Source organism: Botrytis sinoallii, assembly GCF_014898435.1.
Source record: "Botrytis sinoallii strain Bc 23 chromosome Unknown BSIN_031, whole genome shotgun sequence".
NCBI classification, from domain to species: domain Eukaryota; kingdom Fungi; phylum Ascomycota; class Leotiomycetes; order Helotiales; family Sclerotiniaceae; genus Botrytis; species Botrytis sinoallii.
This window is the reverse complement of record NW_024066058.1, coordinates 299,028-443,206: the sequence shown is the minus strand read 5'-3', so window position 1 is coordinate 443,206 and position 144,179 is coordinate 299,028. Positions and strand designations below refer to the sequence as shown.

Below are 144,179 nucleotides of genomic sequence, written 5' to 3'. Positions count from 1 at the left end.
CCTTTTCGGCGCCCCTCCCACTTGGAAACATGAAGATCGACCCAAAATCATCGAACACAATAGACGCAGAAGTCAGAGAACGGTTAGTCGTACGCATAGTACTCTATCCACCGTTTCATCCGCAAATCCCACTCCTCATCGTACACCTGCTGCGACCCGCGCCCCGAGTTATGATGGCTATAATCCCACGTGGAATTCTCGTATTGAACATGTATCGTTTTTCGAAGAACTCAATCGGTCCATTCCTCTTCCTCCAATCAAAACTCAAGTTCCAAATGCTCCCGATTCGGCTGTTGGTATGAGTCCTGTATCAAGTGTTGCTCAAAGCGGTGGTAATCGTTTCTCTTCTTATTCACCTTTAACAATATACTAACATGATCAAAGCTATGTCCCAAAAAGCCAGTCCTGCATCAAATGTTGCTCAAAGTAGAGGTAATTATTTCTCTCCTCATTCAACTTTAACAATACACTAACGTAATCAAAGCTATATCCCAAACAGCCAGTCCTGTAAACAGTAAAGTATCCTCCTCTTCATCATCCTCCAGCGAATTAGGAATGGAAATCGGCCCCAGAACACCACGCAGATCTCTTCCAAGTGATGCTTTCAAACATCAACCAGTAGTCTTCCACAACTACGATATTTTACAAAGATTACATACAAGCACCACGCGCAAATTAGGAGAGGCTCCTATTCTCAAAGCTCCTACTGCTGAAGTACAAGTACCAAAACCTGCTGTGGTAGCACCGGTTGCGCAAAAGAAACCTGTTGCAGTAGCACCACTTGCAGAATCTCGTTGGAGTCGCATGGGAAAGAAAAATGAGGAACCTGCTAAGAATTGATTTATCTTGACAATCGATTTACTCGGAAGTGATGAAGAAGTACTCAATATTTATCAATATATTGTTCCAGATGCGCATGAATATTTGCAGATCCCTTTGAGGAATACTCGCAGTGATGAAGTTTGAAGGATCGTTTGCAGATGGAATAACGCTTGTAACGATGAGGACCCGGTAGTATTTTCGCGGTTCGCATGGAATGGTTACAATATTTTCGTTGCTGCCTACGCGTATACTTCTTTTTTTATTCGGATCAATGGGGTTTCTTCAGCTATTTTTTTCAGGGACATTTTACGCAATTTGGTGGTTTTTTCATTTGCTTGTATTAGGTATTAAAAGTTTTTTTCTTCTTTTTGATTTTTACATTGGGTTGGGAATAGGGGCAGATATAGATATGGAGATTGAGAAAGGGGTTTCTAATATTGATGGATGTTGTGGATGTTGTGGAAGGGGAGATGCAGTCATACATTACTCTACTTGTTTGGCTTGCAGGATGAAGATACGATGAATATCTTATTTTCTGTGAAGCTTTGTGGTGTGAGGGAGGTGGATGAGAGTGTGAGCGTAGGTGCTTGGGAGGTGGATGTGGTAATTGATGGTAATGGATGGTAATAGATGGGTAGATGGGCAGGTGTCTATTGTTTGAGGATTATACTTGAGATAATCTGAATGGAGTTAGAATGTATTTGGGATGGGATCGGGATTGGGATTGGGATTGTGCTTGTACCTGGGGTCAGGAATGTTGTACGTGGTTAAGGATGAAGGGAAGGGAAGGGAAGAAAATGAAGCTTTTCGAATGAGTGGAAAGTCGCATATAGGGAGATATAGTGAGATTAGAAATTGTGAGATGTACAATAAATCTTTTCAAATGTTGGGGAGGTGATATAGCAGGGAAATTACTAAGTGAATATCTATAATAAGAGCGAGAGTGTTGATATATTTAAAGTGAGTAGGTAGATATTAAGATTGAAGAAATCAAGATTTTGAGTGGGGGATAGTATAATTTATATTTAGATATTCATTTCTTTATTTTTAGATTTTAAAGATAGAATTAAGAAAAAATGAAGCTTTTCAATTTGATGGAAAACGAGATTTTGGAGAGATATTGTGAGATTGGGAAATGTGAGATGTGTAATAAAAGATTTTTGACTGCTGGGAGGATGGAGGTGGTGTAATGTAATGAAGAAGTTAATGAGTGAATATAGTAAGGGCTGATATATATAGGTAGGTAGGTAGGTAGGTATTTGAAGTAAGTCGATAGTTGGCTTTGAGTATAAGAATAATATAATTTGTAGGTAGGTATATAGAAATCTTTTTATTCTTGAGATTCTAAAGATAGTAGGTATGAAGAGAAAAATGAAACTTTTCAATTTGGTATAGGATCTTGAATTTGAAATTATTTTGAGATTAGAAGATGTATAGAAAATATGAGATATGTAATAAAATCTTTAGGTTGATAAGGAAGTGCTAGTCGGAAATCCCTCTCGGCTATTGAATGTAAGGATGAGCTTGAGGGTGAGATGTGCGTGGATTTTAAAGCATCTTGGAAGATATCTTTGTAAATTGTATATATTTCTTTATTAAAGATTTTGGGATAAACAGAGAGAAAAATGAAGCTTTTTGTGACGATCCTGTCATTCGGTGGTCGGCTAGGTCCTCCCGTGTCCCCCCAATCCTGTCTTACCCTTCCTTCCGCCGAGAGTCTTCTAGTTCCTTTCCCTTAATATTCTAATAATGCATTCATCACTTAAAGTCATATAATTTTTAAGCTCTTGATTACTCCTATAAGCTTCTTATATTAGCCTACTTGTTGAATACCTCCTGCTTTCATGCCCGTTCCCCAATACAATCATTCATACCATCTCTGATCAAACCTTTCTTTAGCTCTGTTTCCGCAGATCTTATCTATTGATGAACTGATACTTCACTATCATATCATTTAGAATTTCCTTACTCTATCGATAATAAATCCGAAGATCCTAAATCTAGTATGCAAATTATAGGAACTGATCAATTCGAATATCAATATACTTGTATAATCGATACTGCAATGAAGCAGCTTATTCAGTTGATCTACTAGGCCAATCCGTATTCCATCAATACTTCTGCCTGCTTTATCAATACTATGATAAGAAATACATTTTAAGTAATCTTCTTTCTTTTGCTCATTTTATCTTCACAACTCTCGAACCTTTTTCTATTAATTTCGAAACCTTTCTTATAAAAGCAATGAAACCGCAAAACGTATATTTCCACAAGCAATCAATGATGCTATAAATCATATTATAAATAATATTGAAACTAGTATTGAAACTATAAACCAGATATTAACAGTAATAGAGAATATAGATTATAATATAGTTAGATTGGAGAACTGTATTTAGAATACTATTAATATACTCGAAGGCAAGCTTTTCAGAAAGGGGGGGTAGTGTGATGATCCTATCATATTAATGAATCGGCTAGGTTTTCACATGATCCACAATCCTGTATATTACCACTTCCTTCCGAAAAGCTCTTCTAGCTCTTCACCTTAGTATTCTAAATGATGCAATCGTCACACTTTTCAGTTTGCTGGAAGATCTCAATTCTATAAGTATCGTGAGATTAGGAAATACGAGATGTGCAATAAAAGATTTTTGATTGTTAGGCGATGTGTCGATGTGATGTAATGTAATATAATGAGGAAGTGAATATAGTAAGAATTGATAAATTTGGAGTGAATAAGTATTTATTTATTTATTTATAGTGATTAACGTCTAATATCTGACCTCCCAAGGGGTATTCTAGACATACTAAGGAGCGGGCCTATAGACCGCTAGTGTTCCAGCCGCTCATAGTAATATAATATTAGCTAATCAGAGACTTATTGCCTCTAGTATTCCCCCGCTTAGTACCATTTATAACAATCCTGCAGCTATTCTATCTAAGGATTTGTAGTTCTATTCTAGAGAGCCTTGTTTTATATATCGTTCGGGTGTTGGCAAATAATTGGGTCGATCGCTATCGATCGGAAGAGCACTCAGAATACTTATAGCTAATCGATGCAAATCTTAGATTGATTGGAATGAAGAGCTTGTCCTTAGGATACTAAAGCAGATTGGTATTTGTATAATTATATATAGTTTAAATATATTCTAATATAGAATCTGGATTTGATGAGAAGATCAGTAAAGCTGTATTGTAATCACAGAATACAATTAATATATACTGTTGGTATCACCATGGGGATGGTGAAGTAATATAGTACTAATGATTCACACTATTATAATATTGCTCGAGGTTCTAAAAGCTAAAGGCTACGAATATATATGCTATAGTACGGGGGCGCTAGCGTATGCGCTAGCGCGGTCAGTCACATGATCCCTATCCCAACACTGGTGATTCTCTAAAGTTGTTGTATCGTGTCTTTTCTAGTTAATATCCCTTTCTCAGTATAACCATTTATACCACTAATCTCTTTCAACCCATTCTATAACCTTAATCTTTATAGTATTATTATTAATCAAGTCCTTTAGGGCTTGATATGGTTTAGATTTAGTTATTGCATCTACTGGATTAGATTCTCCATTAATCCATTTGATCTCTACAATCTCCCGTTTCTCGTATACCTCTCGAATTGTTATTACATCGATCATTAGTCTCTTTTCGGTAATTATACCAAGCTTTGTGAGATAGTCATATAATAATCTCGAGTCGATATATATAACTAATGGTATCTTGCGATTTGGGAAGATCTTGTCAAGTATACCTTTGATTACTATGCTAATATCAAAGCCCAAAACTATATCATAAAGCTCTGATGCTAGTATACTCTTAGTAACTCTTTTATATTTGATTAACAATCAATGAATAATATTAGCTCTATCGAATTTATTTATTAGAATAATAATATATTCAATTTGGAAGAATAAATCTTTATTGTTAGTAAAGGATGTATTTATGAATATAATCAATTTGAAAAAGTCTATATCAAATAGAATAAATTATAATCCTTTCTCTAAGTTGTTAATTTACTATTGAATATGTTTATTGAGAGTATTAGCATTTTCTTCTTTTAGGTTAACTATTTGTACTGTATATAACAAGTCAAAGGCTGCCTTTAGTTAATACATAGTTGCTATGTATACTCCTCGAGCGCATTGTATAACATATTGGTCTTTTGCTATCGCCGACTTTCTGAGCTTGCTGTATATACCTTGTATATCAGATGGTTCTGAATTAACTAGACAAAGGTTTTTGCATTGTTTCTTTTAATTGAGGTAGATTATACTATCATTCCGCTAAATAATCAGATTATCATTAAACTTGAGTGGTGTATTTGGTATAAGTATCTTATACTCTTTTATTGTGAATTTAGTATTTCTAAATTCAGCTTACTTATAATTTACAAATACTTTATTAGCTATAATGAATATATTATCTGTTTATAATTTGATAATATCGAATGCTATATTATCTTTAGTTATATATAACAAATATAAATTATAGATCGATTGTATTATCTTAAGAATATTAGTATAATACTTGTGATAAATGTTAAACCAATAATTATCTACTTCTGGGACACTATATAATGGTCATATAATTTATAGGATAAAGCTCTTTGGAATATTTATTTTCAATGATGATCAAGCATAAAACTTCCGAACTAAGTTTAATGTCGATTGTGTATATATTTGTATAATATTGTAAATACTTATAATTATCTCGTTCTTAAATAGTATCACTATTATTATTAATATAATACATTGATTAACATATTATATTATTAATGATTATATTAAAACAGTATCTTTTCCTTAATCTTTCTATACTTATATAATTAATTAGGATTTGGGAAATACTTTATTAATTCCTTTATTCTTAATTTCATTAATAAAATAAGAATTAAAAATCCTTATACTTATAAGAATATCCACAATCTTTATAAATTGGAAAATATTGTTTTCTATAAGTCTATTAATCTTCTTTTATTTTGATTTCACAAAAATTATTAATAATAAGATATTAGTAAATACTATATAATATTCAATATACTATATATCATTAGATTTGTTTTTTTTTAATAGAAAAATCGAAAAATCTAATAGATATTCTATAAATTCGATATTTTCTCTTTTCGCAAAAAGTATTAATTATACTAGAATTACTATTTGAGGGATTCATTATTACTAAGATTAGGGGTTTCTAGATATATTCAAGAGGGTCTCCTTTGGATTCCTATTCCTGGTAATAGCTAGTAAGGGAATAGATATAACTTTACCAGATTTTAGCAAAGTTGTTTTGTTTACACTAGATATAGTAAGTTACTCTTACTACATCAATCCAGCTTGTATAGATAGTATTTGTACTAATTCGATAAGTGGTTAGGATTGATCCTAAGGCCAATCCTGTACATCCTCTATATAAGGTTTAACCTGAGTAGTACGGAATTCCATTAATCCACTTGATAATCGTATTATACATATCTCATCTTTTATACCCAATAAATAATATAGTCTTGTTTATCCTTTATATTCTCTCTATACCCAAATCTTCAAATTGACAGATAAGTTATATAAAGCTATTATAAATGATTTATTTCGCTAACTCAAAGTATTAAATACTTATTGTATCGCTTGTAATTTATAAATCTCATTTATTGCTTTTTTGATTGCTGATTGCCATTATAGAACTATAGATACAGATGGGTCAGATTCAGATATCCGTAGATATACTCTAAAGACTAGAAGTATTGAAACTAATCCATCTGATTCTGTAATATCATTTATTGCTTTTATAGTCATTTGTAATATCATCTCTTTTATAATAGAACTACCAAGCTTGTCGAAGATAATAGCATACATTCTCTTAATAATTACATGGTAGTATTCAATTATACTAATTGATTAATATACCTCAATTAGTATACTCTTTGTTCTTATCAATATGGTTACAGTGTATTAAACGAATTCCTTGCTTACAAAATTCTTCCCAGTATTATATATAATAAAATCTGGTGGACTGGTATAAGTATCCATCCAGTATTTTCGAAGTGTATCGAAAGTGTGTTTTGCAGTGACATTGTCTAGTCATTACACAGCTTGGAATTGTATACCTTTATTAATAATATATAGAATAAAGTGAGTATTAATATATATAATATTAACTATTATTGAATGGTTGAAGTTAACATTATTTTATAGATTGAATTTAAATTGATCTAGTGATTTTCTGTACTTTTGATAATATTGATAGAACTTATTGAGCTTATTAATTTCGGTTTTTGAAATATTATTGTGACCAGCTTGTTATAATATTTGTAAAAGTCTATATATCAATAGATAATCAAAGCAATAATATAAGCATTATCGTTTTGTATTGATAAGGTAATACTCATTACTCTTAATGATTTGTTATATAAACTACTGTATATTTATTTACTATAATAGAACTATATATTTATTATATTAAATACAAGATAACTTTCTTCTGTTCTTGTAATAACAATGTCATAATATTATTATAGTATATGCCAAGACGATCCATATTATTAAATAATAATAGGAATAGTATTTCGCATCCATAATATGAAATTCGATAGTTCCTAGGGGTAAATAGAGTTTGACTGATTCGAAAGATTCAGCTTTTCCGATCCTGAATATTATGTTTACAATTTCTGCTTTACTTTATTTAAAATAACATCCTCAATAATTATCTTATATATTATATATTAATTGAATCCTATTATAAATCATTCCGCTATAGCTATATTAATGATAATGCTCTTGAACTCTTTAGAATTATATCTATTTATAAATATAATTTCCTTTTGAATTTGATATATTAGGGTATAAATAAGTATTTATTAGCCAATCTTATTGTAATCTTTTTATTATTAATAAGTCTATTTTGAGTAATAAAGCTTAAATATAATTTTTGTTTTAATGAATTTTAAAGTTTATATTGAGTAAAGTAAGCTTTAATCTTTTTATTAATATTAATATTAGATTCCTTAATATCATCTTGATTAGAATCTTTATATTCAATAAGAAATTATTCAAAACCTTTATTAAAGTTATTATTAATACCCTTAAATCATTCCTTATATTTATATTATAACTTATCACGCTTCTTCTTACTATATTTGGTTGATTAATAATTATTCTTTTTATAAACAAAATACTTCTTTTAGTTTATAATTTAAATAATTATTGATTACTTCATCCAATCCTCTATTCTAATTATATCCTTCTCTATATTGATATTTCCAATTAATATAAAATATTATATTTTTGTTTGGATAAGCTAGCTCCCATATCATAATAACTGAATAAAGTTTTTTAAGGAGATTTGATATATTAGTAGTTAAACAAAAATAAGTGTAGAGAATATACTAATACTAATATATATATATTAACAATCTTTTAATAAAATAAATCCTTTATTCTAATCATATTACTGAATTCTTTATGTAAATAATATAATCTTATTACTATTTGTTATAGATAGTGAATAATTAATTTTCTATTATTCTCTAATTGTACTATTATACTCTTTAATATAACAACTTCCTATTACTACATAATATTCTTCTTATACTTAAGGTCTTTGAATATATTTATAAACAACTTGTAAATCTCCTATATCAATATTGATATAGTCTTTAAATTTATATGATAAAAATCAAGTACTATATCAACAAGTATAGCAGGAAATACTCTTAGGAATAGATTATCAGATAGATTAATATATTAATAATTATTAAGGAATATATTGAATTTATACATGAAATTATTATTTTATTTATTATATTTGTTATCCTTATTATAAAGTTTTATAAGATTTCTGAGAAATTGACCAATATTTATAACTCTTAATAATAGATTTAGAAAATCTTTAGAATATTATGATTATATCCTAGATCATTTCCTTCTCCTCCTTCTATATTGCTTTTATCTCCACTACTACTATTTTTATTATAATTATCTTATGAGAAATTGTTTTCTCTATCTCCATTACCTTCTTCTTTTCCTTTTTTATTTAAATTATTATTATTATTGAATAAATCACTGGATGGTTAACCATCTTTTTCTTGTAATAGTAGAGGTAGTTATAATAATGAAGGGTTGGGTTGTTGAAAAGGTATTTCGGGTTGAAATTATTTATACTAAACCGATTACGAAGATAATGATTTCTTCTGATTGTAGAATAAGTATACAAATGAGTTAGGTTTATTATTTTCTTATAGAAAGTTAATATTAGATTAGAGAATGGATTTATAATAATAGGATGCTTATAATTTTAATAATACTTTTTGTTTAATATCAATACTCTTTTCTTTACCACCTAAAGAGCTGAATCCTGAAATTATTGTGATTTAAAATAAAACACTTAGTAATTACAATAGTCTATATTAATTGAAACCTAATGATTCGGATTAGTTGCTTATTTGAAATACCTTGAATTCTTTTAATAATATATATATAAAACTTGAATATCTTTTTCATCTATTTTCTTCTATATGCTTTTTAATCGAAATATAAATCCTTATTTGCAAATATATCCATAATCTTTTTATCTAACCATTTTCTATACAGTGATCGAATTATATCAATTAAATATCATAAACAGATTGTATCATACAGATCTCATACTTTACAATAAATACACCGCACAAGTATAATTCATATCTTAACTTATATAAAAGATGTATACTAACTGCTTAAAAATATTCCAAATTGAAGTATTCAAATTTGCGAAAATAGTTTGATCATAGTTTGTTATCATAATATTTCGATTGTTAATATTTGTAAAGTTTGTACTTGCAAAAATCCCTAACTTCTTTTATGTCTACTTCCTTTATAAAATCAATAGGATTATCCTGCTATATTCAGTTATTATATTAAAATCATTAATTACAATAACTAATGATACAATCGATTCAGCTATGCTTTCAATATCGTTGTTGCATTTAGACTTATATTTCACAGAGTCGTTTTGTAAAATCCTATTATATTACAAATAACAAATAGGTAATAAGATAAAATACTTAAATATAACTTTACTAAAATTCGGCAAAATTATATTTATTTGTTAAAAGATGATATTTAATTCGAATTAATAGCTATTAATTTATATTCTTCAATGTATATTATTTTAAAAAATAAAATATAGATTAAGGTTGATTATAAGAATTATTGTTATATTACCGACTAAATTCGGTTTATTAGTATTAAATCATATTAGATTAATACTAAATACAAAAACTATTGTCATATTACTAATAATCCTTATTTATATAAGGGCAGATATCAAATCACATTGCTTTAATACAAGAGCTTATACCTTTTTAGAAAAATATCAACCTTAGTCACAAATTCACATTACATTTGAAATTAAGATACCAGACTTTTGATCTATAATATCACTAATCAGTATTAATATTACTATAGGGATGATGAAATAATATAATACTAATGATTTATACTGTTATAATATTGCTCGAGGTTCTAAAAGCTAAAGGCTATGAACATATATGCTATAGTGCGGGGCGCTAGCGCATGCGCTAGCGCGGTCAGTCACATGATCCCTATCCCAACATATACTATTATATTCCATTCGGATTGTAATTGGTTTAATGTAAGCAGCCAGTTGTTACACATTTGATTATTGATTAGATATCGAAAGAAATATAATAGGCTTTTCTCAATCCTATATATACAAATATTTTTACTATTTTCGTGATTGAATTTAATATAATAAACTGCAAAGTCACTATGTTCGATCCGTATCGCTATAAATCTATATAATACTTTATAAAAAAGCTTGAGGCTTTTCAGCTCCGAGATGTTATATACTGGCTTCTATACATTATATATTTCGGAAATCAGATCTCTTTCATATTCCATTACTTACTCTCTGAATACTGACATTTGACATATAAAACAAAACGAGAGTTGCTGATAGTAGAGAGGTATAATAGGCCAGGATCAAATGATCCAATTATACCCTGATCAGCAAGACGATTGGCTGCCTCGTTACCCTCTATCTCAATATACCCAGAGAACCACTTGACTGTAATATTGTAGTGTTGCATTACTTAATGGCATTTATAATAGATCTATTAGAAGGAATCAGTAGTACTCTCTTACATTCTTTAGATTACTGAGGTACTATCAATATATAATTATATTCGATCTTGATAAAAGCATTTAATAGTATTCAGGAGATACTCCAATCCTTATTATATGCCGATCGCCTCGATATCAAAGATATGTGACTATTCACGTACACAGCCGTAACTACTATCAACTTATTGTTTACTGTGGTAGATCGTAAAACCGTATCTTATGCAGTAACTGTGTTTATTGTATTGTTTGGATCTATCTAAAAACACAAAATAATTTTCTTGGGGAATTAGATTCTATTAGTCTTTAAATACTTCTGTAGTATTCTTTTTATTTATATCATTAATTAAATCAGTATGGCATTCAGGGAAGAAGTGTGGCTGTAGGAGTCTGAAGTATTCAATCACAAAGATTGTTTATCTCATTCTCTATAATCTGGTGATAGGATCTTTTAATGTATCTATGCCTTATTCTCTTTTTCTGATATACAGTTTTAATCAGTTTATAAATAGATGTTGTATATTCATTATTTAAAGCCAAAACGCAAACCTCAATCTGGCTTGCTTTAGTATAACAATTCTAATTAGGAGATTAGTTTTTGTAAGGAATGTAATTATCGGGATTATCTTGTAGACGGGTAAAGCTTCCTATACTATATTATAAATCGTCTTGCTGACTAGATCGATATATTTCTTGATCCCGGTACCGACTGGAATATAACCTGTATTTGGGTATTATTTATATAGCCCATCAAATCATATTTCAGAACCGAAAAGGGTAACGGGGAATACACAAATAATGATCGCTTTTCGTAGATAGACTATAAATAGTCTGTAGGTTATATAAGCTATTGATTGGATATGGAATATAATATATATAGCTTTCATAATATACATTTTAATATACTATAAGAATGTTAGGCATTGATCAAAGAAGATACCAAGCCAGCATAAGGTTGATTATACTCCATTGATAAGTTCTAAAGGGATTGGTGTAATAACTAGGTTCCGATTTATCCTTATAATCGGGTTTGCAGTTTCATACTTTCTCGATATATAAAGAAGCTCAAACTTTTTTGAAGCGAAAAAGACTTTATTCTGATTTTCTCATTGTAGGATGTATTAAATGGTTTGGTGGAGTATATATATATTTGTGGATAGGTTCTTAGATATATAATATATAGCTATATCATCAATATATTCGAAATACTATATTCTATTTTGATTGAGAAGCTTAGTAAAGTAAAGGATATACAGAATCGGGAAGAATAGTAATCCCTGAAGAATACTGTATACAATCGGAAAGTCCTATATTGTAATCCCCTCAAGCCTTACACACATATATCTTTCAGTCAGAAATGAATCAACGAATTATAAGAACATTATAGATTAATCCTGTTTCTTTATATATTATAAAAGCTGTTTTTAAGAAATATATTATAGATATTTTGTATATCCATTATTATTAATATAACTACTTTGCCAATTATTAATATAAGTTTAGCATTATAAGTAAAGGCAGCTGTGAGATCAATACCGGTTTTTTTCGATAATACTCTATAGTACTGAGGATTGATAATATTGTATCTCATAGCTGTTTATACAATTTGACTAGCGATATACCTTTTTAGTCCTTTTTCGATATACAATATCAATGTAATCAGTCTTTATAATCTTAGGGATATTCTATTCTTCTTATCAATCTTGAGCAGTATAACTACTTTAACGAGTTTTCATTTGTTGAAATAATAGTTGAGCCTGAGGCAGGCTGCGAAAATCTTATATATTATATTTTTCGTATTAGACTAGTATACCTTGAGAAAACAACAGTTACCCAATCGATTTTGAATAATGTACTCCTGACTCCTATTATATATTTTTCCACTTTCTCCACGGTGATCATTCTTTTTCATAATAAGGTCATCTGGCTATCCTGTTCCTGTAAAGGGTCGTGCTGTAGATCGTCCGATGCTTTGACAGAAATGAATTATATTATAACTACTTTCTAGAATATCTTATAATACAAAGTAGGTTCGCTACACCTACAAACGCTTTCCCAGTTCACTTGTGATAAAATCATTAGTATTAGGTCTCTATAGAATCTTCTGATTATATTAAACTATCTATTATGTAATTACCTTCGGAAATTCTGATCAGAATCAAAACCATTTCTCTACACCTTTATTCCTGTTTGCTCCTTAAATCTATCTAATACCTTCATTATACTCTCTGCCCTATAGTATCCAATTATAGACTGATATATATATCTGTCCTCTCGAGCTATATAAATAATATCGCTATTGCTATTATTATATACTATACCTTACAGCTAATAATCGTTTTATATTATCTTACCGGATCTCTTCTATACAATAAAACCAACTATATCTTACAGGCTTGCTATTTCAAACCCCTAACCAAACAATCTTTCTATAGTATTTCCAATCCACTAACCAAAGCTTTGCTTATAAAATCCATTCCCCTAATATATAATTTGTAATCGAAAATAGAATACTAGAAGCACATTGTATATATATATCGTAGGATTAGCCTTTGCCTGAAATCCTCCATTACTATAATACCGATCAAGTATTGTCGAATGTGGCTTGCTAAAAGCGTCCTTTCTGTATCGGAGCTCCTTCGTTGCTATACCACTCCTATATATTCGAAAATAAGATACTAAAAACATCTCTTCTCCTATTCTATATATACTTCTATTAACCCTAATAGATACTATCCTAGCCTTTATATACTTCCTACTATTCCTTTTATTATTTATAAATATTCAATTCAATATATCTACAGATTATATATATTATTAGATTATGAAAACTCTGTATACTAATATTTCAAAAGTATTCTATCGATTTTGTTTATCAAGTTAAGGATATTAGCCTTACTCTTAATACAGACTTCAGTTAGACTCAACTATATTATAGAAACTTTATTATCTACTATTTCAAGAATTAGTTCTGTTTTGTAAACACTTTGCTGTAATATACTTTGGCTCTACTTTCTATACAGATTTGTAAAGATATAGTTTTATATCAATTCTACTCTCATCTCTCTTTTATTATCGAATAATTTTCATCTTCGTTATACTGGTAATCCTCTATTTCAAGTATCTTCGCGATTACTCTCTGGTAATCAATTGCATGTACTTTCGTTTCTAGTATGGCCTCCGATTAGTGTACAACCACCACCCAGCTCCAGCTAACTCTACTTAGCTCTCCGATCGCACGATCGAAGGTTCGTAGGATATACCACGTACAGGTGAGAGTCATCGTATCCCGGAGTGAATAAGTAGAATAGTTGAAATGAATGAAATCAAAACTTTGGGTAGAAGGATATATCTTATAAATATCTTTTTATTATTAAAGGTTCGAAAACAGAATTAGGAAAAAATGAAGTTTTTCAAATTGTAGTAAGATTTCAAATTTTTAAATTATTTTGAGATTAGGAAGTGTGAGATGGGCAATAAAATACTCAGGGTATTGAGGGAGAGATGTGGCTGGATAGAATGGAAGAGGGTGAAGTGAAGTGATTGAGATGAGATTGATAAGAGTGAATATAGGAATGAAATCTTTGTTCTTAAAATCAAAAAAGGTATTAACTTCTTGATCTCCTCATCCCTTCATATGTTGAAGCAATGCAAAAGAAGAAGATGAAGCTTTTCAAACTGTAGTAAGACCTCAAACTATAAACTATCGTGAGATTAGGAAATGTGAGATATGCAACAAAACTTCCAGGTCGTTGTCGAAGCGATATGGTTGAATAGAATGAAAGAGGATAAAGTGAAGTGTGCTAAAGTAAACAGAACGAGATATATAAGAGTGAATGCGAAAATGATATACCAAAAAGTATATTCTCAAGACTCAAAACTAAAAATGATATCGACTTCTTGATCTCCTCATCTATTCCTAATAAGTTGCAGCAGAAAGAGAGAAGAAAATGAAGCTTTTCAATTTGGTGGAAAGGGTGATTTTGAGGAAGTATCGTGAGATTAGAAAATGTTAGATGTGCAACAAAAGGTTTGGGTTTGATGGGATGTAACGTGATCTGGGGAAGATGGGTAGTTCCAGGTAGGTAGGAGTGAATAAGTTGAGAGGTTGAATGGAGTGAAGGGGCAAGTGAAGGGTGAAGAGTTTTATAAGCGGTGAAGGTGGAGTTTTTGCCGAGTTTGAAGTTGAATATCTAGGGGATGGGATATTGGGTGTTGATGTTGCTATTTGTATGGAGATATCTGTATGAAGAAGTGGGTGAGTAGGTGAGTATCCAGCTGTTTAATTATGTAGTCGAAATGGTGAGAGAAGAGGACTTTGTATTCCAAATCAGTGTACTTCACTTCATCCAACTTCGTGTGTGCATTCGTGGATTCGCTTCAATCTGATGCTTTGTTTTGGGAAGTACCCAATCAACTCGATTGCAGAGTAAAGAGCCAATATATACTCTCCATAGCTCATCCATCAAAACCACATTGGCTTACCAAAAGTCTAAATCTTCTATCAGTTATAGTTCTCAGACCAAACTAACGACAACACTATTACCGACAACCATACTAACTAACTTCAATGGTTTCCAGAATGGCAAGTTTTCTGTTATGCATAGCATTCTATCTCAAACACCTGATAGAAGTAAAAGCTACATATCACCCAATATCAGTCTACACATCATTAGAAAATCACATGAACACTCGTCCAAAGATCCTAATCACATAAACTTCCATCCACCTTACAACCTACTCCATAGCACATTTATATACCATATCATCTACGAATCTGACACTCTAATCACAAGGAAAAACTCAACTCGCAACTACCACATCATGTAATCAGAAACCAGGCACCGAGAAACAAAACAATCCTCTTATACCATATAGACATACAAATAACTCCAGCAACGAACTTTCGTCGCCATAGAAAATCCCAATAAGCAAAAAGAAACCTCGAAATTATAAATCATCGATAACTTCAGGATCAACTTCATCTGAGATATCTCTATCAACTCTTATGATGTAAGTCGAAGACAGATCTGAAAGAAATAATAAGTATCGCAGAATCTTTAAACTTCCAATATTCGAAAATCCATACATCTGTATCGTAGAATATTTCAATTTTCAAGGGTGGTTTGTATTCACAAATCGATACGATAATCTAATACCCTAAAGCCCAAGTAACAAACAAAAATTTTCGTTGAATTTTGAATGGCGACATTAACTCGATTATTAGCTCATATCAGTACCCCTCTGTTAATTGATGTTACAACTAATATCCTCTACGAGTAAGATGTCATTTATAAGCGCCCTCGCTAAATAGAGTCTTATTAATCAATCAAAACATTAGAATTCTAAGAATTCTCATAATTTCAATATGTTTTTTTGAATAAAATTATCAAATACTTAGAAATTTAATAACTATAAATAGTATATTCTTTATATTTATATAAAACTTTATATACATCTTTATTTTTTCAATAAATATCGAGTTTTTGATTTAATAAGATTTCTAATTATGAATTATATTAAAATCGTTTATAATTATTTTTTATTTTAGAATATAAAATATAATAATATTTATAAAATCTTTTACTGATTCTTTTTTAATAAAAAGTTTTTAGAAATATAAGTCGGATGCCCCACTTTCTGGCCACTCCTCTTTTAGACTACTTTTCGATCACTTTTTACACCAAAATTGAATTTTTAACTTTCTTATTTATGGATAGAATTTAATGAAAATTTATATATATATATTTTAGATCGATTTAAGCTTATTTTGAAATTTTTAGATTTTTAGAATTTTTTCTGTATTAAGATTTAGAGCTTTAAAATATCGATTTTTAAATTTGTATAAGAATTATATATAAATTTGAAATTTTTATAAAATCTTTAATAACTTTTTAAAAAATTACTAAAAAAAATTATAAAGTTTTATTATAAATTTATAATATATTTAACTTAATAGATTCAGAAAAAATAGAATATTTTTTATAAATAAATATTTAAAGAGATATCTTCAAAACAATAGAGATTATTTATATCATTTTGAATTTATTATATATTATATTTCTATATCTATTAATTTTTTTTTAATTTTTTTTTTAATTTCTATATAGATTTAAATTCAAATCTTTCAAAAAGATATATAGTTTTCTTTTAATAATTGTTATTAAAAATTATTAAAGGTTTTATAAAAATTCTAAATTTGTATATGATTTTTATACAATTTGAAAATCGATATTTTAAAGCTTTAGATCTCAATCCAGAAAAGTCCTAAATATTTAAAAACTTCAGAATAAGCTTAAATCAATTTAAATTATATATATATCAATTTTCATTAAATTATATTATATATTGATAGAGATATTGATAGGTCTAAAAAATGATTTTTGATATAAAAAGGTGGCTCAAGATAGGGGTGGCTCGAAAGTAGGGTAGCCGACTTACTTAATTTATTTATTATTATTTTTCTTATATATTTTAATTGTTAAATATAATATAAAGATTTTTATTTATAATATTATTCTTAAAGTTATTAATATTCTTATTGAATATATAAATTACATTAAATATTTATAAATAATACCTTTGTCACGGGGTGACACTAAGCCCTTTCTGTCCTGTCCTGTCCTGCTATATATGTGAGAGTAAGGTAGAACTTCCAGTTCTACCTCCTAGTCTTTTGGGCGTTTAGCTCAGCGGTAAAGCTTCTGAATACTCCCAGAGGTGATCCCGTGACAACCTTAAAGAATATATCAAAAAAATTTGTTAGAATAATAATTAGGAATATCGAACTTTTAATAATCTCATTATCTTATATCTGATAATAATTAATTCAAACATTAATTTTAATCTAAAAAAAGATCGAATTTTCTTTAGCAATTTAATTATTTTCGATTTATTAAATCTACAAATATATAAGAATAAATATTTTTTATTTATTTATAGTGATTAACATCTAATATCTGACCTCTCGAAGGGTATTTATTTATTTATTTATTTATTTATTATTTTACATCCGGGGGGCAAGCCACAGGGGCTCGCCACGACCTCCCAGGGGGTACTAGGGATGGACTAAACTAACAATTCTATATACATACAATTGCTGGCATAGCCAAGCGTTCCGTTCTTCTACGGCTGTGATGCTAATGGCGAGCAGGGCGGCCGCGCTACGAGCGCTCTTGCCGCTCCACTCCAACTTGCAAGTTCGGGCTGTCCAACTCACTTCATGCTGAGGAGTCCAGGGGTTGTTCGGGGCCTTTGTGAAAAGGCAGGGGATGTCAGCCGGTAAGGGCTGGGGTGATCATAGGCTGGTAAGGCCGGAGTGATCGGACTGTTGAAGGCCAAGGCGATTGTAGGCTGCTATAAGCAGGCGATCATTATTGTCAAGAGAGGGAGGTATATTGTGACCGCTCGGATACAGGTAGAACCACTTTTTCTAGTGAGGAGGTAGAGTAGCAATAAAGCGGAGGCTTCTCCATGTCAGGGTTAGAGGATCAGGAAGGGGGTATGATGTTCTTCTTTAATCGTATGCGGATAATGAGCTATGGATTCGTAGATGACTAGGCTTCGAAAAGATAGATATCGATCGGGATATGGCTCTGAGCAGAAGTGGGCACCAATCACTTTACCACTGAGCCAGCCACTCCTTACGGAGAACAATGGTCTTTTTGTTTCGAAGGGTATTCTAGATGTACTAAGAAGCGGGCCTATAGACTGCTAACATTCCTGCCACTTATAGTAATATAATGTTAACTAATCAGAAGCTTATTGCCTCTGGTGTTCCTCCGCTTAGTATCGCTTATAACAATCTTACAACTGTTCTATCTAAGAGTTTGTGATCCTTTTTTAGAGGATCTTGTTTTGTATATTATCCGGATATCGGTGAATAATCAGATCGATTATTGTTGATTGAGAATATATTTGAAGTGTGTATAATTGATCAATACGAGTCTTAGATTATTCAAGGTGAAGAGTTTATTCTCGAGATATCGGAATAAATTGGTATTTACATAATTTCGTATAGTTTGAATATATTCTAATATAAAACCTGAATCTAGTAAGGAGATTAGTGAAACTGTTTTGTATCTACAGGATATAATTAATATATACTATTGCATTCTATTCGGATCAAAAACGACTTGATGCAAATAACTAGTTGTTGTATATCTGATTATTGATTGGGTATTGAAAGAAATATAATAGGCTTTTTTTAATTCTATATATATAGATATTCATACTATTTTTGTGATTAAATCTAATGTAATAGATTATAAAGTTATTATATCCAGTTCTTATCGCTATAAGTCTATAAAGTACTTTATAAGGGAGCTTGAGATTCCCTGGTTTCGAGATATTATATATCGGTTTCCATATATTATATATCTCAGAAATCAGATCTCTCTTTTCCTTCTATTATCTGCTCTTGAAGTATAAACATTTGATATATAGAGTAAAGCGAATATTATTGATTATAAGAAAACAAGAAGAGCTAGAATCAAGTAGTCTAGTTATATCCTGATCGGCAAGGCGATCGGCTATTTTATTATTTTCAATCTTAATATACCCAAAAAACCATTTGATTACAATATTGTAATATTGCATTGCTCGATAACACTTATAGTATACCTATTGGAAGGAGATAGCTGTACTTCCTTGTATTCCCTAGATTACTGATATATTATTAATATATAATTATATCTATTCTTGATAAAAAGCAATCAATAATACTCAGAAGATATTCTGGCCCCTACCATACACTAATCATTTCAATATCAAGATATATAATTATTTACATACTCGATTATAATCACTATCAATTTATTATTTATTATAATATATCACAAAGCTGTATTCTATACAATAACCATTTTCATTATATTATTCAAACTTGTTTGAGAATATAAAATAATTGTTTTAGAGGATTAAATCTCATCACTTTTTGAATGCTTTTGTAATATTCTTTTTATTTATATTATTTGTTGAATTAATATAGCATTTGAAAGAGTAATACAGTTATAAGAGTCTAAAGCATTTAGTGATAAGGATTGCTTATTCTATTCTTTATAGTTTTGTATCGAGGCTCTTCAGAGTGCTTGTATTTCGTTCTCTCTTTTTGATATCTAGTTTCAATTGATTTATAAATAAATATTGTGTATCTACTATTATAGCTGAAATGTAAATCTCAATCTAACTTGTTTTAATACAATAATCCCTACTGGGAAATCAGTCTTTATAAGAAAAACAATTGTTGGGATTATTTTGTAAGCAGATAAAGCTCCCTATACTATATTGTAAATCGTCTTGCTGATTAGATTAACATATTTCCTAATTCCAATATCAATTGGAGTATAGTTTGCACTTTTGTGTTGTTTATATAATCCATTGAATCATACCTCGAAGCTATAAAGAGCAACGGGGAATATACAAATAATGATTATCTTTTGTAGATAGGCTATAAAGGGTCTGTAGACTATATAGACTATTAATCAGATATAAGATATAACATATATAGCTTTTACAATGCATATCTTGACATACTATAAAAACATTAAATATTAATCAAAGAAAACGCTAAACCAGTATAATACCGATTATACTCCGTTAATAAATTCTAAGGGAATTAGTGTAATAACCAGGTCCCAACTTATCCTCATAGCTGGATTTACAATTTCATACTTCCTCGATATATAGAATAACTCAAACTTTTCTGGAATAAAAAAGACCTTATTCTGATTTCCTTATCTTAGAATATATTATATGATTCAATGGAGTATATATATATTTATAAATAAATCTTTAGATATATAATATATAGCTATATTATTAGTATAGCCGAAAACGCTGTGCTTTATTTTGATTAAAAAGCTTCGCGAGGGTAGAGGGTATATAAAATTAGGGAGAGTAGCGATCTTTGGAGGTGTCACGGCGCCAACTACATGATCTGTAGTTGCCTTCGTGCCTCAGGCACAGCATACTAGTGCGCTCTACTTTCTATAAGTAGGGCTTCACTCTTTCATAGCTTTTCTATCCTTATAGTACAATATAAGTCTTTACCTATATCTTGATAGTTTGTATTATCTTCAAATAAATTATCACAACTTTATTTCTTATTTTATTTCCAAAGCCCTATCGATGTTTTGTTTTAATCGTGTTGATCGTATCTATTGTTGATTCATTATACATTCTGCTATCAATATTTTGAATCTCAAAAGTGCTGAAGATGGGTGAATAAGTATTTGTATCAGAAGTATCTGTATCTGGCTTATTTTCGCAGTTCCTTTTCTTGAACTATATTTTTAATTCTGTTGAAGCTGATATTTCTCTCTTTATAGATCTATTCAATAATCCAAATGCTGTACACTTCGCTATCATTCAAATTGTATTTGAATTGATCGAATCGATTACAGGCTTATTACAAGCCTAAGCTGTTGTTGTTCAAGCCTAAGTCACTAATGCTTAATCAAAGATTATTGAATTGAAAGATACAATTGAGATATTGAAGATTACTGTTTACAATAATTCGCAAGCTTCATCTTATTATAAGTATCTTATCGCTTTCGAAAAATTTAATGGTAATAAATAAGATATTATAAAGTATTAAGATTAGTATACAACTTTTTGTAGTACAGTTAATTACTATTTGATTACGGATTACAAAAATAAATCAGAGTTTCAGAAAATCATATTTCTTGTTAGCCTATTTTCTAACCCTATTTATACAAACAATCAGATATATTTTGATATAATTATAGATAATACATATAATTCCGATCTTTGGCCCTTTGGATATATTGTTTTTATATAAAAATAATATAATAATATATCTTTTTATATATATATATATAGTTCTATATTCATATAGTATACTAAGAGCGAATGACAAAAAGACCATTGTCCTCCGCAAGGAGCCCGGCTGGTTCAATAATAAAGTGATCGAGTCACTCTCCCACTGTTCTACAACTTAAGGCTATAGCAATCTGATCCACATAGATCCATCCTATATACCGCCTCATAGGCCACCTTAGTGTAGACCTCTTGATACAGCTCCACTAAACTCCAACAATCTACCACTAACCCTAATAGAGCTTTTCTATTATGGACCGCAAAAGCGATCGATCGAATGCTGAGAAGAAACTGATCCCCCTTCCAGCCACCACCATTGCGCCTATACGCCACTCCACTACTCAGCGGAACCATCATTCCGGCTGCTCCTCTCGAACAGCCCAATAGCCGAATCCTCCGCTCCTATAGAGCACCATCACACACACACCTGCTTCTTTAAAGCAACACACCTATACACACTACTCCTGCCCATATGATTTTATAGCAGAAATAATCATACAATCAGAGCGCTCCTCTCCACAAGCAGCAGAAAGCGCTAGGAATATAGGGCCGATCAAACGGCCCTATTTGCAATTATTATACTAACTTGTTTAGGATATATAAAAGGAACTGGATTTACTCTATAAGGTTTTACTAACGTACACATCAGCACCTTTCTGTATTTGTAACTCTAGATCTAGCCACGTCTTTCATACCCCTAGGGAGGTCCCCCACAAGACGTTAATCACTATAAATAAATAAATAAATAAATACTAAGAGCGAATCACAAGATCACATGATCAAATCACATGATCGTCGCTTAAGAGAGCTCTTAGCCTAGAACGGCCTGAAAATCAATTCTTTATTAGCTCTTTATTAGTTCTTTCAATCCATTCGTAGTAAGATCGACATAGTACTAGCGAAATCGAATAAGGAATAAGAAAGAAAAGCTTTATTTGATGGAATGGCCGGATTAGGAAGAGATCTACGAGAAATAAACGAAAGTGGAAAGCTAGATTAGTAGGAAAAAGCATAAAATAAGGCCTTTTCCCCTCGAATATAGAAAAAAAAAATAAGAATATCATATACTGTTTCATGAAAATCACGTGTTTCATAGCTATTTAGTTGTTAATACGAGCCAGCTTCCCATAATAGACTAATATTAGTCTATTCCCTCTTATATACTATATACTCATATACTAGCTCATGACCTACGATAGGATAATATACTGTAGTAAGTATTTAGTATAAATTAAACAAGTAATACCAGACTCTAGATCTCTTATACAAAGTTTTTATAGATTACGATAAATATAAAATGAAAAAGACTCTATTTAGTAATTTTATTATTAAATTTAAGCAGTTTGCTATCAAATACAAGAAGACTGCCGAATAATAAGTTGCTAATCTTAAACTCAAAGTTTTATAAGAATTAATCGATACTTTAGTTAATTGTTTTAATAAACCTTCTATTGTTGATATCGATATGTGAATAGTCTAGTAGTAAGATATCTATAATGATTTAGAGGAAAAGATTTATTTTGATAATCAATACAAAAACCAAGGTACTAATTTCAGTAATCAGAAAAAACCTAATGAAAAGAAGCTTATTATTATTACTATAATATCTATACTTGATTCCTTTAGAGATTCTATATAACTGAATGCTATTTACTAAGGCTAGCAACCCTTATTATATTATAATAGAGAATAATATCTAGATCTTAATCTCTATCTTTATTGTAAAAAGCCTGGTTATATCAAATTCAATTGTAAAGAAAAGTGATATAATAATATAAAATATAATACCAATTCAGGAACTATATAATATCTCGATTGTCCCTTTACTATAAACCAATATGCTCTAAATATCCATTATTTTTCTATTACTAATTATTATTATAATCCCGAATCTTATTGTAATGCTTATAGCTCTACTTACCAGAATACATTTCTGTCTGCTAATTGTTTCCTGATTGCCGCGGTATTATTTCGATATACCTCTCTAGTCCCTATTGGTAGCAAAAATCTGGGCAGATTTGTTGAAGACTCTATATATTCGAATAATAATGGAAATTCAATTTCCCAGTTAAATATATTAAAAGACTAATCTCAATTTATAATCGCGAATCGAGATTCTTTATAGAAAGTTTGTCTTTGTGAATTAAGAGATTGATTATATCTAGAGATCCTTTATATTTTAAAACAATAAATAGCAAATCTCTTAAAATCTCAATGAAAATTTTCCTTATATTTAATATAATTATTCTATTTATTGATTTAATAAATAATAGAACTATAGGATATAGGTTTATAGATAGAATCCTTATATTCAAATTTAGTATCCCTATATATCCCCTTTCTACTACCCACAACCTATTATTTATAAATAGAAGGACTTCTGATATTCTATTTCAATATATATTGTTAGATCTACGGATTAACAATTATAAAGAAATTAGCTTATTCTATATTATTAATCTTTTCAATACAGATCTTATAATCCTTGATCTTTTATAGCTTCAGTGTTATAACCCTATTATTAATTGAGCAACAATAACTTTTAAGTTTATATTCATATATTACTCTAGATATTACTATCTAATTAATTCTACTATAACTATTGTTTCTGATTATAATAATATACTAATCCCAACAGATACAATACTCAATCTAATATTATATATACTTATTAGAAAGTCTATTTTGAAGTTACTTTGAAGAAATCTATTTCAACCCTATATTATATCTTTACTGAAAAAGTTATTAACAAAAGTCTCCAGACTTCCTCCTTTTTCATTCCAAAACCAATTAATACTTTTGGAATACGATCCTCCGACTCTAGTTATAAAAAAGAATATTGATAGAAACCTTATAATATAGATTCTGCTGATCCAATACCATTTAATTCAAATTACTATTATATTCATCGAATTAACAGAAAAACAAAGATTCGTATCAAATGATATTAAACCGGCCGATCCTGAAACCGGCTTTAACGCGGATTATCACAGGCTTTAGGATATACAAAAGACCGCTATAAAATCAAAACGTTTTATTCCTATTGAATCCCTTATTACTATAAAAGCTCTTTAAGAAACCGATTAATATCTTACAAAATATTTGATAGAAAATAAACAATATAAAGTTCCTTATAGTTAATAGTTTTGTTTAATTCTATAAAGATCAAGAAGCTTATATCACAAAAATAACTTGAAATGAATTAGATAGAGTTTGTGAGTTATATTGTATAATAATAAACAATTCTATTTAACTATATTACAATATTATAGAAAACGATATCAAGAAGTTTATGGAAAAAGACTGATCAACCTGTACCATCTATAATAGAGATTCAGAGCAAGCTATTATTCTGGTTTCGCAATCTGTTTACTAGGTTTTTATTTTTCTTTATTGATAAGCTTCTATTATAATATTTTTGGGATTATAAGATTGAGATTATACTAAATAAAGAGTTTTTGTATAACAAAGGTTATTTAATATCTTTAGTTGAATTCCAAATCGTTTATAAATAGCTTGATGATAATCTAAATAAAGGATTTATCCACAAATCCCGTTCCTGATCGGCTGCTCTATTTCTTCTAGCTGTAAAGCCCGGAGGGGGTATTCGAATTTGTTAGGATTATTATAGACTGAACAATATTACTATTAAGAACTGTTATTCATTATCACTAATCAAAGAAACTCTTGATATCTTATACTATACTAAAGTTTATATCAAATTGAATATCATCGCTATATTTAATAAACTACGGATTACAAAAGATTACAAATGGAAGATTGCTTTTATAACTCGTTTCGGTTTATTCGAATCTTTGGTAATGCCTTTTGGTTTTTGTAATACTCCTATCTTGTTTTAGAATTATATCAATTATATTCTTTTTGATTTCCTGAATAAAAATTGTATAGTATATCTAGATGATATCTTGATCTATTCTGAAAATGTTATAGATTATTGAAAACAAGTTCGTGAAGTTATTCAGAGATTTATTGATGCTGGATTACAAATTGATATTGATAAATACAAATTCAAAACGAGGAGAATGAAGTACCTCGATCTGATTATTATTCCTGATAATATCGAGATGAACCTTGATAAGGTTAAGATTATCCTTAAATGGAAATCGTTAACTAAACTAAAAAATCTCCAATACTTTCTAGGGTTCGCTAACTTCTACTGATACTTTATTTGTAACTTTTCTAAAATCACGAAATCTTTAAATTGTTTATTGAAAAAAGAGAATATATGGAATTAGATTGTTGATTAAGAGAATACTTTTAAAAACCTGAAGTATGCCTTTATCTCCACTTTAGTCCTTGTAATGTTTGATTATTATTACTGCACAATTGTTGAGACAAATACTTCCAATTGAATTGTAAGTGGAATATTCTCTTAGTATAATAATAAGAGCTGATTATACCTGGTTATATACTTCTCCTTAAAATATAATGCTGTTGAATACAATTACAAGATCTATAATAAGAAACTATTAATTATTATTAAGTTCTTAGAAGAATAGAGATTTGAACTATATAAAACTCAAAAGCTGTTCGAGATTATTACTAATTATAAGAATCTAGAGTACTTTATATTGATAAAGATATTGAATCAAAGATAAGCTAAATGGATTGAATTCCTGATTGGTTTCAATTTTCGTATTATATACAGATCGGGTCTTAAAGCAGTTCGCTCTGATATACTGAGTAGGAAAGCAGAAGATCGCTCTGTATACATTAATCCTAATAACGATCGAATTAAGAATCGCTTACAAACAGTTTTCCTGAAAAAAAGTATTCGATATTGTTGCATTCAAGGACCTCATTTGACAAACAAATAACAATATCGATCTCACCGTGGTGTCTATGGGTATGATTATTCCCGATACTAAGAAGCTAATTAACAATCTTATCAATAAAGTATACAAATTATCCGAATTGGTTATTATCAGTATAAAACATTTCAGAACCCAACTGCTCGCTATTAGCTGTTATCGATTTGAAAAGACTTTCGAATTGCTCTTCAAGATTGTAGATTAATTAATAATAAAATTTTTTATTGCGATTGCCTCTTTGTTCCCCTTTCCGCTAAACTTTGTATTTAGATTATATACCGAACGCATTTTATTAGTCCGATAAGATATTCCGATTGAATTAAATTATTGATCTTGTCTCCTGCACATACTGGTAGCTCAATATATCAAGGGAAATCGAAACTTACATACAAGCCTATCAACTCTGCTTTTGAATCAAAGCCTCCCATCTTACTACATCCGGATTCCTAGAACCTCTACCAGTATTATTCCGCCTTTGATCCGATATCTCTATTAACTATATTATATTATTACTAATTAGCGAATACTATAGCAAAAATATTAATATATTGTTTATAGTTGTTTGCCACCTAACAAAAATGTATCATTTCATTTTGGTTATAGGACTATCCGCAGAGGAGCTTGCTGATCGGTTTGTCGAAAAGTCTATTGCCTATATGATGTATCTGATAATATAGTATTCGATAAAGGTTCACAATTTATATTAGAATTCTGGAAGTACTTATTCGAGTATCTATCGATTACTTTGAAACAATTCTCCTTGTTCTATTCTGAGTCCGATGGATAAATAGAAAGGATTAATATTATAATAGAATAATATCTTTAGGCTTTTATGAACTTCCACCAAGATGACTAATATAATTGGTTTCCATTCGCAGAGTTTGCGCTTAATAATACTATCTTAGAGATTATCGGTGTATTCCTTATTCTTTGCTAATTACAGTTTTCATTTATGCCTCGATATTAAGTCTTCTTTATCTGTTTCCTCAAACCTATTATATTAATGTAAATGCGAATTCCTAAAGGCTAATGAGATTGCAAACTGATTTGATATATTCTAATAAAATTGAAAGCCTAATTGCTTAATCTATTCAGAGATATAAAGATTATACTAACAAGATTTGTATTAATATTTCTTTATATAAAGAAGGTAATAAGTATGGGTTAGTATTAAGAATATGAAAACCAATTGTTCAATGAAGAAAGGTGATCATAAATGGGATAGTTTTATAAGATTTAAAAGTTTATAAATAAGTCTGTCTATTCTAGTTCTTTATTAGTTTTAAGATCTTTCTAGTATTTTACAATTTATTATTCTGATTATTTCATTGTTTATTTGGATTAGCTAGTCAAAAAGCAATCAATGAAGCCGAATCCTATCGAAATCAAGCTGTATCCTAAAAGAAATAACAAAACGAATAAGGAACCGAGCAATAGGAATTCGATAAAACTATTTGATTGTTATAATAAGAATAAATTTCATTATCAAATCAAATGGAAATATTACCCAGCATTTTGACAATCTGCCAAAAACTTTTGCAGCCAGGAAAATACGATTATTGCTTTCCACTTAGCAAATCCAGATAAGCCAAAACCGTCTGTTTAGATAGACTTCAAAAAATCTACTACTCCCGATCCCCTGTTAGTACTTACACCAAGCGCACTTCCAAATCGAGGCTAAAGTAAACCTAAAAATCTTTAACAATTAATTATTACTTCTAAAAAAGTTTATTTTAATTCAATAATAGAAATTAGAGTATTTTAATATTATTTTGTTTTCTAAAAGATCAATTGATATTGTGATTGTAAATCGATCGTTTTAAGCAAAGGATACTGTTATAGTGCTAACTATATAATCTGTAGTTGCCTTTATATTTCAGGTATAATATATTAGTATGCCCTATTTTTATAAATAGGGCTTCACTCTTCCATAGCTCTTCTACCCTTATGGTACAATATAAGTCTTTACCCGTACCTTAACAGGAGGATACCGTATACAATCGGAAAGTCCTTTGTTATAATCCTCTCAAGCCTTATATATATATATCTTTTAGTCAAAAATGAGTTAACGAATCGTAGGAGTATTATAGGCTAGTCCTGTTTTTTTTATATATTGTAGAAGCTGTCTTTTAAGGAATATATTATAAACACCTTGTATATCTATTATTATTAGTATAACTACTTTGCCTACTGCTAGTACAAGTTTGGTATTATAAGTGAAGGCAGCTGTAAAATCAATACTAGCTTTTTTCAGTAGTGCTTTACAATATTAAAAACTGATAATATTGTATTTTATAACTGTCCATATAATTTGATTAGCAATATATCTTTTTAATCCTTTTTCGATATATAATATCAATATAATCGGTCTTTATGATCTTGGGGACAACCTGTCTTTTTTATCAACCTTGGGCAGTATGACTATTTTAGCGAGTTTCCATTTGTTGGGATAATAGTTAAGTTTAAGATAGGCTGCAAAGATCTTATGTATCACATTCTTGATGCTAGGCCAGCACGCCTTGAGAAGGCGAACGGTTGCCCTATTTTTATTTATTTATTTATAGTGATTAACGTCTAATATCTAACCTCTCAAGGGGTATTCTAGATATACTAAGGAGTGGGTCTACAGGCCGCTAGCGTTCCGGCTGCTTATAATAGTGTAATATTAGCTAAATAGAGACTTATTGCCTTTGGTATTCTCCACTCAATACCACTCATAACGATCCTACGACTATTCTGTCTAAGGGTTTATGATTTTGTTTTAGAGAGCCTTGTTTTGTATACTATCCGGGTATCAGCGGATGATTAGGTCAATTGCTGTCAATTGGGAGAGCGCTCGAAGCGCTTATAACTGTTTAGTACAGGTTTTAGATTGATCAGAATGAAAAGCTCATCCTCAAGATATTAGAACAGATTGGAATTCGCATAGTTCCGTGTAGTTTAAGCATATCCTAGTATAGAATCTAAATCTAGCGAAAAGGTCAATAAAGCTATATTGTGTTTACAGGATATGATTGATATATACTATTACATCCTATTCAGATCAAAGTCGATTTGGTACAAGCAACTAGTTGCTGTGTATCTGATTATTGATTGAACATTGAAAGAAATATAGTGAGCTTTTCTTAATCCTATATATACAGGTATTCGTACTATTTTTGTAATTGAATCTGATATGATAGACTGCAAAGTCATTATATCCAATCCGCATTACTATAAGTCTGTATAATACCTCGTAAAAGAGCTTGAGGCTTTCCGACTTCGAAGTATTATATATCGGTTTTTATGTATTGTATGTTTCGGAGATCAGGCCCCTTTTTTCCTTCCATTATCTATTTTTGGAATACCGACATTTAGCATATAGAACAAAGCGGGAGCTATTGATTGTAGGGAGGCAGGATGGGCTAGGGTCAAGCAGCCCAGCTGTATTCTGATTAGCAAGGCGATCGGCTGTTTTGTTGTCTTTAATCTCAGTATGCCTAGGGGACTATTTGATTACAATATTGTAGTGTTACATTGCTTGATAGCATTTGTAGTATACTCATTGAGAGGAGGCAGTGGCGCTTTTTTGTATTCCCTAGATTATTGAGGTGCTATTAATGTATAATCATATTTGTTCTTGGTAGGGGTGATTAATAATATTTAGAAGGCATTCTAATCCCCGTTACACGCCGATTGTCTTAATATCAAAAATATGTGATTATTTGCGTATACGGTTATAGTCACTATCGATCTATTGCTTGTCGCAATAGATTGTAAAGCTGTATTTTATATGGTGATTGTGTTTATTATATTATTCAGATCCATTTGAAAATATAGAGTAATCTTCTTGAAAGATTAAATCCCATTATTTCTTGAATACTTTTGCAATATTCTCTTTATCTATATTATTCATTGAATCGATATAATATTCAGAAAGAAATGAGGTTATAAAAGTCTGGGACACTTGATAGCAAAAATCGCCTATCCCATTCTTTGTAGTTTTGTATTGGGATCTTTTAGAGTATCTATACCTTATCCTTTCTTTCTGATATATAGCTTTAATCGGTTTATAAGTAGGTATTGTATATCCATTATCTGAAGTCGAAATGCAAACCTCAGTTTGGCTTGCTTTAGTACAACAATTTCAATTGGAAAACCAGCTTTTATAAAAAGTATAGTTATTAGGATCGTTTTGTAAACGGGTAAAGCTCCCTATACTACATTGTAAATCGTCTTGCTGATTAGATTAATATATTTCTTGATCCTAATGCCGATTGAAATATAACCTGCATTTGAGTATTGTTTATATAGCCCATCGAACTATACTTTAAAGCCAAAGAGAACAATAGGAAGTACATAGGTAATAATTGCTTTTCGCAAGTAGGCTGTAAATGGTCTGTGGGCTGTATAAGCTATTAATCGGATATGGGATACAATATACATAGCTTTCGTAATGCACATTTTGACATACTATAGGAATGTTAGGTATCGATCAAAAAAAACGCCAAGCCAGTATAAGATCAGTTGTGCTCCATTAATAAGCTCTAAAAGAATCGGCATAATAACTAGATCCCGACTTATCCTTATAACCAGATTTGCAATTTCATATTTCCTTGATATATAAAGTAGCTCAAACTTTTCCAAAGCAAAAAAGATTTTATTCTAATCTTCCTATTATAAAATATATTGAATGGTTTGATAGAATATATATATATTTATAGATAGGTCTTTAGATATATAATATATAGCTATATTGTTAGTATATCCAAAATACTATGCTCTATCTTGATTGAAAAGCTTAGTAAGGTAAAGGGTATACAAAATAGGGGAAAGTAGCGATCTCTAGAGGATACTATATACAACCAGGAAATCCTATATTATAATCCCCTCAAGCCTTATACACATATATCTCTCAGTCAGAAATGAATTAACAAATTGTAAGAATATTATAGGCTAATTTTATTTCTTTATATATATAGGAACTGTTTTTTAAGGAATATATTATAAGCGTTTTATATATCCATTATTATTAATATAATCACAATCCAGCAAACAAGATAATCACTATCACATATACTCCTTATTTATTTCCCCTGCCCCGGTAGGCTTAATCCTATCAAACCTTGTAACCACAGGAGGCTCCCATCACGCCAATAGCGATACGCACCTCTGGCGTACCGAGCGGTTTCTTAATCCAAAAGATGCTTCCCCTTTAAGTAATTACTAATACTTCAGGGGCTGGTATACAGCCCTTACCAATTATAAAATCGCCTACAGGCTCTGCCCTTAATGTAATTAAGAAACAATTTGAAAGGATTGATAAGATAGAGGGGGAGAGATAGAAGGTAATCGAAGTATTCGTGGTGCTAGTAGATAAGCTTGTATAAAGATTCTAAGGCTAACAATACAAACTCGTTACGAAATTTAAAAGCACAATCATCTTTACTCTGCTAGGAGTAATGGAGATTACCCTTGATTAAGGGAGAAAGCCTGTAATGGAGTAATTACAGTCAAAAAGCAATACGCAGAAAACCTATATTAATGTACTGAAAATTTAAATAAGGCCTGAGGTAGCAAACCCCATTATAGGCTCTATTAATACAATGCGCTTTGCTTTTAATGGAAGTACAAATACTAATCGCTTGGGAGTATGTAGACTCAAAAGGGAGAATGATTGGATCGAGAAAACAATCCTTATAATAGCTGGTGGGGAAGCTCTGCTTTTAGAGACTAGCCTATTTCTGTTAAGACTTAGAATAAAAGAGACAGTTGCTGGGATCACATTAGTAGAGATCCCCTTTCTTTAGAGGAACAATATAGGCTGGATGTTAAGGTATAGTTCTAATACTAGTTGGGAGGAGATTATAAAAACAGAAAATGTCGAGCGGGTATTTAAAACTCTTCATGTAATAAGTATGTGTAGATTAAAAAAATGGTTTATATATGCAGTTCTATAAGTATTATACGATTTCTATTATATCAAAAGTACTCCTGCTTTTATATCTACTGAGCTTATCAAGGAGGAGATTATAGCTCAAACCGGCAAGCAGTCAATCAATTATAGATTGGCATGTAGCAGGGTCAACCCGATTATTAAAAGAGCCACCTGGATTATTGGCTTCAATATTGCAGTACCGTGGTTTCGACTATTCAATAACAGCTCCTACTCGATTCTCCTAGACAAACCCCAGGAAATTCAATTTCACAGTACTAGCTGCCTAGGGTATTGTAATCCCTTTATCTGTAATAAAGCTTCAAGATATTTGATATGCGGTAAACTAAATACTGAGTATGAGGGTGTATTTGTATATTAGTAATGTATTAGAGTAGTTCAATGTGCTAATTGTTATGGGCCCTTTTGCGCTGGCCATTCCAACTGCCCAGCTGCTTCTAGGGTCTATGCTAAACGATGGATCGCTCTGACCGCAAAGGAACTGGCTGCAGTCAGAGCTGTTGGCAGAAAAGATTATGAGATGTTGTATAGAGTAGATGCAGATAAAGCGGATTACATCCCTAAACCACTTCTGCTTCCTAGAGTAACAATTACAGAAACCCTGGTTACTCTAGAAGCGAGGATTATAGTATATAAGAATGAATATCTTAGCAAATACCTGTGCAAGCTTAATACAAATCTGCTGATCACATCAATCATGCTATACATATATCTAGCTTGTAGCCAAAGCTAGTGGAATCTCAATATAGAAGCCTTAGCAGAAAAAGCCTTCACTCCAATAGATTTGGAGATAAATGATGTAGAGATCTCTATAATGGTAGATATTGTATCTAGATCCTTTCTATGAGTAGTACAATCAACGAGTATATTTAGAGAAACAAAGATCTCACTATCGCTTAGGTAAATGTAGGCCGGGAATATACGAATTATATTATATTATTACAGCTAGCAGCTGAAGCTTAGCTGGATGTGATCTGTTTACAGGAGCCAAGACTATACTGGAATTCAATTATACAAAATCACAATGCATACAATCAATATCAGCCGATCGATAACTGAAACCTTCAGAGAGACTTGGAGGAGAACGAACAAGGCCCTCGGGTTATGATATATATACAAAAAGGTATGCACTTGAAAGTAAAGTAAATAGATTGATTCGAAAACAGAGACCTATTCTGGATACAAGTTAATGGATACTCGATCTTGAATGTTTATAGAGCTCTGTATATTTTGAATATTATTAATTATATTACATACTTAATCCCAAATGAGCATATAATTATAGGAGGGGACTTTAATATAAAGTATAAACTGTGAGAACCAGGGGTGATTATAGCCAATCAAGGGGCGCAGCTCGCAATATAGATAAATGAGTAGGATATGGAGTTTATAGGTACTTCAGGCATACCCATTTATGTAAGAAGGCATATACTAAACCTAACCTTCTTCAATATACTATTCGCTTACACAGAGATACTGGAAGAACTCTATTATAGATCTGATTATATTACTTAGATTATCAATCTAGCAAACTACGGAACAACAAAGTAGAATCAATATCACTACCAGATAAAGGAGACGGATCTGCTAAGATTGGGTGAACTAATGGCCAATCAGCTAGCCTACCTCAGTAATGTAGATATCCAGATCACAACCGAGATTGAGATCTATATTAATGAGCTGGCGAAAGCGCTAGACAAATCGATCCGAATAGTTGGCAAGATCGATCGAAAGGCAGGGAAAGTCTTGCTATAATGGACGGATGAGTGTAGAGAAGCTTATCGAGTATATATAGAAGTACGGAGGGGAATGGACTTAGAAAGAAAGACTCATGCTATACACTTTTTACAAAAAGTAGTGTAACAAGCTAAAAGATCCTATTGGGCTATATGTTTAGATAGGGTCAAGAACGATAAAGAACTCTATCGAATTATAGGATGGTATAAGTTGACCCCTGAAAGTAATATGAAATCCCCTTTCCTAATAATCGATAAGCGGGAGATTTGTGATACAAGAGAGAAAGCGGATGCTCTATTTATAGCGGTTCTGAATCGATTCAAGGTGAACAATGATCTTCCAAATGATCTATTATGTAATCAAATATACAAGAGGACCCTCCCCTGGAAAAGAATGATCTCGACTGAAGAGGTAGAAAAGCACATCATAAGAACCTCATATATTGCACCAGGAGTGGATCGAGCCACTGTACGTTTCCTTAAGGTATACTAGCCGAACATCAAGTCACTGATCCGGGAGATATTTGTATCATACCTAGCTCTAAACTACTACCCAGAAGAATGGAAGCTAGTAGAGATAGTAATAATTCCCAAGGTAGACAAAAAAGACAAAATGTCACCGCGGTCGTGGCAACCAATAGCTCTGATCTCCTGTATCGGAAAGAGTCTCGAACGATATATAGCCAGCCAAATATCTTGGACAGCTCTGAGATATAAAGTAATCAGCTTACAACACTGCGGAGCGCTCCTCAGAAGATCAGGGACAGATCTAGCAGCTGCCTTCACTCACGATGCAGAGCTTGTATTAGCAACTGGTAATGTAGTTTCGATTGTTACTATAAATGTACAGAGAGCTTTTGATACTCTCTTGAAGCATTGACTCTTAAGCCGAATAATCAAACAAGGGTGGCCAACTTTGCTGCTCAAGCTGATAGACTTATTCCTTACAAACAGAAAAGTCAGAGTGAGACTCGAAGGCATTATAACTGAGGAGTATCTAGTGGTATGCAGTACCCCTTAGGGGTCCCTACTATCACCTATACTCTATATGCTCTATCTTGCTAAACTCCTCAATTGAGATACGAAATTCTGTTTTGACTATACAAATGATATTACGATCTACCACTTTTCCAAACATTTCTCTACAAATGCTAGGATCTTATAACAACAAATACGGCAGATCATCAAATGGGGTAAAAAGAACAAAATCCTATTTGCTCCTGAGAAATTCGAACTACTTTATATTATTAGATAATATAATATCACTAATCCACCATTAATAATGAATCCAGATCTGATAATCACTTCAGTACCGATTGCAACAAGTGGAAACGCTTAGCCTACTCTGAAATGGCTGGGTATCTTCTTTGATCGCTGGCTTTCGTTTTTACAACATATCAAAACACATATAGCGAAAGCTATAAAAGTAGCCTTACATATCAGATCGATTGCTTGCACTATATATGGGCCGCCAGCTTCCTCTTTAAGAAAAGCAGTGATCACCTGCGTTCTTCCAGTAGCACTATTCGGTATGGAAGTATGGTACACTGGTAAACATAAGCCTAGCCTAGGCCAAAGCAATCCAAGTATAAGTATAGGTATAAAAGATTATCTTTGTTGTATCAATAGAATGATCAATATTATTGTAAGAAAAGCGATTCTAGTATATAAGACTACACCGATCACAGCTTTTATCAAAAAAGCAGGCCTGTTATCGAGAATAGTTGCACTAGAATATGCCAAGCTGCGATTTGTATTTCGTTTAAAAACAATCGACAATCAATATTTGCTAATAAATCGTTTGAAGCTAGTAATACAAAAACGCGGATAAGGAGCAGGCACAGCAAGAGAGCCTCTTACAAGAATCCAATGGCTTAGCTGTTTCATTCCAGAGATGTAATGCTCGAAGCTACTCCGTCTGCATTTTTCGAGTGGCTATAGAACGGATCCAACAAAAAGATTAATTAAAAAAAAAACAGCTCAAGCCTTCAAAAAGTAATAACAACAATTCCTACCCAAAGACTACACGATCTTCTTTAACAAATCAGAACAAATTATTGATTGCAAACATTGTATTGACTACAGATATACAATATATTATAATGGCACTCAAATAGCCTCCGGATTTAAGTAGATTCGAAGCGACTTATATATATTCAATACAGAAGTAATAAAAGCATGGCACGGATTGGAGCATCTAATCATTATACTTGAAGATCCCTTGAACAGCCGGATCTGGATATATATTGATAGTACATTGGTTATTTAGGGTATACACAAAAACACACCACCTACAATACAATAGGCCTTCCATAAATATTACAAAGCAATGAAATAACTCGATATTAGGATAAAGTAATTACCTGAATATATAGAGATTGAAGGTAATAAGGAAGCAGATCGCTTAGCAAATACAAATGTAATTAGGCCTATAGACCAAACAATCGATAAGCTATTAACAATTAGTGGGATCCGAACAATTGTTCGTTAGAAATGCCTATACACAGAATCTACCTGATAGAAAGAGATGAACTCTTTTCTCTCCGCTGGCTATAAAGAGTGGTTTTCTAGATACAGTACAAAGGAGCTAAAGGAACTAACTCTACCAAGAGTAGTTTTATATCGATTGATAGCTATAAAAACAGATTACAGTGATTACATCACTTACCATTAGCGATTTGGTTATTAAAACAATAAGCTGAACTGCTTATACAACAATACTAAGAAACTATATCACTTCTTTAAATGTATTATAAATAATTTAAAGTATTTAGATTAACCCCTTGCCTTTATAGAAATGTAATCTAATAAGCAGGCGATCATATATATCAAGAAATTCTTACACATATCTAACAAGTTTATTCAGCTGATCACCGACTCAGAGTTCTATACTCAGATCTGTCCTAATTATTAAAGGACTTTTAGAAAGCAACAATCTTTTTAATAAAGCTTGCTGCTCATCCCTTATAAACTCATCACTCAATTGATTATTCGAATATACTACACCCTAAAAACCGCAAACCCAATATATAACACAAAAGCCCTGCTGCTCGGCTAAATAAATAGCAACCCATTCTCGCTTCTTCTCCTCTACCATAAAGATCGAAGTCTACAACAAGTCTATCCATTTGGGAACCAAGTTCTGCTTCAACAATAACCCGGATTAGACATTCCCTTCTGGAAACAGAAGCGGATCGCACCCGCAGAGAAGCGAATAGCCCCTGGCATTAAAGTTAAATTGCTAAATTCGGTTGCGACGATTACGCTGCTCAAATAGTTCCTTATCTTAGCATATCTAAATACCCTTAGGGAGATCCAAAACAGACGTTAATTAATATAAATAAATAAATAAATAAATAAATAAATTATTAATATAATCACTTTACCAACTGCTAAAGCAAGTTTAGTATTATGAGTGAAGACAGCTATAAGATCAATACCGGCTCTTTTCGATAGTGCTCTGTAATGTTAAGGGCTAATAATGTTATATCTTATGATTATTTATATAATTTGACTAGCGATATATCTTTTTAGTTTTTTTCCAATATATAATATCAATGTAATCGGCCTTTACGATCTCGGGAATATTCTATCCTTCTTATTAATCTTGGATAATATAATTATTTCAGTGAGTTTCTATTTGTTAGAGTAGTAATTGAGCCTGAGGTAGGTTATAAAAATCTCATATATTATATTCTTTGTATTAGGCTAGTATACCTTAAGAAGGCGAACAATTATCTAATCGACTCTGGGTAATATGTTTCTGACTCTTATTATATGTTTTTCTATTTTCTTTGTAATAATTATTCTTTTTTATAATAAGATTGTTTAGTAGCTCTATTCTTATAAAGGGTTGTATTATAGATTATCTAATACTTTGAAGCGATTAAGTATTGTTGTAAAGAGTACTTTGGCTTTTTTTCTAGTATTAGTGATCTCCTGGTTTTCAATTATTAGAGAAGGAGTCTTAAGGTCTGTTTCTGGGGTTAGTTTGTGTCAATTCATAATTTTATATAGTTTCTAATTATTCTGTATATTATTCAAGTGTTTAATTTAATAAACTCGTTTTAATGCTCGTACGATTCTTTGTAAATTCTATTGAACTATTACTATTCTATTAGTAATTCCAGTTCTCCTGATTTGTATATATATTCAGTGTATCTTCTTATACTTATTGATCTATTATAGAAATAATTAATAGGATTTACGGCCTTTTTGTCTTATAGTTATTATAGAGGCGTTTAATATATTTATAAGTCTAGTAATCAATCTGTTGATATTGTAGATAAATCGGAGGTCCGGATTCTGGAGGTTCGCTAAGCGGTTGGCTATTATACCTGCTAGGCAGGGTAGATCTGAATTGTATATTCGAATATATACTTGCTTATATTTAAAGATTTCTCTATTCAAGATGGTAATAACTTAAATAATATAATTGGAGCTGTTGTACAGATTGTTATCGATTATTATTATAACAATAATCAGATTGGAAAGATTAGATTCAGAATATATCCCCTTGTATACATAGGGGTATCAGGAGTCCCAATATACTCTATTCCCTATTCGGCAGTTTATTATACAAGCATATCATTTTGATTAACAATTACTATTTTGGGTTCCTATAGATTATACTTAGTATTGAAGTTATTTCCAATAATTATACTAATCCCTAGAGCAATCTCTAATTCAAGTATATATTCTATTATTAGCAGATCAAATAAGGTGCGGTAGACATTGAGAATCGAGTATCTATTAACATTAATCCAAAGTAGGTTCCTGCTTCTGGTTTGCCTTATTTATCTGATTTTTAATTTGCTTCTTTTTCGTATATAGGTGATTATTTGTAGCCTATGCTTAGAATCATTAGTTGCTCTCTAAATGTCGATCGGCTAGTATTAGTTATATGCAGTATGATTTTGGGTTGTTGAGTTATTATATAATCGGGGTTCTTGAATATAGATGATATCTATATCAGCTTTTCTAGTAATCTATAAAAGAATAATATGATTGGAATATCCGCATTTTATATTTGCTTATACGATTGTAAACTCTCTTTTCTTTATTGAGTTTGTATTGATTATACGATTTATATAGAGATGGTAGTAATTTTGTTAGTGTTTGATTTACTCCTTTTATTTATTTCAGAGTTGGGAGATAAGAAGGCTTTTTCAGTTATAGCTGCTATATTGTAGTTTACTCCTTTATTAGTATAATGCAAAGGATTATAGCCTGGGGTATAAATCGGATTGTTGGAGGGGCTTTTTCCTGATCGGGCTTGTTTGGATAATCGATTTATCAGTTGTTATTTGTTCTCGTAGGTAGTAATACAGGCCCCCGATACAGGGGGTCTGGGGATAATCACTTGAGGCTGTTTGACTGATATTGGAATAGGTGCCTTTTCTTTATATACTTTCTAAATCTCTCTTTAACTAACAATCCTGATTTCTTTCATTTATCAATAGATAAGTCTAATCAGTTTTCTATTGACTAATCATAGTATTACAAGGCAGTTGCTATACACAGATCGGAAGGGTTCTAGGCATCCTGTATATTGAGTATCGTTTTGGTATTGCTTATAGATCTTTCCATCGGTATATTTAGCAGTCAGTTCGCTATATCTAAAGCAATAAGCCGGGCGATAATATATATACGGGTTACAGTATAGCTAGCATCTATTGGAGTGCTATTGTGATTGAGGGCATTGCAATCTATCAAGGGGCTTTGAGTATTTACTGATATTAAATAGCCGGAATAGTTTTATTATCTTCTTGAAATTAATAATTCAATTGGCTCTTTCTATAAAAAAATTCACTCTGTATTTAGAGACTCTATATTATATTGATTCCTTTCCTGTTTATACCTTGATTTCTTTTCGGATAATTGTGTCTAGGAGTGTTGTGAGTATATCCAGTATGTTGTAAGGGATTTGAGGTATAATATAGTTATACCAGATCTCCGCAACTTGAGTATTATTTGTATTAAATATGGTGATTAATTATATATAATTTTCATTTTGTAAGAGGTTCTTGTATTTCTCTAGCGTCTTATATTCCAGAGTCCACTCCATCCTGTTGTAATAGAGTAAGGGGATTAGTTTAAGCCTTAATCTAGAAACTGCTTTTATAATCTTTAATTACAATTCGAAAGAATTATTGGCAATTATTTATTGCTTATTTTCTATCTTTATAAGGATTATGCAACTATTTCGCTCTTATTGTTCACACTTCTATATCGTCTTCATTATTTTGAACATACTTGTTTTAACACCCTTTGGTATTTGAGATATTTCTTTAGTCTTGAGTATATTAGTATAGGATTTAGCAATTCCCTTTGAGATTGCTTTTGTAATTGATATAGAGATTTTCTGTATAAACCCGGCTTATCTTATAGTCTTAATTATATCATTAATATATACAAACCTTAATATATTAGTATAGCTCAATTTCATTTTGTTCAGGGTTTTAATACATATATCGATTATGCTTACAATCTTTAGAGTTATTCGTTGCTTTCCATTCTTCTTATAAATTGATTGGTTATTGCTTTATAGATAGACTATATATCGTTATCTCTATTTACTTTAGTTATCAATATGGTCATTGTTATTATTGTTAAAGCGATTGGATCGCGATCCAATACGCTCGGCAACGTGACAGATCGCTTACGACCGCATATTAACAATATCATGGTATTGTAAGATTCCTTTAATATGATTTGTTATAATATAGCTAGTATCCGAACGGTTGTCCTATAATTATTATTATTATTATTATTAGTAATTTTCAACCGGGCCGTATAGGCGAGCCTCCCAGGGGGCATTACGGTTGGGCTAACTGCGGGATGATCTTCTAGTTTACATGATCCCCCTTTCCTAGGGATGGGGTCTCAATACCCTCAGTAGCCTCCCAAGCGATGGCTAGTGCACTTGCACCTTTGTCTCCGATCCTCTGAGCGCCTCCGTGCGCGCTTTCCGATCTCCTATATAGTATTTGTTTGAAAACTGCTTTATCCTGTAAGGGTAGCTTTTGTATACATTCTATTGCAATATGGTATGCTATATGCTTCAATTTTCTTCCACATAGTTTTTCTAGATCTATCCCCTTCTACTCCTTGCTTATATTTGCCTGGATCAATCGATCCCTTTCCTTCTTTCTTTCTATTCTTCTAATGGTGTTTTAGGGTATATGCTTTTATAGAATCTGTTATAATAATGAATTTAGTGAATTTGGCTGGTGTATATATTAGTTGTTTCAGTAGTCGTTCTTAAGCTGCTTGATTGCAGGGTGAATATTTGGCTTGATATCTGGGAGCCAGGTTTTATAGATCACAAGGACTTTATGGTAATGCACAATATACTTAAGGGATTTGAATACTTTGTATAAGTAATAGATTGTTGCTTTTTTATATTTAAATTGTTGGTGATAATTTTCGAAATTGCTATATACTAAGCAAATCGCTAGTATGTAATGAAGAATTACTCATAAGAGTTCTAGTTTCTTAGGGTATTTGTTTGTATTCTTTGAATCCTATTCTGGTATTGTTTGGAGAGTGTTAATATCTATTTAATCCATTATATTTGTACTGCCGATTCCATAGTAGTTTTTATTATAAAGTGGATATTGCTTGTTGTAGATCGATTTGTATGCTTTGAGACTGATTTTCTTATTTTTTTGTTAGTAAGTGTATCTACATATTCATTCTCTTCAATCTCTGTATGATCTAGTAATCATTGATTTGAATTAAGTGTATTTGTATTAGTTTATAGTATTTGAAGAAAGTTCATTGTGATGTAATAAAGGCTGTGCTTTTCATTTTCTATATTATTGATATACTATTGATGTATATATAGATTTCCATTTGTTTTATACCAATGATATTTCTAATCGCTGTTTGAAAAACCTTGGTATACCCCGATCGCTTTTGTATTGAATATATGAGAGTTGTAATGCAATCTATTGTTTTCTTTGTATATTATTGTCTATTCTCTATATATAATATATCCATATCCTATTCGTCTATCATCCTTATTGGTCTATTCTGATCCATTAGAGAATATGGTGATCTGATTGTATATACGCTTGTTCCATCATTTCTGAAATTGCTCTGTTGCTATCTCTTTCATAAACCTCTAATGGGATTTGTTTGATATTTTGATATATAATGAAACCCTGCTAAAGTCGTCTCCTTGATTTGGGAAAAACACTAACTGATTACCTGAACCTTTGTTCTAGCTGGCTACAATTGGTCTTCCCTATTGCCAGAGGAGTAGGTGGCTTTTATCCCTCAGTAATAAAACAGGTGTTTTGAATTAATAGTTTGAACACAGAAGGCTACTCTCCATTTTATTTGTTTTAATATTACTTCTACTAGTAGAAGAGTGCTGTCCTTTATTATTATTATATTCGGGGTTGTTCACCAGACTAGAAGAACTCTTCTGATTGTTATTTATAGGATCTTATTGATAGCTAGAATCGCTTCTCCTAATCAAGCATTTATTACTACTAATATCCTATCTTAATGCTATTTAATGGTTTTTGTTTGTTCTGCATACCATACCTCTATCCTATAGAATAGGACTGGGTATAAGTAAATGATTACTGCTTTCTGTAAGGATATTGCTAAGGATCTGTTTATAATCCAGGCTAGCTCTTGAATGTAATAAACCAATTTCCGGCTTTTGGCTATTTGCATTTCGATATACTATTTGAATATAAACTTGCGATCAAATTATATATCTAGTTATCATAGAGCTGATCCTGGTGCAATCGGAAAGATAATATAATCATAGTTTATTTCGTATACCAGATTAATAAAATACTTGTATTATATTATATGGATTATTTCCATTTTTTTGGGTATAAAGATTATTTTGTTTCTAGCTTCCTAACGGAATATGCTTTTCACATTTCTTACTAATATTGCAATGTTTTGTTGAACGCTTATCGATAATCGGTATAGACAGATGTCATCTGTATACCCGAATTGGAGTTTAGGGTTTTGCTGGAGTAGCTTTGTGAGATAAAGTATGTACAGAACTGGCGAGAGGGGTGAGCCTTGTGGGGTATTGTATTCCATTATACTATAGTCAGTTATTGCTTTGTTAAGTCTAATTTTGAGTTGTCTTTGGGTTAAGAAGGAGTCGATTAGAGCGATTAGGTTCTATAGGAACCCCTATTCCCTTATTTGTTTTAGGAATCTGTTTTTAAGTAGAGTATTGAATGCTTCTTATATATTTAGTATAATTATTATGATCTTATAACCTTTATTGAGTATTATTTCTGTATCATAAACAAACAACACTACTAAATCTATAGCCAATCGTTTTGGAAGGGCATTGTAGTATTATGGACTGAGTATTTCTTGTGTTAAAGCTATTTATACTAGATATCTTGCTATAATCCTTTTAAGGCCCTTTCCAATATAAAAGAGAAAAGCAATAGGCCACTATAATCGTGGGGATATTTAATCTATCTTCCCCACTTTTGATAGTATAACTACCTCTACTTGCTTTTATACTATAGGAAAGTGATTGAGCTATAAATACTTATTGAAAATGATATATAGAATTGAGCCTATTTCCATTCAGATAATCTTTAGTAGTCTCACTGTAATCTAATCTATCCTTAGGGATATACTTGAGATCTTTATAATATTACATTCCATTTCCTTTATAGAGATAGACTTTCTTTAGAATAGTTTTTCCCCACTTTAATTATATCCAGAGTCCGGGAGATTGTTAGTAGCTTTGAAGTGCTATAGAATCTCCAAATATAGTAGCTCGGTCTTTTTTTTATTTAATATAACAATGTATTTGCCTACTATAATCAATGGAGAATAGTATATAGAGCTCAGATCATGCCATCCGATCACTCTATACAAATCTCAATCTGATTTTATTTTATTAAGGAATTTCCTCCAATACCCTTTTTTGGCTTATTATATACATAATAGGAATACTCTATATTCTGTAGAGTAATTGCTATTAATTGTACAGCTCTAAAGATATACATCTCGAGCAATCATACAATCGGATATCTATCAGAAGGCCGATTTTCCTATCTTCCAATTCGGTCTTCCTATTATTCTGATTGCTTATTGTAATACCTTCTGTATATTTTCAACAGCTCGATCCAGGGCTATACTTATAACTACTATTTATACCTCCCATTTGATTCCCACTATATTAACTGATACTATTTTTTAAAATAGAAATAGATCTTTTTTCCTAATATAATACATATATTAAGATCTCGATACTGAGCTTGCTTTTTATATAATGGTAAGGAGAATATTGTAATCAGATCCGCAATGCATATCAGCTTTAACTTTTGTATATATTCCTAGAATATTGGAAAAGACTAGATCGATTATATATCCTGCTTTGTATATCGCTTGCCCCAGAATATTTATAAATTTGAATCTTTATCATTAAATTATTCCATAAGCCGATTACTACCATACACTATATTCACATTTGATTTGAATAATGTATAATAAGCATTAAAGTCTCCTCTAATAATTATATTCCTAATTAATATTAGATCAAGAATTATCTCTAGGACTCCTGAGATATTCGGTTTTCTATATAAATTTAATAGTTTAATTCCGTTTATAGAAAGTTATATATAATCTTTATACTCCTTTTCTATTAATTATAGTACTTATAATTTAGTTTCAGTTTTAATATATATCATTACTTGTGGGTATCCCTGCCTTTCCTTGTATATCCCGCTTTCCCTTAGAAGGTTATTGGGGATAGATATTAGTATCCATTATATATTTGAATATATATATTGGATATCCAGGGCTTTTATATATATATTACATTAATCTTTTTCTCAAATATTTACTATAATATTGTTATATACAATATAAGGCTTTTCCGTATATTTATTTAGGTAATAGATAGTAGTTTTGATTTATTTATATAGATCTTCTATTATTATATTATATCCCCTAGTCATAGTTTGATTACTCAGAACTTCAAGATTGAGATTTTTATTAATCTTTACTACTCTATTATGGATGATATGTTAATCTTATATATTTTGCTTTTTATTTGTTAAGCTCCCCGAGATATTATTTACTTATTCTCTTTTAATATCGTTTTTCAAATTATTACCATCTTTATATTAGGAGACTGTATTCATTCTAGATTTCCTTTTTTTTCTTTACATTATTATCAGTATTTGAACTATTACTACTAGTATTGAAACAATAGTAATACTAATCTCCCCTACTCATCAAATAATCTAAATCTATTTTCAATCTGGGTATATTATCTTGCCGTTTACCTGCTGGGGTTTAATAAGATAATTGTTATAATCTGCTGGGAAGAGCCTGCAGTATCCTGTGTATTGTATTAAGTAATTATAATTCTCAATTAGCTTATAAATAGATAGTGGGTATATATACTTTCTATATATTACTTCTTTTTTATATTTCCAGTTTTTATAATATTACTAATACCCTAGGTTATATCTTCCCAAAGCTTGTCTTCTATTTGCTAGGAATATTCGAATCTCGTTGAATAGATTATAATAAGATAACTACTTTTAAAAGAATAGTATCCAAATAATTCGATTCTGCTCATCTACTTCAAATTTGAATCTCGCTATCTGTATTAAACATAGTTCTGTTTGATATCAGATTTCTTCCCTCATTTGTTTTTCCCCAATCTCTATGGGCATTCCCAAAAGATCGATAATAATTATCGGGACCTCTAATGCTATATATATATACCATAGCTTACTAATCACGAGATCTATAGCTTTAATAGTTGTTATAGTCTGTTGCTTATTCGCAAAAAGGATTATACAGGCTTCTAGGGAAGCTATGATTGTTTATCCAATTCAAGTAGATATTACTGCTGTAATAGCTCTAGCCCTTAGAGTAGTAATCTCTAGAACCACCTTTACTAACACCTATCTGATCCTTTATAAGAACAACTCCATTTTGATTTATTTATCGAATTGAAGGAAAAGTTTTTTATTTATATATTCTAATCTTAATGCTCCACTAATTACCCGTTTGGGTTTGTTTGTAGCTTCTGTTTTCATTATTGAGCTGAAAAGAATAGTGGTTATAGTTTTGAGGATTTGAAGTATCCCTGTATATGTTTGTATAGTTGGCTTTATGCTTTTTATTGCTAGCTTCGAGTTGAAGGTTTCTTTTGTATTATTTGTAATGGCTGTTAATGCTTTGTATATTAGTTTTTTTATTAGTTAACTCAGATTCTGTTCTACAAATTGCATTGTGAATTATATAAGGATTATCTTGAAGCTAGTGAGTATTAGAGTCTTGTCTGTAGTATACTTCTATTATATATCGATTTTCTTCTAAATAACTGTTTTCATAATTGTTTCAATAATGTTCTGGTTATTCTTGAGTGAGCTTGAGAGAGGATTAGTGTTTTTGTTGTTAATCCGTATTCTTTTCGGAATAATAGTTAAGGAGTGGTTATCGAAATCAATCGGGGAGCTTGCTATCTTTATAGGTAATGGCTGGCTTGCCGGTCCTCTCTAATTCTGCTGCAACAGTATTCTCGAGCCAAGCAGCTCGGAGCGCTACAGCGATCGCGCTGGTATGTATTGTATAATATGATTTCGGGATACCCGTAGATATGGTTGTTATGAGCTCGTTGATGTGTCGTTGGGTTGCCCTATAAGAATAAATAGAATACTCTATTTTCTAATTACTCTCCTTTTAAACTATCTTTTTATATTAAAAACGTAATTTTTAACTTTCTTATTTATAAATAGAATTTATTAAAATTTATATTATCACGCTAAAAGTGATATCACCGATAGCATTAAGCTAATTGGGTTTATATAGGCATATTCTCTCGTGACATATATATATATAATTCAGATTATTTTTGATACATTTTAAATTTCAGATTTTTAGGATTTTTCTGTATTGAAATCTAGAGCTTCAAAAGATCGATTTTTAAATTTATATAAGAATTATATATGAATTTAAATCTTTTATTAAATATTTAATAACTTTATAATAAAAATTACTAAAAATAAACTAAGATTTTTTACTATAAGTTTATAATATATTTATTTTGAATGATTGAGAAAAAATAGAAAATTTTCTATAATAGATATTTAGAAAAATACCCTCAAAATTACAGAGATTATTTATACTATTCTAAACTTACTATATATTATATCTCTATATTTTTTTTTAATTTAATTTTTATAAAATTTAAGCTCAAAACTTTCAAAAAGATATATAGTTTTATTTAATAATTATTATTAAAAAGTTATTAAGATTTTATAAAAGTTATTAAAGATTTCATTAAAGTTTTAAATTTATATATAATTTTTATATAAATTAAAAAATCAGTATTTTAAAGCTTTAGATTTCAATATAGAAAGATTATAAAAATCTAATTTTTTTTGAATAAATTTAAAACAATCTGAATCATATATATACATACAAATTTTTAATAAATTCTATTCATAAATAAGAAAGTTAAAAATGTCATTTTTTGAGATTTTTGGTAGTGAAGAGTAGCCCAAAACAGGAGTGGTTAGAAAATAGGGTACCCGACTTACAGATACCCTAGACTCTTTTTTTAAAGAACTTCGTCAAATCGTAAGAATTCAAAGAATTTGGGGTTAGCGTATTAGCTAATCATTTAACGTTACATACTTGTACAGGCAGAAAGTATACAACTCCGGCGCTATGAAAATCAGGTTAGTCCTCTTGTAGTCTACCATCGTGTGGCATGTGCATCTAGCATCGGAGACATATACTTTCTGGCAGCACGAGTACTTCTCATCCGAAAAGCTTAATTCATTTTCTGTTGCTTAAGGTTATTTCTCATCCGAGAAGCTTAATTCATAAAATTGGTCAGCTAAAAACCAGGATCTTTAAAGCTAATCAGGAATATCCGTGATTTGCCAATAGCAGTCAATCAAATCTTATAGGATTGCCGAACTCCTGATAATCCTATCCTTTTGCATCTGATAATTATTAATCCAGATATTGATCTTAGTCTGAAAGAAGATAGGGTTTTCTTCGGCAGTTGAATGGTCTCCGGCCTGTCAGATCTACGAGCACGTAGGGATGATATACAGATACCCTGCGGGCCGCCCCGTAGCGCTATCTTGAGAATGGATCTTGTTATGCTTCAGACCGCTAAAAATTTGCTGACATTATGGAGTATTCTAATGTCGGCATTCTCAACCCATGAACAACTTCAATCGAATTTTCAGATTTGAGTCCCTCTTATGCATCACCAAATCCCATAAATGAGGTGCCTCCTCCCAATGTTGTGTTACAATCTCATTCGCATTTCTCACGTCTCTCTTTGAGTAGCACACTTGTTCAGTATTTGTTGTTCGAAGTATCATCCTTAATCGTGATCGATTCATAATGCGTCCTTCTACCATTCTTTCCTCCGTTGCTCTCGGCCTCTTCGCCACGGTTCAAGCTTCAACCAATGCCACTCTGGACGCTCTCGTTGAGAACGCCAATGCAAACTTGCTAGAAATACTCCAATCTCGAGTTGGCAACCCTTCTGAGACCTGTACCTCCGAGAACGTACTTGTTCGCCGTGAATGGTAGGCCACCTATAGTACTCCTAATGAAATGTGCTCACAACTTCAAGGGGGGCATTGTCATCAACAGAGAAGAAAGAGTATATTGCAGCGGTTCAGTGCATGACGAAACTGCCTCCAATTACACCACTGTCTGTTGTCCCAGGTGTGCGAAGCCGCCACGACGACTTTGGAGCTGTGCATGTCAACCAGACAGCCTACATTCACTAGACTGTAGGTCTCTCCGCTTTGAAAATCCGTTTCAAAAATTAATTTTGATATAGTCCATCTTCCTGGCATGGCACAGATACTACACCTGGGCGTACGAGACTGCTCTTCGGGACGAGTGTGGCTACAACGGAACTCAACCTTACTGGGATTGGTCCTCTACAGACACCATTGCCGCGCATCCTCTCTTTGATGGTTCCGACACTTCTATTGGTGGCAAGTAAGTGCCCCAATCTCTACGCGACGTCAAGTTCCTGCTTGAAAGCTCTTGAGCACGATGAAAAGCAAAATTTTATTGACTGATAACTTTGACCTCTTCTAGCGGGGCTTACGTTGAAGGCTACACGGATTTTATAATTCTCCCAACCCCAGTCATCGTCAATGTCTCTGGGGCAGCTGGGACCGGCGGCGGCTGTATCACAGACGGACCCTTTGTAAACCTCTCCTCCCATCTCGGTCCACACGGTGCACCCATCTCAGACGGCTTCGCATACAACCCTCGCTGCCTGACACGCAACTTCCGTGACTACATTCTGCAACGAGATCTCAGCTACCAGAATGTCACAACCAACATGTTGACGGAAGATTTGTAGAGCTTCAGTAACTACATGGGAGCTAGCACGGGTCTCCAGAGCAATGGCCATACTGCTACGGGTGGTCTACAGGATGATTTGTGGGTGTCTGCTCAAGACCCGAGTTTCGTCTTTCATCATGCTCAGGTGGATCGCGTGTGGACGCTTTGGGCTGCGCAGAACCAGACTGTCAGAACGAAGGAGGTGTCTGATACTTTGACTATCAAGAATGGTAAGACTGACCCGCTACTTGTGGGTTGATTATAGGGACTAATTGCTGTTGTAGAACCCCCGTCGGCTAATGGTACCTTGGATACGACGTTAGGCCTAGGATACAATGGCGGAACTAAGACAATTGGAGAACTTTCTTCCACCATCAATGGAATATTCTGTTACATTTATGCTTAGGGAGGACGTTTTTCTTGCTGAGCAAGAGAAATTGTAGGAACAACAAACACATGCTATATGTTTAGGATAGTAATGGTAATGACTCATGAGTCCAACTAGGATCTGAAATCTATGAAGAGCCTCCGGCAGAGGGTGTTCAAACGTAGCTCTAATAACTCCAATATAATCAGGGCCACCACCCAATGAAACCTATGCTCTCGCATGCTGCTTCGTGCTATTCTCTCTAAATCTCGTGAACTTGTTGGTAAGGTCAGGATCCGTGCATAAAGCAGTATCAGACAGGGTGCGTCGTGCTGGCACACAACACCAGCCTCTTCCAAAGGGCAAAAGGGCGGATTTCTTTGATTTTTGGGATTTTTGAAATTGTTGACTAAGAAAAAATCGATCAAGAAAGTGCCAAGAATTTTCAAGTGAAAAGTGGGGTTTACATTTACCTCCCCCCAAAAGCGCTCTTAACTTAATACTTTTCAAAAAACCTTTCCTCATACTTCGGAAAAGGCATTATGGGGAGGCAGAAACCCTCCGAGTTAGGGGCGTGATTATTTACCCAAAGATAGAGGTAGATCAGAGCAACGAGAACATTTATGCAGACCTCGGGAAGCATGTAAGGGTGAGCAACTAGTGGCCGCGTTGTGGGCGGCGTTAGAGCAACCCGAGAGCTAAGCAAGCAATTTGAAGACGACAACCTAGATTGACAGGTTCTATATTATCAAGGTCGAAGACTGATTGATTCTATGTACGGTCTGCACATGAATCTTGAAGTGTTGCAAAATTTTGAGAATAAGACTTTCAGATTGATAAATAGATTGAATATAAAATATACTTTGAGATTTCGGAACGTCTTTCAAATAATTATTCATATAGTTCATTATAAATGTAAAAAAATCAGAAGGTATAATATAAGCTAAGCTTATTTAAGAAGGCAAATAAGAATTTGAAAGGAGGAGGGCAGATAAAAACCCGAAAGGGGGAAGGTTGATGGAAACCCGGAGGAGGGAAGACAGATGGTATTAGAGTAGATACTAGCAATGAATCAACTAGGTATAATGTAGCACAAAGACTTTCCATTAATTCCTCTCAACTATGAAAATTCTACAATTTATAATTGTGCGCGGGTTGTCGTCGTCCGAAGTAGGTCCTGCGGATCTACTCACGTGCCTTCGGTAGTTCTTGTACTCAGATAAATCATACTTTACGAGGAACTCTATCTCTTATATTCAAATAACTATATTCTATAAATCTAAACTATATATTATATACTCAATTCAGCTAATTCAAACAATCCTATCAAATACTTTCACTCAATCTAAATACCTTTAAACCTCTAAGCCTCTAACTCTTATTATTCTCAGTCTTATTATTCTAAAAAAAAAAAATATAAATGATTATAGATAGAGTATTAGAATATATAATAAATAATAAATAATATACATATATATTTTCCTAAAAAATTCATTTCTTAATATTTATACTCTTAATAGTATATAGTATATGTAAATGATATTATATTAAACTAATATAGATAATCCTCTTTTTTTTCTTTTTTCTTTATACTCACTATCTACTATCTATCCACCATCCCCTCTCATCCCCCATCCCCTCTCATCCCCCATCCCCTCTCATCCCCCATCCCTCCAAATCTAACCCCCCCCATCCCCACCCCAACCCTTCAAATATAAACCCAATTTTCCAGCGCTTTACACACATTCCGTACAACACACCACGGTGAGATGGCCGAGTTGGTCTAAGGCGCCAGGTTAAGGTATCCAACACTTAACAAATTCGATTGTTTACAATCTCCTGGTCTAGTAATAGGCGTGGGTTCGAATCCCACTCTCATCAAATGTTTTTTTTTTGATTTTTTTTTGGGTGGGGGGGGAGGGGGAGATACGATTGGGAACGATTGGGTAGGTAGATAGGTAGGTAGGGAAAGGAGGATGGATGAGTGAACGGATGTTTTTTACTGTTTGTGCTTCCAATTTTTTCTTTCTAACCTTTTTTTTTGGAGGGGTAAGAGCGAATCCGGTGGGGTTGAAATTATTTTTTGGGTCAAAAAAATTAAGTGGCTCGTGCGTGTGGCTCAAGTGGATGGGATGGATGGTTGGATCACTTGGGTCCCCGGTGTGGATGATTGATGAGTTTAAATCCCGCCAGAATTATTATTTCCGTACGAGTGAGTGAAGTGAGTATATTTATTGAGTTCACGGATGAATCATTAAATACGAGGTACACCACTGCTGGTACTTAATAGGTAGATAAGTTGATACAGATACAGATACGTATAACAAGAAAGATATCAATTCAGTTAGATTCAACTCAATTCAATAGAAGTAAAAATCAAATCGTATAATGGTCTTAATGACTAACCAAGCCCCTTAATATCAAAATTTCCAAGGCAAGTAGGAAATATTCAGTATACTCCTTCCTAATGCCAAAATGCTAACTACCATACAAATATCAAATTCCAAATTCCATGTTCCAATTCCCAATTCCAATTCCAAATCGCTAAACACCCTCGCTATGCTATGTTATGTATGCTACCTACCTATATCCCGACCTTCTTAAAACAATCATCGTAGGACGCCTAACCATATAGACTCTCCCATGCAAATATGTGATAATATCGCAGTGAATAAACCATACCATACCATACCTACCTAACCCATCCAAATCTCTATATACCTAGGTAGTGTTTCTATCCATCCAATTTAGCGAATCCAAACGCCCATTTTATGCATCATTTGCCTCTCCCCTTTCCCATCCCTAAATCGGTGCACTATCTCTCCTCTCTACTCCAGCTCTCTCATCCCTTGCACCTTCCTTCAACCTATCCAACACTACTCCCCTCACCAACCATCTCTCCATCTCTGGTACCAACTCTCCTATCCTAAAAGGTTTAGTAACAACACTATCCATACCCGCCTCTTTCGCTCTAGCAATCTGCTCACTCCTTGCATTAGCCGTTACAGCTATTACCGGTACTCTCCCTCTAACTTTTCCTTCCTTTTCCCATTTGCGTATCTGTCGTACACAAGTAAGACCGTCCATTATTGGCATTTCCAAATCCATTAATAAAATATTGCATGGAACACCTGACACGCCTTCTGGTAGAGTTGCTGAAAATGTGGATTTTTCGAGAAATTCAAGGGCTTCTAGACCATGGTTTGCGACGCTTACAATACAACCTGCGCTACGAAGTTGTTTACTCAGGACCTAAAGAATAATTAGCTTGAAGTTCTGAAACAAAAAGTATGAGAGAAAATATACTTTTTGATTGACAATGTTATCTTCTACAATTAGAATATGTTTTGGTGTTGAAGAAGCCGGACTTTGAGAGCGACGACTTTTTAAAGGATGGCGAGTAGGTCCTTTAACTCGAGCAAGAGAATTATTCGTAATGATGTTATTTTGCGCTTGAGCATCCATTTGAGGAACAAAAGAATCTTTATCATCAGGTGGATCACAACGACGAGTTTGTATGTAAAATGCAAAGGTACTTCCAACCCCTGATTTTGAGGCGACACCTATCTGACCACCTTGAAGCTCTGTAAGTTCTCGAGAAATAAAGAGACCGAGACCGGATCCACCATATTGAACATGTGTTCGTGGTGAGGCCTGGGAAAATCTTTTAAACAAAAGATTGCGTTCCGTTTCATCGAGACCGCGGCCACTATCTTGGACTTCAATATGAAGATATACAATCTCTCCATCTCCCCATTCACCATCTGGCGTGTTGTCTTTGTGACTATTAGTTCTTGAAAGGTAGACAAGACCTGGTGTGCTAGGAGGCTCGAGCGCTGCGCTCACTGTGATGGCAATATTCCGTTTTGGTTGAGTTTGTGTGAACTTAATCGCATTTGTGACAAGATTGATAAGGACCTGGACTAATCTACTTGGATCCAATTTGATCCAGTCAATATTGAGTTCTTCGAATGTAGGTGATACATGAAATCTAAGCGCGACATCACTCTTCTGCAATTCTCCATCAAATATCTTCAGTGCATTTTTGATGATAGGTAATGGCTGTACTTCGGTAGGAGTGACGAATAATAAATCGGAATCCAACTTGCTCAGCGTGAGAATGTCATCGATGATTCTTTTCTGATGTTGAGCACATAGTATGATCGTCGAAGCTGCGTCTGCGTATCCATGAACCGCTTCTCTTGGAAGAATAACATCATTAGTTCCTCCATCAAATTCCTTGACCGAAATTCCGATCATGTCTGCACATTGAATAATGGCTGATAATGGATTCCTCATTTCGTGTGATGTCATGTCAATAAAATTCTCCTGTTGACGCTTCAACTCAATCGCTTCAAGCATTTTCCGTTTCTGAAAATCTTCGGCCCACTTCTGCCGACTGATATCGGTCAAGCAACCCAAAACTCCAACGACAGTACCATCCGGCGCCTTTTCAGGATAAGCAGCTGCTATTATCCAGATTGCACCATCGATTTCTTCATCTCCGATTTTATCGGCCCCCTTGAAAAGTGCTCGTAGCCGGATTTCGAAGGAGACAGGTTCCCCACCCATAAGTTTTTTCCATTGCACATCCATGATTGGCCAATCTTCCTTCATAAGTATCTCGTACCAGCCCATCTTAGTATTGGTATCTCTGTCATGCTCCGTCAGGTTATAATAAAGTTCGTTAGCATAAACTAATTTGCCATCAACGCCAATATGAAACATCCCAACAGGAGCTAGATCAGCCATTCTTCTAAAACGACTTTCAATCTCCGAGGCTTCATGAGCTTGAATTTCGAGTTTCTTTGAGAGTCGATTACGATCTTGGTAAGCATGTTCGGCAGCCATTCGACCACGTTGGATTTCATCTTCAACAAGTACTGCCGCAGCCATTGAGGTAGCGAGTTGTCGACTGAGAAGTTGTATGAATAATCTATAGTCATCATCGTATTTTCGTCGAGCATTGAGTCCAATGATAAGAAAGCCGAGAACGCTTTCTGTGGTAGCTCTAATTGGTAAGAAAACAACTGTATCCCAGGCAAGAGTACCCTGAAGAGCAGTAGTCAAAGATGAAGGAATAGTGCCATCTTCTCGATGTAAGAGCGTAGGGTAATCTGATTTGACAAGGTCGCTAAAACTGGGTAGAAATTCTTCCATGGGATTTTCAGAATTTATATGTTTCGGTACATTCTTCCCTGCACCAGGAAATCTAACAGAGCCTTCCAGTACCCAGTTGGAGCTGTGGCTTAAAGCCGAAGATTCCGAAAGGGTCTCGTTAACGTCATTACCGGCTGAGTACAGCAAAGCAAACGGTAAATCTGGATGATCTGGTTCAAGCCCCCGTAGAAGCTGCTGCCAAAAGTCCTTGGGTTCTCGAGATGAAGCAATGAACTGCCCAAGTCGTAATAAAAATATCATTCTACGATCTGCAACTACTTGTCTAGTAGTGTCAAATACAGAATTGTAACTACACATCAAATTAGTGCCTGTCTCAAACTAACGTACGGACAATTAAAATCCCAACTTACAAAGCAAGATGGCTACCGTAGCTGTTGCAACTGAACGGTAAAATCGATAATGAATAGTAGGTCTCCTCCAAGTATCCATGTCTTTCGATAAAGAACCTTGCATCATCCATGGTCGAAGCTTTACCAGTTTCATACGCCTTGTTGAATAAATCGCTAAATGCGTCTTCAACTTCAGCCCATGCCTCTGAGAAGGTTTTCCCCATCATCCCTGGATGCTTCTGTCCTGTGACTAATATATATGGTTCATTGTACATCATAACTCTGGATTGACCCCAATACATTGCCGCAGGTCTTGGGTCTGACATGAGAAAATTGCACATTCTTCGTAGCTCAATCGGCCAAGAATCTATGGGGCCAAGCTCCGTAGATGCCCAATCGAAATCGAGGAAGAATCGTACATGCGGCGACAATTCTACTATTGTGTCTGGCGCCAATATATCAAACGGACCAAGTATAGTATCTCCCACTTCAAGTACCTCTTTCAAAGTAACTGGTTCTTGTGCTGGTGGAAATATCGATATGGTATCTTCCCGATGAAGCCGATATGCCTCTAATTGAGATTCGAGTGAGGATCTAGATGCGTCGTCAGATTTTGACATACGTCGTGCTTTCTGTGGCGAGAGAGTTTGCGATCGTTGAATGGTAGGTTTGTCCCCGGTAACGTCTATCCTTCCTCCTACATCTCCAGCGATAACCCTCCATCGATCTCTCATTGTCTGCGCACTCCATCTCACTCCACAATATAGTGTAACAGGCATTTTTCCATCGCTGAAATCACCTCCTGCCCATTCTAAAAATCCCCTGTGCTTTTCATCCTTGGTTGCCGCGCGCAAATCAAGAGATTCCCCAACTTTGCTTCCTAGCACTTGTAATTCTTTCAATCGCGGATTCGTATATACCGGCGTTGTGTCATCGGGATTCGCGAGGTCAAGTATAAAAACCGCTCTTTCGTCTGATTCGAGTAACTCGAGAACTCCTATACTGCTTAAATCATCTTGCGACCCGAGAGGACTTAAAATTGGGTCCACCGCTACCGAAGTAAACTGTTTTGAATCTTTTGATTCACCATCTGCTGAGGAGGTTATGCCGAGCCCTTTGAGTATTGACGGCAGATGTTCCATTGCAAAGTTTTACTATCACCTACTTGAGTTGTATGTCTCTCTTACTCGGGCAACAGTTCTGGCCAAACACCTAATCCCAAGCCCTTCCTCACTTCCAGGCCGAAAGTGATAGGTATAGCAATCGAAGGGCAGGGCAGTCAGCTCTGGTCGAAAGGAGAGTCGAGACTTTATTGTTGTGTTATGGTGGGGTAGTTTCGTTACTCTGTTTGGGCAAGTATGATTGAAGATCACAAAACAAGGAACGCAACGAAAGGTTCTGATAAAACAATGGCGACATTCCTACAGGAGTAACATAGCGAGAAACTGTTTGCAAGTCGTAGATGGCGATAAATAAGAGGTTGAGTTACGCACTCCAAGTCGTGTTCTTTCTTTAGTGGATTCGCTTTCTGGGGAAATTTTGACGCCCTTTCCTAAGAGAAGAGAGCATACGAAATACAAAATTCCTTTGTAACCTTACGCAGTGGATACGAACGTGATAGAGTTTGACTAGACACAAAATCGTATATCAAGAACAAGAAATTCTCCCAAGGTTTCGTTCTTCGGGAAACATCAGACGAAGCAGAGAAAGAATGGATACATTTCCGACAATATGCTATGCGTATCAACCAATCCGAAAAGTTATCGGGACTTAAAAATGTCAAAAAACTTGCTAACTTTGCTTGTTCGGTGGGTCGGTTGCAGTTCAGTAGAATCCAAGGGAAACGGGAACGTTATATCTTCATCCAATTATCATCGCAACCGGATCTTGTTTCCATGAATGGGCGGTACATGCGGCTAACTTTACCCTACTCCTTTCGTCCTCAAAGGAAGGTTAAATGCCAATTGCGATCTGACAATCGTTGAATAGGTCGTGCAATCATCTTTCAATAGGTCTTGCATCTCAGTACCTAGGTATCCATATCAATGAAGAAGTGTGTGCAGAACATGGAGAGATCAGGTGGAACATCAACATTTCAGTGATGATTGTGCAAAATGAAGTAAAAGGTTGCTAACAATTCGATGGCACTTGTATCTTTTTTCTTTGATTGGTACATGGTTTGGTTTTGAATTGAAGGAGATGCAAAGTTTTGAATTAGAAATCTTGATATCCATATATCACTTCCGCAGATGTGGCTGGTGTCGCCCAAGTTGTTAGATGTTTTGTCGATCTATATGTAGCACAGCCACCCGAGAACCTTTTCGAGATGTCAGTCTGTCTCAAGATATCTCTTTGGTTGTCCGTCTTTCTTTTGAAAGCATTACTGATCCGGTGAAGACTGTAAGGGCGATTCGTACGGCGTTGTTCATTGTTAATAGATAGATTAATAGATAGAGATGCTAGGTCAACTCTCCAGCCCAGGTATCCTGCCCTGTAAGTGAAAATGAACACTCAGACAAGCACCTTTTTGATAGGGAAGACTCATCAAGAGTCATGGTTAGGGGTAGATGTAGTGATGGTCAAGATGCGGATCTATGATGAAGGTATCTATTTATTGACAACATGGTGTACTTTAGATGTGTTTGAATCTATATTCCTCTTTATCTCAATTAAATTCCTCAAAAAATGCCACCATCTTCTCGTGAAACCAATCTTCTTCCTGGATAGGAATTGCATGCCCAACACCTTCTCGGATTTCCGCTCTACCTGGTTGAAGAAATGCCATCAGTTTCTCGCCATGAGGAAATGATATAAGTCGGTCAAGTGTGCCACTGTGTGGGATGTTAGTCTTTATTCGGTCATCAGAACGTCGAATGTATCAACTCATCAATTAGTTAAAATACTTACTGCATGACTGCGATTCTGTCTCTTCCCACTTTGTCCCCTAGTTCTTTCAATTGCGCAGGGCTCTTGTGGTGCCAACCAGCAGCAATAGCCTGGAGCAGAAACCCGTACGTTTTGAAAGCTTTAGGATCGAGTCGTTTGGTTAATTCAGCAGCAGCAAAACGCTCGTAATTGGTAGAGAAGTGTGCATAGGGGAAAGGATGACCTGGTGGTGATTCAACCAAGGGGGTTGATTCCGAAGGCAGATGGGCTAATTTTGATGTTAGGTCTTTGGAGCAGAGGAAGTAGAGACGTGGCAATAAAATAAAATAAAATAAAATGGCGGATACGGAGTGCATCACAAGGGTAAAGAGAGTAATAACGGACTAGTATCTGGTAATGATAGCCATGACGCAGGAAATAACGACAACGATGCATCCAAAACAGATCGATCAAGTGGCTTGGGGACAAACATCATAACTCTCGTGCGCAAATTTTCGAAGAAGCTAGTCGTATTTTCGATGTAAGGTGCTGTGGAAAGTAAATTGAGAGTAGCAATTCGGTTTGGTATCATCAATGCCTATATGTCAAATGAGTCTTGGATGATGGAATTGATAAGATATTTGGAGACTCACCAGTTCTTGTGCAATCATTCCACCCATGCTAACTCCAGTGATGTTAAGTTGTCTGTCCTTCGTCCAACCTAAATGGTCGAGTAGCTCGATACAATCCTTGGCCATTTCCGAGGTAGAATATCGTAGGATGGGGGTGTCTGATCCGCCCATACCTCGATTATCAAATACTAACGAGGAATATTTATCTCCTCTTTCATGACCAAAGTACAGGGTTTGTCTTTGCCATGTTGACTTGTTAGAACCTAAGCCCATAATCCACTGGATGAAAACTCCAGATTAGCATGTTGATGCACGAAACACGTGACCTAATTGAGACCAAGTTTCGTCTATAAGGTCAAAAGTTTGCGGAGATGCAAACAGTGCCGGCGATAAGCTAGAGGGATGAGCAGAAGCATGAATAACATTCATGTACGAGTCTCAATACTCTTGAGCTTTGAGCTACCCATTCTCCGCATTTCAGTCCGCCATGCACTTGCATGTGATATACGTTACACCAAAATCCAAGATTGTCCACTTACCACAACCTTCGTCTCTCCACTGCCATGAACCTCCCAGTCTATCTTGAACGGACCTCCTCTACCAACTCCAATCGGCAACTTTCCACTCTGCGTTGGGGTAAGTCTCCATATTGTATCTGGGTAGGATTTATGTGCGAGGATTTCAGCCACACTTGGACGTTTATCAACGGGTGGTTCACTGGAAGAAATCGAAAATCAGTTCTCATTCCTTTGACGAAATTTCACATATCTTCGGTGCATATATTTGATGCTTGGGGAATTATACGTTTCACTCATTGTATTTTGAGGTGGGTTTGAGATGACTTGAATTAGTTTTCAATTTTGTCGATGTGTAAATGGAAGGAACCTTCCGCCCAGCAGTAAATCTGGACACATCACGTGATGTTGCTGGATCATATCAAAATCACTTGATCAAAGTTAATCGCAATCACAATCATTTCAATTAAAATTTATCAGAAAGCTACAGATTTAGGCATTTTACATGATTTTGACCTCAATCAAAAATTTGGTGATAATAGGCCATGTCCTGAAACATTTTCACTACTATTTATGTTTCTTCTAGCATGTGCACAGCGTTTGAGGTATGTATATATGTATGTTCTCAATTATCCTTTGTTTTCATAAAATATACATGATTATAGTCTATCTGATCCTATGATTGATCAAGGTCTTGTTCTTTCGGAATTGGCATCTAATCTCCAGGCTGAACGATCATATGATGCCGGCCAGACACCATTCTTTCCGGGTGCTAAAATACCCTTGGGGTCAAGAGCGTTCTTGATCTTCTCGTTCAACTTCATCTGCGCATTATCATTCCAACCATAAGTTTCTGCAATCTGATCCATCAAGGCAATATGAGTTCTATATTCTCCCCATCCGTTGTCGGCACAGACTTGGATGAGCTCCCGGATAAGCTTGTGGGCGCGTCGTTTTTGATCTTCATCTTCACGGTCAAATACTAAGCATACGATATGATGCATCTCGCGCATACCGATGGTGAAAGTTCCGAAAAAATCAAAACCGGCCTCTAGAGTCATCTTTTGGGTGAGAGCATACTGCTTGCTTGCATCTTCACCACTGATCTTCGAGATAGGCGAGAAGAAAAGATGGGCACCATTGGGAAGCCAGTCTACCCAGGAAATCTCATCAATCGTTGGGATACCTCGTAGGGTTTTTGCACGAATGTGAAGAACACACTTCTCTTTGATATCTTCTGGAAGGAAGAATTTGGCACCTTCAATGGTTCCAAAAGCATCCTTAACCACTTGCCAGAGGACATCGCGTACAGGTTTGGGGCCGTATAAAGCACCATAGAAGTTCCAGCGTCCAAGGTTGAGTTTCTTGGCTATGGCATCTAATTCTTCTTCATTAAGAGGACGATCAACATCGTAGTATGATTTTTTGGTTCCCATCACTGCTGCGTCGAGCAGAATATGTCGGATTGAAGGAACGTTCTGAATGACCATCTGTAATCGAAGGGGACGGATGATGTCAACGATCTTTGGCAAGTCGGCATTCTTTGGAAAAGTGATGAGATAAGGTTGATAACCTCCCGGATTTGGCATAAGCTAAGATTATCTGGGTCAGTATAGAGTCGTAGCGCAAGGACGGAGGTGTTCATATTACTTACCCAAATGCCCATCTTCGTCACAATACCAAGGTTGCTTTGTGAAAAGATACCATCGTTGTATGGCCCAAAACCATAAGGAAACAACTAGAATATGATGAGTTTGAAACATTTTTAAGTTGCGTCCCTAGACTAAGCATACCTGCCAACACTTGTTTCCTGGTTGTTGATCTAAACTTCCGCCCTCAACTGTTGGTTGCGTTGGATCGGGTAAAGCACCCATGCCTGTCCTGATAAGCTCTCCGGTTGGAAGCACAACCTCGAGACCGCAATGCATCATGAAGTGATCTGCTTGAAGTATCAGCAAGTGTCCCATTCTCAGATGCAAGATATCACAAACCTCCGTATGGAGTATATCCTACACCACGCTCAATAGTGTTTCCAACGACAGAACCACCACCCAAATCCGGTGTGTCAATCCAGAGTTGATCGTCTAGTTTCTTCTCCTTCAAGTAGTCGTATAGACCGAAGAATGTCACACCTGGCTCTAATAGCGCATATGCCCCTTCAGAGTTGACTTCTAGCACTTTGTTCATATTTTTGCCCATATCCAAGCCAATGCTACCAGGAACTCTTGGAGCTGCTCCTCCATATCCTACATTTCTGCCAATTGAGAATGGCCAAAGCGGTATCTCGAACTCATTGCAGAGTCTAACAATTGCTTGGACTTCTTCGACATTGCGGGGTGCAATGGTGGCGGATACGACGAAGTAATCTTTGTCGAAGAGGTGGTACATATCGTGCGCTTTGGAAGGGTCAGTGTAGAGTTCCTTTGTGAGCTCTTCTTTCTTCTTGATAATGATGACATTTTCAGCACCAGTTGTTCGTTCAGCATGAGAAATGAATTCTGCGAACTTCTCTGAAGTAGTTCCTGGTGGCAAGGCAAGAGGATCGTTTGCTGCTGGTGTGGTAGCTGCGTTTGGTACACGAAGGGCGAGAGGGGTGCCAGTGGTAATAAGAGGGGCTGCCATCTCTTTTGATTTGCGAGAAAAGAATGCGGATTAAGATGTTAAGAAATATGCCTTGAATAAAAACGAGGTGGTCTATTCAAGAAGAAACAGATGATCGGGTACGCCACCCAAGAGATTTATATACTTCGAGAAACACAAAAGTGCTTTCAACCTCCCGGGCTTGTTATCTACTCTGAGCCTGTCTGCAAACCACTAGACGGAGTAAGTTCCTATCGAAGGGGCGTTGTCTTCCGCCAAATGTTACCTTTCCAGTGGGTCACACGGGGAGCAACCCTCAATTTGCGGTGATGACAATCACGCGGTAGTGGGGTTATTCTCTGAAACATATGGAAGAGACTCCAAGAACAGGCGCTGACCCCAGACCGTCAATTGAAGACATTGCTACAGGAGTTCGAAGGATGAGCCATATCGCGAATGTGACAAGGAGGGGTTTATGTAACACCAGTTGTTGAACAGTGTTTAAACTTCGCGATGACATGCACGACTAGCATGGTGATACTACACTACAAAGGTTCCACGTTACTCTCCCCTCGTTTGGAAGTAAACAAGCCTCGGTCCACAATAGCTCAACGCATTGTGGAGTGCTAATGACAGCTCGTTTATATTATATATGGGTCCTATGCCCGTTCTCATATATCTGTGGAGTTATGTGCTCTGCGGGATGAGGTACCAAGTGGGAACTTGCCAATTTAGTGCATGGCTTTCCTTTCCTCTTCCTTGTCGTAATTTTATAATGGATATGGAATTGGAAGTCTCCATTTTACTTCTCTCGAATGGTGCACATCTCTGGCATTCTGCTTCCTATGTAAGCCGAATCGACATGCATTAATCGTGCCATGAAGATGGAGAGTCAGGAACCGTTTCACTCTCGGAACGATGAAGAGATTCCGTATTCCAATTGCGGGCCGGATACCCTGGCCCTTGCAACTTTCCTTGCAACCTATCAAGGGATCCTCGGAAGCTGCAGAACTCTGCATTCTTGACCTTAGCAATAATGACTGATGGCATTTTTCCATGTCGATATCAAGGTCATTTGAAAGAAAAAGTAGTTTTTCCCCAGCTGGACGGAAAAAGTGTCAATCACTTAATTTTCAATAATTTTCACTAGATTGGACTATCAATGTTCTTAATCATGAGTTGAGTCACAATAATGAAATGATTACAGTGTACGAGTATAGCTATTCTAAACTCTCTAAGATCCTGATCAACATTTCATATTGTTATTCAATTTCGAAATAATACTGTTGCTTTTCAAGAGTTTCGGGTTTTGAGAGTTTAATGTGGCGGTTAACTTGTCCAGCTAGAGCTTTTCCACAGGAAAACACCCCAGAAGCAATGCCGGTGCGAAATAAGTTGTTGGATTGTCACAATTTACTTGAATGCACACCATATGGACCTTTCTTTCAGGGTCTCATTATTTATCCGCAAGTTTAACTAAGGCTTCTTAGTATCAACAGATGTGTGGGAAAGTTCGGAACTTTCAAAGGACAACCGACTTTTATTAAGTAATATAATTGCAGTAAGCAGTTCATTCACAATCCTTAATATCCAAAGGTTTTTGATCAGTGGTTAGTCTCCACATTTCAACTTCACATACGTATATAGCATATCAGTCCCTGATCCAATTCTGACACGGCTCCACTGAAAACCATTCCAGTAGCATCTCTTCACATGCAACTAGCCCCATCGACTACTACAGAAGTTCCTATCCCTATTGTTGGAACTTTTTTTTAGGGTACCCGCGATAGGCTCACATCTTGGGATCGACTCAGCTCTACTTCATGTAATGCTATCCGCCACCAGGGATGAGATTTCCCGTTGGATTCTTCATGGTATTTACTTGCAAGCAAAGAAGAAAACATGCAGCACGAGTTGCCTCAAAAAAGGAACCAGCCAAGAAGTGCCGCTCATCAACATTCATAAAATTTAACTTTCCATTTTCGGGCCCCTAGGTTAAAACTCTGGTCAACATACAGACACTGTGCGAATAAGTAAGTTCCGAATTTGTATTCGTCATGAAGATCCTCTCTGGATCCCAGACTTTTGCTCCCTATGCAGAGAATTACTTTTTTAATCCTTATATTACTTGATGAAATAAAGGGAAAAGTCCATATTTCAGATGCAGACCCCATTCTTCACAACATTTTGTATCTTATTAGCAAAACTTTGTTGACAAATACCGACACAGCAAGAATTATCTATACCAAGAGTAACTGAATTTATTACATCAATAGTATCGGACGGTACAGTTATAGTGAGAAAACTCCAAAGGCAGATATACATTACGTCTAGGGCGTACCAGCCCGCTGGCACAATGGGTCACTTGTCAGCTCTAGGTCCTATCATTATCTTGGTGATGTGGATTGAGACATTCGCTGCAGCCGTTTTTGTAGGGCTGCGGATGTACACTCGATACTATATCGTTCAAGCTACGGGGTATGATGATTGGCTTACTGTCGCCAGTCTTGTGAGTGCTAACTGCGAACCTATCTTTTGTCATTCAATGCTAACGAAGCAATTATCATAGGTCTTGTTCGTGGCATATACCGCTTTCTGTACGGCGGCAGCCATCCAAGGATTGGGATCTCATTTTACCGATATCACGCCTGCTCAGTGAGTCATCTCATCCTTTACAGATTAAACCGCCTATGCTCAACTTAGTTTGAATGTTTCGATCTCCATATCTTCATTCATTTCTTGATGCAGGCCTGATGCAGTTACTGTACTAAACTGTGTGGAAGAACAAGAACTGATTCTCGTGCGTTCTAGATTCGTCATGTCGAACAAGATGGAAATCGCTGGTCAAACATGCAATATCATTGCCATCGCCACCAGCAAGTCCGCCGTAGCTGTATTTCTCCTGCGTCTCGTCGTTGTTCCCTGGCATAAAGTCTTCCTGTGGGTTTGTATCGTCAGTACATTTATTGTCTGTATCTCCTGCGCCCTTCTCGACTTCTTCCAAAGTTCGCCCATTGCGGCAGTCTTTGATCCATCACTCCCTCACACTGTCAACTTCAATTTCACAGCGAATGCAATCTTCTCGGGAAGCTATACAGCGATGATGGATTTTACTCTGGCATTGTTTCCATGGTACTTTCTGGCGCCTGTTCAACTCAAAAAGAAGGAGAGGTTGACCATTTCCTTCGGTCTTACGTTGGGTGTATTGTGAGTTTTCCTGAATCAGGAGCTGTGGAAAACTTTTTGAACTTCATGCTTATGGAAGTTCTATTTAGTGCGGGAATGTGTGGTATTGTTCGGGCCATTGAGCTAGGAGGTCTGGCATCTCGAACCGATTATACTTGTAAGTTTTCATGCATCCTCCACTAGAAATCACCATGATGCCAAAGAAACAAAATTCATACCACCCCACAGATGACACAGTACCTCTCATTCTTTGGGGCTCCAGCGAACTTCTTGTCGCCATAGTATGTGCCTGTATCCCAGTTCTTCGACCACTCTACAAGCGACTCCGAGGCCAAACAAAGTCTTCCGACCAAGGAAGTGGTCCCTATCCCAACAAAAGCGGAAGCAAATCAGGGGGTGGATATGCATTAAGTTCATTGCGTCGCGATGAGTTCTCCGCGAACGAAAGGAGTCGAGGAGGTGGAAAATCAAGTTATAACACGCAAGTGAATAGTGAGAGAAATGCGTCGGGGATGGATAATGGAAGTGATGAGAGCATATTGAGAGAGGCATGGAGATTTGGGATCAAGGAGACGGTGGAGGTTGATGTTAGCTACGGGAGAGAGGGGGAGGTTGACGAGGAGATGGGGGTGCCGCAGGGCGTGAGTGTGCGTGGGGGGAGCAGAGATGTGAGGGGGGGAGAAAGGGCTCCGAGTGTACATGGCTTTTAAAGCCCGCCAATTTGAGGGATAGTTTACGATCGATATTATTTTCATGCATGGGTAATGATTATTAGAGGGCCTTGAAATATACTACGGTATTGGCGGGTATTCTTGGGATTTTCACAATGATGTTGTGGCGTCTAATGGTTACATATTTGGATGGTTTATCAGATGTATCCATGCCGGGCATGTATGTATATATGGACCAAGCGACGATACAAGAATTCCCTAAACGAGCAATCGAATAATTTGTCTGATGTCCGTCTAATCATTCATTCATTCACCTACCTATCCAATCCATTCACACATTCAAATCAGCCACATCAATGATCAAATCTCTCAAATTCTACTCTCGCAAGAAACCCAATCCGATAGGTTGAATTGAAGTAGCACGGTTCGCATACTGCTCAGTTCATACCAGCTCAGCTCAGCTCACCAAGATCTACACACAATCGAAGTATGGATATGAACGGACCAGGTAATCATGGTGATCATAAATCCCCATCCCTACCTTCTCAAGAATAGTTTCGGGAACTAAAGAACACTAAATACGGAGGGAAGGGCTTGGCAGGAAAAGGAAAGGCACTATTAATTGGATATGAGGATGAAGATGGATTTTGGGTTTCGATTATCGAATTCTTAGAGGAAGAGTTGCAGTAGATTCAGAAACTAAAATAAGTGTTTCGAATCGATGGGTCTCGTTTCAATAAATGCTATTTGTTATCTAGGTATGTATGGTATTTGGAAAATACTTTGCTGGAGATCTAAAGGAGACGGACTCCGATTTGGGCGGGTGGTAAATTGCGAGGAGGCTAGGTGGAAACAAAAAGGACAAAAGACATACAACAGTGGGGATTCGCTGGTGGTCACCCACCCAACTACTAATCCACCGATCTGAAGCTTGTGTATGGCAGAGCGGACGGGATGCCCAATTCTCTTCAGTCTATGGTCGTATGTGATAGAACATAGTTCTTCAACAAATATATACGCTGATGCACAGAGTGAGAGATGAGTGGTAAACTGAGGGAGCATTGCTAATGAGAAATTCCTGAGAGATACATACTCTCAAATTCCTGCTTCTCTCACATCGTTCAAAGAAGGAGAGGAGAGTAGATTCGGAGACGAGTGAAGTCAGATTTCAAGTTAGACTGATGCATCAAAAAGATGAACAGGCAAAGAGTTTTGCTAACTCCAACTAGAAAACTACCTTACGGAGGTTGACGGCGTAAGTCGTATAAGCCCCATTTTTAATAAAAGTTGCTGTTTTACGAAATTCCAATGCTGCTTTTACTAATTTTATTAGATATTCAGTTATCCTTTCCAAAATTTCGAATTTTGAATCCCTTTATTCAAATTTTCAACTCTTTTTCAACTTTTACAATTTTGAAGCTTTTGAAACTTTTAAAGCTTTCTATTAGTTCTAGATAGGCTTAGAATAGTATTTCTGAAAAGAAAAATATAAATTTCGATAAATTTGAGTGATTTTGTTAGGGGGTAGAATAAATTTACAATATTTTCACTATCTGGAGTTCGCTATATAAATTTTCAATCAGTGTGATGATATGATTGGTTCAAACGATAAAAATGGGGAAAAGCTTGGTCGCTTTTTGGTGTGTTTTACAATACTTACGCCGTCAACCTCTGTACTCCTCCATTCCCAGTCCACCCACTGTAATTTCGAGGTGGACCCATCACAGTTTCACCAGAGCATATTCGTACATACAATCCGCCGTCCTCGACTCCTCGCCAACAATGAAATCACGGTTCAATTTCCACTCCCTGCACACCCCCAGCTCTCGAGCCCTTTCAGCGGGTCTCAAACTATCAAACCATTGAGTCTTGTGTCCATGTCCCTAGTGGCCGTTACACCCGCGAGATCCGGCTCCCTGGAATTCATTAGCACCGAGGGTTGAGAGTGGGGATGTGGAGTCGGAACAACAGTTTGCCCCTTACCCGCATAATTCAACCCCAGTTTCCTGCGCTGCTCAGTGGTGACTTGTAAGTTTACCGTGGCCACCGCTTCGTATATAGAAGGGTTCATTTACCAACTAAACACCCCTCGCAACTCTGCTATACCTATTTCTACGATGTTTTAATAGCCTTCCTTTCTTCAGGGGCATCCAAAGTTAGATCAACCCTATCGAGTTGTTATTGAAACAAGTTTAACACGCATGGAAATTGAGCACCATAAGGGCGGTGTCTATAGATCGTTCAATTGACGAATGAATCCTCCAAATATGATCGTCAATCAAATGGCAAATACGTACTCGTGCGGCCAGAAAGTATGCAACTCCGGCGCTATGAAAACCAGGTTAGTCCTCTTGTAGTTTACCATCTTGTGGTATTTGCATCTAGCGTCGGAGTTGCATACTTTCTGACAGTACGAGTATCTTGAAAAGGATAACGTAAGGGTGGGACGCTGCAACAATGTGACGAGATTGCGTCAATAGAACGTGTAAAGATGGGATGCTAATTCTTGGCTGGGAACACCACAAGCTTATCAGTTCGTGTGAGACAAATATGAAGGAAATGGGTGGCAGGAGGGAGACGATCTTTTCCTCTATGTGAGTTTTCTTAATTTTTTGTATTATCCTTGATCCCACTATCAGATCCTGGATCGTTTCCTCACTTGCAGTATGAAAACATCACAAACGGTCTCCACTTGATCAGAAATCATATGATCCAATACTCCGTACATAACTTTGTAAACGCAGCACGCATAAACAACAACAAACAACAACGACCTCATTTAAGGAAGCCCTTGGTAGAATTCCAGATCATGTCAACACAAAGTCCTCCGTTTGGAGATCACCCTTCATGATTTCTCCATCCATAATCCCATGAACATAAGCTTCTCCAATTAACTCCCACCTATCTTCTCCAACACTCCTTACCACAAAAGGTTGGACCATTCCAAAGACAATGACTATAACATCCCCAGGCAATGATTGTCCAGGCACAAGACCTACATATCCTTGTTCTGATATGAACGGTCTTCTATTTTGCTGATAGCTCATTGCATTTTGGTACGAAGCATACGCAGCTGTCTGAACACATCTTATATGTTCCTCAGTATTTGCATCAAATTCTTCTTCGCTCAAATGATTGTCCGTAATACTTCTCGCATTATCGGAATAGAGTTCTATACTACGTCGAAGATCGTTATAGCCCATTAAAGAGGTATGAGAAGCGCGCATGCGGAACGTGAAGGAGTCGGTCTGGTCTGCGCAGGGAATGCGCCAATTGGCTCCGAACCATTTCATTTCGTCCAGCGATAGCGGTGATAGAGCATCTTTCGCATTTAGAGCCTGAGCCTGCTCACAGAAATGTGTTATTTCATCAAAGTACCGCATGATATTGGCGTGGATTGCTAGGTATTCGTCGGTAGTACGAGATATGATACCCTGTCTGTTGTCGACAGTAAACAAACTTCCAATCGCCATAACAGTATCGACTCTAACACCTCTTAGTTCAATGATCCTCGGATCTTTATCTTCCGATGCAGGGACAACCGAAAGTTCAGATTGACCCGAAGCGGAGAAGAGAGCCGCTTTCTTAGTCTCACAAGATGGTTCTAGCAGTGTGTTGGTGAAATCCGGAACCCAACTAGGAAGACCTTCCAAAGTTTTGGGTTGTTGATTCCATGCCAACAAATCCCCGTTGTTCTGTACCAACAGTTTTCGAGAGACAGATGTGAAAATTTGTACTGTCTCTTCATCCGAATCGATGTTGGTATATATGGGTTGAATGTTTAAAGATTGGGCATCGGAAGCCATTCCTAACAATCCATAAATCCTATCTCGAGGATATCTTGCCTTTCTGACTAAATCTTTGGAGGCCTGGATACAACCTCTCTCTAACAGTTTGACAAGAGGAGATCCACCGGTTTTGCGGTGATGTTCTCGCGTCCCCAGAAGTCGGTTCAGGCTTATAGGGGCAGTACTTAGACATCTTGCAATCTCTTGAAGAATTGGTGATACGATGGGATCATGAGCTGTTTTCTGGAGGCCGTATGTGTGAATGATCATTGCAGACTGCATGGCAAAGAAAATCCAAGCTGCTTCGAACCAGGGATGAAATGGTATAGTCTTCTGACCACATGTTATCATCAACTCTTTGCCAAGGCAGAATTCCTGCATGATCCAAAGTCGGTTCCAATAATCTCGACTCCCTATTTCATGCCAGCCGAGAAATGGGAAGTCAAGGCCAATATCAATAGCAAGTTGATACAGCGAGCGTTTTATATTAGCAAGCGGATCGTCTATTTTTGGACGATTAAATCCATATCCTTCTTGATCTTCTCGAATGTAAAATTCACAATCTCTCATACTATCCACTGTAACAGAAAAAATTCCTGCATCATACGCAGCCTGTCCTATAATCAGAGCCGCGTCCATAGCCTCGTCAGTTCGAGGAGTTCCTTCGCCTAGAAATACATCCACGATACTGGCACAACTGTAGATATCTCTCATCAGTTTGATTTGTTCTGCCTTCTCTTCCGGATCATTCTGGTTGATACATATTGCATCTGCCCAGAGAACCGTCGGTTTTGTCTCATGCCGAAATGCCTTCAAAGCCTGTTCCAAACTAATGGTAACTTCGACTTCTGTCTCGTCGAGTAAAATTTGTGCCCGAGGAAGATCAGGTTCCCCCCAGCAGTAAGACAAAGCATGATAGTCTGGGGCTTCTCTTAAAGATACTACGTGCAGAGTGCAAGAAACTGTGGTAGCGTCAGTAATTGCGATACGCATTGTTGTGATCATCTTCCCAATTACCTGTATCAAGTTGCTTGGGCAGCCTATCCGACCTTGTGAAATCCGTGTGACTCTTTGGGAGAATATGTAACACTCGAATTTGAAGTTCCTGGGAATTTATAGGATTGTAATGATAAGACGCCATCCTTTCAAGAAGATATCAATGTAAAAACAATTGGGACAATAGGACAAAGACCTGATTGCATCTTCGATTTGAGGTTTTCGTTGAAACTCATCTTAAGTTCAGCTGGACACCAAGGAATGCCAACCGAAATCTTGCAGACGCCTCATTCCATTCGTTGTTAACGACAACTCAGCTATGCTACTGCGATTAGCCTGGCACTCGAAAGAGTTAGAAGAATAAAGCTATATTAGTGGAGGGGATGTGGTCAATAAATTTGTGATTGATGGCGATCGAGAACCTTTTGTTAGCAAGCAATCGACAATCAGCAATGGTCGAATCAAACCTTCTCGACGATATACACAACAACTGTTGTCGCCAATTTGGTACCCGGAAACTCAACTGGATTGCACTTGATCTAAGACAAATTAGACAATAAATTTCCTGCCAGTTAGAACGTGCCCCTCATTAGCTTTCGGAAGCAGCAGGTCATCGGGGCCAGAGCAATTGCAGATACAAAAACATCGCGTATGAAGAAAAATTGTTCTAGTATTGACAAAGTATCAATCGCTCCGTGATACAATGCTAGGAGGCAAATATAACAATCGACCTGGCTATCTTGGATAGCTGCGATAGCTGCGATAGCCAGATTAGGCCATCCTTGAGAAGTTTAGCCAAGAATCACTATTTTCAACATCTAAGACTCAATCTAGTAACGTAATTTTGAGACCATAACCTTATTATCCAGCATGCATTGCAGCTGTTACAGCAATTCTCAAAAAACAATAGACGAAGCTAAGGCATTTGAGTTATGACAGTGAGCCAGGAGGATATCGCAATAGCTCAAGAAGCGTTTTTTATGATGATGCTCTTTGGTAAGCTCCCGGTGAGCACTTGAATGTAACGAATAAATTTTGGCGCGCAGAAATGAAGGGTCGTTGCGCCGCGCCGCTAATGGGAACAGGGATTATATAAGCACTCCGTCATTGACTGTCTCCTCGTAAACATCTTATTTTGTTCATCATAAACTTATAATACAAATTAATGCGATGTATCTGAAACAGAAGTAAAGATGGGACAATCTCAGTCTGGTACCAGTGATAAACATGTTACGACACAGCAGCTGAGTCATGAACTGGTAAGTTTGCGATTCATGGAAGCTCCCCTCTTGAATCTCCAACCACTTTGGAGAACTTGTAATAATTGCTATTTAAGGCTCGGAAATTCGCAAAACGTTGCTTTACCCCTCTCGAATTGTTCTCATTCCAGGATGTTTTCAAGAGTCTTGCAGATCATCAAGATGGAGTCGCATATCTCAAGGAAGATACCATCGCACGATTCCTGGAGATTCCGGATATACTAGGCGCTTCCCCAATTATATTCCAGATGGTATCCTATCTTGGTGCGTTTCCATTCGGTCAGGACGCGCCAGCAGTCTTGGGGTTTGAACAAATGATTATGGTGGTAGTAATCATGACGGAACGGTATCAGAGGGTATTGAAGAAGGGCAATAGGGATCGGACAAAACTACTATTTCGAAGTCTGGCGGTATACGATAGAAGGGAATCTTGCGCGGGAATTGAAAATGAAGAAGATAAGGCGGATACAACGTCTCCGCCAGCAGAAGGAGAGAATGCTGTCAAAAAACATGCAACAGGATTCGCTATCGATGAAGCTGTGAATGATGACGATGAAGAGGAAGATGATGATCTTGCTTTAGCTGCACTTGAGTCACTGGATGTCATTGAAGTATTTCGTCACGGAGATCCGCCCATAGCCCAAGCTACGATTCCCTCCGATAATCTTAAAAAATTGATTATGCTACTCCTATTGGTAGCGCCGTTAGGGATCCAAGAGAGTTTAGCTCATCACACCGAAAGACTCGCCAGATCACAATTAGAAAGTCTTCGAAGAACAGCGGACAACATTCTTGCAGCTTTTGTAAATGTGGAAAAATTCCCTGGTGTTAAAATACATCAATTCAACACTGTGATACCCATTTCATTGCCTTTTGTATTTAATGGATTCAATGCTCTGTTCGAACACTTCTTGTTCTCCAAGAACATTGATTTCACAAAACGGAAAGATCCTTCAGAAGCACCGCCTCCAATACCTTTGGATGCTGAAATAGATCAGCCTCTTCTTCCACAAATAGGTGAAATACTGGATCTCAATGTTTTGTCGCAACTTTCCTTCTTCCTTCCCGGGGATTCTCTCTTCCGACGTCTTCGACTACTCTATTCCGGTGGCGATGCTGGATTCTCTATGGGTTCTTTCGAGACAAGAGTATTCAATTGGCGTGCACCAACTATCCTTTTGGTCGCCGGAAACAGAATTGAAGATTCTCCCACCGGTGGACAGGAAAAGAATTTTGCAGACACATTGCCGCCTAAACGATTTCCCAATAGTGGTAAATCATCCAGAGTTGTCTTTGGAGTCTATCTCTCACAACCTTGGAGACAAACTCATAAAGAGTGTTTTGGAGACACCGACACACTACTTTTCCAGCTCGAACCCGTTCATGAGGTCTTTCGCGCTTCGGTAATTAACAATGATTATGTGGCATTCTCCAAACCTCCATCAGCCCATCCATGTTTATCCTTTGGATGCCCACACCCTAAAACGAAACAGACGGCTGGACTATCTACTCATGTGAATCTTGGCGCTGTATCGTTATATCTAGATTCTTCTTTTGAATTTGGTGTTTTTACACACAACTATTCATCTGGCGGAGGAGCATTCCACAACAGTGAGACCAGACGCACAGATTTTCAAGACCGATTTGAAATCGAAAGTTTAGAAGTCTGGGGTTGTGGAGGCGATGCCGAAGCTCAGAAACAAAAGGAGATGTGGGCCTGGGAAGAAAGAGAAGCGGAGGCAAGGAGAAAGATCAATCTAGGAACTGGTGATATTGAAGCCGATAGGGCGTTGTTAGAAATGGCGGGGCTTATTGGAGGGAATAGGAGTGGTGGTTCTATGAATTGATGGGTTAAGTTCGGAGTTTTGGAAAGCATTGAGTAGGAATGGATCGGGATATCTGAAGCATGTATGGCTTGGAAATTTGAACATTTGGAGGGATATGTTCTTGCGAGTTTGGGTAACTTCATTCAAATAATAGATCTGGATTCTAGTTACTTTGGATATGAAGAACATTGCATTTTTACTATATAAATGACCCATGACCAATGCTAAAATAAATTCGATAAATGAATGGAGTTTGTACATTTCCCTAGCCCATAAGTTATACATATCCGATAACCATACCAAACACCAAACCTCAATGCTATACTTCCCATATACATCCGTTTTAGTCCGTAATTACTACATCTCTCATTTCTTTCCCCACACCAAACCACTCATCTGTTCCATGACTCCACCCTTCGTCTTCTCCCCTTCCTCCACTGGCGCATCCGTCACCACAGCCTTTGGTGCTGGTCTTCCCTCCGCCCTTCTTCTCCTTTCATCCCTCACTCTCCTCATCTCCTTCTCCTCCTCATCTCTGGCCTCTAATTCTCTAATCCAAGCTTCATTCTTCTCTTTAGCTTTTTGCTCCGACAATACTCCCTCAAATTCCTTGCGCTTCTTACGGTCGGAATCCCAGTACATGGATCCGGCAACCATAGCTAGGAGGGTGAAGCCTTGCGCGTAGATACGTGCGCGGAACATGCGTTGAGTGCGGTTGTGGTCGCCGGCTCGGATGGAGCGGGTTGCGCCGACGAGAGCGAGGGAGGTGAGGATACAACCTAGAAGGAGAATTGATTAGTGTAAGAACATTGAGAGGAAGCGGGAGGGAGAGAGATGATGTACCCAGGGGAATGAGAGGCTCTTCTTTTAGACGGCGAGTTAGTTTCTGCCAGCGATTTTCTTCATAGAAATCACTATCAGGCCATTAGCTATGAATGAGTGGAACAAAAAGCTTTCTATAAAAATGGCACATACGTATTGCCATCGAAAGACGACGGCAATGGAGTATTGTTCGACATGTTTATTGATTAATATTTCTTCGCGATGCTAAAGTATTTTATAGATGGTGAATTTGTGAAGTTATTGATGTTCCAAAGCTTTATCAAAAGCTTTGCCCCTCCAAATGCATCGAATCACAATGCAACCTTAGGTCGTGATATCATCGGAATTTAAAGCATCCCTGCAAATAATAATTGGAGAGTATCAGCTCCGATATCGAAAGGTGGGAATCCAGCAAATAAAACAATATCAAACTTTATGACTCGATTCTCAACAACACCAAAGAAATATACTCAATTGGAAATCAATACATAATTTTCAGTTATGGAGAACGGAACAGGAACAAATGGAGAGAGAACTCCAAATCACCCACGAACTCCGAGTCTGACTTCCTTTTCTTTGACGGAATATTCAGCAAATCCATCACCGCCATCAGAAAATACAAAATCAAAAGTTAGCAGCATTATTCCGCAGGAATTTATTCTGCCAAATGGATATCCTGATGTGAGTATGCTCAATTGTATTCTAAGAGCTGCAACTGATCAATTGATTAGTATCTACGATTAATCCTCACTTCTCGAGTTTATGAAGTCGTCACTGAGACCCCGCTCACTCCAGCCGTCAACCTCAGCAATCGATTAGAATGCAATGTTCTATTGAAACGCGAAGACCTGCAACCTGTTTTCAGCTTCAAATTGAGAGGCGCATATAACAAAATGGCACATTTAGATCCTAAAGTTAGTTGGAAAGGTGTAGTTGCATGTTCGGCGGGAAATCATGCACAAGGCGTTGCGTATTCGGCGCGCAAACTCAAAATGCCTGCTACGATTGTCATGCCCGAAGGAACACCCAGCATCAAACATCTCAATGTAACGCGATTGGGAGGATCGGTAGTCTTGCATGGGCCGGATTTCGATGCTGCAAAGGAGGAGTGTGGAAGATTGGAGAAATTACACGGATTGACCAATATTCCACCGTTTGATGATCCATATGTTATTGCAGGTCAAGGTACGATTGGTATGGAACTTCTCAGACAAACAAATATTCATAAGTTGGAGGCTATTTTCTGTTGTGTGGGTGGTGGTGGGTTGATTGCGGGGATTGGTGTTTACGTCAAGCGCATTGCTCCGCATGTGAAAATCATTGGAGTGGAGACTTATGATGCGAATGCTATGGTACAATCTTTGGCAGCTGGGAAGAGAGTGACATTGAAGGAAGTAGGATTGTTCGCCGACGGAGCGGCAGTAAAGAATGTCGGAGAGGAAACATTCAGAATATGTCAAGAAGTCATTGATGATGTTATTCAAGTCACTACGGACGAGACATGCGCAGCTATCAAGGACGTTTTCGAAGACACAAGATCCATTGTCGAACCAGCTGGAGCTCTTGCATTAGCAGGACTCAAGAAATATGTTGCGGCCAACCCATCTCCCGATACTTCTCGAAATCTTGTAGCTATTGCTTCTGGAGCAAACATGAACTTCGACCGTCTTAGATTCGTTGCCGAGCGTGCAGCTCTTGGAGAACGCAAAGAAGCTCTTCTTAGTGTCAGCATTCCTGAAGTTCCTGGCGCCTTTTCTGAACTCATCAAAGCCGTCATGCCACATGCCGTCACCGAATTCTCTTACCGATATGCTACCGATGAAGTAGCAAATGTACTCATTGGTATTTCTCTCACCTCTCCTGCATCACAAAGAGACGAAGAGCTTCAATCTCTCCTAAATCGCATCTCATCCAGTGGCATGTCACCTACTGATCTCTCCGGCGACGAACTTGCCAAATCCCATATTCGCTACCTAGTGGGTGGACGTTCAGGAGTACCAAACGAACGACTCTACATGTTCAACTTCCCTGAAAGACCAGGTGCGCTTGAGAAATTCCTCACTACTTTGAGACCGAGATTCAACATAAGTCTTTTCCAATACCGTAATGCTGGAAGTGATATCGGAAAGATTCTGACGGGTATCCTGTGTCCGGATGATGAGGTCAAGGATTTGGAGAGATTTTTGAGGGAAATCGGATATCCTTGGACGGATTGTACAGATTCGCAAGTCTTTAAGACGTTTTTGAGATCGTAAATTCTGATTTATGGGAATATTGAAGGATTATAATGATGAGAGATGCATGAGCGGTGAATATTTACCATTTATGGGCGGAATTATGCATTATATTAGCTCGGCGTTTTTGGGTAGTTCGTTGTAGATAAAAGTCATTGGCCATGGCGATGACTTTATGGCGTTGCATAGATTATAATTAAAGATATCGTAGATTTCGTATGAGGTTCTTTGGTGACTGAACTTTCAAATTGGTGTAGATAGATACTTGAGGAAAGAGAATTCTTTCTTGACGCGGGACTGACCAGGAATGGAAGCCTCACCGGGAGTTTTCTGTTCAAAACTCGACTCTGTGAACTTCACTTTGAGTCTGCCATCAGTCTTTTCGAAAACATTCCTCCACGGAAGGAAAACAGAGCAGTGATGAAATGATTGTTATAATCTTATTGTGAGGTTGGAAATCAAGAAATGATTTATCCTCTTGCCGTCTGGTAGAAGATAATCACATGCCACGCCCACCTTTGAATCCGCAACTTCCTCTTTAGTCGCATACGTTTGTATCTGTCTCCATATCGTCACCCAATTCATACAGGAAAGAGCGAAAAACAACGATCTGCAATAAACTATTACAGCCCAATCCAATCCAATCGAGTTCAATGTAGTACAACATAATACCTTCATCACACAACGTCGAATGAAACATTCCTTATCTCTTTCAAAGTTAAAACGCATGCATGTATGGTGATAAAAAAACCACCCTTACTTCCACCCTCCCACTAGCAGTCTCCTGTTCTGCTAAGTAGAATAGAAAAATAGAATATAATGCATCCTCTCGCTTTCTTCTTCGTAGGATATCTCATACTCTTTATAACCGCCAATTTACATTCTCTCTACGATACATGGACCTCTTCAACCCTCTACTGCGTCCGCGAGCCATATACCATCACTACTCTCTCTCCTAAGACTCCTAATCCGAGATGTTTCCGCGTTAGAATCGATGCGATAACGGAAATTCTTGAAAGAGTACCAAGTGCAGAGGAGGGCGAAAAAATTGTTTGGTTGAATGGATATGTGTTGCCTGGGATTATTGAATCGCATGGGCATATTTTGCAGTATGGAGAAATGCTCGAGAGTGTGAGCTTATACGAGGCAGAAAGTGTGGATGATGTGAAGAGCAGGATTAAAGAATGGTTGGGAAGACACGAAGGAGAAGGTTATGGGGGCAGGGAGAAGTGGATTAGGGGGGTGGGATGGGATCAAGCTCATTTTGGAGGTGTGATGCCGACAGCGGTATGAATTCATATTTTCTTTATTCTATCTGGTAAAATATTCTGCTGATGAAATTTTTAGAAACAACTTGATGAAGATCCGGAGCTGAAAGACTTGTATATTATGCTCGATAGAGTTGATATACATTGTGTGTGGACTTCAGAAAAGGTCCTCTCTCTTCTTCCGGATCCTCTACCGGAATCACCTCCGGGTGGAGAAATCATTACGAATCCTGGACCTGGTGTCTTTTGCGACAATGCAATGGATAACTACATCTATCCTCTCGCACCCAAGCCAGACGCATCTCAAAAAGTACGCTGGCTTAAAACCGCAATGGATGAGTTGAATAAAGTAGGTATTACGGCTATGAGTGACGCTGGTATGCGAATGGAAGATATGAAGATATTGCAGGAGTTGGCTAGAAGAGATGAACTGACTATTAGAATTCGTGTTATGGCTGAGTGTGATGAGAGAAATACTTTCTGTCATCAAGAGTTGAGAACGGTGAAAGTGATAAGAGATGGATCTGGTGGAGGTGATATGCTATTATTTGGAGGGATCAAACTCTTTGCGGATGGAGCTTTAGGCTCTTGGGGTGCGGCATTGTTGGAACCATATTCGGATAAACCTGAGACTAGTGGAATGATGTTGATCAATGAGACTGAATTAACGGAGGTTGTTAAGAAGGTGGTTTACTACTTCCCTTCTCTTCTGTGCATAAGACTAACTGATTCTTCGAGTTTTACGAATGGGACTACCAAATCAATATTCATGCTATCGGCGATCGGGCCAACAGAGCTGCTATCAATGCATTCGAAGCTGTTCTAGGATCTGATTGCCATGGTTGCAACCAAGAAAAGAGGCTAAGAATTGAGCATGCTCAAATTATAGTACGTTCCATATCAAAACTCGATGCCTTTCTAACATACTTCGCAGCATCCCGACGACCAAATACGCATTGCAAATATGGGCATTCTTCCCAGCATTCAGCCAACACACGCTACATCTGACATGGCTTATGCATCATCCCGTCTCGGAGAGGAGCGACTTTCCAATTTCGCTTATCGCATGCGTTCGTTCTTTCCTTCTGTTCATAATAACACATCAACATATCCTGGGCCAGTCCTCGGTTCTGATTTTCCAGTTGAACCACCGAATCCTTTTCATGGTATCTATGCCGCAGTAACTCGTCTCAATCCTAAAACTGGGACTTCACCCTTAGGAAAAGAAGGTTGGTATCCGGAAGAAAGTCTTAGTATTGAACAGGCAATTCATGGTTTTACGCGCAACGCAGCTTGGGGTTGGAATTTGGAAAATAAGACCGGGGCCATTGAGATTGGGAAGTGGGCGGATTGGATTGTGGTTGATAGGGATGTGATGGGGATGGAAGGGCAAGAGGTAGAGGGACTGAGAAACTTGAAGGTGTTGGGGACGTGGGTTAAGGGGAAAAATGTTTGGGCAATGGAGGAGAAAAGAGTTATGGAACTTGATCAGCTTTATCAGAAGGGTGATAGAGTTTGGATTGGTCTGGCAAGGTTGGCAAGGAGTTTGACGAGAGGGATCAGGGAAATGTTGGTTTGGGGGAGAAAATTGGAACTCTAGAAAATAGTTCAGAAGGAGAGAGGTGGGATGTACGGGATTAATTGCCATGGATGAGGAGCGTGTATAGATTGAGGGAAAACTGTATCGGTAAGAAGAAAAGGCAAAAGATGATCAGGAAAGGAGAGAGCCCTCCGAAAGGTGAATAGATAGCATTAGAAGTCCGTCCTAGAAAATCAATAACCTAGATAGAATACACACCCGATGAAACACATTTTGACATTCCTCACTTGTGGATTTGGAGCTAGAGATTAATCAATTAATTCATTCTTGTGTCAAAGACCCGGTCTCATAAGACTATTTTTTTGGTATGCGTAAATCAATTTGAAAAGAATCTAAGAATGCAAATCTCCGAAATACTCCATTCCTAAAAATTATATGCCGACCATTTGACCCATCTTAGCACCAGGAAATCATCAAATCATCGCTCACCATAAAATATAGAACGCAAACCAATATTCACAGCACAGCATAGGCACTAGCATAACTCACCGAACCATCATCCACCCTCGTAACTTCATTACTCCGTTCATACCTCACGAATTTGAATTTCCCCTTTTTCTCATCCAAATTCTTATCCTCCTTCACTTTCTCAATCGCAGCCATTATCACTCCAATCGGATGTCTCCCGCAAACCGTATTCCCTGTCTCTTCCAGATTGTCCAGAAACTCTTGATGCACGCCCCCGGAAATAGCATCCATAGATAATTGATCTAGGCGACCTATGCTCTCATGAATCGGTGGTTGCGTCGGTGCTTTATCCCGGCGCGAAAGTGAGTACCCGCCGGATTTATCGCGGGCTTCGGAAGATGGACTCGCGGGGAGATAGTATGTGTATTGGAAGCGGGGACCCCAGTGGCAGAAATCGGAGGAGATGATGAAGATGTTGGAGGGGTCGGAGAGATAGGGTGCGAGCAGGGAGCCGAATTTCTGTTCGGTGGTGGGATTGGTGTTGCCGACGAGGATGGGTATTAGAGGGGGGAAGGATGAGGGGGAGGGGAAGTTGAGAGAGAGAAGTTTGTAAATGTAGGGGAGATGCATTTCTAGAGAGTGCTCGGTTTCGTCTTGATCGGTGGACATTTTTTTGAATTCGCCTGTGGCGGATAGTTCTTGCACGAGAGCGGTGTCGATGGTTAGATCTCCCAAGGGAGTGGCATACTTGGAGTGTTTGGATAGTGCACATTCAGTGAGGTACCAAGCGTGAGAGGGCCCGAGGAGGAAAATTCGTTTTGCGGCGGAGAGATCGAGGGTTGCGTAGGCCCAGGCGGCGGCGGGTCCGGAATAGGAATATCCTGCGTGGCTTTAATTTGTTAGAGAGTTTTGACGAGGGAACATGGGGGTAGCTAACGGTGCAATGATGACTCGAGCACCGGGAACGGGTAGTTTGGTATCGGAAATAGTGGAGGGGACTTGGGATAGCCAGTTGTCGAGTTCCGAGGATAGCTTGCTCGGATTCGATGTATACCACGAGCCGGCGTGGCTGGCTTCTCGAGTACTGCCCATATTGTTCTGACTGGTTGTGGTGGTAGGTTCTTGGGTATGTCTGTTGTGAGGTTCTAGAATGATGATGATGGTGTTGTTGATGTGATATGATATGATATGATACGCTTATCGTGAGGTGTGGGGGTGAATGGCGGGGTACCTAGCTAAGCTTAACCTTACTATTTGAATTCCCGAAGTTCAGGCGGTGCAACACTAAGCTTCGTCTTTTTTCTCATATGCATGTGGAGCGGCGTCTTCTTAATTTTTGATGGCGACATGAGGAAATACATTGTTCTATTCTTCCACAAACATTGCTGTTTGACTACGTGGAATTATAAAGCTTCTCGATTTTATTGGATTCAAAAGTCAATCTAATGCTTGCTTGGTACGCGTCGTCCTTTGTCAAGCCCGTTTCTTCGGGTGTACACATCCTTGAAACACTGAGGCTCTCGATGTGTTTGCGCGGCTCTTAGCGGTCAACACGCGTTTAGTGACGACGATGTGATGTTCGGGCTTGCGAGATCGAATAGGAGAATAATGATATATGTCCATTATCTTGGCGTGCATATCTTTACATTGATTCTTCCTAGGCAACAATGTCAGTCGGAATCAGATCAAAAATTGATCTGCTGTCATTGCGAATCTTCATGTCGAGATGACTCTTAATCACGGAATCGGAATAGAGCTTACTTGTTGTTCTCCCACTTCGGTGTTCAACTCCGATCATGGCTGATGACACATCATGGCATGGATACCATGGGCTAGCTTTCCATCTGCAAGGGTCCTCGATAAGCAGTCGTTTATATATGTTCCTCTCTTTTTGTTCGCCTCAATATTGTGCTTTTAAACATCAATCACGAACTGGAAATCATGTCAAGTAACACTTCCAGTCTTAATATCTCTGTCAATGACTTCGGTTCAGCCAAGTCTGTGGGATTTGACTTTACTCCACTATTCGAAGATGTAATTCTCTCAATTGTGCCGTCAGTCATCTTACTTTTCTTACTCCCGATTCGAATATGGATGCTTCGTGGTCAACCTCGAAAAGTTAGTTCGAGCTTTTTGCATAGCAATAAATTGGTATGGTATGATTTTTCAAGCGAGATAATATGGAGACTAATGTTACCACAGCTGTTCTTAGGAGTTTTCACAATCATGCAAACGGCTTATTTAGTTATGAATGCCACAACGTCAACATTGAAGACACGTGCAACAATACCTGCTGCAGCTCTTCTACTTGTAGATGCCCTCGGCTTGTTTGCTTTATCACATATTGAGCATCTCCACTCTGTCAGGCCGTCTGCTCTCATCAATGTATGGCTTTTGCTCACGTTGCCTTTCGATATGGCGAGGGCAAGGTCACTTTGGTTAGTTCATGCAAATAATCCAACTGCTGCAGTATTCACTAGTGGTCTTGGCGTTAAAATTATGGTCATCATCGCCGAAGCGGTGGAAAAGCGTCACATTCTACTTGACAGATATCGAAACGCATCACCAGAGACTACTAGTGGTATTTATAGTCGCAGCTTCTTTTGGTGGTTGAATACCCTCATGACCACGGGTTTCCAACGGGTTATAAAAAACGAAGACCTATATCCCATTGGTGAGGAAATGAGCTCACATTACTTGTACTCCCGAGCAAGGAGCACATGGGATGCAAGCAATCAAACCGGATCTTATTCTTTGCTTTGGTCAACCTTGAAAGCCACACGTGGAGCATTTGCTCTTGGGATTGTACCACGACTTTGCACAACTGGTTTCAAATATGCACAACCTTTCTTACTAGAAAGAACCGTTGGTTTCGCGAACGACGAAACCCAGCCTGATAGTATAGGATGGAGTTTGACTGGAGCATTCGGCCTTGTCTTCCTAGGTTTGGCTGTCTTTAATGGAGCCTATTACCACATGGCATATCGTTTCAACACGGCTGTACGCGGTTCATTAGTAAGCTTGATATATGCGAAAAACCGTTGATTTGAGTATTACTGCTCTTGATGAATCGGTTGCCGTCACTTTGATGGCAAATGACACAAGTAAGAGATCTTTTTCAAATGTTGTAAACATTGCTTACTTTCTTTTACAGGCACAATTTGTGAAGGATTCACAAATATACACGAACTTTGGGCTGTTCCTATAGAACTAGGCATCGCAATGTATTTGCTTTATCGACAACTTGGTTTGCCTTTCTTGGCTCCTTTCTCCATTGCCTTGTTGTGCACAGCAGGCATTCTTCTTATGGCAAATTGGATGGGCAACGCACAAAAGATTTGGATCAGAGGTATCCAAACGCGCATCGATATAACAACTTCTATGCTAGGGTCTATGAAGGTCAGCTCTCTTACTACTCTTCGTGTATAACTTGCTAAAAGGCTACACAGGCTGTAAAAATGTTAGGATTTACCGACTCTATCACTACCATGGTTCAATCTCTTCGTGTGAAAGAAGTATACCTTTCTCAATTATTCAGAAGGCTTCTGTGTGGTCGTGTTTTCCTAGGTATAGTGCTTTATGCCAATCACCTGAAACCTCCATCTAACTTGTGGTCTAGCAAACAGCACTGGTATCATAGCGCCGCTAGTTACATTCACAGTATTTGTGATTTCAGCCAATGTTAGCGGTCGTACATTGAGTACCTCGACAGCGTACACCTCGCTATCTCTTATTGCCCTCTTGGCAGACCCAATGAATACCCTGGTGAGGACAATACCTCAAATTAATTCTGCTGTTGCTTGTTTTGAAAGAATTCAAACTTTCATGTTATCGGATGCACGAAAAGACCACCGTTTGCCATTGGTAGGATCTCAATCATCAGACGCTACCAGCGATTCGAGTCAAGGTATCGAGTTGAAAGATATGTCAACTGTGATTAATCCTTCAGCAATGATCATTGCCCAGAATGCTAGCTTTGCTTGGAGTCAGGACGCTCTTCCTGTGATAAATGACTTCAGCTTTACCCTACCATGTTCTCAATCACTTTTCATCATTGGTCCGGTAGGCTGCGGAAAGAGCACTCTACTCAAAGGATTACTTGGTGAAACTCCTTCGTCAAAGGGCTTCATCTTTGCCAAGACCGCTAGAACGGCGTATGTTGAACAAAGTCCATGGATTCAGAATGGGACCATCCAAGACAACATTTTAGGTCCATCAATCTTTGACTCGCCTTGGTATGATCAGGTTGTTCGAGCTTGCGCTTTGGAACATGACATCGCGATCTTGCCTAATGGAAGTGGTGAGCTCTTCTCAGTTAATGCCATTTTTATCTCTTTTCAATGTCTTGCTTTTCCTTGTCATATAGTAGTGCGGTTTAATACTTCTCTTCTACTGTCTTCTCAAGACTGGAGAATTCAAATGCACTGACGATACCACAGCTACTCGTGTGGGAAGTGGAGGTATCTCACTAAGCGGCGGTCAAAAACAACGACTAGCACTTGCAAGAGCCGTTTACGCCAAAAACGAGTTTATCATTCTTGACGACGTATTTTCTGGGCTTGATCCAGAAACAGAAGAGCAAGTTTTCAAAAGACTTTTTGGAAAACAAGGACTCTTTCAAGAAATGGGAACCACTATAATTCTTGTCACTCATGCAGTCCACAGATTAGCATATTCAGATTACATCATCGCATTGGATCAATCAAGCCAGATCATCGAACAGGGTACCTTTGATTACTTAAAGACTAGTGGCGGCTATGTAGAGAATTTGGATGCTCGGCATAGATCAGAGGAACGTGACTCTGAAGAAGTTGATGCAAAGGCGACGACCCAGAAACAAAGTCCATTCGCAATTGTCGAAAATGATGATCTCACGAATGAAGTAGCAGATTTGAATCGACAAACTGGGGATGCTTCAGTATACCAATATTATTTTGCCTCCATCGGATGGGTACCGACTGGAGTCTTTTTCCTTCTTGTCTTGATATTTGGAGCAGCATCGAAATTACCGGAAATTGCTTTAACTTACTGGACTCGAGCTGTCGCTGTTGAAGGTAATAAAGCAAACCCATACTGGCTTGGAATATATGGAATGCTATCTGCTATTGCCATGATTGGATTCGTGGCAAGCATTTCCCATTTGATGTTATATATGATGCCGAAAAGTGCAAAAGTCCTTCACCAAAGATTGTTGGATTCCGTGATGGGAGCGCCTCTTTCTTTCTTCACCGCCACAGACACTGGGACAACTACGAATAGGTATGTACTTGGGTTGTATTATCGGAATCTTGCTAACTTCGGCTCAGATTCAGTCAAGACATGTCTATAATTGACGGAGACCTTCCCTATGCATTGGTTGATCTCTCATTGTCCATTGTGCAAGCATCAATGGGAGCTATTCTAATGTCTCTATCCGCGGGGTATTTTGCTGCAACTATTCCGGTCATCGGTCTAACAGTGTGGGGCAAGTCAACAAACACCTTCTTATATTAATTATTGCTGACCGGGAAACAGTGCTGCAAAAATTCTATCTCAGGACATCTCGGCAAATGCGTCTCTTAGACCTCGAAGCAAAATCCCCTTTGTACTCCCATTTTATCGAAACCCTTAGTGGTCTAACTACCATCCGAGCTTTCGGTTGGACCGAAAAGTTTCGCGAGCAAAATCTTGCGTTTTTAGACACATCTCAGAAGCCCTATTACCTCCTATTCTGTATTCAACGCTGGTTGGGTCTTGTCCTTGATCTTCTCGTTACAGCCCTTGCAGTAATTCTCATGGTGCTTATTGTCAAACTTCGCACCGATATTAGTCCGGGCTATGTTGGTCTTGCTCTGCTGAACGTTATGACTTTCAACCAATCACTTACTCTAATTATCAAGGAATGGACCCTTATGGAGACAGCCGTTGGGGCAGTCTCTCGTCTCAAAAGTTTCGCTGCAACAACTGTAAGCGAGAACTTACCATCCGAAGTCGAATCTGTGCCAGAAAATTGGCCAGCATTCGGAGCCATCGAATTCAAAAACGTAAAAGCGTCCTACACCTCGACATCCGTCCCTGTAATCCATGATCTCAACCTTTCTATAAAACCTGGAGAGAAAATCGGAATCTGTGGTAGAAGTGGAAGTGGTAAAAGTTCTCTCATCGCAGCGCTCTTTCGCATGTTGGAACTTCATCCTGGAAGTTCGATTCTTATTGATGGTATAGATATTAGCGCAATCCCTCGACAAACAGTACGGGCACGCTTGAATGCTGTTCCTCAGGATCCCTTTTTCCTACGCAGTACTATCCGCACAAATGCCGATCCGTATAATGTTCACACTGACCTTCAAATAATCTCCGCGCTGAAAAAAGTACAACTCTGGTCTCTTATTTCGTCTAAAGGAGGATTAGACGCGCAACTTGATACCGAATTCTTCTCACACGGCCAACGGCAATTATTCTGTCTAGCGAGAGCCATTCTAAGAGGAGGAAGAATTATTGTGTTGGATGAAGCGACGAGCAGTGTGGATAGCGAAACGGATAAATTGATGCAGAGGGTTATTAGGGAGGTCTTTGAGGGGTGTACGATTCTGGCTGTTGCGCATCGATTGGATACAATTGCGGATTTTGACCGCATTGTATTGTTGGGGAAGGGAGAGGTGGTAGAAAGTGGACAATTTGGGGAGTTAATGGAGAGGGAGGGCGCGTTTAGGGAATTGTATGATTCATGATTTGGAGGAGGGAGCGATTTCATGACTTTAGTCGACCGGGTCTATCGCCGCTAGAGATATGATAGTTAGAGGTTGGTTAGGGAGGCGAACAGGTAAGAATTCCCGACGTGGGATTTCAAACAGTTAGATACGTCACCTCCACCCGATGGAACGTCCATACTCGGAAATCGTTATCAGTGGTTTCGGGAGGCTTCGGATAAGGCGCAATTTAGAAAGTAATTATGCTTTGTACATTAAATTGCTTATGACTTGCATACATACGGCAGGAACAGCTCTATGTGATGGACTCTGAAGACTACGGTTGAGGCGTTATGCAGAGGAAATCATCCGTTGGATTCGTCACCGAATTGTTAATATCATGATCATCGTCGGTGTCTTATCAGTGAAGTTGTATATGAAGTTGTACGGAGTACATATGTGAATTGCAAGAACACCGATAGCCTGATAATTTATGAGATGGTATTAGGGATCCGCATTCGTCAAGTCTTCCAATGAATTTAGTGTATTGTTGATTTCAAAATTTAAGAGAGATTAGAACACCGATAAACAAGTCTGAGTGCCAATCAGAAGCGAGAAATGAAGGGGCTTGATTTTCGAGTCTTTGATAGAGATTAAAAGCATCTCCTCTTAATCTGAAAAGCAATAATTAATTCAAATTGATTTCAATGAAATTGTAAAGCCTCATTATTTGACATTACAGTATTTAATTCTCATTGAAAGACTTCGAAGAATTCTTCAACTGTAAAATGAGGTACAGAATGCGCGTTGGTGTCAAATCTCGACGTCGTTTCATATCCATGCAAATGCGATAGTTGATTGTTAGGATTGTTAGGCGATGAGGTTTGGTATTTACAAAATTGTTTCCTTAAATATCTGTGCGGGTTGATATCTGATATCAATGAGGGCCCTGCTGTTTCGATAAAGTTTGATAGATTAGATAGGCATAATAATGTAGGTCGGTCTCGCCGAATTCTGCGTGGGGAGCATTGCTGATCCAGTCTGTTATCAGTGTTTGCCCGTTAAGTGGCTCGAGTGGATACGAGGTTTGAGTTGGGGAAGAGACGAAGAAGCTCCACTGATAGATAATGGCGGGTTGAGAAGAGAGAGGGTGGCTGCTTTTGATGGTGCCTAAGAGACCAAGAGCTTATCAAGAATTAGTTTTTCTGGGTCCAAGATGCTAGTTCTCAAGTGGTTAATCGAGTAATTAAAAGTGGACTTTCTGGGGAAATTCATTGGTAGTCGGTCTTCCAAGTAGTCTGGATTGAAGGCCGAGATGAATCTTGGCCCGTTGGATTTTGCTTGGAGAGGGGGATTCTTGGAATGAGGTTACGAACTATTGATCACGAGATTAGCTTGAGTGCTGTGCGGATGTATAGCCAATGGAAAATATCCAATTTTGCCTGCTGATATCACAGTAGTTTAAATAGTATGATACACATATGACGTTTGATGTAAGCCTTTCTATCTGCAAAGAAGGTTTTCGAACAATAAAATACTTCATTCTTTCCGGCAACATCGGATGTAACGTCCCTCGAACAGGCTTCCCTGAACGCCTTGGTGAACGCCTCTTAAAGCCATCAAACGCCTGTGAACCACTGATGAACGACTTCAAGGCTGCTGATCCCTTCCACCCTTGATCTTTCAACCCTTGAATCCTCTTGCATACGGAAATAATGTACTTTAGCTTTAATCACATGATATTTCTCATGTCAACCAATCGGTCCAACTTATTTTAAATCCAGCCATTCTTATCTCTAACATCACGAGCACTAATATCCGAATTTCACGCGGCCTCTTCTCCATACCCACAATAATCCCAACCAAGCCTTTACCGTTGTGCATTAATTAAATCCTTTCGAAGTCTGCAAGGTTCAATCCTAGAAGATCTTTCAAGTTTGATTCGACGTGGCAAAATGTGGAGGTAGATCTTAGTCGTGTTTAGAGATGACATTGTGTCATAAAAATTCCATGTCAGTCAATGTGCAGCGAAAGGGAACCTGTCAAGAAGCAAGAGAATGAGCGAGCTTAGAGAAGCAATGGAAATAAGAGAGGCTAAAAACATCATCCTTGAATAAAGCAAGGACTTGAGAGATAGCTAAAATCTTAGTATTGGTTGCTAAGAAACTTGGGTGGACTAACTTTTTGACTGGGTCCGACAGAATAGGTATATCTGGAGATCGGGTGGGAGGGGTGAAGGGGTTTGGCGTGGTTTATTGCGGATTCATGGGAAAGCTGCAAGTGGAAATCTTTCCGGTAAACATACTTTCTCTTCTAGGTATAACCTCTGCTGATCAACTAAATTGGGGTTCCCTCGAGAAAGGTGATATAGAAGCTACATATCCCACTGTACTGCGACTCTCCCTCCCTTTTCTTTACCAACCATAATACAAAGTACCCTAAGAAGGTTATTTGAGTCGGGCACTCAAGTTGTTGAGCAGTCATTTGTCTTCCTTTTCGCATTTACTGTTATAATTAATTATTGATACCTTCGGATATCAACATCAAATAGCACTCGACACAGTTACCTCTCGTGTTTCGATATAATGGAGGAACCAAATTACAATTCCGAAAAGGGTAATCCCCCTCTCACTACCACTGATACTGGTAGCCGAGAGGCATACATGGCAGAAACAAAGGCACCTTGGTCAACAAGATTAGTCGACAGCTTCAAGAGAGATCCTAATGCTGCTGTAACAAAGCCAAGTCAAAGAGGTCTCGATGGACTCGAATCACATGTCTCGGGATTTGATCACAGAGCTGCTGCTGAAGCTACTGCCAATTCTGGTTTGGCTAGAGAATTGAAACCTCGTCATTTGCAGATGATTGCAATTGGTGGTTCCATTGGTATGTCAAGACACCTTTTGTGATATCGATTTAAAACAGTGAATGCAAATGCTAAAGGTGCTACCAACAGGTACTGGTCTTTTCGTCACATCTGGAGCTGCTTTGTCAAGTGGTGGTCCAGCTTCCCTCATCATCGCATATGGTATCATCGGTATAATGTTGTTCTGCACTGTTCACGCATTGGGAGAAATGGCTGTCGTTTTCCCTGTCTCTGGTTCCTTCTCTGCTTACTCTACTCGATTCATCGACCCTGCTTGGGGATTCGCAATGGGATGGAATTATGCTATTCAATGGCTTGTCGTCTTACCTCTGGAAATCGTCGCTGCTTCTATTACTTTAGAATATTGGCCTGGTGCAGCTAACACTAATGCGGCTGCTTGGGTTACGATTTTCTTCGTGGTTATCGTTGCGATCAACTTCTTTGGTGTCAAAGGTTATGGAGAGGCCGAGTTCGTCTTCTCAATCATCAAGGTCGCTGCAGTTATTGGATTTATCATTCTTGGTATTGTTCTCAACACTGGAGGACAAGTCGGAGGCGGAGAATATATCGGAGATCGTTATTGGTATCCCAATACCGTCCCATCCACGTATGCTGGCTATGACAGTCCGTCAAACCAGGACGCTGATGGACATCCTGTTCAGATTGTATCTGGTGCCTTTAACAATGGTTTCAAGGGTCTTTGCTCTGTATTTGTCACAGCTGCATTTTCTTTCGCTGGTACTGAGCTTGTCGGTTTGGCCGCAGCTGAAACCGCCAACCCACGTAAAACTCTCCCAACTGCTATTAAGCAAGTTTTCTGGCGTATTTGTCTCTTCTACATGGTTGCCTTGACCTTAGTCAGTGTTCTTGTACCATACGGAGATGGAAGACTCTTGGGAACAAGTTCCACTGATGTTAAGGCCTCCCCATTCGTTATCGCTATCAACAATGCTAGAATTGACGTTCTTCCTTCAATCATGAACGTTGTCATTCTCATCTCTGTTCTTTCAGTCGGAAACTCCTCCATCTACGGTTCCTCGCGTACTCTTGCCGCTCTTGCAGAACAAGGTCAAGCCCCAAAGTTTCTTGCCTACATTGATCGCAAGGGACGTCCTCTCTTTTCGATCATTTTCGCTTCAGTTTTCGGTCTTCTCTGCTACGTCGTAGCTGGTGGACCAAGTACTGCTGCCACAGCTCTTAACTGGCTTTACTCTCTTTCCGGTCTTTCCTCCCTCTTCACATGGGGATCCATCTGTCTCGCACACATCCGATTCCGCGCTGCATGGAAAGCACAAGGTCATACCCTTGATGAATTAGCCTTCACATCTCAAGTCGGAATTATTGGTTCATGGATCGGATTCATTCTTAATTGCCTCGTACTCGTTGCACAATTCTGGACAGCTATTTGGCCAATTGGATATGCATCGATGTCTCCAACTGATATTGCGAAAAGTTTCTTCCTCGCGTATTTGGCGGCTCCAGTTGTCTTGGCGTTTTACATTCCTTATAAGATCTGGTATAAAACTCCATTCATGAAGGTAATGGATATGGATTTGGACACAGGAAAGAGAGATCTTGATACTCCTGCATTGATCGAACAAGATCGTCTTGAGAAGGCTTCGTGGCCTGCGTGGAAGAGAGCTTACAAGACCATGTGTTAAATACCATAAGGTCATGGGCTAGGGAACAATGGCGTTTAGGATTGGGTAATCATATGATTATGTATCATGTTTTATTACCATGTTAATGATTGTCTTATTTTTGGTGTCTTGATGCTTGATAGACATATGAGGATGGGAAAAACGGGTTGGGGATGGGCGGGGCTGGGGCTGGGGGCAGACCTCTGTTAAGATCAAACGTTGGTTGTTGGAATGGAGCGGAAAAGTTTAGAGAGAAATTAAATGATATACCATTACCACCTCAGATATGAAGCTTGTCTTCTTCTTAATATGATGTGATTTACTATATATTGCCTTCTTCAAGTTTTGTAGTTGCAAATATAAATTGACTACTCGTATATCGCGTACAAACAGAGCTTTCAAAGTTTGAATCATAATCTGATAATCACAGGGGTTTTAACGTCTGAAATAGTTTTGGATTAGTATTCCGGCTTTCTCCCTCATAATTTAATCTGTTCACAAGTCAAAGTCTCTAAGCATCGGACTACAGTTCGGATTGTTGGAAACTGTATTCATTTATTGTTGATTGAGTAGTAAGGTTATAGTGCTGGGGATGTCAATACAAAAAACAACAGAATCTCAAAATATCTATTAGGATACATCTCCTCTAAACATCAGAACAAGCTAAGGTGCAGCTTATAGGTAAGTACCTAGGTATAGAAGGATAGTAGTACAATAGTTAGCAAGTACCTAGTTTGAGATATACATAATTCAAGGTGCAGAATCTTGTTTGGACTGTGTTTCCTGGTTTTTTGGGTGTGATATGATGTGATGTGATGTAGAGGATGGTGATAGTATAGTGTGGTTGGGCTAATTTGATCATGTTTGGGGGGGTTCTGAATTTGTTTAGTCTAAAGCTGGGAGTCTAATATAGTGCATTCTAGTATGGTATGAAGAGGAAGGTGCTAGCCTGAATAGGCATATATTGTATTATAGGTTCGACGCCAGAGCCCTAAGGGGTATGGATGGTCCAATGGTAACCATGTCCATTACAATAAAATCCATTTTTCTTATGATAGTGCATATTAGCCCTGGCGATCTGATACTAGATTCAAGCTTAAAGTTAAGATCTTTTTGAGGATCTTGGAATTGCGTCATAAGCAGTGAATTAGAACAGAACGGAATGGAAAAGAATGGAATAGATGATTGTTCGATGTGTTTTTGAGGTCATATCAGGCAGATTTGCTAGATGTACGTTTTAGGAAAGAGAAAACGAGCAAAAGCACGACGGAATGTGGGGATGAATCAAGACACCGATGCCCCTTAGTAACTTTATTCGGATATGCGACAATAATATGGAACCATAGGATATGACGATGCGGCTATGCAGTGACTTACTTCTCAAGATTACTCTATATTAAATGAAGAAGCAAGAAAGAGAGAAGAGAAAGACGGGATCATGATAGGGACAAGAATGCGGGAAACGGATTTATATGATATAGATAAGATAACAGATATGCGACTGTCACGACCACATACTAGAGCATATCATAGAGGTCAAATAACTAGAATAAGAAAGCTAAAGAGGAAAGAGATCCTTAAGGGATCTCTTTATCTCTTATATACGTCTAGTTCAAGCTAGTCTTGAACTAGGCTGTGATGAGTCATCATATGTATCACGTGATATTCATCACAGCGACGAGATTATTGTAACTCTGATGCGAAATTCTGATGTCGCTTATGACGATTTAGATGGCGTGAGAATTGATCGACTAGCTGTTTTTATAGGTAATAGCACTTTGGAATATGAGCGTTGGGAAAGTATCTTGTTTAGTAGCTGGGTTAGATCCAACATATTAGACTTTTTAGAATGAGCTCTAAATTACACTAAGAGATAAGGGAATACAGAGAGCTAAGAGATGTTTGGGCTGGAGCTATAGTTTGGAATGATGTTCTTAAGAGAGAATGAAGAGGAGAAGTGAAGCTGGGGAGTGAGGGGGGCTGCTTTATGGTAAGATTTCTTGAGTTTGTCTTTATTTTGGCAGATCAACTTGATTAGAGGACTTTAGTTAAAGTCAGAAACAATTCTGAAGTAAAAGCAAGTGGATCTCCTTGGAATGTTCACCGGCAGAAGATCTGTATCAATCTGCAATTGTAAAGTGATGATTGGGTAGCTACAATACTCAGGCTCGCTTCGGAGGATGGTAGAGGAGAGAGAGGAGGGTGGGTAAGATATCGGAGGGGAATGAAGGTATTATATTTACTTGATTCCTCCGACTCTCCTATTTGATGATATGTTATGTATCTGAATTGAGAATTTTTTGTCATAATTGTTTCTGCTCAATGGTTTTCATCACAATATCCGGATCTTCCGGGCTAGCTTGATTAAATTGGAAGTCATTGCCCGGTGATCTAGCATGAAATGTGAAGTTTTTTTTCGTTGTACCTGTAGAATTATGTGTACTTCAAACCCTCTCATCTTCTATCTTGTTCTTATGTATTACAGCGTATTTAAGTCTTCATTTATGAGTGATTGCGTCTTAGTTTCATTCCTTTGACTGCGACGTCATTGTTACTTCCTCTATAGATGCCATATGCGATGGGGCTTTCATTCAAGTACCAGTTTTCTATTTTCCTTAAGGATGTGAATGACGGTTATATCAAATTTATAACCTTAAGTATTCTTGAATACCTCATTCCCTGAGTCCTGAAGTCATTACCCGAGAGAATTTGAATTAACATCTAACTCATAGCCATTGAAATTTAGTTTCTACGGAGATAACTAAAGAAAGATGGAAAGTACATATAAGCCAAAGATATTGAAACCATATCCAGTAGTCAAACAAAGCACTCTAGCCAGTCTTCGAACAAACTCATACCAAGAAATAATGCGGGGTCAACTCCTGTTAAATAATCCACATGTGGAGAGGGCTTACTGTCAATCTTCACCTTGCATGGTTTCACACAATAAGCCGCAGCAACTTAAGAGTACACTTTGCCAAGCCATATCATTAGTGTAAAGTACATTTGTGTACGACGAGTCTCTAAAAAAACGAAGCTGGCGAGCTCGCTGAGATTTCGAGAACTCCATGACCTGAGTATTTAGTGGATTGAAATAGTATCAATTTCCAAGAGTGAGGGCAGGAGGAGGAGGATGGTTATACTGTTGCAAAATGCTATTTGTCTAAGGATTGGGGGTGGTACTCGAGGGTATGTAAGCGAGGTGTAGTTGGTGTAAATGCCAAGCATGGAGTCGGAAATTGACTGGCTGAATGCTTTTATTCACTCATAGTATATCATTCTGTTGAGAAAGTTCTAGCGGAGAGTTGACGGAAATACAATTATGGCTCTTGTTCTGAGTACTGTGACTGCGGTGACGGTTCTGTTGATGAGGCTGCATGCAACAACTTATCAGCTGGTGAGGCATGTAGCACTCAGATATTAAAGCCCATGCCTAAGAGCGGGAGTGCTCTACGACACAAAGGGGCCTGGGACCCGAGGCCTTAGGCTCCGATGGGGAATCCAAGACTCCCAGGATCCTAGAGGATCTCATAGCAGCAAAAGCTCTACAAAAATCATAGTCGTTTTCTTGTTGGATAGAATCTTCATCTTTACTCGAATACAGTATATTCATACATACTTGATAACTTCTAATGTTATAAATGTGACGATTGATCACATCGAATAGCTCTTCCCCTGCGAAATAATGTGCCCAAAGCGTAATCAAAATTGTTCTGAAGCGGTCAGCACCTGGAGTGTAAGTGGAATGGGGGACCTTGATAGCAACCTAGTCAAGGCTGCAAAGGCAAAAGGTAGGATCGCAATGGGTGACGCGAGGCTTATAGGTGCTAAGTAGGTATAATGAGCCCGGTCCATCAGGGTCAACGGCGAATGGCCGTATAGGGCATATATATAAGCAAGTGAGGTAAATAGGTAGTGAAAGTGAAGATCTTGTACGACTTGATTTCGAAGAGCAAGTATTCTCCTAGACATACAGGAAGCTTTGGGAAGAGGCTCACGTGTTGAAGAGCTAAGGTAAGCAAGTCAGTTATATTAAAGAAATGGGCCCGCCCTTCTCGTTCCAATATCGTGGGTTAGACCCTCGATTATAAGACCTCTTGCTCGTTCAATGATGACGGAACTTCACATTATTTCCCATTCAAGTCTTTTTTACTTCAGTGAAAGGATTCTGACTACTCAAGCATTCGTCAAAATTTCTCCGGCGAGGCAAGATGAAAGCTTGGCCAACCCGTTACAAACTTCTTAGCTCTTCTAATCTCATGTATAGTAATATTGAGTTTAAGAGTCTTAATATTTCAAGTAGCAGAAGTCTCAATGTTTATTTTTGGTTCGATATTGTTCTCTTCAAACTCATACAGCATTGGGTTTCCGAGAGTAAGCATTCCAGTAATCATTGGTATCTGCTCATCTGCTGCAATCTATATCAGCAGCGTTCACACTCAAACTTATTTTCCGACATTTTGATTACGACAAAGAATACAAAATGAAACATTCTAGCAAGTGGGAAGTTATTAGGATCCGATTCACTACTTGAGATTTTTTAGGGAATGGAATTGAGATTTGCACCATTAGTAGTAAAGCAACATTTGGTTAAAAAGACATCGGCTGATGGTTTTACGGTACATCTTGTATTCAGCTTCAAAGGAAGTATTAGCAAACCTGAATTTTCATCAACTAAAAACACAAAGAAGCGATCATCCTTCCGAGTGGAAACAGCACGTCCCAGCTTGGACACGGCGACTTAAACTTCATGTAGTCCATAACCCACGACTCTCTTCTAACATCATCGCCTACTATGCCCCGTTATAAGAAGCCTGTGCCTCCCAGCATGAATAAGGCCAACCCCAATTTTCATTTAGATTATCATCGACATTCTCCGTTCTCGCCTGTTCTCTAAGATCATCGCTCACTGCAATGCATAAATCCCATTCCGCCATATTTGCCTGTGCCCTGCCAGGGTAGATACTGCCGGTGTTATAATCTACCGGAACATTTCCCCGAACCTGGATATGCGGCTGTAGGAAGATGGTTGTTGGCTCCTTGTCGCGTGTCAGACAATCGTACAAATAGGAACAGTCCCAAGCGGGCGCTCGCAAGTCTATACACTTCTCGGCGGCTCGACGCTCTAGATCTTCAACATAAAAGTTCTTATTTAGGTTAGCGCCATTTTCTTCTTGCTGTGCCGCCTGGTACCACAGCAGTGCGTGCGGCTCTGGTGTAAGCTCACTCCACAACTCATGATAATCTGCAACTATACACGCCATGGCAACCTGCAGACCCATATCGGGACGTCGGCGTGCTAACTCACGCAGTGTTGCTTCCTGGGGAATTAACGGCCACCAGATCATGAATGGCATCGACTGGTCCATGTCCGGTGTTTCTGTAGTGGAGGTAATACGGGACAAGTCATTGACCATGATGAAGCGGGCTAAAGTGGCTCTTTTTATATCCCAGTAATCGCCTTTATCAGCGAATCCAGACTCTAACTGACCATGACACCACCGCGCAAAGGACGTATGATGATAGATGCCACGGACTATGGCCTCAGCCTCTCCCTTCACCATGACAGGACGTCGGAGGCGCGCGTATCGATCAATATTGCCCTCGTAAGCAGCATGAAGTATTAATGTATCTTTGTTCGTGGTTGGGAGGTGAATTGGAAGAGGATCGTACAGCAAAGATACGTGCTCAGGGGCCAGAGGATGACCATGGGCCTGAGCTGAAGATGTCTCGCCAACACCGTAATCTTCCGTAATATTGAAGTAATGCGATCTCGCCTCCTCCCATTCTTTCCAAACATCAAATGTCACATTCAATGATGATAGCAGTGCTGTATCACCATTCAGGCCCATTGCTATCCTTGGAGCCTGTAGATTCAGGGAGCGCGTATAATCGTCCAAGATGGCGTAGCGCGTCGGCTGGCACACAATGAAGTCAAATATTTCTTTCGAACCAGCAAAATCTGAATTATGCCATGCCTCTTCCGCAATGGAGATGTCTGGAAGCAAATCTAGCTCGCGATACAAGTCGATATAGCCGCCAACAGCACATGCTCGACCAACATGATACTTCATATCGGGATATCTCTGAGCTAAATCACGATATGTGTCAACAGTCGCTAAATGTGGATGCCAAATACAATATGGCTTCTCTTCAACATCAGTCATGAGCGGTATCTTATTGCTCATGATCAGGCGTGCATTCCTAGCGCGGGCGAAGATTTTATTGCTGCTCTTAGCACAGATTTCCTTCATTGACTCAGACTCGGCGAATGATTCATTATAGCGCAACCCATGGATTATGGAACAAGTCATTCTGAGCTCGTTAAAGTTCTTCGGGACAAACTCCCCTCGTATCGCGTCTAGATAATTTTGTTGTAAAGAGGCAGCCCCATGATTGTGCGAAGGGAGATGAAAGCCGTCTCTATTGTTTGAAAAGCCAGAAGAATAGATTTTTTCAGAATCCATTATGGTATCTACTTGAAATCCCCGGAATTGCGATTGAAAGTAGATAGATGGGTGTAGATGAAGATTTAAGTATTCCCTTCGAGTGAGGTAGACACTTCTTTTTGTATTGCTGACTTATTCGAATGAATCCTTGCTAGCGTACGATATTGAAAGCTTGCTTTAATTAAGGCCGCCTATGGTACCGCTCCACCCCACTAAACCCAATCTCTATGCTCGCATGGTGCATGGCACCTTCGTATGCAGTTAGTTCTAAGCAAGTGCAAACGGATAGATAACAGGACCCATTTTATTTTTTGGTGCTATGCAATCTGAGCGCTTGTCTTCTACATTTGATAAATTGGCAGTTGCATCATTTGATCACCCATTGAAAAGACAAAGATCTCCATCGCCTACACGCCTACACGCCTACACGCCTACACGACCGCACGAAAGCCGTGTGAATCTTCTCACGATTGTACCTTAGTATTTGTACATGCTCGCAGAGCTATTGTGAGCTGCGTTCATTTCACTTTACGCTAACTTCAATTATCTGCTCCAAACACTAAGCATCAGTTATCAGACACTGCTCAAACTGAATCCACCGAAACAGAATAGGCAAAGTGACATCCTGATAACTTTTGGTACGTGCAACATCTCTTCTCTCATAAAAAATCTCCGTGTACAGTCAGGTTCACTTGGGTAGATTCTCAATGAGAACAGACATTAAAACATCCAGTAAACATCAGGCCACATTCAACTACCCGTCCTATCAAGCTTCATGTACCAAGCATAAGCACTAAAAGAACAATGTCTACTGCTACATATGAGCTCGCAGAGGTTAATATAGACGCAGCATTCTGCACGGAACGTAGGCTAGCAACAGGAGATTCAATCTCGCCGATTTCAATCGGATCTGGCGTGGCTGTAAATACTGGATGCGTAAAATGCGCATATTTGAGAGGCCACAACGATAATTACAACTGTATTCCCAAAGACCCAGGATGTTACCCTGAATGAATTCGACTGTTTTTCGTACACGATAACAGCCACACCATATATATCCCCCATCAACGCGTGTCAATTCAAACAACAGTAGAGATCCAATCAAGATTATACCGTCGCATTAGCTAATTGGGTCACCGGCATTGCCGAATTAGCGGAGCCTGTTCAGATCGGTGGCTCCATCCAAGATGAACGAAGACATGTGAGTTCAGCTACAGAATTTCCCACGCTGAACGTATTCGCCCTCTTATTATACCTGAAGACAATGGCGAGCAGGCAAGTACCGTCGAAGACTGCCTAGCCAATTGTTTAATTTCCAGTATTGAACTAGTCGATGCCTATCATTTGAAACTCTTGGTCAACTTCGTTCACGGCCAAGATCTCCGCAATGTCTGCATCAGCAGATTAGCTTGAGAGACATCCTGACTCACCAGTGGAGTTAACAAGATATTCATATTAGCTAGAGCAAGAGCACATTACTTGCCCATAGATTCGTATGTGCAACCTGAAGAATCCTCCTGGCAACTACTCAGAGATTGCTTCGAATGCATGACCTGATCATGGGGTTGTATCATCAATCTTGCCCCATGACGTGGCCAGGTCGGCTTCCGAGGCATTCTGGTAATATTATAGTGAGAAGCCGCAACATCCGTCAATTGACTGGGTTGAATCAGCCAATGTACTAACAAATTAGTGCTGGCAGATTCATCAGGACGAGTCCATGGTCAGCAATGCATCATCGCCCATGAGTGAGTCTAGAATGCTGTGCAAAAGGCAGTAACCTCATTAGACTGGTTGCATATACTCGTGCTTGGAAAAGTGATGTTATTGACGATGCGGAGACGAGCACTCAATCCCTTCAGAAGTCGGCCCGAAGAGAAGTGCAGATGATATTGCGCTCTGCTTTTGTTTTCAAGAGATTGATGAGCCTAATCTCACAGACTCACAGGTTTTTTTGTCTTTCCACCACAACCGGACATCAACAATGCAACGTATGTTGATGTAGAAAAAGACGAACCTATGGATAGATGGTCAAATGATACCTGGTACTGGAATAGACCACAGAAGCTAATGCTTGCTTAACTAAATTTGTGATCGGAAATATCTGACATTTATCACTATCTTGTAGATGGGCTGATATCTGACATCCAAGTGGAGCGCGAGCGCTTGCAAGTACCTCGGTAGCTTCTGAACTGATTTAAGCTGCAACTGTGCCGCAGGCTTTTTTCTTAATTTGCAATCTTCGGTGATGGTGTAGAGCACAAGAACTGTGAAAATGATTTTCAGAATTCAATGAACTAATTCAAATGAGGAAAGTGATTTGGTCTTCAGGCAATATCTTGATAGAACACTCTTCACGGTAAAATCTAGGACCATGGGCCGAAGACACTAATGCAGTGCTCTAAAGAAGACAAAGCTCCTGAACCATTGCATCGGTAAATTAAAGTAAATCGAACCCTGAAAGCTTAAATGATCCATAGTACCTCATTTGATCCAGCCCCATAATTGATCCACCACTTATCATCTGCCTCTTGTCGCTAGGTCGAGTGGATCTACAGATCCAGAAATCAAGGTTTTCCAGGGTTCAGAATAAGTTTAATCTAAATTAGTGCAAAAAGCTTCCTATCCGACACTAATCCGGATATCAGCCCCGTTTTGATGCTCGCGGTTGTGATCGATGTGCGGGTCTTGCTCATTGCAAGAGTAGAAAGATGTACGTGCAGCTTTTCCATGAGCCGCGGCGATGCCTTTTGCACTGCCAAACAATACTCGAACATGCCACTCGACATTTGGGACATGCTCTCCTGTGATATCCCTTGTCAAGAGTAATCCGAATGATGAGTATAGATTTCAATACATCCGCACTCATCAGTCGCGAAAGATTTCACAGAGATTGTCTGATTTGGCACATAACCTCCTTAACCAGAATTATAACTGCTACCAGTAAATTACCGTCCCACTGCAACCAAGATTCTCGAGTTGTCTTCTTCTTCCTAGGGTTCATGTATATACTGTCTCATAACATCCTTCTAACCATATTCTCAGACTGCAGTATAAACTGTCCAGCGGTTTTCGGAAAATCGCCCTCTCAAAGATTTATTGTCTTGCCCAAGTCCAAGACTCTTCAAAATGCTGCTTCGCTTCCACTGGCTCGCGGTTTGGTTGGCATTTTTGATGGCTCAAGTAGCGAGCAAGAGTATCTCGGGTGCATACGAGAAGATTTGGTTCTATTATGTCTATAATTTAGCCTGGAAGCTAGATGGATCGGAACAGACTGCCATTCTTCCATGGCTGACTAGGAACAATCAGATAAATGCGAGAAACAACGGTAACAAGGGAAAGGATACTACCATGAATGGACAATTGAACTTTAGAGAATTTGTGAGTCTCATGGCCTTCCAAAATCCAGCACAATCTACACTCGTGCTGGACACTGAAGACCTAGATGGCACGGCAATGTCAATTTGGAGGGGAGGATATGGTGGGACGGTCAGGGTTGGGATTGCGACAAACACTGGACCCGGCACGAAAATCACAAAAGAACCATCATACAACCAGTTTCTCGAGGATCTTACGGGTGTGGTTACTAGGGCTCGAAAGACTCTGGAAGCTGGTGAAATATCTGATATCATGTCTCAGATGGATAAATTGCTCGACTCCATCATTACCATTCGCAGCAGAGAGTTCCGCCTCTCCTATTTGGGGAGAGACATCGCTGCTGCATTTCCAGGAACAACAGTCACGTATGTGGATGTTCCTGATCCGAATGAAGATCCTGCCACGGGCAAGACGATTAAAGCAGTCGATGTGACAGCCACTTTCAGAGATGAGCGAAACACTGCGCTAATAATGAGACAATTTGGGTCGGAAGAAGTATCGGCGACAAATTTCATAGCTTGGGTGGACAACTATGGCGTTACTGGTAGGGATGGACCTAAGTACACAGGCCCAGCAATCGTACACAGAACTGTTCTGGACCTGTGGAAGTCGGCCAAAGACCAAGTCAACCGCCCTGTGTGCTAGATCTGATCATAATCAGTGCTCAGAAACCTTGTATAAGAGGAGAGGTCTTCTATCCGCGCTATTTCATTGGGAATGTTTCTACTGTATTTTCTTGGATTGGGTACCACTTCGTACTTTGACATGATGATAAAGTTCATGTAAATTGTAAAGCAGTCATACCTGAGCGCGCTGTATGGCTACTTCCATTAATTAATATCAAATTTTTTATTATGGAGGCACAATTCGAAAAAAATAAATGATTGATTGATTTACTTGCCCTCAATCCAGTGAAGTCCTACTTAGGTAATCGAAAGTACCCAAAGTTAAAGGTTTGCAAACTATGTTATGGCCCAAATGTTACTAAATTAAGAACCTTTTCGTACCAAATAAATGAATTGAAGTAATCTCCAGTCTAAAATCATTTACCTTGAAGAGATCGATGTACATACTGCGTGATTGAGGCCATGATGCGGCGCTTTCTCGAGTAGCCGCTCGGTGATCATTCCTAGAAAGAGATTTACTGCATGGATTTGCTGTAGACTAAGAATTGCTTGATGCTTTAGCTCCAGATGAAGCTTCGGTGATTGAAAAAAAAGTTTTTACTTTTCGCTATGTATTGGTTCATTTCGGATGAACTACTTACTATGTTGGTCTCAACCCAGTAGCTACCCGCTACGGCAATCTGCTGAAGAGAGTCTCTGATCCACATAGTGGATCTAGCTACCTTGTCTTTTGGTATCTCTTGTAACGGTTCAACCCGAGAATTCCCCGCAATCAACTTATGACTGGTACTTATGACTGGTCTCGCCTGCCTGTGATTAGCCCCTGCCCACAGATCCACTTTAGTTGTATTAGATCATACCTATACTAGCTTAAAGCTTATAATCTAGATCTTCGCTAGTGATTTTTTCCCCCGACCCATAATACAGAGCATAGGTACTTGTGCGGTCAGTAAGTTTGAAACTTCGGCGCTGAGTAAATCAGGGTCTTTCCCCCCATGTATTTTGCTATCATATAGGAAACTAGCTTCAGAGTGACATACTTACTGCGCCGCACTAGTAGTAGGATAGCCTTTCCGCTTCCGTCAGCACAACTTTTAATGATCCTTCACCTGGCTAGTGGACCTGTCTACACTGCACAGCTCATAGATTGCCTAATGAGTGATAACTCTCAGGAAAACACTGTACGGGCAAATTATATACTTTTCATTTGAGGTTCATATTTTGAATGGGAAAAGTGGTGGGTGAAACATGACAATTTCGGAAATGATATCCCAAGCGGGACTTCTTTTCAAAGTACAAGCGAAATGTCGATGTGATGAGACCACCCCCAGCGGCTTGTCAAGAGGAATTTTTTACTATGACTTTAGCTCCCACGACAATCCAAAACCTTTATATTCAGCATCTCGTCTGGTAATTATTCTATAGTTTTCTTTCCATCATCAATACCTACTTTTGTCACTCATTTTCGCCCTAGTGCTGTGTTGTCTCCCACCTGCCCAATATGAAATGCTTATTGCCTGCAGCAGTTGCCCTACAATGGGTTGTCTGCGCTCAGGCTAAGGCTGCCTTCGCTCATTTCATGGTAAGACCGTGTATGATAAGCTATTTCAAGAGGAGCCTTACGCTAACAAATACTAGGTGACGAACTCCCAAAACTATACGGCGGCGGACTGGAGTGGTGATATCTCGTTGGCCCAAGCGGCACACATCGATGCTTTTGCTCTCAACATGGCCTATGATGATCCAGTTAACAGTGCTGGCGTGGCCGCGGCCTTTGTAGCCGCCGATAGTGCAGGGTTCAACCTCTTTTTCTCATTTGACTACGCCGGCAACGGTACCTGGCCTATGGATCAGGTGATTTCTTACATCTCAACCTACAGCTCCCATGGGGCTTATTTCAGGCATAATGGCTTGCCCTTTGTTTCGACCTTCGAGGGCCCAGGCAATGCAGAAGACTGGGTTGAAATCAAACAACAGACGAATTGTTTTTTTATGCCTGATTGGAGTTCTCTAGGAGCCAAGGTGGCTATGGAGCAAGCTAATGGCGTTGCTGACGGTTTATTCAGCTGGGATGCTTGGCCTTGGGGGAAACGATATAATGACGTATGGCGATGCTTCTTATGATCAATATCTCGGCGGCAAACCGTATATGATGCCGGTCTCACCGTGGTTCTATACTAATCTCCCTGGCTATAACAAAAATTGGCTTTGGCGTGGAGATCATATTTGGCCCGATCGCTGGATCCAAGCAATGTGGTGGCAGCCTGAATTTGTTGAGATCATCTCATGGAATGACTACGGCGAGTCACACCACATAGGACCTTTGCGCGACAATGCCATGGCAGCTTTCGATATCGGCGAAGCGCCTTTCAACTATGCGCTTCAACATGATGGCTGGCGTGATATTCTGCCCTTTGCGATCGATATGTACAAGAATAACGTCTCAACTATTACCAAAGAAGGTGTTGTCGTTTGGCATAGACTGTCCCCAGCAGCTGTTTGCTCCCCGGACAATACCACAGTCAACACGGCTTCGCAGCTGCAGATAGAGTTTTTGCCGGAAATGATGCTCCAAGATGCTGTCTTCTTCACCGCTCTTCTTGCCGAAGGCAATAATGAGTTCAATTTCAAGATCGGCAGTATGACCAGCGGAATTATCCTTTATCACGAGCCCGAAGGCGGTGCCGGGTTATACATGGGGTATGCCAACTTTAATGGTCTCAGCGGCATAGTAGATCTTCAAATTAGCCGTGGCGGCCAGACAGTGGTAATCTTTTCTGGCTCGAGAGAAATTGCAACAATCTGTGCCAATGGGTACAATAATTTTAATGCATTTGTTGAGAGTGCATGGTCCGAAAATTCCGTTTCCGTCCAAGTTCCCTCGTTGAGTGACACTGTCTGTGTCAATGGAACTGGATATGGTGAATTTGAGATGCTGTGTGACTATACTTGCGCACATGGCTATTGTCCACGAGGAGCATGTGTTTGTTCGGCCTTTGGAGAACAACCAACGCTCCCAGAATGGACTGGGGTTGTAGGATACCCAGTCGGAGATGATTCCTTTGGGGGACTTTGCGGCTTTGCGTGCGGTCTCGGCTATTGTCCCACAGAGCATTGCTCAACTGTCAAGGTTGCTATCACTCCGTCTGCCGTGTCACCATTTACGCCGAGTGCCTGTACTGGAGGATCGGGAATCGGGGACTGGAATGAGATCTGCACCTTTACGTGCGCCCACGGTTTCTGTCCTATCGCGTTGTGTGTATGTGAAGAGAATGGAATCCTGGATCTTTTTCAACCAAATGAAACTGCCAATGCCATCTCGATAGATGGAGACGATTTTGGCCTGTGTGGCTTTGCGTGTGACCGTGGCCAATGTCCCATCGAAGTTTGTCTTGATGCCGACAATGAGGATCAATATGGCTGGGGGCCTGACTATAATGCCACTGACGATACTTACTATGACGTATCTGACCCGCTAAATATTATATACTGCGATGCTAGTTCTAAGCCTACCACGCTTGATGATCTACTCTCAGCTACAGCTTCACAGTCAATCCCATCTCAGTGCTGGAGCCGATGGACGTTAAGCATCCTACTTGAGACACTTGGCAATCTACAGTACGAGTATAACACATCTGTCAAAGGCTTTGACGATAAGTTTGGCTACTACGTCCAGTGGGTCAAGGACAGCGTTGGTCCTGCCCTCAGTGACTTTATGGATGTTGGATTTGGTAATGGAAACGCCTTCTTTGACCGCAGATGGATTGCAGGCGGCACGGGGTCTGCCACAGTTCCATGCTCTCAGATCAGATCACAAAACGGTGCCTCACAAAGTTGAGATCTTGAGTATACACTGACTGACTCTGACGGCTTTTACGCAGCGGTCGCAAGCCAGCTAGGCATTGAAAAAGATTGGATTGCATTTGGGGATTGGGAAGGGCCGACAGATTGCGTTATCGTGCAAGGGCCATTGCAAATCATTCCACAGGCAATTGGCCCTGGAGGAAACAGTGGAGGCAGCTCCTGCGTCAAAGTAACGCATCGGAAGACCAACGTTCCGATTGCGGCGTCTAACATTGTCGTTACAAACCCTAAGACAGTTATAGAGGCAGCTATGCCCAATATTACCGCTTTGACAACTGTAGCTATGGCACTTTATTTCGAGCTTACGCTCGGTGTCAGCGAGGCAAATGATTCCGATATCATTACAGCACTTAGTACACCAGTCTTCATGCTCCAAAATGCCGTCGACTCGATGAACAACATTAAAGAAATTGGTGCCGAAGTAGAAGAGGAGGACAAGAAGAATTTGATCCTCGAGATTTTGGGTATAGTCCTCATGGTAGTACCCATTATTGGCGAAGGTAGAGGGGCGCTGTTTGATGGGATTGCCAATGTTGCTAGAATTGCCACTTTGATTGGAGATATCGGAAATGTGGCTCTCACTGCGTACGATATTGTGGAGGACCCTTCATCTGCTCCTTTCGCAATCATGGGTCTTCTTCTCGGGGGTGTAAGAAAATCATACAAAAGTGATGAAGAGGTTTTAGGTGAAGCAGCCGCTGCACGAAGAGGTTTATCAGATGATGATTTGGCTCAATTTGGGGGCGCTTTTGTAAAGAGCGATTCTGATGTTCAAGGCATCCTTAAAGCTTGTATCGGCGGAGAGTAGTACGGATTGTGAGACATTGGACGTCAAGGAAAGATCTAGACCACATCTGTACAGTAGTAAGAAGATAGAATATAAATTACATGAATTAATATTAACTTGAGAAGCTACTGCCTATAGAGAGTACAGGAAATGTAAGATCACTACAATAGTAGTTGAAAAGAGATAATTCAGAGGGGAGTAAGACTACCTATCAATAAGAAACTTAAGACTAAAAGGTTCCTAACATCAACTGATATTAAGAATATACAATAGTATCACTGCGTTTCCTTCAGCGCAGTGTGAAGCTGAAATCAACCTAACTTTTTGAGAGATGAGCTTTATTATTTCTTCGTCGGTTTCGAGGAAACGTGTATTTATTCGCTATTATTGTGTTTGGGTGGTAGATATCAGGAGCTAGGTTCCATGGCTTGCTAGAATTCAGAAGGAAACATGTTATTTCCCAAGCATTACCACCAAATTCCAATTACAATATTACTGAAACATATATAGATATGTTATCAACCCTCCCATCCCCACTCAAACTCGAACCACACAACCAGCCGATTGGATTCCAATCCCAGCAAGCCTACAAAAGAAGCACCAGATAATTGCTCGTGATTGTATACACACTTTCACAAAGGACAACCCTATTTCAATATCACAATAATTCAATATCACAAAAACACAACAGCTGAACCAAAGTACACTATACAATAACAGCTAATCTCAACTCCACATCTGATTCAAACCGAGAGTTCTGATACTAAATGCAGTACTCCAACCTCACCCTCTTCTGAAATAATCACGATCTCGGAAAGGAAAGATGAAGAGAAAGATGGAATTGAATCCAAGATGACTATCACTTGAACAGTGCACAGTTTCGTCAGACACTGCCTGAAACCAATATCCAGAACTCCCATCGCGATAAATCAAGCAAACAACATCACAAACAATACCACAAACAAATCTCCTTACATAAGAAACGGCCACTTGATCGAGAAACTCAAGAGATAGAACGAAGCTGGTCACCTATTACACAAAATGGAAACAAAACGACTTTAGCCATGACGTGTTTTGTAGGTAAGAAATGCATAGATATGTAGACATGATCGTATATCAACTCCGTGTAATTACACAAATATTCATTCTCATACCCATCTGAGTTTCTCATCTCACCCCATCTCATAAAATCCCCTCAATCCAAATCCAATCATCTCCTATCCCACCCCATCCCCAATCCCACCTCCAAGAACCCCTTAAGTATGACCCACCAAACCCGCCTGAGGAGCATTATCCGGATTTGTATTCGCGCCCTCAAAGCCCAACGCCGTATTCCAGGCATTTGCCGTCGTCACATCCTTTGTGCCCAACGCGCTAATTTTCGTCTTCGCATCCGCACACGCAGTCTTCGCCGCCTCATTCGCATTACACACATTCGCCAACTGATCGCAGATGCGATTGGTGATGATATTAGGATTAAGTGCTTCTTGCTGGCCTTTGTTGACTAAGGGATCGATGGCTTGGAATGTGAATTCGGTGTCTTTGCGACCGTCGAGACCGGCTTCGAATTTGATGGTGGGGACGCAGAGACCAAAGTCAAGACCGGCGATGGAGGAGGCTTGGGAGCTTGAAGAAGTGGAGTTGGTTAAGGCGACAGAAGAGGAGGCAGCGGAAGTGGCAGCTGCCACAGCGGCGGACGTAGCGGCCATAGTGACAGTGACGAGAGTAGTACCTCCACAAGCAACCCCACTTGAAGAAACCGCAGCGACAGCAGCCACAGCCAAACTCGAAATACCCGAAGAAGCAGCACTAGCAGTGGAATTCGAAGTCGACACACTTCCACCCGCAGCGGAAGATCCAGATGGAGTTCCCTTATTTCCCGCGGCATCGGTAGTTGTAAAATTTGAGAATCCCTGTGCAACCATTACATCCGCAACACTAAGACCATCTGCTGCAAATGGCGTTGTGGTACTCGTTGCACTATTTGCATTTTCTGTTGTGCTTCCTCCTACAGCTGGATCGATCAAAGGAACGACACCGCGAAGAGCAGCAGTAGTAGGCAAAGTTGGGTCAGAACAGATATTTGGAACGGAAACGACAAAAGGGTTAAAATTTTGTTCGGCAGCTACGAGACCGCGCGCTGCGGAAATCACAGCGGGGTCGTTGCCAAGCTGTGCGACGATGGCGTCGGCTTGGGTGAGTTTTCCGCAGGGGTTGGCAGCCGCGAGGAGGAATTGAATAGAGCCCCCTCCGAGGCTTGCGGCTGCACCTGAGGCTCCGAAATCACTGAGAGCTGTAATGGCAGCAATTGCGCCATTTCCTTGTTCTTGACCGAAACTAAGATTGCAAAGTTAGGATACGTGCACAACTTGAGCACTTGTAGATAGGAAGACATACCGAGCTTCGGCCAAAGCAACTAGCAAAGAACTGAGGATGGTCTTTGAAAACATGTTGATTTGATTGGGTTTGATATCGATGTGATAGGTATTGGATTTGAAGAAAAGTAGTATAAAAGTTGACTGTTTAAAAACTAAAAGATTGGACCGGCCTAATGTGAAGGATGTATTTAATGAAAGTTTAGATAATATTATAGCAAAGAACGCAGTAGTTCACAGAACTAAATGAATGAAAAGATAGTTAAACTGTAGATTGAGAGGAAGATTGAATAGATGATGAAGAAAAAGAAAATTATCGAAGGAGAAACATCTTGTACTTATACGTGACGAGAATGAGAGTTGACTCCAAGAGACGATCAATCAATTTCCTGGGGATTGATACAGACTTTGCATGCTGGTAGAAGATCATACTATGCGGCGGTTAAGTTTACTGCTTGAACAATGTCCATACCGTTGAAGCTAGTAAGGAGACCCAGGAGATAGGACGAAAATGCTAGGGCTGATACAAACTTCAGATGACAGAACCTAGCTGACATCATTGACTTGAACTTAAAATTGTGAGAAACCCTAGTCTTTTTGACCTCACTCAATTTTTGCGAGATTGGTTACCACCCTTTGTATCAAGGAACCGAACGATATATCATTTCTGAATCATTTCAGACATCAGATGAAGCCACTTCAAGTCTCACTTTTCACCATCTCAAACGTCTTGTGCCTCTGCCATAAGCTTACCAAAGAATGTAACCGTACCCCTTGTCAGACCCCTTGTCGGAACATTTCGGGTGGGTCATTAATTTGGCAGTTCTGCAAAACATACGGTCCACTCAATGAAATCTGGGGAAACAAGCTACCAGATAGATCGTAAGCTAAAGTGTTTTAAATTAAAATTGATCGAAAATTTCCGAAACCCCTGTATTCCGAAACCCTTGTATTCCGAGATCGCTTATCTTATTTTAGTCTCCGTCTGAAGCCAAGGCTTGAGACGAAGTTGAGACAAGGGGGGTTTGAGCAGGGATCTAGCGCGGTCTAGCGCGGTCGGAACATCTCCACGACATCTTCGGTATGGATTCATGGGTCTGGAACATCAATACCGATTTCATCACAGCACTACTCTGATGAATGAATAGTAAGGATTCAAAGAATGTTTTGGTAAGCTTCCTCTGCATATTCTTAGACGTGTTGCCAAGATGAGCTCTCGCCCAATCAAAATTTTGCGAGTGAATCGTAATAAAAACAGGAGAGGGATTTCTGTATGTTGGCAAGAATAGTCGTGATGTGACATTCCCATCTTTAATTTTAGTTATCCAATCTTCAATTCAATCGCATGACATTATGCGATATAATATTCATCGGATCTTGCAAATCATAATAATCCAATTAATTATGCGTTCTTCTTTTGATCCTCGCCGGCATCCCATCAGATGGTTTAGCACTTGCAATTAACTCTTGATAAGCACGATCTCCTAATATTTTGTTAGCATCACTGATATCAATCTGGTCTTGCAGAAGAAACCCTCTCACCGAACATCCCACGTGTACCATTGAGAATACCACCAGGTTCCTTCCTACCAAGTTTTCGATCCCAAGTCTCGTAATCGGACTTGATGTCGAATTCTCTCAAAGTCATAGCCATAACAATCTTCATTTCAAGAAGAGCAAGTTCTTGTCCAATACAATCTCGGGATCCCCTTTCAAATGGTCGCCAAGCATTCTTTGGAATTTCTTGAAAGTTGTCTGGTGCAGGCATGAATCGTTCAGGAATGAATTCGTAAGGGGAGGGGAAAAGATCCTCTCGGTGATGTATGGTGTGAACACATACCATTACCATGAAATCCTTAGTGGGGTATTGTCGGCCTTCATATTCAAGAACGAGATCATCTCCATGTCGTGCTGTATCTGCAGGTGGGTACCTCCGAAGAGTTTCCTTAATGCAACTATATACGTATGGTAACTGATTTACTATACTCGGGTTTTCCTTGATCATATCTCCAGTTCTTGAGGTGTCCTTTCCAAATACCCTATCCAATTCATCTCGCGCTTTGGCTAAACATTTAGGATTTTTACCTAGCAGATGATATGTGTAGGCAATAGTACTCGAAGTAGTGTCGTGACCAGCGAATAGAAACGTTTTCATTTGATCAATTGATACTTGCTTGAAAGTTTGATCCAATCCTCGATCACCCAATGCGATATTGTCCTCCTCTTGTTGGAGAATATATTCGTCGAGAGCAGTATCAATAACAGGCTTTTTCTTACCTTTCGTGGCACTCCCTTCCTTCTCTGCGAATCGAGTATCCAAGACTTTGTTAAGATAGCCGTCCATTTTCCATTCATAATACTTTCGCATAATCGGACCTAATGGGTTTAGATTTACCAATGGATTTGTCGCAACAATTTTTGGTGTCCAAGAAATAGAATTTCGAAAATATTCGACCAGTTCACTCTTCATGGTTTGAGAGTTTAAACTAATATCCAAAACAACATGACCCATTATATCAATAGTCAAAAATGCAGCCGCTTCTTCAATTGGACAGACCTCTCCCGAGTCGGCAAGTTTACCCAAGACATCGCGAAAAATTTCCACTTCATCGACAAGACTGGGCATGAGTGTTGTTAGATGAGCAAGAGCAAACCCTTGATTGAACAATGCCCGGTTCTTCTTCCATTCCAAACCTTCCGTAAGTAGAATACTTCTCTTCCCCGTGATATGGCCAACATATTGCCCAGTGACAACTGATTTTGGCAGTGAGTGATTCTGCGTGCATTGTGCAGCGAGATTCTTTCCAACGTCAGTTATGTTACGATACCTATTGGTGCTTTCTTATAAAGTATGATGGAAGAAATAAACATACCGGGTCACAAATAATGATTTGTCTCCAACGAAAGAATGGCCAATTGTCCAGGATAAACATGTCCTTTAAGTTATATTTGTCGTATATCATGGTCATAATACCGTGAGGATGTGCAGTCATTGGTGCATGAGCATATTGATCGCCCATCGATTTCAATGTGCCCAGTAAAGTACTGAAAGGCGGACAAGGTATCCCAGATGCCTATCGAGTTGATCAGCTCGTGCAAAATTGGAGGAGAGACTGTTATTTACATATTCCTTGTACGATTTTCTATATTGAATGAATCTTACTACCCAGGCTGTGATCGTTATTGCGAGAATCGTGGCAATAAGCGCCACGACCTTATTGGGAAGCCATATATTGCCAATGAGACCAGAGCTGTTCCCAAGAGATAACATTGTTTGGTTTCCCATGTTGAAAATCCAGTGAAATGTTGAAGCAGAAGAATGTCGCGTATGCTACGCGTTGGAGCTGTGAAACTCGTGAAATGTTGACAATTACAATTACCTTGATGGGTAACCCATTGTGCTCCTTCGAATTGATACAAAGTTAGCGATCCAATATAAAGTTATATACTCGAGAAGAAGCTCGATAATTGATACTTCACCAACCGCCTTCTCAACAATCACAGTGAATGTAATAAAACGCGTACGAATTCCATGTTTTAAAATAACATTCGATAAAGTTGTTTGAACAACAATGCCGGAAATTAATCCAGCAAATCAACCGAAGTTTAACCACATTCCTTTTGGGTTACATAAGCGAACTCGAAATACGACCAAGTCATTCTCCTAATGAATTGAACTCCCAAGTACACTCAATTGTATCTCTAGATTTTATGAGAGACGGTACCAACAAGGTACATAACATCATAGTGAATATCTCAATTCACCTGGACACCCTTCTCTCTGACTTTCAAAGATCTCATCAACAAGGAGGAACGTCTTTCCGGGAGATTAACCCTTAGACAACAGAATTTGGATGGATGTCTGACTTGTAAAAGAATCAAGGAGCGAAGATAGAAAACCCGAAGTTGTTCATAGTTCGAGGGCATAAATTCACGATATCTTGCATTTAAATATCGCAGAACGCGAGATGCTATATATTGGACAGGAGATCCATTTAGTAGGAGAATGTAATTTCCTATTCGAAAGTGTATCCGTGAGAATTCAAGATATATTTCTACAAATGGTATATACTCGTCTCTACTGATCATCTGAACCTCGCTGTCTATCGCTATAATACAAGAAGTGGAAAATGTCTATAAACAAAATCAGAAATACATGAACCAACGCATATGTTTCCTCAAGCAGTCTTCCATCCTAACAGTGCTCCCAGCTTTGCTACATGTTTCATGAATCCCCTCGTGGGAGCATAAGCTCTTCTCCATCTATAAAATGCCAATAATCCCCCAATTACGATTGGTGAAGTCAATACACTCACCAAACCCACTATGATCAATTTGCCCTGTTTCTGGCTCTTCTTTACAATCTCGGAATATCGCTCGTTGCTAAAACTAACACGAGAGTACTTGGTTTGCCATCCAAGACGAGGTACGTATACACTCAATGTTTCCTCTAACCATTTGCGGAATTTGTAGACCGGTGAGATGACGGCTGCGCGCATTTCAAAGTAGTTTTCGAAGGCTAGATCGTTGATAGCGTGTGCATCGGCTTTACGGATTTCGGAGTAAACGCTCAAAGCAACAGAACGACAGGCTTCGGTGCTAAGAAGGGGGAAATTGTGCCTCTCATCATCGAGAACAGAATAAAGAACACGGACATCTTCCAGACCCGCGTTCATTCCTTGTCCGTAAAATGGAACCATGGCGTGAGCGGCATCACCGAGGATGACTACTGAATCTTGGAAATGGTAGGGTTTGCATTTTATGCTTATGAGTGGAAGATGTGGGTTATTTTTGAATGATGATATCAGAGAAGCATGGTCGATTAGTTTTGTGACACCTGGGAAATGCTCGTCGAAGAAAGCTGGGACACCTTTAGGGTCGGTTTCGAGCTCATTGAACGGTTTCGATGGCATGAAGAGAGTGCAAGTGAATGAGCCATCCTAATTTACGTAAGAATATAATCGAGAGAAAAGAGCAGAACGGGGCCTACATACCGTGCTAGGGATTGCGATGAACATAAAATCTTTACCGGGCCAGATATGTAAGTGATGTGGAGATATTTTAAAACGAGATGCTGGATCCTCCCCAATCTGCTTTTGAGCATCTATTGTGAACTCACACCACAAAGTGTCGATATACTCTTGCTGATAATCCATTCGGAGATATTTCATTAAGTGATAGCGTGTAGCCGAATGAGCCCCGTCAGCTCCAATGAGAAAATCAAAATCTACTTCCACTTCCTGGTCTCTAATTTCGACGGACCACTGAAGTGATTTTCCACCATGGACTTCAAACCACGCCTTTTTGTTTTTGAAATCAGCTCCGGTTAGTTTGTGATTGAACTTGAACTTGACATTAGGAAGAGACTCCAGCTCATCGAGTAATCTTTTGTTTAGATCTCCTCTGTCCACGGCATATATTGACTAGGAATCGCATTGTTAATGAGGTTACTACTGTGGTCATAGATATTCATACTCTTCCATGGATATCATAGTCTTGTGACTGTTCGTAGAGCTCCTTATTAGCCGTTTCGCCGTGAATCATCCTACCTCCCATCGGTATCGCCTCTTTCATGATACTATCAAGAAGTGCTGTACGCCCAGATTGTCTTATGGCATTAATTCCCCGCTCTGATAAAGCGAGATTGATAGATTTTGTGAAATTGAGAGGCGTTGTGGAAGGATCTCGAAGATCTAGGACTTTGTTAATGGGGGAGATTATAGGATTGACTCATAAATTCACAAGCCAATGTAGCAATGATGAAAGGATTCTGTTCTCCTGTGATGCGCACATCTAGAGAGAACTGGAGAGGGATACAATGTGCCGAATTGAACTTGATCTAGCCTTCCGCAATGCCACCAACATGAAAGTTTCTCCCTGGAATATTTGTGGCGATACCCTCACATGACTCATCTACATGAAGGAAAAAGAATTCCAAAATGAAAAGTCTCTGTGGCGGATCGAGAGTGAACTTTCACTGGGTGTGTTTTATATCATATACAGACTGTCTCTAACTTTTCTTGGGTAGTTCCTGTGCATTGCAAACTATTCAGGCAAAAAAATGATAGAATCAAAACGTACCACTTCGGAGTTCATATATTTCTACATCATCCCCTCGTTGAGCTGCGTATAGAGCTGCTAAAGCTCCGACTGGACCAGCTCCAATAATAACGGTCTTCTGTCCAGACATCTTCGATTAAATTGTCGACTCAAAATGATTGAGGCAAATTTTTGAGAAGTCTATTTATGACATCTTGAAAATATATAGTACTCCGGTCCGGTGATTTTATCATTAGTGAAGGGTCTATCTGGTATGACTTTATAAATTTTAGAAATCATTTCACTAAATTCACCCCTCATTTCACGTGATCGTATGATTTTATGAAATGTTGTGAACGCTTAGCTGAAACAAGACACCGCCTTAGCACAAATTGACTATTTGATTGGCTACTTGTCTTTACGCCCTTTCTAGAACACTTTTTGGGAACACGGCTGACAGAAATTTACCAGAGATTTCGCCTTGTCCTACTCGTACAACGCACTAGGTTATAACAAAGCTGTTTAACCATCAAGGTCTCTCGGAAAGTTTGTATATTCCCATATTATAAATTTGTTGCAGATCTCCTTCACCATGGCATCAGAAGACTCGGCATCGCCCAGAAAATGCATAGGCGTTGATTGCGAGAATGAAGCTGGCTCGTTACAATGTCCAACATGTTTAAAGCTTGGCACGAAAGATAGCTTTTTCTGTTCGCAAGATTGTTTTAAGAAGAGTTGGGTATGTACACTTCAATCCTATCTAATCCATCATCCAAAGCATTTCGAACCTCTCAGGAAATTGGCAGGGCATCAGGTGTCGTCCACTTTGACTGCCCCTCTGAGGAAGTTTTGGAGGGGTCAATTGTTCAATTCGGCGCAATGCTAACAACGATCACAGAGTGAACATAAGAAAGTCCACAAGTCACAGAGTAATTTCCTCAGTAATATCTTTACCCCAAAAGTTGTTTCTAAACCCGATCCAGCTACCGGACTATTCAATCCATTTCCTACCTTTCCATTTACCGGATCGTTACGACCTGTTTACCCATTATCCGACCATCGAGAAGTACCGAAAACTATTCAGCACCCCGATTACTGGAGAGATGGCGTTCCACGCAGCGAAAGGACTAGTCAAAGAAACAAAATTGAGATTTTGAACAAGGAACAGCAGGAAGGCATGAGAAAGGTTTGTCGATTGGGTAGAGAAGTTTTGGATATCGCAGCCGCAGCCGCTAAACCTGGAGTTACTACCGACTACATCGACGAGATCGTACACAAAGCTTGCTTGGAGAGAAACGTGAGTACCTTGTCGCGAGGGAAATTAAATTTACTGATCAGCCTAGTCGTATCCTTCTCCTCTCAACTACTGCGATTTCCCAAAGTCCGTCTGCACATCCGTCAACGAAGTCATTTGCCATGGTATTCCAGATAGGCGGGTTTTGAAAGATGGTGATATTCTGAATATCGACGTTACACTCTACCACGGAGGCTTCCACGGCGATCTCAACGAAACATATTATATTGGTGATAAAGCAAAGGCGGACCCTGACACAGTGCGAGTGGTGGAAGCTGCACGAGAATGTTTGGATCTAGCCATCAAAATCGTTAAGCCTGGAGTACTATTCAGAGATTTTGGAAATGTTATAGAAAAGCGCGCCAAGGAGTCGAATTGTAGCGTCATCAAGGCATATTGTGGTCATGGAATCAACAGCTTGTTTCATTGCGCACCAAATATTCCTCATTATGCGAAGAATAAGGCTGTGGGTGCAGCAAAACCTGGAATGTGCTTCACAATCGAGCCCATGATTGCATTAGGAACACACAAGGATAAGACTTGGCCAGATAACTGGACCAGTGTCACTCAAGATGGAAAGAAAACTGCCCAATTTGGTATGTAATTTTGGACTTCATTGACTGTGATCATTTACTAACATCCTACAGAGCATACTCTTTTGATCACAGATGATGGTTGTGAGATATTGACAGGAAGACTACCTGACTCTCCTGGTGGACCCATACCAATGCCAGTCGTTGCCGAGGAGACTAATGGGGAGACGAAGGAAGTGGCAGCTTGAGGAATAATTAGTATAGATAGATTATAGCCAAGCCAATAGCCACCAGGGCCATATCGAGGGTAATGAGGGGAGGGGGGTAAATTGTGTGACCCCGTGAATCCCATGTGAATAGGAAATGGCATTTCCAGGCTCGAACCACAAATCACCCCCAAAATATGATGGCCTCTAAAGACTAATAAATAAGGAGGTGATTTAGAAGTAAATATGAATATAACTTCTTCAATACAATATTTAAATCAAAGCCTCCACAGTACGGCTCTTAAGTTTTACTCGAGTGTAGGTATCTGTATCACCTTTACCTACCTACCTACCGATCGTTCATGCCCCTGACAAATATGCACAATTTATACATGCATAAGCGAATGAAATATCACCTACTATTATCCTATCAGAAGGAAACAAATCCTTGATCTTGATCTATCAACACAATACTAACAAACTTTCCAAGTCTCCAAAAGCTTCGTCATTCGCCGCTTGTAGATCATCATCCGAATCTTTCCCACTTACCATAAACTTCCAGGAAAAGCAAACCACTGTGGTACTGCATAAAAAATAATTCTGCCAACATCATCTAGATTCATCTCTCACCAAGGTGCAATCAACACGGTGCCGATTTTGGAGCATTTCCCCACCTTTAGAGCTTAAACTTGAACTACCCATACTCAAAAAAATCCCTTCAGAGAACAGACAACGAACAACACGCACGCAACCATCCGAGCTCCTAGAAGCAACATCTTGCCTCGAATATATATTCGGAGACCGTCATCGCAGATATTGCAACTTGAGAAACTACACAAAAGGCTTTTTAATCGCGTATTCGACGCGATTCACATAGGTTGCCCAAGATGATGTCAGGAGAGGCATGGTTGTACCTATTGGCGGTGCTTATCAATGCCGTCAATCTGTTCCTACAAGTATTCTTCACTATTATGTACAGTGATCTCGAGTGGTAAGTTTGATTTCACTTTGTCGCCTCTTCAATCCAGGGTTGCGGAGGGTTCGGAAAGGTGGACAGAATAATAGAGACTTGGCCTCTACCACATGCGATAAGCATGTATATCGATCCTTTGCTACTAGGAGGGAGCAGCTCAAGCTTCATCATACTACGAAATCATGCTAACATCGAATGGCACAGTGACTACATCAACCCTATCGATCTTTGCAACCGTTTGAACACGTACATTATTCCTGAAGCAGCGGTTCATGGGTTCTTGACCTTCTTATTCCTTATCAACGGGTACTGGGTTGCGCTCGTTCTCAATCTGCCACTTGTGGCATTCAATGTCAAGAAGTAGGTTCCCGCTGCAGTGTTAGAATATAAAGATTTGGGACATTCGCTAACAGATGAATAGGATTCTCGATAACGCACATCTTCTCGATGCAACTGAAATTTTCAGAAAGCTCAATGTCCACAAGAAAGTAAGTTGATACTGGTTCCATGTCTCATCATATTTTTAAGCTCTCACTAACGTCCCTCCCTCAATAGGAATCCTTCATCAAGCTCGGTTTCCATCTTGTCATGTTCTTCTTCTATCTCTACTCTATGATCGTTGCCTTGATCCGGGACGAGTCGCATTGACTTAAGAACAATATCGGCGACCGGTATAAAGTGGAGGCATAGGTACAGCTATAGGTTCTATGGTCAAGGGCAGAGCTTGCTCGACGAGACGGAACTAGAAGACTACGAAAAATGGGTGGCAGGTTTTATATGTGCCATGATCTCTACGATATGTTAACTACGAATGGTATGGCTGAATGAATGGATGAATGGTGGTAGTTTAGGTGTAATGGTAGTGCTCTTTCCATTGGTTTCGAGCCTGGCAGGAAAATGGGGAGAATTCTATAATGAGAGGACCTCGTCCAGAAGTTTCATGTGGATAGATACCTAACATGCTAAAAACGGCATGTTTTTTTTTTGATATGAATGAATCTTGTTATTTTGCGATTATCAAATATCAAAGATCTTGCTTTCATTAGCATTTTTGAAAACCATTCAGTGCCATAGAAGCGATAAATTTCAACCAATGATTGATTTCTCTTCCAATCGATAGAGCAAAGCTTGCGCCTTGTATCGCCTGCATGATCACGTGCTTATTTTTTCAGCCTCGTCGTTCTATCGCGAAAATAGTCTCGCGCCTTGTACCCAGGTTTAACTTTGTGAGACGAGAAAGACGACAATAATTACCTACAAATATTCACTCTCGATTCTGTTTCTCCCATCAATCCAAATCGAAGCTTTCAAAATGGCGGACTTTGGCGCATACCCGCCCAATATGGCACCTCAAAATGCCCTCATAGCTCGAAATGCAGAAGGCCCAGAACATGCCGTGGTTCAATACAGCGCTGATAATTTGGCCCGCGCAACACAGGGTCCTGCGAATCCTTTCAAAGACGAGAAAAATTCACTTAAGCGCAAAAATGTACTTACTGGACATGCAGAGGAGACCTATATTAGTGAACATACGTTTCGAGATCAATATCGAGCGGTGGAACGAAGAGGAAATCATCTTTCGGGTGCCGAAGCCAAGGAAGAAGCAGCTAGGATACGAAGTAAAAGACAGAAGAAGGGAGATTCAAGTATAGCGGAAGGTGATAACGCGTATGTTGGACCTTGGGCTAAATATAAAAGGGAAGAATATGAGGAAGTCAATGAAGATGAACCATTACGAAGCGATGAAGAATACGAGGAAATTGAAGAGGAGGAGGATGTAATAGAGAGTGGAACTGTTATTGCTGCACCGCCGCAAGCTTTAGCGAGACGACAAGAGGTTGAAGAATTGGGTGAGGAGACAACGACTTTCGAAGGAAGCGAACAATATGATTATCAGGGACGAACATACATGCATGTTCCGCTGGATCTGGATGTAGATCTGAAGAAGGAGGCTGGAAGTTACAAGAACTATGTACCGAAGAAGATGATACACACTTGGAAAGGACATACAAAACCTGTTGTTGGAATACGATTCTTCCCCGAATCTGGACATTTACTGCTCTCAGGAAGTGCCGATACGACAGTCAAAATTTGGGATGCTCATCATTCAAGAGAGCTATTACGAACATATTCAGGTCACACGAAAGCTTTAACAGATGTTGCGTTCAATGCAACCGGTACACAATTTATCTCTGGCTCCTACGACCGCATGATGAAATTATGGGACACGGAAACAGGTCAATGTATAAATCGGTTCACAACTGGCAAAACTCCTCACGTCATTCGCTTCAACCCCGATCCCGAACACAGCAATGAATTCCTTGCCGGTATGGCAGACAAGAAGATTGTACAATTCGATACCCGTACTCGCGAACTCGTACAAGAATATGATCACCATCTTGCAGCTGTCAATACTATCACATTTGTGGACGAAAACCGACGCTTCATCACTACATCTGATGATAAATCATTGCGCGCTTGGGATTACAACATTCCAGTCCCTATTAAATTTATTGCCGAGCCACACATGTACTCCATGACACGTGCTTCCCTACATCCGTCTAAAAAATGGGTAGCATATCAATCGTCTGATAATAATATCTTCGTATATGGAGCTACAGACAAGTTCCGTCAAAATCGAAAGAAAGTCTTCAAGGGACACAATAATGCGGGCTATGCTATTGATGTGGCCTGTAGTCCTGATGGACAATTCCTTGCTTCGGGTGATAGTGGTGGATATGTTTGTTTCTGGGATTGGAAACAATGCAAGATGTATCATAAGTTCCAGGCGAGTAAAGAGGCTGTTACTTGTGTGGAGTGGAGTCCTCAAGAGAGCTCGAAGGTCGCTACGGCGGGGTTGGATGGCGCAATTAGGTATTGGGATTAGATGGAGCTTTTATGAAAAGGGGAGAAGGGGAGGAGAGAATGTATGTATGATAGATATATTCCAATCGAGGTCCAAAGAGAATTGGAAATCAATCCATGATGTAATTCTAATATTGAGGAAGTCATTACACTTTTGCATCAAGTGGAATCTCTTTCTAGAATTATGTGTATTCGCGTGATTTCAACTTACGCTAGAAGTATTTGAAGTGTCAGATCTCTTGCTGCAATGGGTGGGAACTTTGGCATAAGCCCAATGAAGTGTCGTCTAGTTGCCAGTCATCCGGTGAAAAGTTTGTCCTGCGACATAAAGTCTCTGAGAAGGCAGACTACCTGTTGCAGAATCTACTATATAGGCAACCAACTGCTTGATTCAAGCCCAAGTCATATACCCGTCTTGATTCATCATTTATGATATCCTATATGACCCTTGTTTCTCTATGTATACCTCTATAATTTCTGGGTTGTTTACATTCGCATTTATCCTCACATTCAATATTCATATCCACGCGACAAACTTTCTCTTCCCAAATCTAGGCCTCTTTCTATCATCATCATATCTCGTCCCATGCTATCTAACACTACAGTGACTATCACAGCCCATACTATCCGAATTTATCACGAGGTCACTATCTTACATTCACCAGAATGACCACACATCACCCCAACCTCGCTTCATTACCCCGCCCCTGTCTTCCATTCTCTTGGATTTTAATTTTGAGAGTCCTGCGTTACTAGCTGTACATGCCATTGATTTTTGAAGCGTAGGAAGAACCACTCCGTTGGGGTAGGTTGTGTCGATCTTTTTTGGGAGGTGGTTAGTTGAGACTTTTGTTACATGAGATGAGAGGGAGATGGAACATCCCTTTTGAGAGGAATGAAAAATGGAAGACAAACATAAGTCGAGCTCCACGTACAACACCCCGCACCGATCAGAGTTCCATTGACTGGATTTGTACATCCCCATTCATTTGCGGTTTGGGTGGTTGGCATACCGGTCCATGGTACGTTGGATCCGAGTAAGGTTGCGTTTGTGCCTGGGTTTCTGGTTAGGCTGGGTTTGTGGAGGTGGCGAGGCACTGAGAAAATAGTGTGGAGAATGAGAAGCGGAGGGATGAGGGTGGTCGAGGGTGAGAGTTGGAACAGAAGAGCATTGGATCACATACAAGAACCATAACCGCCATATTCATCAACAGCACAACAACCTCCGAAATAATCACTCAAGCATGTTGTAGTAAGTGTAGATCGTATTTGGTTATTATCTCTTGAGGATGGGGAGTAGTAGAGAGGAGATGCGGATGTGGGGAGGATGAAATTGATGAGGACGAGGAGAAGACATGGGGAATTTTGATAATGCATTCTTTTTGCTTGCGTGTTGTTCTTGAGCAAGGAGATTCTTCGTAATTTGCGCGTGTGGGTTTCGCGTGGGTGTAGATAGATAATGGCCACTCGCGATGGCGAATTCAGAATCTCAACAGCAATGGAGAATATAATCTTTAGATCATCACTATAACATTCACATTAGAGAAAAATCACCAGAACAAACCAAATTTCCAAGAATCAACAAGCCGGGAACTATCCCTTAAATCCTCAAACACATCCATATCGTCGCATTCATCCGCTTCATCCAACATATCTCTCGCCAATTCACCCTTTTACTCATCACCACACTGTACTTCACCACACAGATTATCCCGGCCAAATTCCCACAATTCCGAAATCCGGGGTAAACAGGGATTTACGGAAGAGCTTGCCGAAAATGGGTGATCGGAATCATGGTGTGTGGGAAAGGATAAATGGGTAAATTGTTTAGCGAGGTCATGAGGTTTTTGCTGACGGAGAATTTGTTTATTGGGGGAGTTTGGGTTTGGATCTTGGATTCTGGGTTCTGGGCTTTGGAATATGGACTGCGGCTTCGGATGAGGTATTCGTGGGATTTGTAATGAGGTTGGAAAAGTATGGAAAGAAGGGGAAATAAATTGGGGTTGTTTGGTGGGTATTGTTGTTGGATTGTTTTTCTTCTGTCGTTGGTCGTTTGGGGAAGCGGAGGCGAGAGCTTGTTGGAATATATGGATGTCGAGGGATGAATGAGAGGATGAAGAGATTCGAAATCACGTAAAGAATCCACAGAATATGAGGTGCGATGTAAAGAATAATATTGTGTTCTATTTGGCCAGAAGATTAGATATGAATGCTTGGCAATGTGATAACCTTGTTATTCGATTCTTCCATGAAGAGCGATTGGATCTATGACGGTCTCTGATAGGTAAGAGTGTGTTTGTTCCTGCTATATGTCATGGATATCTCCATAGTAATTGATGCATTGTATCTTTCCTGGTGGCTTTTCCTGCTTGGTGATGACTGGACCCGAGATAAAATGACTGAAGTGCTGACTCCTTTTATCTCTTTGGGATGATATACTAATGCGATGGTAGATAGTGCTACGTAATGCGAAAGAAGAGCTGCGGGATTAGTGTATTGAAGTGAGATTAATTAGCTACTCAACGTAAAATCTGAACTCTTGAGAAATAGCATGATTCCGAGGTGATCATTGAATAGGTATTCAATACATACTGACGGACGGTTCGCTGCTGGCCCCAAAACCACTACCATGAGAGTTGTTTGGACAGTAGCCTAGCACGCACAACGAGCAACGAGGATGAGAAGCCCACCTCCTTCCATAGACATAGACTATAAAGATAGTAAACAACGAGCATTGTGCGGAATATCTTCGAGCGCAGCGAGCTATGGGGGTTTGGGGGCTTGCCCCCATGATAACCAAGAGGCATGAAAGTCGTTGACTTTGCGAGTGTGTTAGCCAAGAACTCTTGGCTTTGCTCTTTTATCTCCGGGATGAGCCATACTGTGTCTGATGGTTGGGTTAAGAATCTTACTGAAATTTGTCAGTTGTAACCTGGTGTTATAGAATATCATGGAATCTCGCTCTAGAACTCAGAATCATATGCTTGAACAATGAATACCTATAGTGCTTATGCGAGTAAGGAACTCTAAGAGATGTTTCATGCTGACCCACTGATTTCAGCAATCATCGCACTTTCGGGGCAATATAAGGCATATTATCGGGCCAGATTATGAGCAGTGGAGACAAAACCGGTTCGAGATTCATGGCCAGTCTCCCAGTATAACCTATCATTTTCATCACCTCCGAAGCTCCATGAAGATTTAATATCACAAACTTTCGGGAAGAACGATTAGGTGCAGCACCAGTTCCCCGCAAAGGTAGCATTGCCAGTACTACAACCTTGAGAGTCACAGATACCATGACCAAGGTCACAATCCTTCACTCGAATGAGAGAGGCAAATGATCTTGAGCCTCGGAGATATTCCCTTTGTACAATGTTCCATTCTCTATTTCGTGCTCCCTCAAATCGAAGATGTGATATCTGATAGTGATGTTACCACGAATGTGGATTCTTCAACCCTTGGTGTTGAGAAAAAAGTCTCGTATAGGCGCCACGATGGATCTCTTGATAAGATCCTACCTTAATTATCAGCCTTGGCCGCCGAAAACTCGAAATATTAGATGATCTATGATCTCTTGAAGAAATCAAATGTGGAGCTCGGCGGAAGGAATGTAGTAGTACCGGTGCATCTGTTGCGATGTTGCTGATGAAAATGTCGTACATTTCTCCTCCGTACGTCCGTCACCTCAAGAACTAGGGTCATCGGTAAAGTGCGGTTGCAACTTATCACTCAGCTTGCAGCTTGTTGATGAGATTGTCGTGTGCTTCTCACTCCGTACGTCCGTCTCGCTGTCCATTGTTGACATCTCATCGTACAGATTGCCAATGAAAAAAATTCCGTGAGGGGAATAAGGTGAAGGATGCACCAAGGGAAAATTTGTCAAGCTGCACGCACTGCTGCAGTGATATTGGAGATAAGATTTCGAAGACCGACAAGGTCATAATGATCGCTACTAATTGCCACTTTCCGAGAGGGTTCGCAGCACAAGGTATGCAGTGAGACTGATTGTTGAAGTTCTTGAGTATCAAATGTGGAACAGAATAATACTCGGCTCAACTTGGCTGATGATACCGTGCATACTCTTGTATCCATTTCATATCTTTTTCGATAATCCTAAGATTTCATGGCAATAATTGTGCAATATATCCACATACGTATTGTTCTGGGCATATTCGAAATGTAAAGGTGGTTGGTGGATGAACTCGTTGCTCGCAAAAAAAGTGAGGCAGTGTTGATGTACATAGCCAAGATACTTGGGAATTCTTGGTGTTACAGGATCATGAAATGATGTTCCATTCGAAATCCTACACTGCCAATACACCATCGTTCATCATCAAACATGTAAATTGTAATCATGCAAAGTATGGAAAGAATAGGTCACTTGACATGTTTCAGAAGATCTAAATTTGCAAATCTTCACCACCACTCAAACAACCAAGAATCTTCCATCCCTATTCAACAGACTAAAGAGGACTAACTTGGAAACAAAAGCCTTACGCCAAGTTGACAGTCAAACTAATAACTACCGTTTCCCGTCGGTACATAAGTAATGATCGATGTTTATCATCTTAAAATTGCTTGGTAGATCATCAATGAAGAACAATAATTGTTTGCCCAGCACAACACCAAGATCTACCAAACTCTTATCGTAGATGCCAAGACCATCATTTCCCTTCAAATAGTTTAACAAGTTTCCAATATGGTTAACATTCAGGCGGATCGGATTGTTTGTAGGACTCTGTGCGTTGCTTGGCCGGAACACCGCTTGTAACAATTTGGTCTTCAAAGAGTATACTGGAGGAGAGGAGTCGCGGGTACGTACTTCCTCCCCCAAAACATTGCAAAGCGAAGATTACCCCTTCATCCTTGGAAATGGGATGTGGCGAGGTTCTTTTTCTTTTCACAACGTATTCGATGTTTCAATACATACGTATGCCACATTTTTGTATATACCATAGAGAATAACTCCAAGGGGGGTTGCCAAGGAATGCCTGAAATGACCTTGGCAGGTACAATACATCAATACAGATTTTTTTAATTATATTAAAATTCGTTATTGCGATGGCGGAAATCTCGATAAGGATAAATTCTGGCGTAACATTCAGCAGTCCATTGAGTCCGCCCATGCTTCCTTATTACGACTCCGGATTGGCTCCCGGAGTTCCCGTTGAGGTTCTGCGTGGAAGATTCTTTGGATAATAATCATCGCCAAGAAACTCATGCGTAGCGGTATTCCTGGCGTATTCTCCATCGACTCCAAGCGGAGCAAGCGTAGGAGACCAGCTGGGGGGAAACAATATATCTCTTGGCAAACTGTATTTTTCATGTATGTACCGTTCCATTGCGTTCAGTGCCATCTTGGCTTACTGATGTGGAGGTTGTGAATCCGCAAAATGGCGCTCGGTCATGCCCAGAATTTGTCTGACACAGATAGGTGACTTTCCAAGAATTTGGGGGGGTTCTGTATTGAGAATAATGGATTGAGGTAAGAATGAGGCACGGAGGGGGGAGGGAAGGTATGTTGATGAAAGTGTATATATTCATCGATGTTTCCCTCCTCATTTCCTCCTCATCATTCAACTCAATCATACAATCAAATACCAAACAACCAATCAAAATCAAGCAATCTACACCCGGCTTACTTCCAACAACACAACCATATCTTACATTTTCCCAACCTATCACAACTCACCACCAAAAATCACCATGTCTTCTTCCACAACTCAACAACCACGTCTTGGTAAGCTTCTTATCCCATTCTAATCTCACATCTCACATAATTCAACGATATACTAACATTCTCTCTAGACCGTGCCTACTCTACCTCATCCGCTTCCTCCAGCGACTCCAACGATGGATGGCTCATTCTCAACGGCCATGGCTCCTCTACAGTCACTACCCCCAACGAATCATCCGATGCATTCAACCCCTACCTTCAGCTCGCTCCAGTCACCCGTGGTGCATCAACTGTCAACCAAAAATTCAGAGCTACAGAGAATGCAGAGGATAGACAAAGACTGTTCTTATTGAGAGCAAGAGACAACTAGATTATCTGGGGCTTGTCGCGGAGTATGGGATCTGGAGATGATGAGATGGCATTGTACTAGTGGTTGAACTGGAATTCAATAGAGGTGGAAATAGCTGCTCCTCAAATCACAGAATGGAGCAGGGATACTGGCGAAAATTGGTTTGGAAGTTTTTGTTGCTGGATTGTTAGCTACTTGGGGTTTTGGTCTGGGCCGGTCTTCTTTGAAGCGTAGGAGTATCATTATTCTTTTGACCTATGGGAATCGAAATTATATGCACTTATGATGGATAAATCAAAATAGAAAAAATTCAAAAAATATTAAAAACCTTCCCCGCGTGATCATAATGTGCTCGAGCGAATAAGTTGATATACTGCAGCCTACATGATGATCTCAGAACTTAAAGCACCTTGATGAATCCACTCCCTAAAATCACGTACACGAATAGTTAGTTTATCCCACTTACAAAGCACAAGCTGCATAAAACCTACTCCTACCCCGCCCTTCCCGGTGGGTTGTGGCTGTCGCTACGTGTGGTGACGGGAAGATACATATCAAACCTAGATGCTGTAGATCTCACTGACTCTCACAAACACGTATTACATTCATATCTTTCACCGCTTGATCATTCGAAATGCTTCGTACTCTACCCCAATCAAAAATGCAATATGTCACGTGACTGTAGGTTCCAACCTTCAAGCTGAAGAGTTCGAGCGGCTGAAACTTTACGGTCAGAAGCAGATATAACTAGTACTCTTCATTTTAACTTTTCTTTCCCTGGAAATCTCAGTTGCCTCGCTTACAAAGGACATGAAAACTTGTTATATGCTGATTAGTCTTCTGATACCCTTCTACTCCCCCTTCAACCCAATTTAAAAGTATTCAATTCTACATTAGGTAAAGCATATTCTACGCATTGAGAAACCTAATACAACATCACTCCCAACCCTATTTGCTAAGTAAAGGAAAATGATAAGCGGGTTGAATAATGAGAAAAACCGTTATGTAGGTTTAGGTACCTAGATAGATATCAGCATCAACCAACATTCAAAACTTCAAAACATATATTTATCTACTCATCTCTAGACACTGTATCTTTTGTATCTTGAGATGTCTATAATCAAACACGCACCACCAGAAAAAGGATTCATTGTTCTCCCAAAACCGAAATGCCCCCTCCCCGCTTTATTCCCCCTTTCCCTCGTCTTCCCCAAAAACAAAAAATATATGCTCGAATCGAGCTTGATACACTGGACTAGCGGCGAATCGAACGCCGGACCTCTCCCATGCTAAGGGAACATTATACCACTAAACCACAAGCCCTTTTTATTGTATCCTTATTTGATGGAAGAGAAGTTTCAATTTATGTATATATTGAAATTAATAAAAGTAGTGGGGAAAACCAAGAGATTTTGGAAAAGATATGGAAAGTTTGAGTGGAAAAGAGGGGGACGAGTGGGGGAGATTTATGAATGAGTCAAAAGTGGATATGGGTCTGAGGGAGAGACCCACTCTGCGAGGAGCATGTGAGCTCGGGTATTTTGGGAGAGCCCCTGAGATTTGGGGTGTGAGGAGTGAGAGGTAGCTACTTGATAGAGTAATCGAGTAGCCAGAAGGTACAGAGGAATTGAGAAAAGTATTAGTTCTGAGATGTTGGGAGGATATGCGATCTGTCCGGGTTGTGGATAAAGATGTATCCAAGATACTATAATTATATAGAACAAGTTAGAGAAGGAATTTGACTGAAGTGAAAGATAACCTCCATTATCATTACATAGATGATTTGACATGGGCTGAAGTTAAGACATGTAGTAAAACTAGATAGTCAGTATTTGCTTATTTGGGGGAAGAATAATGTGCGAAATCCAGCGCTCAGTCTACGAGTTTTTTTTTTTTTTGGCAAGAAAATGATTGGATAAACACACAAGTAAACGAATAAGAATGCTAGTTGAGTTTGAGTCTTACTAGCTCTCTCTCTGATTATATCTCTTTTTACTACAAACCCTCAATTTTTCGGAATAGTACAAGGGTACAATCACATCATCATAACAGAAACTCCCGTTCGTAATATCATTAAGCTAAACCCCGGGTGTTCCCATATAACTATATTTGATCTCAATTGACCTTCAAGATCCGATGTTCTCTATACTTTTCATCTAACATCAATCACATACCTAGATGAATTCCATCTCCCAAATCCAACTTGCTACTGAAACCAATCAGGCAGACCTGGAACAGCAGCGCGTAATTCTCGATTCCCGAAAGTCGATTGGCTAATATGTTATGAATAACTCCGCACTAGCAATATAAAAGAAAGAACTATCGAATTAGGCTGCTAGCCACTGAAACATATATACATGAAAAGAAAAGAAGAAGAAAAATCTTGCGGGAATAGGCAGGATTAGGCATCTACTTTATTTGCGAGTATAGTCTTCTACTGTGAACCAATACCTGAGATTTAAACCTTCGAAGGGGAATTAATATCTATAACTCTTTTGATTCTTTAAAGATAACAGATTGATCTCAATAAATTTTGAGAGTGATATAGATTTTTAAAAGTCTAGATAGAGCGCTGCTTGATAAATATTCATTCTTGTATTTTTACAATTCATAAAAATATATAGTATACGAGCGTCATTATATATATTTCAAAATTCGAATCTAGATGAAAGTATATCGAAAAACAAATACTTATAATTTTTTCTAGAGGGATCCCAGTCCTATATTATTTATATGTATATATTTTTTCTCTTACTTCGTTAACTTTCAAGTCATTAAATAGAATATTCAATAGTCTAGACTATAGTTTAATAATATAAGGATTTGAGTTACTAAAAGACTTATAGGTCTAGAAAGAGTTCCATGTATTAATCAAATTCAATATTTCAAAAAATCTAAATATTCTAATTGATTTAGATATTTGATAATCATAATTATTAGAATACAATTCGTACTATAAATACTCTAGAATATATACATATGTATAAAAATGAAGTATTAATATTATCTATATCTATATCTATATCTATTTTATTTATTTATTTATATTAATTAACATCTGTTTTGAACCTCCCTAAGGGTATTTAGACATGCTAAAATAAGGAACTATTTGAGCGGCGTGATCGTCGCAATCGAATTTAGCAATTTAACTTTAATACTAGGGGCTATTCGCTCTTTTGCAAATGTGATCCACTTTTGTTTCTAAAAGGGAATATCTGATCCGGATTGTTGTTAAGGCAAAGCTTGATTTTCGGGTGGATAGGCTTGTTGTGGGCTTCAATTCTTATAGTAGAGAAGAAGAAGTAAGAGTAGATTGCTATTTATTTAGTCAAGCAATAGAACTCTTATATTATATATTGGGTTTGTAGTTTTTAGAGATATAGTATATTCGAGTGATCAGTTAAGTAATGAGTTTATAAGAAATGGGCAGCAAGCTTTATTAAAAAGATTGTTGCTTTCTAAAGGTCCTTTAATAATTAGAACAAATCTGAATGTAGAATTCTAAGTCAATGATCAGCTAAGTGAGCTTGTTAAATATATATAAGAGTTTCTTGATATATATAATCGCCTACTTATTAGATTGCATTTCTACAAAAGCAAGGGGCCAGTCTGAACGCTTTAGGTTGTTTATAATGCATTTAAAGAAGTGATATGGTTCCTTAGCACTGCTGCATGAGCAGTCCAGCTTGTTGTTTTGATGACCAAATCGCTGACAGAAATGAATTATATTATAACTACTTTCTAGAATATATTATAATACAAAGTAGGTTCGCTATACCTATAGACACTTTCCCAGCTTACTTATAATAAAGCTATTAGTACTAGGTTTCTGTAGAATCTTCTAATTACATTAAATTATCTATTATATAATTATCTTCGGAAATTCTGATCAGGATCAAAACCATTCCTTCACACCTCTATTCCTGTTTACTCCTTAAGCCTATCTGATATTTTCATTATACCCTCTACCCTATAGTATTCAATTATAAACTAATACACACATCCGTCCTCTCAAGCCATATAGATAATATCGCTATCGCTGTTATTATATATTATACCTTGCAACTAATAATTGTTTCGCATTACCTTACCGGATCTTTCTTATATAACAAGGCCAATTATATCTCGCAGGCTTGTTATTTCAGACCTTTAGTTAGATAGTCCTTTTATAATATTTCGAATCCACTAATTAAAGCTCTACTTGTAAAATCCATTTTCTTAATATATAGTTTGTAGTCAAAAATAAATACTAGAAATATATTGTATATATATATTATAGGATTGGCCTCTATTTGAGATCCTCCATTACTATAATATTAATCGAGCATTATCGAATATGGCTTGCTAAAAGCATCCTTTCTATATTGGAGTTCTTCCACTGTCATACTACTTCCATATATTCGGAAATAAGATACTAAAAATATCCCTCCTCTTATTCCATATATACTCCCGCTAGCTTTAATAGATACTATCCTAGTTTTTATATACTTTTTATTATTTCCCTTATTATTTGTAAATATCTAATTTAATATACCTATAAATCATATATATTATTGAATTATAAAAACTCTACATACTAATATCCCAGAGATATTCTATCGATTTTCGTTTATCAAATTAAGAATATCAATCCTATTCTTAATATAGGTTTCAGTTAAACTTAGCTATATTATAGAAACTTTATTATTTACTATTTCAAAAGCTAATTCCGCTTTGCAAATATTCTACCACAATATACTTTAGCTTTGTTTCCTATACAGATTTATAAAGGTATGGTTTTATATCAATCTCATTCTCATCTCTTTTCCATTATCAAATAGTTTTTATCTCCGTTTTGCTGATAATCCTCTATTCCGAGCATCTTCACGATCACCTTTTAATAATCAGCTATGCGTATCTTCGCTCCCAATACGGCCTCCGATTAGTGTACAACCACCATCCGGCTCTAGCTGACTTTACTTAGCTCTCCGATCGCACAATCAAAGATTCGTAGGATACACCACTATATCTATATCTATATCTATATCTATATCTATATCTATATCTATATCTATATCTATATCTATATCTATATCTATATCTATATCTATATCTATATCTATATTTATCCTAATAACTAAATTCATACTTCTTATTATTCAAGCCGAGAGTCATAGCCTTAAGAAATAAAAAAGCGAAATTTAATACTCACTCATAATACTCATTAAGCTACATTTTAGTATTAATTGCGGAAATTACAATATCGAATTGAAATATCTACAGAATAGAGAACTTTCAAACATGGAGATTCTGTAAGTAAAAATGTATATTTGTTAGGTGGGTATGTGATATATAGATCACGTTGCTCAAATAGTTCCTTATTTTAGTATGTCTAAATACTCTTAGCAAATCATATCAGAATATCTACAAATAACATAGAATAGAGCTATAATCACGGCCATACTCCTTATTTATTTCCCCTGCCCCGGCAGGCTTAATCCTATCAAACCCTATACTCACAGGAGGCTTCTATTATGCTGATGGCGATGTGTGTCTCTGGCGTGTTGAGCGGTTCTTCAACCCAGGGGGTGCTCCCTCTTCAAGCAGATATTAATATCTTAGGGGTTGATTGATTGATTGATTGATTGATTGAATTTACGTCCACCTTCAGTCTAAGACTATATAGAACGGCTAGGCCCGATGGACCCAACAGGTAACTTTTGATTTATAATATTGGTTATAATCTTATTAGAAAAGTGAAAACAAATACTGGGGAATAGTGCTTGCTCATTATATGTATTGTATATAATAAGAAAATTCTAATAATCAAAAAATTATAAAGAAATCAAGCCTCTTTTTTATTTCCTTAACTGTTTCTTTTTCATTATCTTCTTCTCTTTCCTCTTTTATTATTATTCCTTTCTCTATTACTTCTTATTCAAGAGTCCTTACTAAATATCATGCTTTTATAGCGATTTTGGTAATATTAATAAATTTGATAGCTAATTCGATATCTATTTTGATATACAATAGAAATTGTATAATGATTTTCGATAATAATATATTTTGGAATATCTCTTTTCTTTCTATTTTTTATATAGGATAGCTAATCAGAAGATATTGCAATGTTTCAATATTATTATATATATATTTATTATTGAAGTGATTGAATCGATATAGATATGATTTGATATATCCGTAACCTAATTTCAATTGGAAGAGTATACTAGCAGTGATTGATTGATTGATTGATTGATTGATTGATTGATTGATTGATTGATTGATTGATTGATTGATTGATTGATTGATTGATTGATTGATTGAATTTACGTCCACCTTTAGTCTAAGACTATATAGGACGGCTAGGCCTGATGAATCTAACAGATAACTTTTTGATTTACAATATTGGTTATAATCTTATTAGAAAAGTGAAAACAAATGCTGAGGAACAATGCTTGCTCATTATACACATTATATATAATAAGAAAATTCTGATAATTAAGAAATTATAAGGAGATCAAGCTTCTCTTTTATTTCCTTAACTATTTCTTTTTTATTATTTTTTTTTCTTTTTTTTATTACTATTCCTTTCTCTATTATTTTTTATTTAAGAATTCTTACTAAATATTATATCCTTATAGCGATTTTGATGATATTGATAAATTTGATAGTTAATTTGATATTTATTTTGATATACAATAGGAATTATATAGTGATTTTCAATAATGATATATTCTGGAATATCTCTTTTCTTTCTGTTTTGTATATAGGATAGCTAATCAGGAGATGTTGTGATATCTCAATATTATTATATATATATTTATTATTGGAGTGATTGAATTGATATAGATATGATTTGATATATTTGTAATCTAATTTCAATTGGAAGAGTGTACTAGCAGTATTTCGATTGGTTCCAATTGATAGCTTAATTTTCGATCCGATTTTTTATGGAAATAGTTTTGAATAGATTAATACTAATTGATTAAATCTAAATTTATATTAATTAAGAGTTGAACTTTATTAATCAAAAGAGGATTCTTTAATTATTATTCCTAACAATTCGAAATTGGTTTTATTCGAAATGGATTGTATTGTAATAGCCTCTTTTACTAGTTTATCTGTTAGCTTATTTCTTTTAACTAATATATATTCTAATATTCAATTCAAGAATATTTCAGATCCTTTAGTTATAATAACTTCGGCTATCTTGATTACTCGAATTTGATATATTTACTCTAAATAGTTTAAGAGTGTTTTCAATCGAAGAAGGTCTACTTAATTATCTAAATAAATCTTGAACTTCTTTTCATTATTAATAATTAAGCTAATATATTCAATAACTTGAATAACTCTATATAGTTTTTTATTATAGATTAATTAATTGCTTTCAATATTGACTTATTCTTTATATAAAATCTGATTATTCGATTATATTAATATTATCCCTATATTAATATCTATTCCCTTTTCAATAAAAAAGGTATCTATATAAATATAAATAGTATTTTGATCTTTGTGTTTAAGAATAATATTGTAGAGTATTACTGTATTTTCTTTTGAAGTTTAGCTAATATTAACTTTGAAAGGGATTTCCTTTTTCTATAGAGAAAAGTGAAAATAGATAATCTTTTTGAAAGAAAGTGAATCAAATTCTTTATTAATTGATTTTCTAATTCTATCGAGTTAAATTGACTTGTATAGCTTTCTTTAAGAAGTGTTAATTGCTTTTTGATTAGCATATTGATATACTAAAATAGCTTTTTTAATATTGATTGAATATTTAAGTAAGAGTTTTATTAATTGAAAAGTATATTGTTTGATGTTTGAATTTAATCAGATATTTGCTAGTTTTAATTCCGATTCGATTTTTATTGAAAAAATTGAAGTGGTTTTGAAAACTCCTAATATCTTTCGGAAAGCTAGATTTTGAAAAGCTTATATTTTATCCTTAAAATGGGCTTGTTCTCTTTATCAAATCACTGATCCGTAATCAACTATATTAATTACACAAGCTATATATAATTATCGAAAAGCTTTAGGACTCAGGCCTTTTTCAATATTTGCTAGCCAAGTTATTCAATAAAAAGCTCCTTTTGTTTGTGTGATTCGGATATTGATATGTTGATTGAATTTGAGATTTGAATCGAATTATATATCTAACTATTTAATTAAAGATTGAGATTTAATAATATCCGAATTAGGTAATATAATTGAGAAGTTCTTAGTTAACTTAGATACTAAGAAATACATTAATTCTATCTTTGCTAAATCGAATTGAATCGCACTTTTCAAGCTGAGTTCGTAGATTTGCTTTGTAGCTTTCTCAAAAAATCTAATATTCTTTTTCCATAAGGATGAGTTTGTAATTAAAGCAATGTTATCAATTGTCACGGGTTCACTAGCGTAGTATATTAGCGTAGTGGATGCTTAGTCATCTTTGCTATTATATAGCAAAGTTACATCGTACCACTTTCAACCTCTTTGTAGAATATCATATATCCAATCTAGTACCTATCTCTTACACCGTAATAGTATATTCTATCATCTTAAAGATCCCATTGTTATACATCAATAGCAATCCGATCTTGACAACAATACTCTAATAAAGACTTCGTCTTTGCCCTCATCTTCATCCTCATCTTCGTCTTCGTTCTCGTCTTCGTCTTCATTCTTATCTTCATCTTCGCCTTTAAAATAACAAATACACCTAATTCGTCATCTGCAGAAAACGGAGTTCAAATATTCGATAATCTTAGAACAAGTATTCGAACTGTTTTTACTAAATAGCAATAGCTTGCAAATAACTTTCAAATATCTCCAACCCCGATCTTCGAAACCTAGCACTCAGTTTTTCTGAAGATAAATAATTATACTTACATTATTTATATAGTATTGTTAATAATTCATTGGAGTTACTTTATAATATATAGATTAGGATAGATATAGATCTGAATAACAAGCACACAGTCCTAATTAATATACAAATCTATTTACAAATTCAAATACAACTAAATTGTTGGAAGTTGTGGCACGTGCGCTACGCTACTGTGCATATATCACTTCCACTTCATAGTTAGATTTTACCTTAGTACTACTAATCTACATAGTCAATATTACATGCATTCCACTGGCCTGCTCCTTTATTGTGAACAGGTTATGAGCTCGGTAGCTCTGCAGTAAGACTAAGGCCGAAAGCTCTTTGAATAGCTTACGTTGTTAAAGTAGAGGTTGATGATGAGAAGCTCCTACACAATGCGACGTCAATATACGAGGTGCGTATAGCAAACAGATTGCTAAACAGCAACAGCGAAATAATTATTTATATTGCGCCCTTTTCTTTAAGCACAACAACAAAATAACCACTTACATCGCACCTTTTTCCTAAGCAAGAAAAACTACAAATTACTACTAAAAGGATTATTTATTCCAGCTTGATGCTGAAAAGCTTATCAACTACATAATATTCGATATCACTTTAAAAATCATTATTTACAAATCAAAATTCATTGTTTTCAATTACCCCGCCTTGAAGAGAATTTCTCCCTGCAAACACTAGTATATCCAAAACTGAAACAACACAGCCTAAACAGTTCCTCTTCCTTTTTTACTCTTTTATTTTATTATCAAAACACACTCAGATTATCGATACAAGTTTTCTACTTACAGAACCTCAAAATGAACAAAAACACTAAATCCAAGGATTACTCCAAACACATCCCTCCCCTTACTCAAGAGAATTACGAACACTGGACTTATCAAATAAGAATTCAATTTTGAGGAAAAGACTGATTTTATATATACAAAAAAACATTACACGAATACGTGCAGATTGTAGATACCGATAGATTAGTTAAGGATTTTGAAGAATTTCAAGTTTCCAACAACAGCAACAATACTATAACAAAGATTCGATTTAATATCGACAAAAAGGCCACCTTTCTTAAAAACGATACTAATATATTATTTTATATCTGTTACTTATTATCTAACAATAATAAACTTTAATAAACGAATATAATATAGTAAAAAAACTTTAAGATTATCTAGCCATCAAATATTCCAGAATCAATGATATAGTAGTAGACAAGTATCTCCTCAAAATCAAAACCTTCTTTTTCGATAATATCCCTAATATAATTATTATAAGTGTATGGGATAAGTTTAAGAATCTTCAAAAAAAGCTCTTATCTACAGACACTTCAACTAGTACTTTGTATATAAATAAATCACTTTTTCAAAGTTTGACCTTGTCTTTTTTTGATAAGTATAAAGTTATTATTGATATAATTCGTGTTATCAGTTTTACTTTAAGTATTGATGATAAGATTAAGCATTTGCAGGTTAAAGAAATCGAGATGCAGAACTCTAAAGATTCGGCACATTTTGCAAAAGGAAGGAAATATATTCTATCTTATTGTCAGCACAAGGTTAGCACAAGCTCGGAGTCTGATATACTTGTTATCACTTACGGACTCTACGATAAATCTGGTTATTTAGTTTTAAAATACTTCCAACTCCGGCGTGCCAAATGTTTTTTTGAAATCCGATTCAAAGTATAAACAAAAGAGAAAACAATCTATCTTTCCATTACAAAGAGACAAAAAGTATAGGGAATATAAAGCTTATATTGCTAAATCAAGTTTTGATGCTACTAAGAGTGTTATTAATAACAAATCTGATTCTGAGCATTATTATTTCACCAAGGAAAGCATTAATAAGGCATCCCCATTGCAATGGTATGCTGATACCGGCACCACCTCATATATGTCTGACCAACGTTCTCTCTTCAGAAGCCTAATCCATACTCCGCGACGAAGGGATAACGGTTGGTGGGGGAGCTATGTATTCGGATGAACGAGGAACAGTGGACATGATATGCAAGGATGGGATAAGGATATCGTTAGCTGGGGTGTTATATGTACCAGGATTGGGGGTCAACCTGCTTTCAGCTAAGAGAATTTGTGAGGCAGGGCTTAAGGGTATATTCAGTCTTAAGGAGATGTATTTCATACTAGAAAATGATAAGAATAATAAGATTATCAAAGTTACAGTAAAAGATAGGATGTATATCATTTCGTATGTGAAATCAGGATATGAGGATTCTGTATTCTTTATGCTTTCTGCAGAGATTATTGATGGAACAAAAGGGGAAGTCGAAGAATTAATTATGACGGAAAAAGAAAGATATTTTCTTTAATATAGATGCTTCAATTATCTTGGTTCTGATAAAATCAGAAACCTGTATAAAGTTATTATACTCCAGAGATCAATCAAGATTCCTTTAACTTTTAATATCTGTGAAGTGTATATTTTCATAAAGATGATTAATAGAATCCTAAGCTAATTAAATGTACGAAAATCTAAAAGGCTGGAATTGATCTATTTCAATATTACTAACCCTTTCCCAAAAATTATTCGAGGATACAGATACTTTCTCCTTATTATAAATAGTGTTATAAAGGTAAATTGGATTATTCTATTAAAACAAAAAAGCGATGTAATACTCTTATTGAAAGCCTAGAAGTAAGAGATTGAACTTGCTATAGAAATAGCTATAATTACTGCTAGAACTGACAATATATCAAAGCTTCTTCAAGCTATTCGGAAATGGAAAACTAATATACGATTAGAGGTTATAGTGATTGTATCATCTCACCAAAATGGCCCAGCCAAATACAATATATACACTACAGAAATCAACATAAAAGTAATATTAAAAGAAACTCACTTACTATTAAAGTTTTGGAACGAAACTGTCGAACACGATATATACATTCGAAACCGCACTAGTATTAGCCCAAATACAAGTAAAATCGATCGAAACCCACTTAAAGCATTTACAAATACATTACCCAGATATCAATACATACAAGATCTGGGGAGTCGATATTATACTTATATCAATCCCAAAACTATCCCAATAAAACAAAGACATAATAAACTTCGCGATATAGTAAGGGTTGGGATATTCCTGGGATACTCAAAAATACCACCAAGCATATAAAGGTTTATTTACCAGAATTAGATTATACTTATTGCTTTTATCATATTACAATCAACAAAAACTACAAAGAAGGGGATCTGGATTTCAAACTCAGAAACTGTACAGTCAGATCACAAGGTATCAAGAATATAGAACCTGATTGCAGGCCTTGTGGCAGATCTAAGAATGTCCCTGAATCATTGTTTATTCCGGTTGATTCATTAATATCACCAAATGGAATAATTACAGATTCGATAGAGGTATGCTTGTTAATATCAGAACAAATAAAGATTGGAATATTATACTTTGATAAAAACAAATATAGAAATATCCAATAAATAATTGATAATTCATTAAAACTAATAAAGAAAAACAATAAAAAAACAAAGATTACCTTATCTAAAGTTATTTCAACTTTTGATTCTATATTATTAAATTCGATTATATTATTTTATAAAACTTTATTACTTACAACATCTATATCCATACCTACTCCAACATTATCAAATTCGAGATACAATTTCAGAAAAAGAAAGAGAGATAACGACAACGATATAAAGGATATATCTTCAAGATTATCTGATCTCTGCTTGCTTTTTTGAATAAGCCAGTATCAGAATCAATCGAGTATGTTATAATTGCAATCCCAAATATTCACCAATTTGAAATAAAAACGAATAATGGAATTACTTCCAAAATCTTAATTCTTTTGGAGAATATATTAACGGAGATTGAAACCATTTTGTTAGTAATAGAAATACTAAAGATTAGGATATCAATATATATAAAGATGTAATGGTAGACAAGAGGTATATAAAAAACTAGCAAGCTGTAATTCAAAAAGAAATAGATTTATTGATCAAGAATAATATTTAGAAAGAATTTATTTTACTATAAGAAAACAATCTAGTTTCAATAAATAAATATTTATTATCAAAATAAAAGATAATAAGGTAAAGCAATTCAAAGTCAGATTGGTGGCTAAAGGATTCAGTTAAGTTTTAGGTAAAGATTATAACGAACCTTTGCTCCTATAGTTCGACTCGATACTCTTTGCCTTTTCCTTGCCATTATTATAAAAGAAGATCTTGAATATTCTTATTTCGATATCAAAAATGTATTTATCAAATCATACTTGAAAAAAGAAATCTATTTAGCATCTTTTTAGATATCCAAATTCGTTATGATTGTATCCTACATACACTTCGGAGCCTTTATAAGCTAAAGCAAGCTGGTAGAGATTGGAGTTTTTTTTTAAAAAGAGAGTTAATTAAGATGGGTTTTGTATAAAGCCTTTCAGATTTGTGTTTATATACCAATCATTCGCGATAGCTATTTCTTCTAGTTTATATAGATGATATTATCATCGTTGCTATACAAAAACGAGATCTTAAATAATTTTATCATAACCTTTCGGCTCAATTTAATACTAAAGACCTGGGGGAGATTAATAAGATTTTAGAAGTGTATATTATTTATAATAGATTTAAGAGAGTATTAATTATGGATTAAGAAGAGTATCTGAATATAATACTTACCCGTTTCAGGATCTTTTATGATCAATACATTTCAAGAAGATACTAATCTCGAATTACAATCAATTACAACCAATACTTTTAGATGATAAGCTTATTGATATAAACGAATATTAATAAGCAATCGGTAGCACAATCCATTCTATAATTTTATACTAGATTGGATATCGTATTCAATCTCAAAAATTAGTATAAGTCATATCGAATCCTGTCAAACATTATAGTATTACATTCAAAAACCTTATGAGATATTTGAGGTCGATTATCAAACAGAAACTACGTTTTGGGTTTGGGGGAATTTAATCAGATATTTGTAAAGAATATGATTTTCTACAATGGATTATCAAAGTATATACCGACGCAGATTGGGCAAGTGATAAAATTGATTGAAAAAGTATCTCTAATAGAATAGTAATATTCTATAATGAATTAATCTCATGGGCAAGCAAGAAGCAGATATCTGTAACTACATCTAATAAAAAAGCTGAATACATTTCTATGGCAATGTTTATCAAACAAGGGCAATGGGTAGTTCAACTCTTGAGAGATTTAGAGCGATTATAGTATATTGGGAGTAATGGCGAAGTTCAAATGCTTGGAAACAATCAAGGAACACTAGCATTAATTAAGAATCTATATCTATACGAGCGATCAAAGCATATTAATATATGTCATCATTTTATTTGGAATCTTACAGAAAAACGCCTAGTCAATATTAGCTATGTCAATACAAGTGATATGGCTGCAGATGGATTAACAAAACCATGTGTAAGGGTGATATTTGAGAGATTCAAGAATATGCTAGGGCTTCAAAACTAATTATAGAAGCTAAGAGAGTACGCTCTTGGGGGAGTGTTGGAAGTTGTGGCATGTGCGTTATGCTATGTGCATATATCACTTCCACTTCATAGTTAGATTTTACCTTAGTACTACTAATCTACATAGTCAATATTACATGCATTCCACTGGCCTGCTCCTTCATTGTGAAATAAATATAATATTACAAAACCAGCTTTCCCAATTATTACAAAACATATCAGCCCAAATCCTTAACTCATTTGTTAGCACTCAATAACAAACCTTCAAAAATCTGGAAACCTTTAAAGAAAAGAAGATTAAATATAATACAACAGAATAATATCTAGCTTGGAAATAAGGATTACAAATCTATTGGATATCTAATGTTATTATATTTGATACTAAAAGAAAAAACTTTTATATATAGTTTCTCTTATCGAAGAATATACATATTAAAAACAATTAAAGATATTAATAATATTTTACAAAATAACTCGGTTTATACAATTACCAATTCGTTCTCAAAAAGCTTGATAGCCTTTATATTATAATCGATTCCAAATGAAAAGTAGCGATTCAGTTTGATAAATTCAAGATACTAGAGAAACAGGCCTTTACAATATTCTATATACAATTAGAACAGAGATGGTGGAAGCGAAATGAGGTTACCCTCGCCGGCCGATACCGTCGCTAGCACCTCAGCTATCAATCAAGGAACCTGAGGAACTTGCCCTCCCCCGCCCTATTCTTCAGCAACTGGTAGCGCTCAGAACCGGACACGGGGACTTTGCATCCTACCACCAACGCTTTCAGCACAACAACGCTACCTCAGAATACTCCTGCGGATACAGCAAAGAGTCTGAGCATCTAATGCTTTGTCAATACTCTCATATCCAATTCAAACAACTAGCTAAACAAATCTAACTTAATCCCGCGAGATATAAAGAGTGTAATCGATTATCTCTCTTTTTTTCTGAAAACCTTAATAGACTTCGCAATCTTTCTAACAATCACTAATCATTTCAAGCAATTATGCTCAGTCTTTCCAGAAATCCTCTAATCTTTTACTTTCATATTGTTAATTGGAGCTATATCCTTTTTAAAGCTGCTTTCCCCTTTTCTATTACTATATACAAACTATACCAATAAAAACTAATAATATAGGGCTCTTTAACTAACTACAAATCTAAACTACCCAGTATAAAGTAAGTTAAACAGTATCAACATTGCAAGCAAGAAACAAACGGTAGAAGCGCGTACAACATTCCTGGCCGCTTTTCCTCTAGTCTATATTACAACCGTAAAAGAACAGAACGCGTGGCTATGCCGGCACCCCCGTTAGCATAGTCCATCCCTAGTACCCCCTGGGAGGTTGTGGCGAGCCCCTACAGCTTGCCCCCTGGATGTAAATTAAAATAAATAAATAAATAAATAAATAAATAAATAAAATATACAATTAGAATATTTAGGCAATCAATATCACAAGTTTGATTAAAAGATAGTTTTTGTTTTAAAGTAAAAAGTCTTTAAAGAACTAAAAACTCATAGTTTATATAGACTCAAGCCTTTATATACTAAATAATATTAAAGAGTAAAAAAAGAAATTCATAATTTGGAATTAGAATTGCTAGGAGAATAATTATTATAATATAGGTTTATCAAAAAACAATTACAATCAACCTCGATTTAATACAATCATCTTTACACTTGCTATTGCTTTATATAATAACCCTATAAAACTTAATACAATCAAATTCCAAAACAAGGTATAATAATGCAAGGAGGAGTGTTATCTCGGTTTTTACTATTATTACAAAAAACTAGATTACTTTGTTTGGAATTGTAATGTGAAAAAACAAGCCGATACATAGCGAATAGTTAAAGAATACAATACAGAATCCCTAAGAGGGGTATTAGGATATAGTTGCAATAATATTGGAAGAGGAAATTAACAATTCGATTGAGATAAATAATATCAAAGCAATAGCAATTACAATCAGAATGACTTTCGGGAATATAGCTATTAACAATAACCCTATACACGACAACAGCTTAATACAGTCCATGATTATATCGAGAATGATTCTTTAGCACCCTCGGAAAGTGCCTCTAATATCTCTCTATACAACAATACAATATTAGTATCATTATTCAACAGTATACACACACAACAAATTTCGAAGGAAACTTTTTCTTCGAAATACAACCCTTTCGCGATCGATTTAGATCATAGCTATTAAACCAAATTGATTGCAATTGCCCCCAAATGATTCTGACTAATAGTTATTGTGATACTATTGTCAATATTTTAAATACAAAACTCATACGAAAATTCGTATAAATTTTCATTCCAAATCTTTAAAATAAGAATATAACTCCCAATATGGATTGTCTTAATAATCTATTAATACTTCGGAATACAGCTATAATGAAGACTTCTTCTAAAGTCTTCATTATACCAAACACTTATTCTATTATTGTTTTAGATATCCCAATACCTTCAAACCCTTCTTCTTCTTCTGAAAACCCTTAATTTGAAATTTCTAATCCTATTCTATCAATTAATCAGCCAACTATTTCTAAAAAAAGAATCGAAAGTTTAATCTATTTAGTAACCCTTTTATTACTCAAGATATAATTAATACTATTTATATATTCAATCAGAATAAAAAATGTGGCTCTATAATACCCCTTAACAATCAGAATAAACAACCCAGAATACAAAACAAATTAATTATATTAAAAAAAGCAATCCTAAAAGCAAGAGATCTTATATTATTAATATCTACTCTTATTCAATTATATAACAAACAATTTAAGTTTCTAGATCTTCTTGAAATCTTTAGAGAATATATTAAAAAGAGAAAGCTTATTATAACCTTCAATATTATTATATTTTAAATTATTCATTTCGAATCAGCTATATAGAAAATCGAATTACAAACTAAAATATTAGTCAAAAATCCAATCCCAATTATTATAATATCAATTAAATCTAATTATATAATTATAGTAAAAGAAGAAGAGTAGAATCTAGTTATAAAGGAAAAGCTATTAAGTTTACTCTAATAAATAAAAAGATTAAAATTATTCAAAGACACCTAATCCTAATCAAAT

The 144,179-nt window shown here is 37.4% G+C and overlaps 25 protein-coding genes across 25 annotated transcripts in view; 14 read left to right on the top strand and 11 right to left on the bottom strand.

Moving 5' to 3' along the window:
- Positions 1-840, top strand: part of EAF02_011342 (uncharacterized protein) — a gene marked incomplete at both ends in the record, with an annotated part of 992 nt that extends 152 nt beyond the window's left edge. Inside the window, 3 exons of the mRNA XM_038907389.1 lie at positions 1-332; positions 385-432; positions 485-840. The exon at positions 1-332 is cut by the window's left edge and continues 152 nt beyond it. Of these exons, the coding sequence (XP_038752869.1) occupies positions 1-332; positions 385-432; positions 485-840 (736 nt within the window). The remainder of the gene's footprint in view (positions 333-384; positions 433-484) is intronic.
- A 47,839-nt stretch (positions 841-48,679) lies between these two features.
- Positions 48,680-50,051, top strand: EAF02_011341 (uncharacterized protein; the record flags this gene model as incomplete). Its single annotated transcript, XM_038907388.1, has 6 exons — positions 48,680-48,867; positions 48,915-49,041; positions 49,128-49,291; positions 49,394-49,505; positions 49,665-49,875; positions 49,930-50,051. 6 exons carry the CDS (start codon positions 48,680-48,682, stop codon positions 50,049-50,051), a joined length of 924 nt encoding a protein of 307 aa, XP_038752868.1.
- Positions 50,052-52,814: 2,763 nt separating this feature from the next.
- Positions 52,815-56,664, bottom strand: EAF02_011340 (uncharacterized protein; the record flags this gene model as incomplete). Its single annotated transcript, XM_038907387.1, has 3 exons — positions 52,815-53,264; positions 53,319-55,482; positions 55,544-56,664. The coding sequence occupies 3 exons, from the start codon at positions 56,662-56,664 to the stop codon at positions 52,815-52,817; spliced, it is 3,735 nt and encodes a 1,244-aa protein (XP_038752867.1).
- A 1,442-nt stretch (positions 56,665-58,106) lies between these two features.
- On the bottom strand, positions 58,107-59,834 carry EAF02_011339 (uncharacterized protein; the record flags this gene model as incomplete). Its single annotated transcript, XM_038907386.1, has 6 exons — positions 58,107-58,353; positions 58,430-58,676; positions 58,793-58,985; positions 59,041-59,298; positions 59,559-59,736; positions 59,824-59,834. 6 exons carry the CDS (start codon positions 59,832-59,834, stop codon positions 58,188-58,190), a joined length of 1,053 nt encoding a protein of 350 aa, XP_038752866.1. The 3' UTR covers positions 58,107-58,187.
- A 386-nt stretch (positions 59,835-60,220) lies between these two features.
- Positions 60,221-62,156, bottom strand: EAF02_011338 (uncharacterized protein; the record flags this gene model as incomplete). Its single annotated transcript, XM_038907385.1, has 4 exons — positions 60,221-61,126; positions 61,189-61,272; positions 61,328-61,473; positions 61,526-62,156. The coding sequence occupies 4 exons, from the start codon at positions 62,154-62,156 to the stop codon at positions 60,221-60,223; spliced, it is 1,767 nt and encodes a 588-aa protein (XP_038752865.1).
- Positions 62,157-63,781: 1,625 nt separating this feature from the next.
- On the top strand, positions 63,782-66,010 carry EAF02_011337 (uncharacterized protein; the record flags this gene model as incomplete). The annotated part of the gene is made up of 6 exons (XM_038907384.1): positions 63,782-64,147; positions 64,345-64,623; positions 64,684-64,769; positions 64,926-65,321; positions 65,390-65,457; positions 65,529-66,010. Exons 2-6 carry the CDS (start codon positions 64,471-64,473, stop codon positions 66,008-66,010), a joined length of 1,185 nt encoding a protein of 394 aa, XP_038752864.1. The 5' UTR covers positions 63,782-64,147; positions 64,345-64,470.
- Positions 66,011-68,778: 2,768 nt separating this feature from the next.
- EAF02_011336 (uncharacterized protein) lies at positions 68,779-70,900 on the bottom strand (the record flags this gene model as incomplete). The annotated part of the gene is made up of 2 exons (XM_038907383.1): positions 68,779-70,721; positions 70,777-70,900. The coding sequence occupies 2 exons, from the start codon at positions 70,898-70,900 to the stop codon at positions 68,779-68,781; spliced, it is 2,067 nt and encodes a 688-aa protein (XP_038752863.1).
- Positions 70,901-71,948: 1,048 nt separating this feature from the next.
- On the top strand, positions 71,949-73,861 carry EAF02_011335 (uncharacterized protein; the record flags this gene model as incomplete). Its single annotated transcript, XM_038907382.1, has 2 exons — positions 71,949-72,014; positions 72,092-73,861. The coding sequence occupies 2 exons, from the start codon at positions 71,949-71,951 to the stop codon at positions 73,859-73,861; spliced, it is 1,836 nt and encodes a 611-aa protein (XP_038752862.1).
- A 181-nt stretch (positions 73,862-74,042) lies between these two features.
- On the bottom strand, positions 74,043-74,943 carry EAF02_011334 (uncharacterized protein). The gene is made up of 3 exons (XM_038907381.1): positions 74,816-74,943; positions 74,684-74,754; positions 74,043-74,619 (listed from the first exon to the last, which is right to left on the bottom strand). The coding sequence occupies exons 1-3, from the start codon at positions 74,857-74,859 to the stop codon at positions 74,207-74,209; spliced, it is 528 nt and encodes a 175-aa protein (XP_038752861.1). The 5' UTR covers positions 74,860-74,943; the 3' UTR covers positions 74,043-74,206.
- A 220-nt stretch (positions 74,944-75,163) lies between these two features.
- On the top strand, positions 75,164-76,917 carry EAF02_011333 (uncharacterized protein; the record flags this gene model as incomplete). The annotated part of the gene is made up of 2 exons (XM_038907380.1): positions 75,164-75,343; positions 75,394-76,917. The coding sequence occupies 2 exons, from the start codon at positions 75,164-75,166 to the stop codon at positions 76,915-76,917; spliced, it is 1,704 nt and encodes a 567-aa protein (XP_038752860.1).
- Positions 76,918-77,715: 798 nt separating this feature from the next.
- On the top strand, positions 77,716-79,764 carry EAF02_011332 (uncharacterized protein; the record flags this gene model as incomplete). Its single annotated transcript, XM_038907379.1, has 4 exons — positions 77,716-78,183; positions 78,244-78,849; positions 78,903-79,052; positions 79,099-79,764. The coding sequence occupies 4 exons, from the start codon at positions 77,716-77,718 to the stop codon at positions 79,762-79,764; spliced, it is 1,890 nt and encodes a 629-aa protein (XP_038752859.1).
- A 185-nt stretch (positions 79,765-79,949) lies between these two features.
- On the bottom strand, positions 79,950-81,264 carry EAF02_011331 (uncharacterized protein; the record flags this gene model as incomplete). The annotated part of the gene is made up of 2 exons (XM_038907378.1): positions 79,950-81,061; positions 81,110-81,264. 2 exons carry the CDS (start codon positions 81,262-81,264, stop codon positions 80,221-80,223), a joined length of 996 nt encoding a protein of 331 aa, XP_038752858.1. The 3' UTR covers positions 79,950-80,220.
- An 849-nt stretch (positions 81,265-82,113) lies between these two features.
- EAF02_011330 (uncharacterized protein) lies at positions 82,114-88,286 on the top strand (the record flags this gene model as incomplete). Its single annotated transcript, XM_038907377.1, has 8 exons — positions 82,114-82,323; positions 82,375-83,179; positions 83,327-83,571; positions 83,622-83,739; positions 83,792-84,472; positions 84,612-85,431; positions 85,479-85,621; positions 85,687-88,286. The coding sequence occupies 8 exons, from the start codon at positions 82,114-82,116 to the stop codon at positions 86,880-86,882; spliced, it is 4,218 nt and encodes a 1,405-aa protein (XP_038752857.1). The 3' UTR covers positions 86,883-88,286.
- A 795-nt stretch (positions 88,287-89,081) lies between these two features.
- EAF02_011329 (uncharacterized protein) lies at positions 89,082-91,517 on the top strand. The gene is made up of 2 exons (XM_038907376.1): positions 89,082-89,726; positions 89,797-91,517. Exons 1-2 carry the CDS (start codon positions 89,426-89,428, stop codon positions 91,365-91,367), a joined length of 1,872 nt encoding a protein of 623 aa, XP_038752856.1. The 5' UTR covers positions 89,082-89,425; the 3' UTR covers positions 91,368-91,517.
- A 4,622-nt stretch (positions 91,518-96,139) lies between these two features.
- Positions 96,140-97,813, bottom strand: EAF02_011328 (uncharacterized protein; the record flags this gene model as incomplete). The annotated part of the gene is made up of 1 exon (XM_038907375.1): positions 96,140-97,813. One exon carries the CDS (start codon positions 97,811-97,813, stop codon positions 96,140-96,142), a length of 1,674 nt encoding a protein of 557 aa, XP_038752855.1.
- Positions 97,814-100,924: 3,111 nt separating this feature from the next.
- EAF02_011327 (uncharacterized protein) lies at positions 100,925-101,818 on the top strand (the record flags this gene model as incomplete). The annotated part of the gene is made up of 1 exon (XM_038907374.1): positions 100,925-101,818. One exon carries the CDS (start codon positions 100,925-100,927, stop codon positions 101,816-101,818), a length of 894 nt encoding a protein of 297 aa, XP_038752854.1.
- A 1,482-nt stretch (positions 101,819-103,300) lies between these two features.
- EAF02_011326 (uncharacterized protein) lies at positions 103,301-106,471 on the top strand (the record flags this gene model as incomplete). Its single annotated transcript, XM_038907373.1, has 4 exons — positions 103,301-103,381; positions 103,438-103,783; positions 103,866-105,632; positions 105,681-106,471. The coding sequence occupies 4 exons, from the start codon at positions 103,301-103,303 to the stop codon at positions 106,469-106,471; spliced, it is 2,985 nt and encodes a 994-aa protein (XP_038752853.1).
- A 925-nt stretch (positions 106,472-107,396) lies between these two features.
- On the bottom strand, positions 107,397-109,155 carry EAF02_011325 (uncharacterized protein). Its single transcript, XM_038907372.1, has 2 exons — positions 108,848-109,155; positions 107,397-108,787 (listed from the first exon to the last, which is right to left on the bottom strand). The coding sequence occupies exons 1-2, from the start codon at positions 108,898-108,900 to the stop codon at positions 107,707-107,709; spliced, it is 1,134 nt and encodes a 377-aa protein (XP_038752852.1). The 5' UTR covers positions 108,901-109,155; the 3' UTR covers positions 107,397-107,706.
- A 1,068-nt stretch (positions 109,156-110,223) lies between these two features.
- Positions 110,224-112,111, bottom strand: EAF02_011324 (uncharacterized protein; the record flags this gene model as incomplete). The annotated part of the gene is made up of 4 exons (XM_038907371.1): positions 110,224-110,309; positions 110,368-111,625; positions 111,699-111,899; positions 111,950-112,111. 4 exons carry the CDS (start codon positions 112,109-112,111, stop codon positions 110,224-110,226), a joined length of 1,707 nt encoding a protein of 568 aa, XP_038752851.1.
- An 892-nt stretch (positions 112,112-113,003) lies between these two features.
- EAF02_011323 (uncharacterized protein) lies at positions 113,004-115,015 on the bottom strand (the record flags this gene model as incomplete). The annotated part of the gene is made up of 4 exons (XM_038907370.1): positions 113,004-113,765; positions 113,820-114,248; positions 114,301-114,518; positions 114,907-115,015. The coding sequence occupies 4 exons, from the start codon at positions 115,013-115,015 to the stop codon at positions 113,004-113,006; spliced, it is 1,518 nt and encodes a 505-aa protein (XP_038752850.1).
- Positions 115,016-115,353: 338 nt separating this feature from the next.
- On the top strand, positions 115,354-117,175 carry EAF02_011322 (uncharacterized protein). Its single transcript, XM_038907369.1, has 4 exons — positions 115,354-115,603; positions 115,763-116,161; positions 116,208-116,754; positions 116,806-117,175. Exons 1-4 carry the CDS (start codon positions 115,457-115,459, stop codon positions 116,937-116,939), a joined length of 1,227 nt encoding a protein of 408 aa, XP_038752849.1. The 5' UTR covers positions 115,354-115,456; the 3' UTR covers positions 116,940-117,175.
- Positions 117,176-117,784: 609 nt separating this feature from the next.
- On the top strand, positions 117,785-118,518 carry EAF02_011321 (uncharacterized protein; the record flags this gene model as incomplete). Its single annotated transcript, XM_038907368.1, has 4 exons — positions 117,785-117,888; positions 118,075-118,230; positions 118,292-118,358; positions 118,426-118,518. 4 exons carry the CDS (start codon positions 117,785-117,787, stop codon positions 118,516-118,518), a joined length of 420 nt encoding a protein of 139 aa, XP_038752848.1.
- Positions 118,519-119,182: 664 nt separating this feature from the next.
- EAF02_011320 (uncharacterized protein) lies at positions 119,183-120,757 on the top strand (the record flags this gene model as incomplete). Its single annotated transcript, XM_038907367.1, has 1 exon — positions 119,183-120,757. One exon carries the CDS (start codon positions 119,183-119,185, stop codon positions 120,755-120,757), a length of 1,575 nt encoding a protein of 524 aa, XP_038752847.1.
- Positions 120,758-121,393: 636 nt separating this feature from the next.
- On the bottom strand, positions 121,394-122,112 carry EAF02_011319 (uncharacterized protein; the record flags this gene model as incomplete). Its single annotated transcript, XM_038907366.1, has 3 exons — positions 121,394-121,555; positions 121,651-121,790; positions 121,920-122,112. 3 exons carry the CDS (start codon positions 122,110-122,112, stop codon positions 121,394-121,396), a joined length of 495 nt encoding a protein of 164 aa, XP_038752846.1.
- Positions 122,113-126,444: 4,332 nt separating this feature from the next.
- Positions 126,445-126,785, top strand: EAF02_011318 (uncharacterized protein; the record flags this gene model as incomplete). The annotated part of the gene is made up of 2 exons (XM_038907365.1): positions 126,445-126,478; positions 126,547-126,785. 2 exons carry the CDS (start codon positions 126,445-126,447, stop codon positions 126,783-126,785), a joined length of 273 nt encoding a protein of 90 aa, XP_038752845.1.
- Positions 126,786-144,179: the final 17,394 nt, after the last annotated feature.

Bases quoted from the DNA above. Each gene is read 5' to 3' on its own strand.
- EAF02_011334 (XM_038907381.1), bottom strand. From the start codon at position 74,859: ATGTCGAACAATACTCCATTGCCGTCGTCTTTCGATGGCAATAC. The intron at 74,755-74,815 runs GTATGTGCCATT...ATGGCCTGATAG, and splicing joins TCGTCTTTCGATGGCAATAC to TGATTTCTATGAAGAAAATC. The intron at 74,620-74,683 runs GTACATCATCTC...TTCTCCTTCTAG, and splicing joins AGAGCCTCTCATTCCCCTGG to GTTGTATCCTCACCTCCCTC.
- EAF02_011329 (XM_038907376.1), top strand. From the start codon at position 89,426: ATGGAGGAACCAAATTACAATTCCGAAAAGGGTAATCCCCCTCTCACT. The intron at 89,727-89,796 runs GTATGTCAAGAC...TGCTACCAACAG, and splicing joins TGCAATTGGTGGTTCCATTG to GTACTGGTCTTTTCGTCACA.
- EAF02_011325 (XM_038907372.1), bottom strand. From the start codon at position 108,900: ATGTTTTCAAAGACCATCCTCAGTTCTTTGCTAGTTGCTTTGGCCGAA. The intron at 108,788-108,847 runs GTATGTCTTCCT...TTGCAATCTTAG, and splicing joins GTTGCTTTGGCCGAAGCTCG to TTTCGGTCAAGAACAAGGAA.
- EAF02_011322 (XM_038907369.1), top strand. From the start codon at position 115,457: ATGGCATCAGAAGACTCGGCATCGCCCAGAAAATGCATAGGCGTTGAT. The intron at 115,604-115,762 runs GTATGTACACTT...CAACGATCACAG, and splicing joins ATTGTTTTAAGAAGAGTTGG to AGTGAACATAAGAAAGTCCA. The intron at 116,755-116,805 runs GTATGTAATTTT...AACATCCTACAG, and splicing joins AAAGAAAACTGCCCAATTTG to AGCATACTCTTTTGATCACA.